The sequence below is a fragment of the Poromitra crassiceps genome (assembly GCF_964638095.1).
Source record: "Poromitra crassiceps genome assembly, chromosome: 4".
NCBI classification, from domain to species: domain Eukaryota; kingdom Metazoa; phylum Chordata; class Actinopteri; order Beryciformes; family Melamphaidae; genus Poromitra; species Poromitra crassiceps.
Window position 1 is genome coordinate 36,795,038 of NC_139626.1, and position 144,179 is coordinate 36,939,216.

Here is a 144,179-nt window from a genome sequence, read left to right on the forward strand (position 1 = left end):
AGGATAGTGACTAGTCAGTGGCTAGTGACTAGTCAGTGGCTAGTCAGTGACTAGTGGCTAGTGACTAGTCAGTGGCTAGTCAGTGACTAGTGACTAGTCAGTGGCTAGTCAGTGGCTAGTGACTAGTCAGTGGCTAGTCAGTGACTAGTGACTAGTCAGTGGCTAGTCAGTGGCTAGTGACTAGTCAGTGGCTAGTCATGGCTAGTGACTAGTCAGTGGCTAGTCAGTGACTAGTGACTAGTCAGTGGCTAGTTAGTGACTAGTCAGTGGCTAGTCAGTGACTAGTGACTAGTCAGTGGCTAGTCAGTGACTAGTGACTAGTCAGTGGCTAGTGACTAGTCAGTGGCTAGTCAGTGACTAGTGGCTAGTCAGTGGCTAGTGACTAGTCAGTGGCTAGTCAGTGACTAGTGGCTAGTCAGTGGCTAGTGACTAGTCAGTGGCTAGTCAGTGACTAGTGGCTAGTCAGTGGCTAGTGACTAGTCAGTGGCTAGTCAGTGACTAGTGGCTAGTCAGTGGCAGCTATAGTGGCACGCAGTGGCAGCCTGTGAGGCTGTGTCGGCAGTTGCTGTCAACTAGGGCGGGGCCAAATCTCCTGGTTTGTTGTCACGATGGTTGTTGAGCAACCACATTCTACTTTTTGTGTTTTGCCTTCATTTTAAGGAGGTTATGATGTCGCCCCCGTTTTGAAATAAAAAGGAACACAAATCTTTACTCTTGAATCTTTACTAATCCTCAGTTTTATTATTTCAAGATTGAAATTGTGTTATGTAAACATAATTGCGTAAACACAAGTTTAAACATAATTGAGCAAACACAAGTTTAATAAAAAAGAAAAAAGTTCATACTACTGTCCATGCCTGCTACTACTTGCCACAGGGTGTCACAGACAGGCTGCCACGAGGGGTCACTAGCTGCCACTGACATGCCACTGAAATGTCACATGCTGCCACTGCGTGCCACTGACAAGCCAATTAGCCACTGACTAGTCACTAGCCACTGACTAGTAGTCACTGACTAGCCACTGAGATTCCACAAACTGCCACAAGTTTACACTACCTGCCAGTGCCACTAGGAGGATCCTGTTGCTCATAAATTAATGGTATAATGAAATAGCATGATGGCTAGTCAATATGTAATTTTCATACCTACAGTATGGACCCCTTGTGCTGCTCTCAGTATCAAAGCTGTCCAGCGGAACTACAGTATTTGCTGGTGATGGATCAGTTTGTCTAATATGCCAGCATGTTTCTGGGATGTGAAAGGCTAGCCTGATCTCACTCTAGTTCACAGTTTGATTGTGTGCACATGTGGTTATTTAGTGATTCAGTGCCAGGATGTTTAAAAGCCTGCATCAGCACTTCCCCTCCTGTCCATGAACGGGGTTTTCCCCAAGATGCTATGGGCAAATACGCCAAATCAACAAGCATTAAAACGGCAACATTATATCCAATCTGGCAACTAAGGACTGTGGGCACCAATAATGCCTGTCTTCATTGTTTATACCTAAAACAGCTGCTCCATTGAGTGCACCGCAGGTTATTCAAGACAAAGCTGGATTACATGGTGCCTTTCACTAATATCACAATATCACTCGCCGCATTATGGTAATTGACTGCATGTACGGTACATCTGCTTTCATGTGAGTTGGACTTTGTCCTCGAAAAAGAAATCCCCGACAGAACTTAGGAAGGTAAACTGATCTCATTCTCAGAATAATAATACATTATAAGAAAACAACCACAGCGAAACAAGAGCTCCTTGTCCAGATCTCACGCTGTAAATCAAATGATTGTGCTCACCGATCCACCAGGTATAAAATTACCCTTACCCTACACTTCTGCCTGTCGTCCACCACCTTACCCAGGAATCCATCACGCTAACCAGTGGCGTACAAATAGGCAGCGTCAGTATGAACGTTGTGTGTAGGCCCTTAAACAGGCAAGGAGCTGCAAACCAGAAGAGCTAAAGGGCCTTAATTTGTCCAAAGAGCTCCCATTCACATCTCCCTCCTCTGTTATCTTGGGTTTCACCTGTGGATGCTGGGGACAGTGCGACCCTTGTTTGGCTCTAATTATGGTCCTCACCTCAAAAGTTTCCCCCGGGGAACTTCCCTCCTCCCCCTCCAAGGGGCCTAAAGCCACACTCTGACTGACTCATTAAGTGTCAAGGAAAATTAAGACAAGCCAGCGCCGTCTGAGGAGGTGACGCTGCTCCGGAGTCTCAGCACATGGGGGAGACTCTCTTAGCGATTGTCTTATCTGCTCCGGCCGGTGGAAGTGTCTCCACAGGCCCGCTGACTGCTGAATGAGCTCATCAAGACAGCAGACTCTGAGCAGGACCAGGGTGGTGTTCCCCCTAGACACTGGTCCAGGGTCAATTTGAGTGTCATAATTCCAGCCTCATAAGAGGACAGATGATATGAAATCACCGAGCTGCTCCATGATCTGTTCTGTAGACAAAAATAGCCCTTACAAAGTGCTTTGACTCACTGTTGCGCTCAGCCGTCTCCTGAGACGAATGAGGTTATATGAGTGAAGGGTGCAACTCAAAACACATGTCTAAGCAGCCTTTTTCTTTTTCATTCCTTCTTTGGCAACAAGTCCAGTAATTAGGGAGGGCTAACCACATCCTTATTTACTCTGCTGTGATAGATTTTTTTTTTTTGTAACTAAAATTTCTGTTTCGAATATAGCCTTTCATCACACAGTGCATTGATAAGAAATGGATGACTAGATGTGCCAGGCCAGTACGGATCAGTATCACAAATGGACCAGATAAGCACAAACAAAGCAGTTTTCTCTGATGGATAATTTATACGTCTTAAAAATATAGTCATATTATCCTTCCTGTTCCTCTGCAGCCGCCTCCGTATTGCTGCAATCAATGACTGATTCCGGATGAACGGGACTTTCCTGCTGTCACTTTGTCGAGAAGTGAGCTGCTTGCCGTATATGTCAGCATAGAGGGGAAGAAAGGCTATATGCCATAGCAAAGGTCAGCTCAATCATGCATGCTGAACTCCTTAGCCAAGTGCATCAGGCGTGTCATCTGTGCAGTGGGGATGGTAATTTAGTGGTGGGGCTCTGCCCTCCTGTGGTCAGCATGGCAACTCTCAAGGTGTCTCAGAGGTACAAGGAATACTCCTGCCAGTACTTTATGAATTAAACTTGGTGCTAAACATCACACTAAGCTCTAAGGTCTCTTAGAGTTCCCTTACATTTTACTTTGAATAACTGACAAAACAAGGAAAATGCTTAAATCAAATGCAGCTAATGGGTTCGTGTCTCCATTTGGATCAATCTGTCAATACAAATGTTACAGGGGAATGAGCAACTTCATAATAATAATTTATTGCATTGATATTGTGCCTTTATAGATATACTCAAAGCGCTTCACATATCAGGGGCGGGGAGGGGGGGGGGGGGGGGGGGGTGGATCAACTCATCCACCACCGATGTGTAGCACCCACCTGGGTGATGCATGGCAGCCAGTCTGGGCCAGAACGCTCACCACACATCAGCAATCATGGTGGAGCGTTGGGGACTGAATCTGCTAATTAAGTAATGAGGGATGATGGAAAGAAGACCTTTGTAGGAATTTAGCCAAGGCACCAGGGTTACACGCCTACTCTTGTGAAGAGTGCCGATGGGATCTTTAATGACCCCAGAGTCAGGACCTCGGTTTAACATCTCCTCCAAAGGACGGTGCTCACTCACAGGACAGAGTCCCTGTCTCTGCCCTGGGGCATTGAGCAGATTATTCATGAGGCCAGAGGGAAGAGCGCCTCCTACTGGCCCTCCAACTCCAATTCCAGCACCAGTCTCCCATCCAAGGAGTATCCACACTACAGCCAGACCTGCTTAGCTTTCCCAGGAAAGCCAGTAATGTAATGCAGGAGCCACTGGTGCTGACACTTGGTTGCACTGTAGCCAGTGTAGTGGCTGGTCTTCCAAAGGACTCATGTATATGGACATTCAGAAACAAGTGCCTATTATTGCCGTTTGACTGCTACAGATGATTTGGATTATTGTTGTCTGTTTATTTCATGTGCTTTTAATGTGTCTATATGTTCTGTGTTGTACCACAAATTGCCTCCTTGGAGGACATTAAAGTTTTCGAAGTCTAAGTTTATGAACCATGAAAATAGAGACACTGCCAAATAATACATGTATTAACAATCTAAACATCAAGAACATACAAGCCATAATTAAAAATAAGAAACCACTGGCTAGCAAAGGACATAAAACAAGATAAATGTTGTCTGTAATTTCAAATGCTACCTGCTAATGCTCTTGCCTTTAATTTCCATCTAAATACTCTGTCCACTAAGAGATACAGAAATGTTGGCAGTACGTAACCAGTGCTTTTAAAATGTCCAGCAGGGCAATAATATGGGTAATAGATTTCCTCCAATGGAGAGACAAGCTGGGATAATTCTGCTCATTGTGAAGACTGGCGAAGCACGAAACCACACACAGAGGAGCATGCAAGAGCTGCTCTTTCAACTGCAGCCAAAATATGTCCATGGAGGTTTGTCTTTCCCTCAGTGCTCTCTGCGGTATTTTCCACCCAAAACAAGTTTCTGCACATCTACTGCCAATATTGATAGAGATGAAGCTGTTGATTGATTGATTGATTTTTTTTACTTTTTTTTATTGTTAATTTGATCCAAATTATGATCATTCCCATTTGAGACATTTTCCATTGTGTAATAATAACCACACTTCGTGATGGATTCTGGAAAATCTTTGAAATGAGGATATCATTACATCACACTGTCACTCCATCACACTTGGTGATATCATGAAATTACAGTATGCTAATAGTCTAGTTTATACGGTCGGTTTATACATGGAATCTCATTGAATCCACACTGAAAATGAATGAATTAATTAATTCTGATGTCATCAGTGATTTTATGACAGACACTGATAGTCTGATGATGTCTGCACCGCTTACTTCTCACCTGGGTGTGATTTTATTTATTTGTATTTTTTTTTACGGTATAGCCACACCAATAGCATCACTGATGACATCATCACCGATGACATCACAAGGTCGCCGATGATGTCACACCGATGATATCACTTACTGATAACATCATCAGTGATGACATTATCTGCGTTTTATGAAAATCCCGTTATTTTTTTTAAACGTTTACGTAAATTTGGATTTACGTTTCAAAAGTCATAATCCAAGGAAGAAACACCAAGTCATAAGAGTGATTCACGTTTGTGAAGATTATCCTGCTGAACACAAATTATTATTTCATGCATTTAAGCCAAATCCCCATTCTAAAACCCCATTCACTTTTCCCCTCAGGATCCGATTCCTGCGGCGCTCTATTGGCAAAGGTAAAGTCCCACTGATTGTCACACAATGTGTGAAATTTGTTCTCTGCATTTGACCCATCCCCTGGGGGAGCGGGGAGCGGCAGCAGCGCCGCGCTCGGGAATCATATGGTGATCTAACCCCCCAATTCCAACCCTTTGATGCTGAGTGCCAAGCAGGGAGGCAATGGGTCCCATTTTTAGTCTTTGGTATGACTCGGCCGGGGATCGAACTCACAACCTCCCAGTCTCAGGGCGGACACTCAGACCACAAGGCCACTGAGGTGGTTATTGCTCGAGTGACATCACTGATGACATCACTCAATGATGACATAATTGCTCGAGTCGAGTGACATCATTGATGACATCATAGACATTGTGACAGCATCAGTGATGTCATACATCTTTCCCCTGCAGAGGCTATAATAAGTAGGGTAGCACAAAGAAGGAGCACTCATGTAGCTAATTATCAAGATAATTGACATGAGCAGCAGCAGGGATTGTTTTGGAGGTGGCCACTTCATCAAGAACTGGTCCATGCCGGGTGACGTGGACGCTGCAGAGACCAGTCCTGCATCGATGTGGAGACCAAGGCCACATTGTAAGGGACTGAACAAACCCAGAATGCTTGCTACAACTGCCACAGGAGTGGTCACATTTCTTGGGACTGCAAGGAGCCCAGGGAGCAGGTCTGTTACAGTTGTGGCAAAGCTGGCCATGTGGCCTGTGATTGTGACCATACCAACGAGCACAAGTGCTACTCCTGCGGAGGATTTGGCCACATGCAGAAACTTTGCCCTAAAGTGAAATGTTACAGCTGTGGTGAGATTGGTCACCTCACTGTGCATTGCAGCAAATCCAACCAGATGAACTGCTACAACTGGGAAGTCAGGCCACCTGGCAAGAGAGTGCACCGAAACCACCCAATAATCAATCCCCCTTGTTGCCCCTCTGTTATTTTAGCTGCAGCCAGCATAGCTGGGCAGCAGCTCTATAAGTCACTCTGTCGGTTGGTTGGTATAGGTCGGTCGGTCGGTCCACAAAAAAATGGTCCTCACTTGAAGCGGATGCATTGCATCACCATGCAACCAACAGAGTGACCTATAGAGCTGCTGCAGAGACATTGTGACAACATATGACAACTCTGACTGGCTGCAGCTATTGCTGATTGCCGTGTTTAATTAAAATTAAAATGGAAAAAAATTCATTTGGCAGAAAAATAAATAAAAATAAAATAAAAATCACATCCAGGTGAGGCGCTGCAGCTTTGTGCAGGTCGACCCTCCCCCCTCTCCCAGGTTCTCGAATTACATGAAGGCGTAACGTAAGGTACACGGACAGGCGGTCCGTGCCATAACGGACGGACAGACACAAAGTCACTTATAGAAGCGTCTGCAGTGCACCACTTAAAACAAGGGCAAATTTGGCCCAGGACCACGTGTGTATATACAGAATACACCACAATCACAGATTATAGCAAAAAAGAAGACACATTATCAAATTGTCACCATAATCAAGAGAAGTAAAGCAAAGAAAAATCTTACACTATTTCAAGCATCTCTCAGCCTTCAAGGCTAACATTGCATGGGGAGCTCTCTACCCCTGCATCTCATGCCATAGGACCTGCTTCAGCAATGGCTGAGGAAGGCTACAATTTTCACTGAGTCAATTGATGACATCACTGATCATACTGCTATCCATTATCCATCCATCTGTTCCTGACTGAATGAATGAATGAATGCATGGCGCTTGCTGCGCACCTGGTAAAAAATGTAATTCTGAAAAAGTAAAACTGATTTCATAATGGCCCTACACATGGGCATTGGGCATTAATGATATCATAGACATTGTGACATCATAAGTGATGACATAAATCAAGGGTTCCCAAACTTTTCAGCCCCCGACCCCCAAAATAACGGTGCCAGAGGCTCACGACCCCCCACCCCCCGGAGGTGGTTGAAGCATAACATGTTTGCGTGCATATGCACTAAATAGACAATTATGGTTAAAATGTGCTATTTTTAATAGTTTTTATTGTATTTCACATATTCTGTACACATTCTGAAAATCATCTCGCGACCCCCCCATCGGTGTCGCACAACCCCCCGTGGGGTCCCGACCCCCACTTTGGGAACCTCTGTCATAAATCACTGCAATGTCTAGACATTGTGACATCATCAGCAATGTCATAATAAACAAGGTGGGAATTTCACGGAGGCCATGGCTGCCGTTGCCCCTCCCAATTGCCGTGATGCCCTGAGATCCCTAGGGCCACCTTGGCAGATGTGCCCTGCTACCAGCCTGCTACTGTCAGTTGCTTTAAAAGTGTCAGTGATCCCAGTTTAATGTAACCTATGCAAAGGATGTGTAATTGGCTCATTTTAATGCGCATTTCACAAAAATCGCCCCTCATGGTGTCAACAGATCCACACAGCAATAGCCTTTGTGCCCTAAAAAATTGCAACGCTGATGGCCAATGCCTTGCCCCTAAAATGACAAACTTCCCACCCTGGTCATAACTCCTTCCCTGCTGAAGTTGGTTGACTCTTGCTCATAGCCCAGCCAATAAAGCCTGAACCTGCCATCAACCAAGTCCAAGCCACAGTCTTTTTTTTTTTTTTTTATGTTTTTCAACTTCACAACTTTGTTATTTATATGAAATACCAGAACACAAGAAGGCCTAATTTGGGACCTAGCCTTGTTGAATAAATGGTGTCAGGATACACTGGTGCATCTGGACATGAGGTCAGTGTTGTTCCAACACTTTAAGTGAATTGGCGTGGGGCGTTTTTTAATTTTCTATTGGCACGTATACACAATGAAATGGATCAGCAGTGTATACATCATTTTTTTTAAGACTAAGGTTTGTGGAAATGTGTAAAAAACAACACATTTATCAAGTTGACAGGTCCGTACACACATCCAAAAGGTCTTGAAGTAATCAAGAAACACACGAAGTCTTGATTCACATCAAATCAAATCTTGCAATATTGAAGTGCAAATCATACTGTCCGGTATGAATCACGACTTTTATCCCAGAAATTCACATTCCATCTTAAAGACCTGTCATAGTTTGACTTTCACGCCTTGCCGCAAACTGACGTGGCTTCAGAAATGAGAAATATATTCCTTATGGCCCCTGCCATTTCATGATGATCTGGCTCTTGGTCACCGTTTGCAGAGTTCATCATGGACATCTTACAGGCCAGTAAATCACAGAAATACCCCAAAAAAATATTGTTGCTTGGTAATCATAGCTACAAATCCTGGCATCAAACTGGTGAGTGAAGTTCTCTCACACACACCTACCAGTCAGGTTTTCCCTAAAATCATTCTTTCTCATTCCCTCCACATTAGTCCCAACTGAAGGTGCCACATTTGTATTTGTGTCCACCTCACTCTACCAGAGCCTGCTGGAATAGTTGTAGTCTGCCCCTGCTCAGCTCATGTTGAGGACATAACCTAGTGTAGAGAGGAAAAGGTAAAGTGGTGGGAATGATCTTGGTCCCTCTTCATCTTGGTTTGTGGGGCTGAAAACCAAACAGTAAAAAAGTCTGGAGCAGAGGGGATGGCTGCAGCTGAGCATGACAAGTGAAAAGGCCTTTTTAATCACAGAGCACGTGCGGTGCGTGAACCCAACTAATCGTGAAACCAACAATCATGGCCCCAATTACTGCCATAGTTGACCACATCAAGGGCCGAGCAGCCCGCTCTAGAGTCAACACGTACTCTACTGTACATGTGACGCCGCTTCCAAATAGAGGCTGTGTTGAAATAGTGACGTGCGGATCGCTCTCTGGCCGGAGATAATCAGGCCAGCGCTGATACTAAGCAGACAGTCCGATTACGGACTATACATTTCACTAGCCAGGGTGTAATAAGAGCAGATCATTTATTTGTGCTACAGGAATAGGTGACTGTCTGTTACGGTAGGCTATACTGCACACAATACCAGGCCACCAGCTGAAATATCAATTAGGCACGTGGTCTGCAATCCTCTGACTCAAAATATCCTGGAGTGAAATTTCTTTTGGTCTGGTGATGCTCCTTGTGGCCACAGAAAACCCAGAAAGAACATTGTGGTTTAGGTGAGAATAAGCTTTAGTGGACGTCTACTACCAAAGTTGTTGCCTGTGATCATTAGACCCAATTGGAAGGTTTTTGTGTTCCAAATGTCGATGTCTACCGGTACTTTAACGTTCATAGGGGGTCATGGAAGGACAGATAATGAGTTTCAAAACCTATAACCACCAAAAGGAAACTGATGGAGGGCAATCATGCAAGTGTTTGAGCACTAGAGTTGGACTCCATCTGTGTACATGCTACAGCAAAAACATATTGGCCTCCTCCACATTTTTCCATCAGAAGAAAAATATTTCTACCAATATTTTTTTTTTGGTTTAGGCTCCATGACAATAACTCAAAAATAACAAAATGTTTTTGCTCCATCACCCCAAGTAACCTCATCACAGAAAACAGATCCAAGAAAAATGTGCGGTGGAGCACGAGCACACAAAGAATATACAAAAGTCGCTATGGGCTGGAACTTAAAAATCACAGGCTGGGACAGTAAGCACAAGACTGTGCGATGCTCCACTTTGACCTGCGACAGATGTTGTGCAATGTAGACAGCCTTAATGAGTGTTGACAACATTCTAGGCCGAGGTAGTATAAATCAGTTTGATTTGAGTGTAAAGCACTGGGGTTTGTTCTGCAGACTGATACTTCCGGGGGTTTGCTGGGCAGACTTCTCTTTCAAAGGGACAACAACACAGAGCAAATGGCACTGACATCACAGAGGGCAGATTGAGATAATGACAGTGAGGCAGGAGATTGCAGTGCATGGGGCTGAGTACCATCTAAATAGTCCCTGCTAAGTGCTTGAGAAGACGATCTCTTTTCCCTGGGCTTTGTACTTTGTAGTACAACATGCCCATTTCATCTCCTGCTCATTAAAATGCCCGAGACTAGATGAAGTGAAACCAATGGATCCTCGCTCAAGACCGAGACGGCGAGCTGGAAACTCTAAATCAAAGTACAATCAAGCTAATGTGTCACAGGGCAAGAGACAAAGCAGGGAGATTGAAGCATAAACAAAACTGTATTGATCAACCGTGCCTTTATAGACCGTGGCAATGTCTATTTTAACTTATTTTTTACAAGACAGATTCTTAGGACACATTTTAAAGATAACTCCTTTATTGAACATCTTCAAAGCATTTTAAGCTACTTCCATTCATCATCCTGTTTCTCAACACCATAACCACCATCGTTGAAGAAGATTGCTAAGTAAACAAGCAGCTCTGTTATTTTATTTGATTCCGCTGTTGCTCATGGTTTGGGCTTTGCACACGCCCTTGCCGGCGACTTCAAAGGCAGATCCCTTGTAGGTTGCGACACACTGGTTATCCGTGCGCAGGTCTGGCTGGATCTGCTCCCACACCTTCTTCTTGGGGTTCAGCTCTTTGTCTGGCTCACCTGCAAAGAAGAAGACAGCTGGATCCATCAGAACGTTCTCTGTTCTCAACTGACCGAGGCAGGATTTCCGGATCTAATACTGATACTCGCACGTTTAAGCATGCATATATACTGTACACATTTTCAATCTGACTCCAACTCGTGGTTTTTTCATTCCACGTGCTCTGATCCTATCGGGTGTCATTTCAGCTGAAGCCAAGGCCAATAAACTGTGGAAACACTGTGGATAGGCCGACTTTCCAGCATGCTTTATTAGAGCATCAATGTCTTTTTAAAACTGTGCCATTTCAAAACACATCTTAAAATAAAGCCCATTCTAAACAAACTATTGTTCTTCTCAACTTTAATTCAAAACATATAAACAAAACTTTTCCTATTCAAAACACTCCATCCAGAGAAAATAATTAAGGGAGGCCCTCCGACTTTCCTGATGGCTTTGTTTTGATGTCTGGTATTTGTGTGAATTCATAACCGGTGCTGGCTTGCTTCTGTTGGGTGTCAACTTTTTCCTTTTCTCCACAGCCCTCTCGGGGTATGAAGAAACAAATGTGTTTCATTTCCCTGGGCCATGCGTTCTCACAAGTTACAACACAAGAGTGGCAACAATTAGTTTGGATCAGAAGCGTGAAGGAGGTTTTGATGGGCAACTTAGGCACGCTCTTCAGTCGGAGCGGCGGCGATACTGGGTCCCATTAGCTGGCGAAACCTGGGTAATTACAACCATGTACTGACACCAGCCATGGATCCACACTAACTGACTGCACTATGGGCGGCGGCGGGAACAGGGAGGAAGACACGGAGAGAGCGGGAAATCTCGTTCATTCGCAATGCTTTTAAACACGTCATCCTCAGTTGACACCATATTATCCACAACCTGATGGCGTTCTGAATAAAATGTCACGCAATGAGACTTGAGTGTGCGGCAACACTTTATTTAGTTTTGGCCTTGGCCGGCACGTCGGCTTGGGTGTGCACTCTGTTCCATCTTTTCATATTGCTCTGCCGCTGGAAGCCAACAGCGACTCAACGCCATGGAAAACCAACAACCAGGCCCATCTTTGCTTTAGTCCTCCGTTTCTCTGCTCTCTGGTGCTCCAAGTTTTCAGTGAGGCTGTTTTGAATGTGTGTAACAACCATTAAAAAAAAAAAGTTCTGGCCAAGGGGAACCCTCATGAAACAAACAGCTTTAGGAGGGGCTGGAGACAGGGGGACAGCAGAGATGAAAGAGCCTTAGGAGGGGCTGGGGACAGGGGGACAGCAGAGATGAAAGAGCCTTAGGAGGGGCTGGGGACAGGGGGACAGCAGCGATGAAAGAGCCTTAGGAGGGGCTGGGGACAGGGGGACAGCAGAGATGAAAGAGCCTTAGGAGGGGCTGGAGACAGGGGGACAGCAGAGATGAAAGAGCCTTAGGAGGGGCTGGAGACAGGGGGACAGCAGAGATGAAAGAGCCTTAGGAGGGGCTGGGGACAGGGGGACAGCAGAGATGAAAGAGCCTTAGGAGGGGCTGGGGACAGGGGGGCAGCAGAGATGAAAGAGCCTTAGGAGGGGCTGGGGACAGGGGGACAGCAGAGATGAGACAAACAGCTTTAGGACGGGCTGAGGACAGGGGGACAGCAGAGATGAAAGAGCCTTAGGAGGGGCTGGGGACAGGGGGACAGCAGAGATGAAAGAGCCTTAGGACGGGCTGAGGACAGGGGGACAGCAGAGATGAAAAAGCCTTAGGAGGGGCTGGAGACAGGGGGACAGCAGAGATGAGACAAACAGCTTTAGGACGGGCTGAGGACAGGGGGACAGCAGAGATGAAACAGCTTTAGGAAGGGCTGGAGACAGGGGGACAGCAGAGATGAAACAGCTTTAGGAAGGGCTGGAGACAGGGGGACAGCAGAGATGAAACAGCTTTAGGAGGGGCTGAGGACAGGGGGACAGCAGAGATGAAACAGCTTTAGGATGGGCTGGAGACAGGGGGACAGCAGAGATGAAACAGCTTTAGGAGGGGCTGAGGACAGGGGGACAGCAGAGATGAAACAGCTTTAGGAGGGGCTGGGGACAGAGGGACAGCAGAGATGAAACAGCTTCAGGACGGGCTGGGGACAGGGGGACAGCAGAGATGAAACAGCTTTAGGATGGGCTGGGGACAGGGGGACAGCAGAGATGAAACAGCTTTAGGAAGGGCTGGGGACAGAGGGACAGCAGAGATGAAACAGCTTTAGGAGGGGCTGGGGACAGGGGGACAGCAGAGATGAAACAGCTTTAGGAGGGGCTGGGGACAGAGGGACAGCAGAGATGAAACAGCTTTAGGACGGGCTGGGGACAGGGGGACAGCAGAGATTAAACAGCTTTAGGATGGGCTGGGGACAGGGGGACAGCAGAGATGAAACAGCTTTAGGAGGGGCTGGGGACAGCAGAGCTGAAACAGCTTTAGGAGGGGCTGGGGACAGGGGGACAGCAGAGATGAAACTGCTTTAGGAGGGGCTGGGGACAGGGGGACAGCAGAGATGAAACAGCTTTAGGAGGGGCTGGGGACAGGGGGACAGCAGAGATGAAACAGCTTTAGGACGGGCTGGGGACAGGGGGACAGCAGAGATGAAAGCCTGGGCCCATGCAGTTGAGCTGTGGGTACTGGTACCACAGAGCTTCCCTCGTCATATATTCCACATTTCCAGAGGGAACTCCCAATTGTTCTTTAAATGAAGACATGACTCTAACAAGACCACACCTCTCCTCACCATGCTATCCAAAGAATTTTGCTTTGCCGACTGTGACCATTTTTTTTTTTTTACATGGTTTCTTGGACAATAGAGGTCTAAATCACAATCATATTGGCGGTGGGTTTCCCCTGTACCACTGTGGATGCTTTTTAACGTTATTGGTCTTAAAGCCACACTCATCCGAGATGGTGTTTGGAATACTTGAACGGAATGGCTGCCACTCTCATACTGTTTAGGTGATACGTTAATTTGCTGGGAATGGAGTGCATATGGTCCTCTCAGTTTTCCCACAGACGTATTTCCTATAGACTATGAGAAAAGAGCAGGTTGACTTCCCAACAGTAAGTGTTGATTAGCCTGTCAGTCAGCAGTCACAGGCCATTTAGCCACCAACAAACAAGAGCCCAGAGTCGTCTAATGAGAGCTTTCAGTGGGGTCTGAGCAGGCGTCATGACGGCTGTCTTCAAAGGAACGCCTGTTGACGTTTTTCTTTCTGGCAGCAAGAACATCCATTGGCATGATGCCAGCCAGTGGATGCCAGGCTGGTGAAAGTCTTTCAACGCGCTCAACTTGTTGACATTTATTAACAAGCCAGTCGGTTGCTGCATGAGTCTTTAGGCTAATCATGAGCATGCTTAAAGCTGCAATAAACAACATTTCCTGCCCCACTATAGAGGGTGGCAGAAATAGCTAAGCTAAAGCTAACCGTACCCTACGGAGAAGTGTCGTCAGTTACCAGTCTCTCTGACGGATCTTTCTCCTGCTGAAGGTTACCCACAGTGACAAGTCAAGAGGTAGTTAGCAAGTTTACTAGTTGAACACGTTCATTTGCTCACTTGATCGATTCCATAATTATGATATTTCCCCCCGGAAGGTGCAGAGTTAGTAAAAAACAACAACAAACAACAACAACTACTATTGAATGGACTGGGAGGAGCCTCGTTCCGGTGCTGAATTTGACAACAAGCTTTAGAAAGAGGTGAGAAAAGCAACACATCTGGCCTGTGTGTGTGTGTGGTTAATTGTCTATATCATTATGTCGCAATGAATCTCCACATAGCACACATTCATTACAGGGTCGGTCTGGTGTTGCTTATTGGTAAGGTCATTCAGTAAGACTACCTGGGAACTCCTGGAAGGTAACTCTGTCTCCGGGTACTGCACCACTGGGGGGGTCGAGGATCTCACAATTGTCTGGCGAGCTGGCACACATGACCATGGCCTGCGACACCACGCCTCTCATCTTGGCGGGCTTCAGGTTACACAGCATCACTGCCATGCGGTTCTGCATCTGTGGGGAACGGGGGGATAAGAACACGATGAAATAACATCTTGCAACCCATTTACCGTAGAGAATAGAGACCATGAAGAAAAACAAGTTAGAAGCTATTTATCATCGCAAAAAGAAAAAAAAAACACCTTCAACTAGTGTGGTCTGTACTTCTGGATTGAGGTTTTCTCAATCCAATTCACACAGGGGTGCCATGCCCAATCTTCTTATTTTGGATTATTGTGTCCTGGTTTGCCTCATTTCCTAAACCAAAGAGTGCAAACAGGAAAATACGTGACTTTTAAGCCTGGAGACGTCGGCGGGTTACCAAAAAGGCCAGAGGCGGTTTCCTTCAAAAGCTGAGAGGAAGAGGAACCCAGCATTCCATGAGATGGTACATACCAAAGCTCAGAAAGTAATCATACTTTTTGAAATAACTCCATGTTGTTATGATGGATTGCTTTGTCGTGACTTTGGTGGTGCAAGTCATTTTTCATCTCTAGGCAGTTCTGGCCAGCCGGGGACAGTACTGTATGTGGATGTCTTGTAAAAGTACTACAACTTGCATAACAGATTTTCCTACTTAAGACGAGAGACTACCAGACCAGTACATATAAAACCGTGCTTAAGAGCCATTTTACAATTAGCCCCGTTCTCAGACTAGTATTACATACTGTATGGGTGCCCAATATTCATTGTGATGTTCTGGACATCCAAGATGATTGCCCTAACACCCATAACGCCCTAATACCCCCTTTATTAACCTGTATTTATAGTCTCCCTGAGAGCAATACTCTCTCTTTTTCAGGAGCGACCTGCTTACTCACATTCACACACACATTCATACCTGGAAGCTGACCAGTACAACCACAGTCTGATCTGCTGGCCACTGAGCAGCTCCACTGGAGCGGTTGAGGTTAAGGTCTTTGCTAAAGGGAACCTCAGTGGTGGTAATGAGGAAGGGGCAAGCGCTGCCTTTTCACTTTCCCCACCCAGATTTATCCTGCCGTTTGAACCGATGACCTTCCGGTCACAAGCTCGCTTCTCTAACCTTTAGGCCACCACTGCCCAATTCCTGCATAAGTTTCACTCTTGCTTGAAAGAAATGGATAATAATGACTCATATAAACAAGAAATCAGTAAAAAAAAAAGAATTTTATTTTGTATTTATTGGCTCTCTATGTAATGGATGTATAGAGTCATCCAAAAACCAGCGGTAGCTTCACGAGCAATGTGTTAGGAAGAATTCTTGGCCTTGGCCTTTCGCGCTGCAGTCAGAGAGCACTTAATCAGCCATGCTACAAAATGCCATCATTGTCAAACAACCTAGCTTATTTAATAGGTCAAAGTCCATTTTATTTATTTATTTATTGGGCAGAATCAGACAGTGTTTAGTACACATGACTCCAGCAGGCATATGCTTCCATTTAGAGGAGATACATTGTATACTTATAATGTAGAAATGCAAGAATAATACAAAGGCTCTCTGGTTTAGGCTTGTGGAGAGACAAACTCAGAAATACTGTTGCCCATAAAAGTAACGGGTGCTTTTCCTAGGTGCAACATTCAACAAACAAATTAGTTTGCTTCAGGGACAAATCATAAAACCACGTGGAAAGCAAAATGAAAACCAAGGCTTTATGTACTGTAGATGCCCAAATCACCTACATAAAACATGATGTTACTAACAGAAAGCATCAGCACCAGTCTACCTAAACACTAAGTCACTTCAAATGGTCTAATAAATCCTTCAGAAGACCCCAGTGAGCCGTTAACATATACGGCGCTGCTTGTGCTTTTAGTGAGAACAACTCTGAAACGCAGTCTGTGGTCAAGGACTTAGAAAGCTAATATGAAAATCAAATGGCCATTATAGTCTCCGGTCTGCCTCACTCAAGACCTGCTAGACTCCTGTGTTACTCTGATGGAGAGCAGACTCCATTCCACTACTGTACATGTCGCTCGCTCGCTACAGGCCTAGTAACAAAGTGACAATCAAGTCAATATGTGAAAGAAATTGTAACAATACACATGCTGCTCTTGGGTGTGTTTTTTCTCCCAACCATGACTGTTGTGTTTCCGCCTACATGCATTCAGCAACAGCGGGCAGCCGGCGCTAAAAATATGGCCGCCACCGAATTACACTGTAAAAAAAAAGAAGAAAGAAAGAAAGAAAGAAAGAAACTAACGTTATGTTATTGTGCGCTACGGATGCTTCATATCCAAGTCAATTTGCACACCTGTGAGTAAAGTAAATAAACAAGAAACTTTGCACTTAGGTGATTACCTGATACTGTCAGCACAGCATATAGGTGGACAGGGAGGGCATTCCCCCTCCCCTGTTTTTTTGCCAAAATGAGAATGGAATGATTTAATTGTAGGACACTAGGCCAAATATATACATTTATGTAATGAGCAGAGTGATGCCTCTTCACTTGATCTGATGTAGCAGACCAGTCAGCCAAGTGCAGGGCCCGTTAAACTGTCAATCATAATGAAATAATTCATGGTGATCAACGAAGAAAAACATTTTAAGAAAAATATTAAAGCAATATCTTTCTTCAAAACAAAATGTTTTTTCGATGGGCTATGTTTAATTAAAAAGGGGGGAGTTATATTGTGAAAACATTACATCCCTATTGCCAAATACAATTTTATTGACTGTACCTCCTACTAGACAGGACAGGACTAGGCAGGGCGTGCATTGCAAAAAACATCTCCGTGTGCACGCTTCACAACCGCTGCTACAACTCCATCCTAGAGCATTTATTTTTTTACACTGCACAATTAGAAAGTCGATGATATTAGCAAGAGTGTGTGAGCAAAAGACTTAAACGTTCTGTGGATTTGGCTTTTCTTTGACCCCAGGCTTCCACCGATCACGCACACTCATTGATAAGCGTTAGCTACATCTCTTTTGGACATCTAGTTATATTGTGATGGCATCCAGAGCTGAGAGTTTCACAGGTTTTCCAACGTGTGTCGGATGAAAAATGCGATTACGTTTCCAAGACTTTCCATGGTGAGAGGCCTAAAGCAGCTGCCTAAAGAATGAAAATTGATACCTGGGATATTTGTGCTGTTTTTCAGCTCATAAATAGTCTGGTTTCCACTCAATTTCCTATGGGAAAAAGTGATGGCTTTTGTATTTTGCTACGTCAAAAGATGATTTACAAGCAGAGTAGTTCTGACTGGCTGGAAGCAGGCTGCGGGTCTAAGCTCTGCCATTGGCTCCGACCATTCCAGTCGGAGCGGAAAGGGATTTCCCTTCCACTCCCTGGGTGTCGCTCTCAAATGCCTCCGCCGCTGTGAAACAGCAACAACCACGCTAGCTTGCTAGCGTTGCTACATGCTGAAAATGGCAAGTTTTGAAGAAGATTTGGATTGTGCAATAATAAAGCAGGCCTGCTTGGTACTTTTGGTGGATGGCTGTAAAGAAAACAGAGCCTTTTTCCCACTAGACCACAGTGAGAGTAAGAGCAGCCAGACTCTCCTGCGTGGGTAGTACTGGATAGGCTGGCAAGCTTGACTACAAGCAGAGCTTTATTTTCATGCACAAAATGGTGCTCTAATCGTTTCTAAGCATTAAGCTGACCCTGGTGAACCAAGCTTGCCCTGTGAAGTGTCCACTTAGTATAGCAACTGGCAACCACCAACTAAATAAACTAAATCAATGTACTGTATGCATATGAATATCCAAATACATTCTGGGAGATTAATATGAGGGGACCAATTCACCAATTTATTCCTTGGCATAACCCTTCTTCTGTAAAAATGACATGATATTCCAGAAATTCCTTGACCAATGTAAACCCCAAAGTTGTGTTGTACCTGGTCCAGAGGTATGTACTTGACCAGCCCACTGACAACAGTCCTGGGAGAAGCTTCTCCAACGTCCACCTGCTCCACATAGAGCGTGTCTGCATCTGGGTGCCTCTCGGCTGTGACGATGCGTCCAACACGCATGTCTAGACGAGACACGTCCACCTTGGCGTCCTCCTGGCTGGGAGCCGCCTGCTTCTTCTCTGGTTTCTCCCCTACTGCTATCAAAAGAGAGGGAACTTTTGTTACAACAATCATGCAGACAGACAGTGGATTTAGCCTGAATAATCTCAAATACAATTTATCTGTTTCTTCTCACTTAATCTGCTCCATGCGGACGACCAAGTCTCTGATATGAATGTGCTTTGGAGTTGTGTGTTTTCAGCAGAGAGAAAGCCAGACAGTAGTGATTCATTAAGCTTTAAAGCAAGGCGATGCAGAGAGCCATCTTTGGGGGCTTTATGACAGACACAGACTGTATGTACTGTATATTTGGGCGCCGAGATTATTCCAGCCAAATGGTATCTTCTTTCCATTGGGATTTGAAAAAAGATCTGTATGGAAACTTTGCTGGGCAGCTGTCTGATTCAATTTCTTCCCAAAACCGAAAACAAAGCCCACCAATGACAGGCGCCAGGGTGGCATGCCTTTTATGCGATCGCTGCATGCACTTAAAAAAAAGAAATGAAAAAAAGAAAAAGAACACACAAAAAAGACATGGGACAATTAGTTTTCCACAACTTTCCACAGATCCTTCACTAAATCACAATACAAATACTCTATCTTGGCTGAAGGTGAATGCTACATGATCCAATGGCATGACAGATGCTTGTTCCTCAGAGCCAAAGTACCTTGGACTGAGTCGTCTGGTTTGCTTGCAGATGCTGATTCCAGCGGATTTTCTACTGATCAAATGATCACACGGTCAGACGGTCTTTTAATCATTCGTCTGTCCCACACCAGCTATGAAGAATAAGAATTCCAATCCCTGCATTTTGGATGCGATTCAACATTTCTCCACTATGAAATCTTTGCCCTGTTTTGATGACAGCACAGCAATGCAACATCCTCTGATTTACAGCTAGGCTTACAGATGGGCTTGTAGGCTGAAAGGCGATGATTGTTTGGAGGAGGTGGGAACACAGCTACATTAAAGTCTGGGGTAACACAGTATTACACATCCTAAAACAGTTCATCAACAGTCTATTAGGAGAGAGAAGAATCTCATTTACAGCTCTCTGACATCCGGGATCTAAGAAATGTCAGACACATCAATGAGTTTGTCAATGTCTCTGAATTATAACCCCACAAATACAGTAAAAATACAGGCACTATTATTTTCAATCTGTGCCTGATAGCTTTCTATCTATACCCAGATCGCTTAATGTTAGAACAGACAATATTTGACTGTTTTACGTTTAAGATAATTTTCTAACAAAAAACAAGGAAAACCCTGTCACAGAATTTCAAACACATTTCAAGAAATCAGCATTTTTACTACTACTACTACTACTACTACTACTACTACAACAACAACAACAACAACAACAACACTATATCAATGACATAATTCACTGAATCCCGACAGGTCTATGATCTGCGTGTGTCTGACCACAAGGTGGTCTCAATGGCCTTGGCATTCCTGTCGCCCGCTACTAAACCTAAGCGTCAAATGTTTTTGTGGAACTGGTAAAGCATCGACCCAGCTATCATCATGACGATGGACCTCCAGCACATCACCTGCCCAGCCTCGGTATCAGTGGATTAATTAGTGGAGCTCTCTTTGAGCAGTGTCTTTGATCTCCATGCCCCTGTCAAGACCTATGGTCAAGACACGTGAGGTCAGTTTTTCACGCTCTGTCCCCTGCTGGTTCACACATGAACTGCGGAAAATAAAAACAGCTGGGCGTGTCCTGGAGCGACGCCTCGGACATTCTGGGCTCACTGTCCACAAACTGGCGTTCTGTGAAACATCAAAGTGATTATTCCAAGTCCCTTAAAAGATGCTCGGTCACAGTTCTACTCCGACCTAATCAATAACAATCCTGGCAACTCTAAGCATCTTTTTTCCACCATAAACCATCTCCTGAAGCCAAAATCATCTTCCACAATTGCGGCTATGGCAGAGCGATGTAACGGTTTGATTGACTTTTTCAGAGCCAAGGTCAACAACATCCGTTCTCTGATGTCCAGCTCTTCCTCTCTACCTACCTCCTCCTGTCATCGGCCCCCTCTCTGGGAGCTTGCCATCTCTCCTCCCTTTCACTGGTGTCCAGCTGAGCCACGCGAAGGAAATCTTCAGGAAAATGAAACCCTGGACCAAACAGCTAGACACCAAGACACAACTTTGCTCAAGTCAAACATCCCCATTCTCAGCCCCATGATCACACAAGCTGTCAACCTCTCCCTTCAAACCGGTAGTGTTGTGTTATTATGAAACCCACTGCCCTCGTAGGAAAAAGACGCCCTGTAGATGTAGCATTCAAGCGCCAGGATTGGCCAGGCCGGCGCCCATGCAGATTGTTCTTCTGATAGCGTACCAGGTATTTTCATCTCACCTCAATCCGATATTTGAGGCAAGGTGGTGGTGGACGTGTCATGTAAATGTAACGTTAAGTTACCGGTTATTTTCATTATGCTAGCCTGTTGTGCGTTATTGTACAACACCAATGAGAAAAGTGGGAAGAGGTAACCAGTGTCATTCGGGTTTTAGCGTTAAATGGAAGTTACTGTCCTGCGTTCTGGCCATGTATTTTTCCCTTACTCCATTTCACGTTAAGGTTCTTCTGAATAGCAGTAATAGTAATATCTCTGCGTTTGCCGATCAGATGCCAGTGCAAATGCCTCTAGGGCGTTAATTCTGGGGCGTATTGGCTCGTTCGTAGCCAATCCTGGTGCTTGAATGCTGCGTAGGTGGGCACAGGGTGTGTTTTGACTCCAAGAGCAGTGGGATCCATAATAACGCGTTAGGTGTTCTCAAGGTTGCTGTCATCCGCCCCCTCCTCAAGAAGCCCACCATGGACCCAGAAGTTCTATCTCCAACCTCGCTTTCCTGTCTAAGGTGGTGGTTGTTTTTCAGCTCCCGGGACCACCTTAAACACAACACTATTTGAGAAATTTCAGACAGGTTTTTTCCCCGCAGCCCAATGCACTTTAAACAGCTCTGCTCAGGGTTATGAATGACCTGCTGATGGTAGCTGATGCAGGGGGCCCCCGTTTTCTTCAGATTCTCTGAGCGTTGCGTTTAATACTGTGGATCACATTATCCTCCTCCTAACGCGCCTCCACAGCACCACTGGACTGTCAAGACTCTGCACTTAAAGTGGTTTCAGTCCTACCTGTACCTTTCTTGCAGGACTGAGTTTGTCTCACTGCGAGGATGCAGGTCTAGATTGCTCCCACCTGTGGTGCTCCGCACGGGTCGGTTGTTTCGGCAGTCGACTCCATCCTGTTTACCCTCTACATGCTCACCCTTGGTCGTGTCATCAGTAGACATCGGATGTCTTTCCATTGTTTTGGTTATGACACCCAACTGTACATAAAAACTATATATACTGTATATATATATAGGCCTGGATGAGCAACAATTTCCTCCAGTTAAACAGCAGCAAAACTGAAGCTCTCCTTGTTGGCACTCCACACCATGTCCAGTCATCCAGCCCATACCGCATTAATCTTTGGCGGCCAGGAGGGCATCCCCCTCTCCTCCTCAGTCACTAATCTGTGTGTTCGGTTTGACGCTTACCTGACTTTTCATGACCATATAAAACATTGTGCAAGACCTCTCCTTCTACCAGCTCAAAAACATTTCCAAACTCCGCCCCACTCTAATACTGTCAGAGGCAGAGAAGCTTGTCCATGCGTTTATAATATCCTCAAGGCTGGACTACTGCAATGCACTCTTCACTGGAATCCCCGGCAGGAGCTTCCAGAAGCTCCAGTATATGCAGAACAGTGGTGCCAGGAGCCTGACGAGAGTGCGAAAAAATTGAACACATAACACCAACTGTTTACACTGCACTGGCCTTTAGGGTCAACTACAAAGTCCTGCTACTCACCAAACAAATGCACTAACAGATATGCAGCTCCCTACCTACAAAAAACTGAATTACTCCACAAACCTCCGTCCGCACTCTCAGTTCTACCAACAGCTTGCTCCTCTGGGCCTGCAGTACCAAGCGCCGCACCATGGGGGGGATAGGGCCTTCTGCTCGGCTGCATCACGCTTGCCTTCCTAACCATCTAAGGGCAGTGCAGACCCTGGACTCTTTAAAGACAGGCCTAAAAATATTTTTTATTCGAGAAGACTTTTTCAACTTTTGTTAGACACCTCTTAGCAATTTCTTCTTTTTTATTTTTATGTTTTTAACTCCGTAGCATTTTGAGATTCACTATGTATGAATGAAAAGTGCAGTGCATGCAGTACAAATAAAATTAATTATTATTATTATTATTATTGTTATGACAGTTCATTTTTGCTTTGGAGTTATGCATAATCCTCAGGATGACTCACAGCCACACAACATCAAATCAGAATCCGACTAGGCGTTCATTACTGTTTATATTGCATAAGGATGCGTCTGCTCATAGAAACGAGATGTAGCTTATAATAACTCATAAAAGCAATCCAAACAGTCACTGGGCCCATAACAAACAAAGCTTCAGTGATCATGTTTCCACTGAGTCTTAAACTATAAACTTGGATCATCACAAGATATCCCTACCTCCCATCCATTATCTCCAGATATTAGAAATTCAGATGGAGGAACCTGTTAGAAGAATGTCAAATGGCTTTTAAAGCAGCGAGAGCTGCATCCAGCCAAATGCTGATGGAAAAACTGGATCTTAAATTTGAGAGCTCAATTTCCAAAAGGAGAGAGCTTTCAGAGAGGACTAAATAAATCCCTCCTGACTGAGAGGTGAGCAGCACTAATGGCTCCACTTTTATTGCGCTAACAAATTGAAAATGAAATATGATGATATGACCAATCTAAAGAGCCCTTGCGTCGGTTTCTAAAGCACATTGTAATAGACATGAAACCGTGTAATGCGATTCCTAATAGAACCTTGCATTTGGCCATATTTTTCCCCCCATCAATTTTTTTGCTGTGCCATTACCTTTTTTCTCTGGTTTCTTCTTCTTGCCTTCATCTTTGGCAGCGGCAGCAGGGGAAGTAGAGAGGGCGGGGCCTGAGGGTTGAGGAGGAGTGGGTTTGGAACTGCACTCGACACGCGTCTCACCTGATGGCATGGGCACATCTAGCACTACAGGAAGGGCAAAGGGGGGAAATAGCTTTTTTAATAGGGGATGAGAGTTATCGTCTGCCTTTTTCCCTGCCATCTCTGGTGACTGATAGCCACCTGGTTTCCCAAACGTCATGTGCGAAAAGAAGGAAAGCACAATACAGACCAAAAACTACTTTGTAGTTCTCCCTTTTCACGCACCGAGTTGGTTTTTAGCAACATAATTCGCTGAAAGGATACAGAAGGAGTTTTATTTATATACCCAGCGGGAGGACTGGTCTCCTGATGCAAACAGTTTTGATGGGAAAATGACACAGTGTCCAAGTTGATGGAAACCAGGAAATGGAGCCATAAAGCAGGGAACAACATCCTCAATAACCTCCTTCATCTTCATCATCATTTGAGGCGCCTGGTGTTTGTATTCCTACAAAATCTAGTGCCCCTGTCTGACAAACACTGGTTTGTAGGCACACCACTGTCACCATAATGCTTTTAATTACCTTAATTCTAGGCTAGGACCTGACATCGGGACCTTTCTTACCTTGGACTCTTGGGCATTAACCTTTAAAATACTGCTGGCAATGTGGCTAATTTGAGATTGACCGTCAATCGCCACGGCTTCTATCCCCAAGTTGCGCAAATGGTATGTCTCAAGGCCTTGAAGTCTTGACTTGTATCCAATAGTTTGTTTTTCTCATCTCAATTACAAATCAGTTAAGCCAACTGAAATCCCCTTCAAAAAGCTCCACGCTTATCCACGCTTTGATTAAGCTATTTTATGGCACCTTAAAGTCATTGAAATTAAACCCAAAAATAAACACCACAATTAGATACGTGGAAAACATCATCTCGGGTGTATTTGAACGCATTCCTCGAGTCTTCCAAAGCAAACATGTTGAGAAGTTAAACAGATTATTTCTTCTTCCCCCCTCAGCTTCTTTCTGGAAAACATTACACGTGTGTTCATGATCTGAGCTGTGTTTGCCCTTGAGTGTCAAAGTATGTCAGAGGCACGATAGCTGAGAGACATGCTCTCCCCATCGCACCAATGGGTATTCTTGGATCGCTATGGTTGTTTATATAAAAAACAAAACAGATCTGGTTATAATAGGCTGAGGCGAGAATGCAGAAGATGTTATCATTGATAGCACAAACCAAACAATGCTCTAATGAGCAACAACTGACGTCTAAATGTTTCCAAGTCAGGCAGGCACAGCCTCTTCTATAACTAGATCTACTGGCTAAGAACATCAAGGTCTTTCTAAAGACAAACACACATCTGATCTCCGAGGGAAGTCTTTCTTGGGAAGCGGGTGCTTACATACCTCCCCTCGTCTTTTCTTTCTCCAGCAGCTGCTTTTTCAGTTCCTCAATGTCATTCTTCAGTTTGGAATTCTCCAGCGCCAGTCTCTTCTCTTCTATGACGTTGGCCTGGACAACTGCATAAAGGCAAATTCCAGTTAGACTCATAGCGCCCCACACCATTACATAAAATAAAACGATATTTCACCATCCCACAGGAAGTTATAGGACTTTTTCCACTGGTCTCGCCAACACTTTTAGTTGGTGGCCGGCACCAGCAGATAATTTGGTGGCACCGATATTTTAGTCCAACGATTGCTGCACACCCGGTAATTAACGTGTTGGGCTATTGAAATATGTTGCCCATTGAAATGAATGTGTCTAGAATGTGTCAATTGGATAAACATGGTACAGAAGTTAATGATGCAGGCGATATGTTTTAAATTGATCACCAATCATGGTGAGGTGAATTCTCATTTGATTTGAACCAAAATGTCTATCACAGACAGGCAATGCTGTTTTTCACAGTATTATGACAAAGCTGAAAACTTGTTCTTCGCATAACCCAAACAACTGACACTTGGCACTGATAGGTGAACTCTGTAATAAAAAATATAAAAAAAAGCCCAGTTGTACATGCATGATCAATGTTCTATCTTACCTGACAACAATGACTTTGGAAACAGGACTCCGTAATTGCATAGTGCATTATTGGATTAGTACAAATCAAAGTGACAGGCTACTGGACAGAGGTATATGCAGCGGTCTCGCTTGGTTTCAGGAAATGTTTCTCCACCAATCAAAACTAAGCAAGTTATGCGTGAAACCTCTGGGTGATTGACTTTTTTTTTCAAATATTTTTTCAAGCCTAAAACTAACAGTTTTGCATCTAATTATAGTCTACAGGAGGCATTAGAATCTGTGTGTTCGTCTTAAGAACAGGGTTCATATTAAGGTTGCTGGCCTACTAATGTGAAATACAAACCTATTGGAACTTCACTCGTTAAATTATACGATTATTAATAAAGTCTGTAGCCAGTTTTTCAGCCACACATTAAATCACTTCTAAGGTCAGTACAGATATGTAATTTACCATTCAATGAACATGGAATAAAGCCTTCAACATACAAATTCTTGCCTGTTGATACAGTGTCAAGATCAAATTTGTTGCACAAGTTTAGAATGTATAATAGAATACTATATTACGAGCCTAAATATCTATAGTTGATCATTCATAATAAGAATGTGCTTATAATGCCTTGGCTGAGGAACTTGTGTCTATGTGTTTTAGTGTTTGGTGCTCTCGCTTACCGGCTTTCTCCTTGAGCAGCTGGACTTGCTGTTTGAGGTACTCGATGATCTGGTCCGCCTCGGACGCTCGCTGCTCCAACCTCATCAGGGGATTGTGACTCGACATCTTGACCAAGGACCGAGCGAGGAACCTGAAGGACGCAAATACGCATGGCCGTCACTACCTGAAGCATTCATAAAGCATAATGCTGATTCGGAATTGTCATGATGCTGTCACACTCTCGGGCTGGCTGACCAAAGTGAAAGTCTGGCATCTGTCCACAAGGCACGCTGAGAAGACAATCAGAGGCAAATGTGTTGATCGTCATAAAAAAAGAGACAATAAATCAGCTAATCCCTGCTCTCCCCACTCAGGAAATTCGGAAGGTTAGCGCCGTTTCTTTCCAGAGCAGCTGCTCGGAAACCTCAAAATTGCCGCGACAAATTCCAGGTCAAGTTGGTCAAACCAAATTCCCCAATGAATGCAGCAGAAGAGCCAAACCATCTGACAGTAAATGAAATATACTGTCCATCAAGTTGATTCCATTCCTATCTGCCTTTAATAGGCACAAGTGGTGAAATCACATTCAACAAACTAGTTTATCCTTTAAGACATCAACGCTGCGCACATTCGGTTGTAGGGCTTAAGTTCAAAAGGGATCAGACAGTCTCGTGCCACTCCACCAAAATGCAGCTGGACGACACCAGTTTGGGTTTTGGTGTAATGTGCCTTTAACATTTTGAGCTGCTTGGCAAATTACCTCTTCTACCAAAGAGGAAAAGAAGGATTTTAACAAGACTAAGGCATGGAGAAGAAAAGGTCTTGCACATAGTATAGGGAGGCGCTGGAAAACAACAGCTGGCCCGAGATGAAAACAAAATGTTGGGGGATGAGGAAATTAGAAACACAAAAGAGCTGGAGTTGATAATATCGAGGATCAAAGCATTGTTTTTTCGACAAACTGAATTGATTTAAACAGGACCAGTGGTGGAGTAATATAACAAGAGCCACAAAAAGGCTGATCTCAGTTGGATAACCTCTGAAAATAGGTCCTGGATCTTCTGAGGTATGGCCCACAGCTTGCACAGGTCATTTCCGCCTTGGATTGCAGACAGAATAGACAAAGGTGTTAACACCGTTAAACTGATATTATGACTGAGGACTGACGCAGGCCTTTCAGAGGGACATCATCACAACTGACTTCTATTTCAGAAGGCTCCAATCCAGCTTCATTTAACTGTGTCTTGGCTGTATGGAAACTGAAATATCAATGTTTCATCTCCTGGTTTTGTGACTGTATAAACTAGGGGTGTCAAAAATAATCGATTATAAGATGCATCGCGATGCGGACGTGCACGATTCTGCATCGATTCACAAATGTCAAAAATCGATTATATATATATATATATATATATTTTATAATCGAATAAAATATAATGGAAGTACATGCAATTGTTTATTTGGATCATAATACAATGCAATTCCAAATGCACTTTTATTTTAAAAGTAGCCACACAGTGAGAAAAAAGAGAGTGAGAAAAAATAAATCATGTATTGGGAAAAAAAGTGATGCATCGATTGAAGATGCATCGATAATCGTAATCGAATCGTAGCCCTCTGAGTCGTAATCGAATCGAATCCTGAGGCCAGTGAAGATTCACAGCCCTAGTATAAACTATAACGTATAAACTTATCAGTTGGCCAATAATGTTACCAGACGGTCGACATTAATGTGGAATGTAGACAGTGGAGAGTTGGTGCTCAAGTGACAGAAGACATTCTGACAACATCCATTCTGAGGCCTTGTTTACACTGCAACGCTCCCTGCATAAAAATGGCAGAGTGGAATTCTTTGATAATGCCACCCTTACTGTCGCCGTGTAAAGTTCAGGTGATGATACAGCCCCCCTTCACCATGGACATTGGACAATGATAGACAATATAGGATCATTGATCTTCTAGCCCAATACAGCCTTATGGCACAATGAATTGCATTGGCATTCAACAAACATGATAATGATTTGCTAAAAACAGATAATCTGCGTTAAGTGCCCGCTACTAACGTCACACATATTAATCACTCCCGCATTAAATAATTGAAGACAACTCATGGCCAGATGCATTTCCTCAAGTCCCAATTGTGCTGCAAAGAAAAATGTCTTTTTTATGGGGCTTTACTGGGTTTTTATTCTGTAATCCAATCTGGAGCATTACCATTTGTGACTTCTGTGTCACTCTATCATGTCCTACAAAGCTAAATCAAGACAGAATAGAGGAAGCTAGGCGTTTTTACTTTCAAAATAAAAGTAATAATTTATAACTGGGTAAATAAAAATCAGGGCCGTGACGCCACCGACTCACTACGAGTTAAAATTGACTTTTAGCTGTCTGTGTTCTATATGTCTTCTGTGTATTTCGGATCACACACACACAAAAATGTGCAACATGCATCAATAAGGCTATTAGTTTATTTAATTACCATTATTGTGAAGGTTTTAACCGGAAGTTTCAATGTTATTCTGGCTCACTTGATGCTGCTCTGAGTTTTTTGCGACTTCAGTCTGCACGCAAATCATTGTCACAAACGCTGTGTGTATAAATGCGAAATCGAATGTGAGAACGCAATGCGAGTTTGCCGTTTTATGCAGAGAGCGTTGCCGTGTGAACAGGGCCTAAATCTCCTAAAGGCAAGACTGGTTTGCTTAGTCACACACTTCACAATGGTACATGCACCTATGCAACGTCTAAATCTGCTTTCAATACAATGGACATCGGGATATTTCTAGCTCAAGCTCATATAATATCATTGGCAACCAATAACAGGCGGCGCTGTGGCTCATCTTGTCCAAGATGGCGACGGTCAAAATGACAAACTACGTCTATATTTTGATATCGTTTATGGAGCAAACATACCAAGTGTGTCGCCCTTAGATGTCTATGTCCTAATAAAGGAGGGGGTCAGGGATACTTCCCCAGCGAAATAAAAGTCAAGCATGGCAGCACCACCTGAAGGTATTAAAAGGACCTACAGTACAGAGCCTTTCATTTAAAAGATAATCGTATCGTTCAGCTTTCAGCGCCAGATAAAGTCTGGTGTCTTCAGCACAAACAAGCCTTCCTCATATTTGCACTTTAATGGGATCATTTAGGCTTGCCTGAACAACTAAGTGTAGCGGGGTTCACTCTGCGTTGTGTGTGGTAATGAGGACGCTACGACGACGACTGGGTAGATGTATCGGTATCTGTATTGAGCAATAATGGACAATAATGATACTAGAAAATAATGTACATGAAAGTGTGCAATTCTCCTTTAAAATAAATAAAAACAAAGTACAAACACCGAACATACCGGTATTGAGCAACAATGGATCAGGATCAGGATGCAGGTCTCAACAGGTCTGCATATTATTATGCTCAACAGCGCCTGTTAATCACCGACAATACTCTACCCTCAATACATGACAGTGGTGGAAATCTTGTAAACTGTGCAACACTATAAAGACTGAGCAACGACAGGTAGGCTACAACAGTTCCTTTCATGTTTTCTAGAAGTTTGATGCACAGAAATGAACAGCAAAAAGCATGGAAATTGCAACACCAAATGTAATTACAGGCATCAACAATACCATCGATGGTAGGTAAGAAAGACTATTTATATGGTAATTAACCAAAACAGCAACAGGACATAGGAATGCATACCGTCACTCTCAAAGTCCAGAGCAGAATGAGCGCACAAACTGGTGGGTTGCGGAAGCTCTGCACGCAATGGACTGGTCCATCCCGACCAATTCTTCCTTACATTGAATACTCAAATACTAAACGTGATGGGCAAACTCTATCTACTTTGCAATGACTTCCGAAATATACATTCTGTCATTAAATGACAGTGTCCTGTAAAGAATTCATACGAGAACCAGGAATTAATATGAGAACTAGGAAGTCACCCATACAAATACACAGAATGGTTTGGACAATCTACTCTGACTTTCAAAATAAGAGTCTCCTGTATGCTTAATAGTGCAGATGAAAATAAATGTCCAATCTAGGGTAACAACATGATGACACTGCTACATAAGTCCAAAATCATAGTCAATTTATTAAAATACAAGTGCTCTAGGCTAGGGCTTTCTAGGTGCTTGGGTGGAGTGGTGGGATCATAATTCCCCTAAACACTACGAAAATGCTTCAACGTGAATGAACAAATAAATCAACAAACACCACATAGCACGTAATAATTAATTGTGAAATTTGTCAGATAACATATAAAAGGCAACAGTGATAACTATGGTCTTCTTCATAAACTGTGAGATGCAAGGTACCAATACGATGTCATAAATAGTGACAATGCAGCTGTTCGGGTTCGACAGCAACTTCACTCGTAGTTTCCCAGACTTCCCCAGACTTCCCACAGTTATCAAGAAAAGGAACTGACCCACTGACTGTATAATATGGATAATGCGTTGCCGCACTCCACTTCCTACCTCTATGCAAAAATGAAGCCAAAACATCTTGTTTCAGCGAGATGCCATCTTGCTTGTTTTAACACCATTTGGAACCGGAGTCTGCCCAGTAGAGTCAGGCTGAACCCCCTAAAGCCCAATTTATGCTTTGTCTGCCGACACTTTTGCAACGGTCGCCGACAGAAATGAGGACTTGAGTCGACACTTTTAAGTGTCGGCGAGCAGTGTCTGCTACCTAGTGAAATGTCTAGTGTCGCTGACATAGTATCGCGCAAGTCTGATTGGCTATAGAGGGCACGCGCTTGACTTCCTTGTTTTGGTTTTCGCTCGATTGAAATGAATGAACGTGTCCCCACTATTTTTATCAGCCGGTCCTTGATGTATGACTTCGTGAAAATCACAAAGAACATCGTGACCAACTCCCCAGAGGGTTTCCCTGTGCATTCCCTCTCTTCTCTTGGCTGTCTGCACTTAATAGCGTTCGAATGTCACGTGACCGCTGAACCGAGGAGAGAAGCATAAATGCAACACCATGAGCAACACTTTCTTTTTCGTCTGCCGCTGCGACCATGTGCTGAGCGACACTTTGTAATATGTCATAAGACGATTTTGGTCAATAATGTCACTGATGATATCACAATGTCTATGACATCATCATCGGTGATGTCATCAGTGACATTGAAGAAGATCAATCATCTTATGACATCCAAAATCCTATCCCTTGTTTAGTATATCTGAATACAAACAATCATGATTAAATTAAGATTGCATACTACATAGGCCTAATTGAAACAAGACTATCTATAATTTAAGCATCATGACTGAATGTATATGGTAAGCTTGATTCGAGCTGAAATGGAAAAAAGGCATTAGTGTGTGTGTGTGTGTGTGTGTGTGTGTGTGGGTAGCAGTTGCACATTCTTGTCCTTTTACTAGCATTGCTTCACCATGCTTTACTGTCCCCACCTTCAAACATACATGCTATTTTTCCCCACACTCATTCTTTCAGTTTCTGTCTCACTCACCCATGTGTTTCTCTGTCTGTCTGTCCCACACGCACCCTCCCCCCCCCCAATTAACGCGCGCGCGTGTGTGTGTGTGTGTGTGCAGCGTGCGCGCGCTGTTTAGTTTCAGTTTCAGTGGTTTCAGTCATATGATGAAATGAAATGAAATGTGATGAAATCACACATGAAGATTAGTTCAAAATGATTTACAACATACAATTTCAGAAGAAAGAAGCAATCTATCATTAACGTTACATTTTGGAGTGGTTTCCTGAACAAGTAAAGTTGTAATGCATCCTGGTTAAAATTGCGTTAGCAAAGCTAGCTAGTCGGTTCATCCCTCATACTGGTGGTTAAACTGATAGAGAAACTAAGTCTAGGTCTTCTTCTTACGTTATGTTAGCAATAGTTAAAGCTAGAAGACGTTTGGTTGGCAGTTCAAACCGTTATACTAGTAGCTAGTAGCTAAAGCATTAAGATACAGTACATTGTTTTTTAAACTTACATGGACTCTAGCCTCCAGCCACAGACACGTTTCAGTGAGCGTTGTTGACAGACACCTGCTTGCCCTAGCTGTGCAGCTGTCAAACAGGCAGGCAGGCAGGCAGGCACCGTAGAGCGAGCTGTTCAGGCCCCAGTGGTTAGATCTGTATACTGTCTGGATAGGATACATGCCCATACATCTGCGTCGTTGACATCCGCTGTCCACGTTATACAGATCGACTGCTTTGTCGCAATTTAAGGAGTCAATTCCAATCGCCTGTGTGATTTCTACAATCTGAAACTGACTCGTCAAAAAATACGAAAATTCCACCAGTAAGAACTGTTTGGGAAAGATTACACCCAGAAGTTAATTCGTTTGAGTCCCCCCGCTACTTTACAACGCTTTTCGTACACACTGCTTTGTCGCACAAAAACAGCGTCATTGGTCACGTTCAGTCAGCTGTTCCGACTCCGAGCCGAGCACATCCCAGGCTGCAATAGCGTTCATTTTGAAAATAATATCATAATAACGTCAAGTTCAGCCTGTCGACATGAGCATATAGCCTACTATTTCCACTAAGCGTGAGTACTTTTTCTGAAGTTAGTGCATACAGGCAGCATTACATGGTTTCCTCGTCAGTTTGCAAATACAGGTTCTTTCAAATGATGCACTGCAGATTCACAACTGTATCATTCTGTTTCCCAACGCCATGCCCCTACTCAACTTCCTCTTTCAAAGCAACAGTAATGTGTATATATATGTGGTACCTTTCGTTACGGTCCGGGGTATAAATTATATTTGTGTTTTCAATTCGTATTACAAAGACTAAATTGCTATTACCTGCTCTAATATAGATTGCAGCCTATGTTACACTGTGGCAGATGGCAACGCTTTTAAGCAGTCGATTTTTTTGTTTATTTTTGTATCCCTTCGTAAACATTGAACAGCTTGTTTGTTTTCAGAATTGGAAATAGCTTGGAATAATAAATTGTATGATTTATTATTCCAACAGTACCACACACACACACACACACACACACACACACACACACACACACACACACACACACACACACACACACACACACACAGTAATTGAAAACACATTATCAGAAAATTTGTTTACTTCAGATTCATATTACATTGCTCACTGTGTTGTCCAGGCAAGAGCAGTGCTGTGAGCCAGAGAGGCAGGATGCGGCCCCTCAGAGACGCCCAGCTGGGGGCTTTCACCTTCTTCGCCTCAGCTCTCCCCCATGACGTCTGTGGGAGCAACGGCCTCCCCCTCACCCCCAACTCCATCAAAATCCTGGGACGCTTCCAGATCCTCAAGACCATCACTCACCCCAGACTTTGCCAGTATGTGGACATCTCCAGAGGGAAACACGGTACGGCTCTCTGTCTAGCTCTCATAACGGGGTCCAGTGTCACTGTGTGTCCTCAAGTCTCATAATGTCTCATAATGTATATATATGCATTTTCTCGATAAGCTTGTCAGAGAACTTGCCTGGCTTTTGCCTTTTATTTGAGGAATCCCTCAACATTTTAGGGGATGACAATGTTTTATACAACAAGTGAGTGATTTTAGCCAACGCACTTTTCTCTTCTCCATATACATCACTACTTTTCAACTCCCTCAGATGGTGACAGCTGTCTTGTTTCATCCTGTTTCAACTTTCACCCTGTTGTTTTATTAGTTCATGGTCTGGACTGCATCATTGCTGTGTTTTATATAGCATTCTTAATGTGTGTTGAAATGAAGCTCATTATAAATAGATTATATAAGTCTTCAAATCTTTGCCGTTAAATATTAACTGCTAAATAGTAAACATCTAAGCTATGTGAGCTGGCTATTTACTGGCAAACTTCAAACTGAGCAAATAAAGCATTTGTTTATATCAATGAGCTCATGTACCAATATAATACATAATACTATACAATACATTTTTGCAACCTCATTTTCACATTCTTATCTGTGATCTCCTCTTCCCACTCTACAGAACGGCTGGTTGTTGTTGCTGAACATTATGAGAGTGGTTTAGGTGATTTCCAGAAACAGGGAAAAACAGCCAGGTGAGATTATCATAGTAGAAAATTTAGAAGAGTTTTGACTCCCTTGTCTTTTTTAACTGAAGTTATTGTGCAAACGTTGTATTGTTGATAGTGGGAAAAACTATGCATTAACCTTGCCATCTGCTGGCTGACTTGCATAATAACACAACACTCTTGGAGTTTTCTATACTTACATTATGTATTATTTAGCTTATACTTCAAAATATTTTATGTTGGAAAACCTATATATTATGTTTACTCTGATGCATTTGCAACTTCACTCCCAGGGTTCGTGAGTAATGCTCTCTCCCTCTCTCCCCCTCTCTCTCTGTCTGTCTGTCTGTCTGTCTGTCTGTCTGTCTGTCTGTCTGTCTGTCTGTCTGTCCATCTGTGGCTCTCTCTCTCCCTCTCCCTCTGTGTGTGTGTGTGTGTGTGTGTGTTAGCCCAGAGAAGGTGCTGCAGGTAGCCTATGAGGTCCTTGAAGGTCTAGACTTCATGAACAAGCATGGTATGGTGCACAGAGCCCTCGGCGCACACAATGTCCTCATGGACTGCAAGGTACTGCCTCTTTTCACTAGCAGGTGGAGCTGCGTTATGTCTTTACTTTTGAATGTCTATCCAACGAAGAAGAAAAAAAGGAAAGAATGTAGATGTAAATTGAATATTATGTATCTCTTTTTTCTTTTTGTAGGGGAATGTCAAGCTGGCAAAGTTTGGCCTCTATCACATGACTGATCATGGGGCTGATGTGGATTTTCCCATTGGGTAAGTCATTTTCTCCTCATTCATCACAGAGAAATGTCCATCAATGCTCCTCTGGAACTCTTCAGCTGCTGCTGGGTCAAAGGTTCACTTGTATCTGTTTGCTGTTAGTCAAATCTTTGATAAAATAAGCGTCTGACAATAAGATTGATGCATAATGGTCCATCCTGTTTCATAGAAACCAGGTTTTGGGGTATCAAAGTAGCTTCCTGGTTGAAGTACTGTAACAGATCGCGGGACTTTTATCCTAATCCAAAGGAACGTTGTGCTCTGCGAAGTCTCCCTGTCTAATATCCTTTTGCCGATTGAAAAGAGGGACAGTGGCGTGTGCAAGCATGTGTGTGCGTGCCGCATGCGCATATCATGCATTTTAATAAAACATCTGGCTTGAGAGTGTAATAAACACATCTGTCAAACTCTTACGCACGATTGCCAAAAAGAACCATTGTGCCCCCGCACACACATCAATTCATGACCGAAAAGTGCACAATGCAAACAGTAAGAGAGAGTGAATGTGCAGTCTGCTGAATGTCATATATCAGTTCCTCCCGTGGGACATACTGAAATGGAGAGGAGATGTCAGGAACTCAGTAAAGCTTGTTTACTGATGGATGGAAAACTACAAAATTAGATTTCTGTTGTTAAATGTTTGATAGAGGCTGGCTACATGATGTGCCACTCTGCTGTGTGATTGTGACCGCAGGTACCCATCATACCTTGCTCCTGAGGTGATCGCCCAAGGCTCCTTCCACCCCAGCGACCCATCCCACGATGAGGCCCCTCTGCCCTCAGGGCCTAAGGCTGATGTCTGGTCTCTTGGTGTTCTGCTGTTTGAAATGTGTGCTGTAAGAAATCCTTTTACAAATATTTTACATTTGAAAGGATGTCTTTGAGGCTGGTGGGGTTTAGCTTGAATTTGTGTTTAATGATTCCTTTCCACCTTTAAATTTGAATGCCCTGAACCTGTTCTTGCATACAGGGCAGACGATTGCTGCAGAATATTGATATAAGTGAGCGACTGAAATTCATCCTAACCTTGGGTAAGTGGAAACGTTATAATGAGCTTAAGTGCTGAACATTGTGCTCTTTATTTCAGTTAGGCTCATGCTGTGATTTGGTCATTCGCAGGTTGCATGGATGACATTGTCACTGTCCTTGCGGAGGAGCATGGCTGCCTAGATGCCATCAAGGTAGACCTGGCATCATGATATTCATGTTATGATCGTATTCATATGTGATTGCATTTGGCCCTGTAGTTTGGCTTCCCTAAAAGCTAAAAGGTCTGTTATTTATCGGCATTTTCTGCATCATTTACCAATATCGGGAAATGATCATAAGTAGAAATTCAACATTGTCCCAAAAGCTAGGATTGCACAGACTTGTTGTTCAAACAGCTGTTATTCTTTAGTGTTTATTCAGATTTAATTTACAATCCTCGCGTAGTAGTTCTGTGTAAACATTTGTTTGATCTTTTTCATTTTTCTGTGGAATTTTTGAAAGCCCATGTGTAATAACATTGTCCTTGTGCTTTACAGGAGCTGCCTGATAATGTTCTAACATTATTAGAGAAATGCTTGACCTTTCTTCCATCTAAAAGGTAAATACAGTTTCTGCTGGAAATCATATTCTGTTGGAGGACATTTGGCATTTACTTTCCCAGCCACTTTGGTCACGCAGATATACTAGAAGTACTGTATGAAGACTTCTAGTATATCTGCAGAGCTTATCCCCGCAGCCTGCTTCCAGTGAGTCAGACTATTCATGACCATCCTCAATATGAAGGCATACATTATCACTGCCAAAATGCTCGTGAAAGCGCTCGCAAAAATAATACGCGTGCGCAGCTGTTTGAGTTGCGCGCGCAGCTCCTCTACATCCGCGTGCGTGAATCTCATTTACGCTCACAGATTTTGGCGGTGATATGTCTTCATAGTATCTGTGTCTCCCTGCAGGCCGACCCCTGCAGAGCTGCTGGGGGACGCGGTGTTTAGTGGCGTCTCCTGCCTCTACACGCCCTTCCAGAAGCCAGTTAGCCTCTTCTCCTCTTCGCTGCGCTGTGCACATCTGGATCTCCCAGAGGACATCAGTGACCTTTGCAAAGGTCTGCCACATCTACACACAAATACAGTGTCTACACACACACACACACACACACACACACACACACACACTCAAACTTGACGAGACTTCAGAAATAGAAATTCTTAATGCTGCACTAAGAAGCTGAAATGAACTTCAATTTAGCATGCCCACATCAATACCGATTGTTTCCAGAGATCTAATTATCAACTCCAGTTGCACTGTGTTGTAACATGTAAGAAGTTTCAACCAGTGACATTTGTTGCCTCTAATCCAGTGGGTCATCTTTCCATTAGCTTGAAGGTACATGCATCCTGCGTTGTGTGCCTCTTTTTCTTTTTGCTGCATAGAGAAACCAGACACCTGCACTGAAAAATAATGACTCTGAATTTCACACCCTATTAGATCTGGTTGGCTGTGGCTGTATTTGTATTAGTGTACAGTACATTTGCTACTATCTCCCCCTGCCAGAAATGACAGATATTATAGCTTGTCCCGACCTCAAATCTGTGAAAGATATGTCAAGCCCACTCGAGAATAAATAGGAATAAATAGAATAGAGACCCCAGGGAAATCTTCTGTGGATCCAGGTAAATTTTCCACTTCAGGGAGATTATTAATGGATTGAAGTGACACACACAGATACATACACACACACACGCACACGCACACGCACACGCGCACACACACACACACACTCACACAATCTTCCCTCCTCTTCATTTGTAATGAAACCGCTCTTGTGCATCTTGATGACAGCACCAATTAGACGCGCTCTTCTGTGCTTTCTAGCTTTGGAAGAGAGGTTGTTCACATCTACAACATTTGTTTAACTGTCTTAAGCCAGGTGAATTTCATTATGTGACTGTGTGTGTGTGTGTGTGTGTGTGTGTGTGTGTGTGCTGGTAGATGACGATGAAGACTACCTGTCGGAGCGAGCCATAGACGAGGTTTACCATCTGTGGTGTCTGGCAGGCGGAGACCTGGAGAAGGAGCTGACCAACAAGGAGATCATCCAGTCCAAACCTCCAGTCTGCACGCTGCCCAAGTACATCACACACATACACACACACACACACACACACACATACACACACATGCACTATAAAAAAGCAAATAGGGGCCTGGGTAGTGTAGAGGTGAAAGCACTCGCCTACCACCACGGATATCCCGGTTCAATTCCCGGTAGCGGTACCTCCGGCTACGTTCCTACAGACACAATTGGCCGTGTCTGCGGGTGGAAAGCCGGTGGGGTATGAGTGCCGGTCGCTGGACTGGCGCCTCCTCTGGTCGGTCACGGTGCCTGTTTGGGGGGAGGGGAACTGGGTGGAATAGTGTGATACTCCCACGTACTACGTCCTGCCAGTGAATTTCCTCGCCGTCAGGTGAAAAGACATGTATTGGAGGAAGCATGTGCTGGTCTACAGCTCTTCCCAGATCGGCAGAGGGGGTGGAGCAATGGCTGGACAGCAGGGGGAATTGGCCAAGTATAATTGGGGAGAAAATGGGAGAGAAATATGAAAAAACCTACTAATAAAACTAAAACAACAAACAAATAGTCAACATTTTGTGCCCACCAGTGATGTAGTTCCACCCTTGGGTCATTCATTGTCAGTTGCGCCCCCTAGCACCATGAATAAACAAACACTAACAGATAGAGAATGATCCATAGCCCCCCTTGGTGGGGGAGAACTAGATAATATTCTAATATCTCTTTTCTAGTTTTCTCCTGGAGGATGGGGAGTCGTTTGGTCAGGGTCGGGATCGGAGTTTCTTGCTGGATGACACCACAGTGACACTGTCTGTCTGCCAGCTCAGAAATGTAAGACAGGAGACAAACAGTCATGCACAACATTTTGCCTGTATTCTTTTCTTCATATGCCTGTGTATAGGCTTAGGCTGGTTTTTGATTATATGGAATATCATCACAATACTGTATTTGATTATATGGAATATCACAATACTGTATTTGCCAAACATCGCAAAATCTGCTGAATATCGAGATTATACTATTTATTTATGTATTTATGTATTTATTTATTCATTTATTTATTTATTTCTGTAAAATGTCAAAAAAAAGAATTGACAGTTTGGCTGCCGACCCTCATCTCACTGCTTACTGTACATTATTGGTACTGTTAAGAGTGTTGTATTTGTTGCTGCAAAGGGAGAGGTAAAGAAAGGAAGTGGTGAACAGCATTTCAACCTCTGTTTATTTATTCATACTATTCCTACTACTAATTATAATATGTAATGTACAGTATGTACCTGAAACATAAAAAAAAAAAAAAAAGGAACAACAAAAAGGACAAGAGTATTGTGTATCGCAATATTTGGGCGGGACTATATCGCGATATTAAAATTTGGGATATCTCCCAAGCCTACCTGTGTGTTAATTTATGAAAATAACTGCTCTCTGCCTTTTCAGAGGCTGAAGGATGTGGCAGGAGAGGCCTATTACCCTCTGCTGGAGGACGAGTAAGGAATCTTTCTGTCTTACGCCCACTCCTTTCCTCCTCCTGTCGCTATTTTTCACGTCGCCTCGCCATTTATTTGAGTAAAGTCGTCTTCTCTCTGCCTCTCCTTCCACCCAGACAGTCGAGTCTGCCCCAGTCCAACAGCAGCAACGAGCTGTCGGCCACCGTCACACTGCCACTCATCATCCGCGAGAGGGACACAGAGTACCAACTCATCCGCATCATCCTCTTTGACAGGCTCCTCAAGGTCTGGGCTCCATCCAAATGAACACACACACACACACACACACACACACACACACACACACACACACACAAAAGGATAGTCATTCTCAGAGCACAAGCAGACATGACCATGCTCTCCTCTGTCCTGGCAGGTTCAAGAACTTCTCTGTCGGTGTCCCTTGACTACAGTAACTTGAGTAATTACAGCTCTGGAAAAAATTAGTCTGACAGTTTATGGGTTTGCGTAAATGTTTTAACTTAACATATTCTTTTATGAACTATTGGCCACATTTGATTGTAATTTCAAAAAAACAGTTCACCAGTTATTACATTTTCTGGCAAGAGTAAAAATAGCAAAAAAAAATACACAATCTCATTATACATTGAATAATGCAAACTAAGTAAGTATATTATCTGTAAGCAAACCCTAAAAATAACAATGTCTTCAATTAGGAATGGTTCACCAGTCAATATTTTTGGAGTAACCCCCATGCTTTATCCCAGCTTTCATTCGTCTTGGCATGCTCTCCGCCAGTCTCCCACATTCTTTCTGGCCGACTCTTCCCCACTTCTGGCGCACAAATTCAAACAAGTGGGAATAGCTGGAGTGTCTCGGAGAGACGTTTGGGAACCACTGCCATAGAAATATTCCGATTTTTCAAAAAATACGGGGTGGTCTCGTAATGTTTTCCAGAGCACTATTTGAATGAGTTATAGCAGTTATAGCTGTATTAGACGTGGACGACAGACTACTGTACGCTGTTTGACTTTTGGTCCTCAGGCCTATCCTTACAAGAAGACCCTGGTGTGGAAAGAGGCCAGAGTGGACATCCCCCCTCTCATCCGTGGCCTGGCCTGGGCTGCACTGCTCGGTGTTGAGGTAGGTAGGAGACAAACTGGGACTCACATGTTGAGCAAAGGTGCTGTTTTTGCTACTTCTTTTTTTTGTCGCTTATGTGAACATTATCTCTTCTTTTTGCCTAGGGAGACATTCAAGCCAAGTACGACAGCATAGACAAGGACACTCCTATACCTACGGACAGACAGGTACCTAATCACACTCCTATACCTACGGACAGACAGGTACCTAATCACACTCCTATACCTACAGACAGACAGGTATCTAATCACACTCCTATACCTACAGACAGACAGGTATCTAATCACACTCCTATACCTACAGACAGACAGGTATCTAATCACACTCCTATACCTACAGACAGACAGGTATCTAATCACACTCCTATACCTACAGACAGACAGGTATCTAATCACACTCCTATACCTACGCACAGACAGGTACCTAATCACACTCCTATACCTACGGACAGACAGGTATCTAATCACACTCCTATACCTACAGACAGACAGGTACCTAATCACACTCCTATACCTACGGACAGACAGGTATCTAATCACACTCCTATACCTACGGACAGACAGGTACCTAATCACACTCCTATACCTACGGACAGACAGGTACCTAATCACACTCCTATACCTACGGACAGACAGGTATCTAATCACACTCCTATACCTACGGACAGACAGGTACCTAATCACACTCCTATACCTACGGACAGACAGGTACCTAATCACACTCCTATACCTACAGACAGACAGGTACCTAATCACACTCCTATACCTACGGACAGACAGGTACCTAATCACACTCCTATACCTACGGACAGACAGGTATCTAATCACACTCCTATACCTACGGACAGACAGGTACCTAATCACACTCCTATACCTACGGACAGACAGGTACCTAATCACACTCCTATACCTACAGACAGACAGGTACCTAATCACACTCCTATACCTACAGACAGACAGGTACCTAATCACACTCCTATACCTACGGACAGACAGGTATCTAATCACACTCCTATACCTACGGACAGACAGGTACCTAATCACACTCCTATACCTACAGACAGACAGGTACCTAATCACACTCCTATACCTACGGACAGACAGGTACCTAATCACACTCCTATACCTACGGACAGACAGGTATCTAATCACACTCCTATACCTACAGACAGACAGGTACCTAATCACACTCCTATACCTACGGACAGACAGGTATCTAATCACACTCCTATACCTACGGACAGACAGGTATCTAATCACACTCCTATACCTACAGACAGACAGGTACCTAATCACACTCCTATACCTACAGACAGACAGGTACCTAATCACACTCCTATACCTACGGACAGACAGGTATCTAATCACACTCCTATACCTACGGACAGACAGGTACCTAATCACACTCCTATACCTACAGACAGACAGGTACCTAATCACACTCCTATACCTACGGACAGACAGGTACCTAATCACACTCCTATACCTACGGACAGACAGGTATCTAATCACACTCCTATACCTACGGACAGACAGGTACCTAATCACACTCATATACCTACGGACAGACAGGTACCTAATCACACTCCTATACCTACAGACAGACAGGTACCTAATCACACTCCTATACCTACAGACAGACAGGTACCTAATCACACTCCTATACCTACAGACAGACAGGTATCTAATCACACTCCTATACCTACAGACAGACAGGTACCTAATCACACTCCTATACCTACGGACAGACAGGTACCTAATCACACTCCTATACCTACAGACAGACAGGTATCTAATCACACTCCTATACCTACAGACAGACAGGTACCTAATCACACTCCTATACCTACAGACAGACAGGTACCTAATCACACTCCTATACCTACAGACAGACAGGTACCTAATCACACTCCTATACCTACGGACAGACAGGTACCTAATCACACCACTATACCTACGGACAGACAGGTACCTAATCACACTCCTATACCTACGGACAGACAGGTACCTAATCACACTCCTATACCTACGGACAGACAGGTACCTAATCACACTCCTATACCTACAGACAGACAGGTACCTAATCACACTCCTATACCTACGGACAGACAGGTACCTAATCACACTCCTATACCTACGGACAGACAGGTACCTAATCACACTCCTATACCTACAGACAGACAGGTATCTAATCACACTCCTATACCTACAGACAGACAGGTACCTAATCACACTCCTATACCTACAGACAGACAGGTACCTAATCACACTCCTATACCTACAGACAGACAGGTACCTAATCACACTCCTATACCTACGGACAGACAGGTACCTAATCACACCACTATACCTACGGACAGACAGGTACCTAATCACACTCCTATACCTACGGACAGACAGGTACCTAATCACACTCCTATACCTACGGACAGACAGGTACCTAATCACACTCCTATACCTACGGACAGACAGGTACCTAATCACACTCCTATACCTACAGACAGACAGGTACCTAATCACACTCCTATACCTACAGACAGACAGGTACCTAATCACACTCCTATACCTACGGACAGACAGGTACCTAATCACACTCCTTTTTTTTTAAAGATGTTTTTATTGAACCAAGAATGGCAATTTTCAATTTCCATACATAACAAAACAATACAAACAGAGCCAAAATCATAGTCGATGGAAATGAACTCCTGTAGGTCTCATCTACTAAATTCCTCTGAATTCTGATTGATGAAAACTTGAATTGGAAAAACCACATTCATATTATCTGTAATAAAATAATGAAGTCAATTAGTATACTGGTTTACTACAGTATGATTTAGATTTACCCATACCTCTTTTATGAAAATATCGTATGGGCAAGTACATTGGTTGGCTACATTGTCTTAACAGATATGAACCATCAGCTACTCTTAAAAAAAACTCAAAATACTTCCCATACATGACATCAAGTCATTCAAGTCTGCACCTTTCTGTATAAATGTATACACACACCTGTCTCTCTCCCTGCACCGTGTAGGGCAGTGATACTCAACCCGAGGCTCTAGAGCCACATGTGGCTCCTTTATGGGTAGTTGTGGCTCTTTTTAGTCCTACTTAAAATAAAAAAAATAAAAAATAAATCTTGAAAACAATAAAGGGAGGAAAGGGAATTTTTTTGGATTGTGGCTCTTGCAAAGAATTTTTTTCCGTTAATGTGGCTCCTGAGTAGGGCAAGGTTGCGTACCACTGGTGTAGGGTATACTTGTGGGGTAGGGTATACTTGTGTGTGTATTTAAATAAATTTATATACCGTATTTATTTATTCATATAAATATGTGCAAATAAATAAATGGTAGTGCATGAAGTCAGTTCATAGCTTTTTGCTCATTGCATGTTTCCAGATTGAGGTGGACATCCCGCGCTGCCATCAGTATGATGAGCTGCTGTCGTCTCCTCAGGGCCACATCAAGTTCAGACGTGTACTGAAAGCCTGGGTGGTCTCCCATCCTGACTTGGTCTATTGGCAGGGTGAGTCTCTCTCTCTCTCTCTCTGTCTCTCTCTCTCTCTCTCTACTCGTTAGGATGTTGTACTATACATTACTGGACACTAGATGGCGGTCATGTCATACGATGTAAATTCTCACCCTCGTATGGAGATCAAATGTAACCCTATAGTAAATTCAGTGTATTATTGACTGCTTTGACTTATTCCTTTCAGGTTTGGATTCACTTTGTGCCCCATTCCTTTACTTGAATTTCAACAATGAAGGTAATGTGTTTACATCTGAGAGTGAATTCTGAAATGCCATGCTAACTATAGTATTCCTGCTTACATACTCTTTACAATGAAGGTAATGTGTTTACATCTGAGAGTGAATTCTGAAATGCCATGCTAACTATAGTATTACTGCTTACATACTCTTTACAATGAAGGTAATGTGTTTACATCTGAGAGTGAATTCTGAAATGCCATGCTAACTATAGTATTCCTGCTTACATACTCTTTACAATGAAGGTAATGTGTTTACATCTGAGAGTGAATTCTGAAATGCCATGCTAACTATAGTATTACTGCTTACATACTCTTTACAATGAAGGTAATGTGTTTACATCTGAGAGTGAATTCTGAAATGCCATGCTAACTATAGTATCACTGCTAACATACTCTTCCTTTGTTTCTTTGTGTCTTATGCCATATTCTTCACAGCATTGGCGTATGCCTGCATGTCTGCCTTCATCCCCAAATACCTGTACAACTTTTTCCTGAAGGACAATTCTCACGTCATCCAAGGTGAGCTTCATTAGACAGAGCACATGCTAACTGCTCACTATACTAACTAGCTTTATTTTGCTTAAATATATTTTATTTCTCCTGTATGGAATATCAATTCACTACATTCTTATATCATACTGCCACTATAGCTATCCAGCGTTTCCTAACTGTAGTTAACTGCCATTGCAAGTTAGCCAATCAGTTAAACATGATCAGCTTTTGGCTAAGTTAAAAAACAAATTAACATCCACTAGCAAAGAGCAACAGGCTGTCGGCTCAATGTTGATTAAATTTGTGCTCCGTATTGTTCCTCAGCTGTGAAACCTAATTTCAATCTGTCTTAATGGAGTTTGCAGCTGAGCCACATCATTTAGCGATGGGGAAACAAATGCAACTGCAAAAGCCCGCAGAGAAATGTCAGAAGCGATTTGGACTCGAGTGATAAACCGTGACACCGTACACCTCTTGAACTCTGTGGGGAATGTGGCTATTATCATTTCTTTCCACTGCTAGATGCCCTCGAGAGCTGACTAATGTTGATCTGTCTGGTCAGAGTTCTTCTGTTGACTTATGTTGGAATACAGACTGAGGAATGACTGTAGCACAGTTTCACTTTGTGTGACTTTCCATTTGACATCGTTGAAAAGATGTTATTTGCCCTTGCCCAGCTGTCTACTTGCAAAGTTATGGGTTTCTGTCTGATTCATGACCTGTTTTTTTTTTTTTTTTTTATGTTTTTCCGCATTCCCGTTCTTTAATTGTTTTGGAGAAGAAAATCGCATGCAAAAAATGTCTTAAAGGAACACTCCGCCCATTTTCAACCAGCTTTGTATCATTAGAACATCAGTAGTATATCAGAAAACTGTAAACTGTTTTGAAGTCTGTCATTTAATTTGACAGTTATTGAGTGTTAAAGTGTGGAACAGTGACAGCACTGGTCCACATTAACTCAAATTAATAACTCATTAACTCAAATCAACTCTCAATAACTGTCAAACTAGATGACGGATTTGAAGTCATTCATCTAGTTTGACAGTTGTTGAGAGTTTATTTGAGTTAATGAGTTATTAATTTGAGTGATGTCACTGGTCCACACTTTAACACTCAATAACTGTGAAATTAAATGACAGACTTCAAAACAGTTTACAGTTTTCTGATATACTACTGATGTTCTAATGATACAAAGCTGGTTGAAAATGGGCAGAGTGTTCCTTTAAAGGATGGGTTTTCCGTGGGGAATATGAATATATATTAAATCTCACGCCCCTAAGGTTTTCGAATCCGTTGAAATTTTTGAAATTGGATATTCACTGCCAGAGATATCAAGCATCTCTCACATATTTTTTGGGCCAGCCGACGCGTTTCGCGTCATCTGGCCTAAGTCCGCCTTGCGGAACTCGTGCACCTATGAACTACAACTGTTGTTGGCCATGGTCCCGCCTCTAGAGGTCCTCCACGCCCCTTCAGAGGCCTTGACCAAAACAAAAACGCAGCCATCTTTTCAACCGCCTAGCCTGCTGTAGCTAATATTAGCTTCCCATAGTTCCTTGCAAAGAGACCATTATCTCGGGAACGGAAGCACTAATCGACACGGGACTGGCGGCATTGGAAAGCTCGTCAAATTTTACATCTAGTAGTAGGTGGGTTGAAGTAACGAAATCAACGCTGAGCAATGTACCCGTTTTTACACATTTTTACAGAAAATAGTTACAACATCAGATGCGCGTAACTCCTACGAAAATGCCTTAAAATGCATGAAAAATTTTTTATGAAGACATCTCCCGACATATATACTACCGTTTACATTTGGTGCAATTTGGAGGCAATTTTATTTTCGATTTATTTCTTGTTCTTTGTATATTTCATTGTCGAAGCCTTCTTCTTCTTCTTCTTTGAGTTTTATGGCGGTTGGCAAACATATATGTGCATTACCGCCACCTACTGGAGTTTGATATCAGCCAAATGCCTGAGGGGTGGGCATAAAAACGAAGGCCACGCGAGCCCAGTGCATTGTGGGAAATGTAGTATTTCGAGTCCCCGCACCCGCACCTCCCCCCCACCACCCCCCCCCCACACACAGAGTGGATTTCGGTTGATATCTCTGTGAGTAAACCTCCAATTTCAAAAATTTCAACGGATTCGAAAACCTTAGGGGCGTGAGATTTAATATATATTCATATTCCCCACGGAAAACCCATCCTTTAAGACTATCAAATCTCATCATATATACCCATAAAGCGTTTCCAGGTAGAATTATGAATGACTCTCTCTCTCCCTTTTTTTTTGCCAGAGTACTTGACCGTCTTCTCCCAAACTATTGCCTTCCATGACCCAGAGCTCAGCAACCATCTCAATGAGATTGGCTTCATCCCTGATGTAAGTAACCAAGAGCGCCGGCATCTCGACACACTGACAATAGACAGCAGGTGGGAGGACATCATTAGGATAACAGCATTTCTCTCCTCTTGCGGGTTTACCCCCGCGACGAAAAGTCAAAGCTGGTAAGAGATGACTCTGGCTCAGCGCCAGGGGCAAAGCGAATGGCGGCCGTGGATCACCGTGTATACCTCTCGTTGTCATTGAGGTTTTTTTCCTTCCCCCGTCCTCCTCTCCAGAATTTTGAGCCGGGGCCAAGTTCTCCCTATAGTCCACTGCTGGTGATTTATACAGCGTCTAATGTCTGCTAGGCAGGCCTTAATGATTGTCCTCCATCGGGCTTGCCTTATTTCTCATACTCCGCGCCACCCTCTTCGTGCCCTTCCCTCGCCTCTCTCTCCATCTCTGATCAGGCAGTAGCGAGGTTATCCTCCCACCGTCTCTCTAGGGTGTGAGTTAGCCGGCTGATGAATGTATGTCACCACGGTGGACCGGCCTCTGGGACATTATCTACGCCAGAGAGCGTGGTCTTTATCACGCACGAGTCAGGAAGTTAAACGTCTTCCTTTCAGACACAGCTGGAGTTTCTGGATGATGCAGCCCCCCCCCCCCCCTCCCTTTCATAAAGCCCTACAACTGAGGCACCAAACCGCGCTCGTCGCTTGTCTGTCATGTTTGAAAGTGCGTGGGAAGACGGAAAGTTAGAGGAGATACTTAGGCCTTCTTGTCAGATGTTCTATTTGCATGAACAATTACCTGTAGGCGTTAAAACGTTTTCTGCCTATATCTGCAGTGTGATGGGTTTTTGCTTTAACTAAGCATTACCTTGAACAGATGTCTTATTGCGATGCTTTGAGTAAATTGTTCCTCTCTTGTTCAACGGAGGCGCTTCAAAGAAAAGCGTGTTGTCATGATGTTTACTTGACACTTTGATACCAGTGTGAACTTGCCTTTCAAAGGGGACTCTACTGTGTATGCCGGTTTTCATTGTTAGGCTGGGATGATATTGGAACAAGCTTGGTTGATACAGCTTTCTTGTTTGATGCCAATCCAGTAATTAGACTTTACAAACGGCAAATATTTCCTTTAGGAAGTTCAGAGGATGCTATATTGTTGTTTCACTGAAGTGGTAAAATCCCTCGGCCCCAAAAGACTGAATATCACACTAAGGCACTACAGTACACACTCGATATGATTTCCCATATAAGCATACAAAAGCATAGCTAATGCAATAGGGACAAATCTTGTTTAAGTAAACACAAACCATGAGTAATCTTTCCTGGTCTGCAAGAGGGTTCTGCTCCGGTAATGAGTTAAGCCACAGGTAGCGAGTCAGGTTTGCACGTAGCCTGTGGTTTAATTCAGGCCATTTTCACTTTGGCCACATCTCCTCTCTTGGGTCTGCCATTTACACCTGCACTAATCCAATCTGGCTGGACCCGAGCCGCGCTCCTGCTGCACACCGCAAATTGAGGCTGAGACTTGGAGTGCAGTGGCTCTCTCTCCTGCTCATCACTCCTGGGCAAGGAACAGGTCCGCTGAATGGCCACCAGCTCCCCCGTGATTAGCTACCAATTAACCAGCTGAAATAAGCTCCACACCCCCTGCTCCACTCCGTGAGACTGGCCAGCCAATGGCAGGTGCTATAACAGGTGGTTAATGGTGGCGAGAGAGAGCGTGTGTGTGTGTGTGTGTGTGTGTGTGTGTGTGTGTGTGTGTGTGTGTGTGTGTGTGTGTGTGTGTGTGTGTGTGTGTGTGTGTGTGCGTGTGTGTGTTTGTGAGTCTGTGTTGGCAGTGCACGCCTTTAATTTCAATTTCATACATTTCCTCCTGGGGGAGTTTGGAACAGGGAGAGAGTGAAAGAGGGAGGTTGAAGGAGAAGGAATGGGGGGGGGGGGATGAAGTGATTGGTGTAATGAGATTTCATTGTTAGCTTTCTCCCCGCTGACTAATAACCAAACTCAGCAGTTTGCTCTTTATTGCCGTTTCTCTTCCTCGGCGGCTATATAGAAAGTTGTAGCTATCAAAAAGTGTGCTCAGAGACGGGCCTCGAGAGTGAGAAAGTAATTCATTTCTGAGCCCTTAACATTTTTTTTTTTAATCGCAACTCGACATTTGATATCAATATATGTAGCAATATAATATCATCACATACTTATTTCTCATTTCCCTTTCTCCCCCCCCCCCCCATGCAGCTTTATGCTATCCCCTGGTTCCTGACTATGTTTACACGTAAGTAGCTATTCTTTGTATGCATGATGTGGATGTGATGTGGCACTGAGCATAATCTACAAGTCTCAGAGGGTCGATTGAGTCTGCTTCAATTAGAATATCATCACAGAGGAGGCTGAAAAGGTCAGTGGCTCCAGTATGGAGAAAGAGTTTTTTTTTCTTGGAGGATTGTGACCTTTCGTCCAGCTGTTAATTAATTCTTGACGGAAGGACTCCATCACACCACTTCAGATGTTCACCTGCACATGTTTTCTAGTCGTTTTGAGTGAATTATTAAAAAATACCAATTTGAGGGCGTCCCGGTGGCTCACCTGGTAGAGCGCGTAGAGCGCTGTCCTTCCCGCAGCCGGCCCGGGTTCGAATCCGGCCCGTGGCCCCTTGCTGCATGTCCTCCCCTGCTTTCCTGTCTATATTCTCTCCCATCCACCAAATGTGAAAATTGCAAAGAAATAAAACAAGTTTAAATTTTGTTGTTTTGTTGTTGTTTCCAGTTAACTTCTCAAGTGAGTCCCTTCAGCTACTGTGCTGTATCAGCTGTATGAGGTTTTTCTTTCGGCTGGTTCTCAGTATACAGTTTGACAGTTGATGGCGGCATTAACCTTCCCACAGAGCGCAAATGGTGCTCTTAGTCTTGACATATGAGGATATTAACAGGGGCCATCAGTGTTACAAATATTAAATTATATGCAATTACGAGTGTTTCCCTCCTCTGAGAGTTTAGTCTCACAGCCCCATCTGTGGCACAACTGTTTGAATAACCTTTTACTCTCTCAATATAATATTCATGAAGATGCATGAGAACTGCAGTGTGTTGCCAGTCAGCAGACTCCACAAAAACAACAACAGAAAGATAGCCTATTATTTACATTAATTGTAGCCAAATTGATCAGCGCACATTCCGTTCATTGGTTTATCTGAAAGCCTGGGTTTTGTAGTGGATAGGGAGTACCGCAGGGATGACGTATTTTTGTAGGCTTACGAGGAAATCTTCACAAACGAGGACCACTTTTAGGACTTTTGAAGTGTTTTCTGAAAATCGCGTAAAGAAAAACCCATTTACGCTTCAAAAGACATCAAAGTGGACTTTGTTTGTGAAGATTATCCTGCTGAACACAAATTTCCACTCCCATAAACTTTTGTTAACCACACACACCTTATTTCATGCATTTAACCAAAATCCCTTTTTTTTAAATCCCATAGCCTTTTCCCCTTACGAGCCAACATGGCGGCGATTTGCTACCTCCGACTCATTCCTGCGGTACTCTATTTGTCATTCTTCAATTACAGACACCCACACACACATATACACACACGTGCACACACACACACGCACGCACACTTCAATTACAGACACACACACACACACACACCCACACACACATATACACACACGCGCACGCATGCACACACACGCGCGCACACTTCAATTACAGACACACACACACACACACACACACACACACACACACACTGCTCCTGTGGTGGAGAGTGTGAGGTGTGACCCCTTTACCCCCCATCCTCCTCCTGAGGCAGTGTGTGAGTCCAGCATTCAGGAGGTGTGCCCCTCTGACTGCTAATGTCCCCAATCCAATATCAGATAGGGTTGGAGGGTCATCTTGAATACACACACACACACACACACACACACACACACAGGCACAGGCACAGCCGCACATTCACACACACACACACACACACACACGCACACACACGCACACACACACACACACACACACACACACAGACACAGTCGCACATTCACACACACACACACACACACGCACACACACACACACACACACACACACACGGACACACTGCCTGTCACTCACATGCACCAGTCGACTGCTAATGTGTTGAAGACCCTCCAAGGCATTCCCCCCCTCCTCTCTCTCTCTCTCTCTCTCTCTCTCTCTGTCTCACCACACTTACACTCTGGCCACACAGGTCTACTGCCTAGCATCCACCTCAACACAACCCGCAATAGCATAAACAGGTGGATGGATAATATATTTCCTGCATAAATCTCAACTGGGAAGAAACATTGCATTTAAGAGTACTTAAAATAATAAGATTGAAATAATTAGTGTAGTGGGAGACATCATAGAGGATGTGGTTTTATTTGGCTTGAAATAACCTCTGCAGTACATGAGGTTGTCTGCTCCAAAGCCCCTCAGCAACCCTGATGTTCCTGCTGTGGCATCTTTCCATAACGACACCCACCTAAAAAAAAAAAAAAAAAACGTTTTCCCAGCTGCGTCCCCCACCTCAAATAGCCCTGCTGCATGTTATCTTGCTGATGCACAGTTCTGCTCAGTGAGCTTCCCCATTTTAAAGTCATGTGAAGTAAATGTGTTATCCACATGCAAATCATGCTCATTATGCAAACTGGTTCCCCCATGCTCATTGTGTGCGTGTGTTGTACGCCATTGTCCCACATGTCAGACCCTATTGTGTTCTCCGGGGATTTGTGTTTTCAGGCACACTTGTATTCAGTGATCTTGCTAAATCTTCCCTTTGTTGTGCTTCTTTCTGAACCCGCCATATAGACGTGTTTCCACTGCACAAGATCTTCCACCTGTGGGACACTCTGCTGCTGGGTAACTCCTCGTTCCCCTTCTGTATCGGCGTGGCCATCCTCCAGCAGCTGAGGGACCGCCTCTTGGCCAATGGCTTCAACGAGTGCATCCTCCTCTTCTCTGACCTGCCAGGTGAGGCCAGGAGCTGCTACGTCCTTTGCAAATATCGTATCTTCTCGGTATCCCTCTTTTCAGGCATAGCTCATATTTATTTACTTGGCTGGCCCATACCCCACTAGGTAGGCAATAAATGATACTCAATAATAGACGCCAACCTGACAGCATTTATTCTTGTTTATTTTCTGCATGCGCTAAGCCCTTATCTCTTCACTATACGTGTTTTTCGGTAAGTGGTGTTGACATCCCGCCTTCCCTGCGCCTGAATGCAGAGCTGTCCACCGTTTTGCTGTTCCGAGGGCTAATGTATGCTGCTACGTCTCCGAGTTAACGATATCCCTAAAGAAAGTGTCTCTAACTCCGACATAGACCAGAGCCCTTCTTAATGTGCTGCAGGCATGCCACGCTGTGCTGCGCATCTGTCGAGCAGTCAGAGGGAGATTGTTTGGAATGGAGGAACCGCTGAGCCCCTGGAAACCTGCCCGCCACTGAAATCCCACCCCTCCCCTACATCCTTGATTTGCCAGCATTTCCATCACGTATTATCCATACAGCCCAATTCTACCCTTAGGCTGTGTCCATTCATTGTACAGACACTGCGAGGTGTTATTCTGTGTAGATCGTACAGACATTCTGAGGTGTTGCTATTTCAGTTCCCCAACAGTAATTGGATTCTTCGCTATTATCAGACAGAGACCAAGAAGCGCTATTCTGCGTACCACGAGCCGCAATGGCAGCAGTGCTCATGCCATGAGTGACAGATACAAGAAAGACAGCTAATGGTTGCCATGGGAATGGTGGTCTAGCAGACTGCCGGAAGCCAGTACAGTACCTGCTTTGCTCCTACTGAAAATACCACGGGAGATTTCTATGAAAACCTGTCCTAACACAGGGTTAAAGTGTCCTAACACAGGGTTAAAATCTGTCCTAACACAGGGTTAAAGTGTCCTAACACAGGGTTAAAATCTGTCCTAACACAGGGTTAAAGTGTCCTAACACAAGGTTAAAATCTGTCCTAACACAGGGTTAAAATCTGTCCTAACACAAGGTTAAAATCTGTCCTAACACAGGGTTAAAATCTGTCCTAACACAGGGTTAAAATCTGTCCTAACACAGGGTTAAAATCTGTCCTAACACAGGGTTAAAATCTGTCCTAACACAAGGTTAAAATCTGTCCTAACACAGGGTTAAAATCTGTCCTAACACAAGGTTAAAATCTGTCTTAACACAAGGTTAAAATCTGTCCTAACGCAGGGTTAAAATCTGTCCTAACACAAGGTTAAAATCTGTCCTAACACAAGGTTAAAATCTGTCCTAACACAGGGTTAAAATCTGTCCTAACACAGGGTTAAAATCTGTCCTAACACAAGGTTAAAATCTGTCTTAACACAAGGTTAAAATCTGTCCTAACACAAGGTTAAAATCTGTCCTAACACAGGGTTAAAATCTGTCCTAACACAGGGTTAAAATCTGTCCTAACACAGGGTTAAAATCTGTCTTAACACAAGGTTAAAATCTGTCCTAACACAAGGTTAAAATCTGTCCTAACACAGGGTTAAAATCTGTCCTAACACAGGGTTAAAATCTGTCCTAACACAAGGTTAAAATCTGTCCTAACACAGGGTTAAAATCTGTCCTAACACAGGGTTAAAATCTGTCCTAACACAGGGTTAAAATCTGTCCTAACACAAGGTTAAAATCTGTCTTAACACAAGGTTAAAATCTGTCCTAACACAAGGTTAAAATCTGTCTTAACACAAGGTTAAAATCTGTCCTAACACAGGGTTAAAATCTGTCCTAACACAAGGTTAAAATCTGTCCTAACACAGGGTTAAAATCTGTCCTAACACAGGGTTAAAATCTGTCCTAACACAGGGTTAAAATCTGTCCTAACACAGGGTTAAAGTGTCCTAACACAAGGTTAAAATCTGCCCTAACACAAGGTTAAAATCTGTCCTAACACAGGGTTAAAATCTGTCCTAACACAGGGGTAAATCTGTCCTAACACAGGGGTAAAATCTGTCCTAACACAGGGGTAAATCTGTCCTAACACAGGGTTAAAATCTGTCTTAACACAGGGTTAAAGTGTCCTAACACAAGGTTAAAATCTGTCCTAACACAGGGTTAAAATCTGTCCTAACACAGGGGTAAATCTGTCCTAACACAAGGTTAAAATCTGTCCTAACACAGGGTTAAAGTGTCCTAACACAAGGTTAAAATCTGTCCTAACACAGGGTTAAAATCTGTCCTAACACAGGGTTAAAATCTGTCCTAACACAGGGTTAAAATCTGTCCTAACACAGGGTTAAAATCTGTCCTAACACAGGGTTAAAATCTGTCCTAACACAAGGTTAAAATCTGTCTTAACACAAGGTTAAAATCTGTCCTAACACAAGGTTAAAATCTGTCTTAACACAAGGTTAAAATCTGTCCTAACACAGGGTTAAAATCTGTCCTAACACAAGGTTAAAATCTGTCCTAACACAGGGTTAAAATCTGTCCTAACACAGGGTTAAAATCTGTCCTAACACAGGGTTAAAATCTGTCCTAACACAGGGTTAAAGTGTCCTAACACAAGGTTAAAATCTGCCCTAACACAAGGTTAAAATCTGTCCTAACACAGGGTTAAAATCTGTCCTAACACAGGGGTAAATCTGTCCTAACACAGGGGTAAAATCTGTCCTAACACAGGGGTAAATCTGTCCTAACACAGGGTTAAAATCTGTCTTAACACAGGGTTAAAGTGTCCTAACACAAGGTTAAAATCTGTCCTAACACAGGGTTAAAATCTGTCCTAACACAGGGGTAAATCTGTCCTAACACAAGGTTAAAATCTGTCCTAACACAGGGTTAAAGTGTCCTAACACAAGGTTAAAATCTGTCCTAACACAGGGTTAAAATCTGTCCTAACACAGGGGTAAATCTGTCCTAACACAGGGGTAAATCTGTCCTAACACAAGGTTAAAATCTGTCCTAACACAGGGGTAAATCTGTCCTAACACAGGGTTAAAATCTGTCCTAACACAGGGGTAAATCTGTCCTAACACAGGGTTAAAATCTGTCCTAACACAGGGTTAAAGTGTCCTAACACAAGGTTAAAATCTGTCCTAACACAGGGTTAAAGTGTCCTAACACAAGGTTAAAATCTGTCCTAACACAGGGTTAAAATCTGTCCTAACACAGGGGTAAATCTGTCCTAACACAGGGGTAAATCTGTCCTAACACAGGGTTAAAATCTGTCCTAACACAAGGTTAAAATCTGTCCTAACACAGGGGTAAAATCTGTCCTAACAGAGGGTTAAAGTGTGGTGGTAGGAAGAGGTACTGGCAGAAAAGAAATGACCAGGAAGGAACAGGTCTAATCCAGCATGTTGGATCTGACATTTTAGAGACTATATAAAAGATGTAATACACCTACTGTAGCCACATCTATTTAGCTTATTTTTATTATCTATTACAAGCGATTAAGCAGGGCTTGAATTACAGCTCTGTTATCCTCTCATTAGACCTCGTCACTGTGACACAAAAGAGGCAAATTCCGACGTGAAGTGTTTTAACTGAGCAGTGCGGTCGTTCATCCCTGCAGGATTCATTCTCATCAAGAAGGAACTCTTGTGGTTGTATCCAAATCTGAAGACCCTGATGGGATTGCATTAGCTTTGGGCTATTGGTTGGGAGTGTTTGCTATTGACAAGCTACCTCCAAGTCTCGAGTTGTTTTTTAAAGTGGTGTCTGTGCAAACATATAGACACATTGCCCTGAGGGGGGGGGGGGGCTTTGCTGTTGCTGTCTACTGTATATACGTCACACAGAGTGCAGTTCTCCTGACAGCCTCTCTTAATACACACCCACTTTACTGTCCCCGTCCCCACTCACAAAGCCATTACCTCAGCAAAGCATCGCTGACACAAAATCCAAGAGCCGCATTCATAATGTATCTCTTCAAAATGTAGCTCTCGCCCGGGGGATACCTCAATCACTTTCCTTTACAACTTTATTTCCAAAATGCTGCTTAGCCCTCCTTTCCCCCCGCTGGAAGGCAGAACGACATTGGGGGTTTAAAAAGCGCCACAGAGACAGGGATGATTTGTCCAACAGAGAGAGTAGGGCACTGTATAAACTGAGGCCAGCACATCTGCCTCGGTTCAGGCGTGCCATCCTTCACTGTGTTTTACTGAGCCAGTCTAAGACATTCACGTGATTGAGGCGGAGGGCAACAGCAGAGCCAGTTCTCCTTATAAAGGTAAAATATGTCGGGCCCGAGTGCTGGAGTCAACTTCTTTGGCAAGGTTCCCTGAGAGTGGCTGGCCCTGCCAGCTCCCTTCTCTATATTACTGCCAGCCTCGCTATCAGAGCTTGTGTATACCTGGCTAGTTACAGGGTAGCATCTGGCTCTCACGCTCAACTATAATAGGAATGGATTCTATGCTATAGAGCACCTCAAAAAGGGCTTATTTACTTAAGCTTCCAGTCATCCTCTGGTCTCCTTCCATATTCAAGATTCATTTTTAGCTGCGACCAGCAGCTCTATAAGTCACTCGGTTGGTTGGGCGGTCGGTCCACAAAAAGTTCACCACCGTTTAGCGGCCCCAGTTTATGCTCTAGGAGACTGAAATTTGGGATGGAGGTCAAGTGTGTGTGCGCGCGCATGTGCGCGTGTTTGAAGGTTTGTGTTTGTGTTCATGCCAATTGGCTAAAAAGGGGGCTGTGTGTGGGGGGGATGCAGGCTGGCAGAGTAGGGTGGTCTGCCCCTACTGTCCTGCATTCCGGAAATTTGCACATGTGGTCGTATTTATTGTGAATTTGTGTGTTTTTTTTTAGAGAGAGTTTACAGACAAAACACGAGTGAATGCAAAACAATGCAACAACATACATAGCACCCTTGATCAATGACAATAGAGGTCACTATGTGTCTTAGTCCTATACGATACATTTCACTCAATCACTGGGCTTATAGACCCATTGCAGGGGCGAGCGGTGAGCTGCGCGGCCTCGCGCCCTCACCCGCCATGCAGTTCGCCCACTGCGCATCACATACGCAGCTCAGCCACTACGCGGCATCGCCTGCTCTCTCGCCTACTCTATGCCATCACTGATGACATCATCACAGATGACATTACTGATGACAACATCACTGATGACATCATCACTGAACTTTATAGCCTCAGCCAGGAAGGAAGACATCACTGATGACATCATCACTGATGTCATGACATCTCCTAATTAGCCTGGGTTTACCCAGGCTATCTCCTAATTACCTAATTAAAAATCTGGTTCCATCAGGTTACCCGCACGCCCGCACGGGTGCTCTTTACACCCCCTGAAAGTTTCAGCCCGATTGCACGTAAAGCGGCATAGCCGTGGCCAGTCGGAATTCTGCTGACACACACACACACACACACACACACACACACACACACACACACACACACACACACACGGACACTTCTCTAATTATAAGAAGGGACATTGTATGCACATTTGTTTGTACATTTACTTGTATAGTGCATTGGACTTTAAAAGTCAATATTGGTTTGGCTGTGTTCATCTACAGTAGTGAGGAAGTTAGTCATTTATCAGTAGTGCTTGTTACGGTTGCCTGCGTTGGAAGCAAGGTTTTGCAGGTCAGTCTGTGTTTGCCCAAATTCATATTCATGGTATTATACACGCACGCACGCACGCACGCACACACACACACACACACACACACACACACACACACACACACACACACACACACACACACAAAGGCTGTCAGTAATGGTAGCTATCGAGTTGATTTGTGGTCTGCACCTGCTCCTCTCCACTTCCAGGCATGCAGAATGGATATGCTCATGTGGCTGAGGCTTACATTTATTTGTTTCTGACGCCGCCTGCTTCGCATGCTTGTAACTACAGAAACCTCATGTGAGCAGCAAAAACCCACAACCTGACGCTGGCTGCACATTATTCACCTTATTCACCACGCCCACTTTTTCTCTCTTCCGCGTTCAACGCAAACGTATTTGTTCTTCCGGTTCAGTGCTAGTTGCGAAGGCCACTAGTGGCTAATAATATTAGCCACTAGTTAGTTATGTTATATGGCAGTAAAATGCCACTGAATGACCAAATTGATATAACGGTTAACCATTTCGAGTAACACTGATTCCATACGGATCACCAGCGTTAGTTTGTTGTTTATAACGTGGCTATATTCATAACGTTTCTATCTCGGATGCGTTATTTCGAATCGCACATAGGTTACGCAACCTAACATAGGTGCGCAACCTAACGTCCACTCCACTAACGTCATCTTAAGAGCACAATATTCCTGGAATGCAAGTTTAACTAAACAGTTACATGTCCTCTGCATTCTACATAAAATTAAGATATTACGGGTTGTTTTATTTTGTATGTTACATACGTATTGGCCAAGATATGTTAGTTTATGGGGGAGTAATTTTGTCACTTTAGGAGCGGAGTGTGCGCAGCCATCTTGCCTGCGGAGTTTTTGGCAAGTCAAAACGGAAATACTATTACAAAATGACGTAATGCGGAAGCGTCCATGTGTGGGCAAAGAATAAGGTGAATAGAGCAGGGAATATAAAGGCTTACTTGCTAGCTGCCTGACACACGTGGGAAGAGGAATCAAAAGAGTGCGTTTATGACAAATACGTTTTCTTCACAACAAGCTGATTTTAATGTGCATGTTTTCATCATCTGCCTAATTCCCCTACGAAACATCATATTTTATTCAGCAAAACGTGCCGCTCTCCTGTCCCCCGGGCACAAGTGAGCTCTGCATTGATTATCACCTACCTGTAGCAGCCAGTTATCGTTATAAGCTAGACTGCCATGTGTTTTGCATCACCAATAAAAATCGATTTCCAATCGATGTCGTTCCTGGCAAACATTCTTGTCTGATAGCCGAGTCGGTGGTAGAAAAGTCAAGTGAAACATAGTGAGTTAACTCTGCATCATACTGCATATGTTGGGTTTCCAGGGTCTTTAATGTAAGGTTAGTGTTGAATCTGTCTTCAGAGGATGAATGGACTTTGGAAAATGGATAAGCAGCTTTGACACTCAGTTGTGCAAAAAACATCAGTTCGGTTTCTCTTTCTATTCCTGTCTGCAAATGGCGGAATAAAAGTTAATGGTCAAGATAAAGTTACAAGACAGAGGCTCTTAAATGATTCAGAAACACGTTTCTCCTTCCCTCCTTCTGACACTTTATGGGGCCAGTGACAATAATTCTCATTGACAAGCCTATTACACATAACACCAGGGTGTATAGCCTATTACACATAACACCAGGGTGTATAGTCTAATACACATAACACCAGGGTGTATAGTCTAATACACATAACACCAGGGTGTATAGCCTATTACACATAACACCAGGGTGTATAGCCTATTACACTTAACACCAGGGTGTATAGCCTATTACACATAACACCAGGGTGTATAGTCTAATACACATAACACCAGGGTGTATAGCCTATTACACATAACACCAGGGTGTATAGTCTAATACACATAACACCAGAGTGTATAGTCTAATACACATAACACCAGGGTGTATAGCCTATTACACATAACACCAGGGTGTATAGTCTAATACACATAACACCAGGGTGTATAGTCTAATACACATAACACCAGGGTGTATAGCCTATTACACATAACACCAGGGTGTATAGCCTATTACACTTAACACCAGGGTGTATAGCCTATTACACATAACACCAGGGTGTATAGTCTAATACACATAACACCAGGGTGTATAGCCTATTACACATAACACCAGGGTGTATAGGGTGTATAGCCTATTACACATAACACCAGGGTGTATAGCCTATTACACATAACACCAGGGTGTATTCTATTACACATAACACCAGGGTGTATAGCCTATTACACATAACACCAGGGTGTATAGCCTATTACACATAACACCAGGGTGTATAGTCTAATACACATAACACCAGAGTGTATAGTCTATTACACATAACACCAGGGTGTATAGCCTATTACACATAACACCAGGGTGTATAGTCTATTACACATAACACCAGGGTGTATAGCCTATTACACATAACACCAGGGTGTATAGCCTATTACACATAACACCAGGGTGTATAGCCTATTACACATAACACCAGAGTGTATAGTCTATTACACATAACACCAGAGTGTATAGCCTATTACACATAACACCAGAGTGTATAGTCTATTACACATAACACCAGGGTGTATAGTCTAATACACATAACACCAGAGTGTATAGTCTATTACACATAACACCAGGGTGTATAGTCTAATACACATAACACCAGAGTGTATAGTCTATTACACATAACACCAGAGTGTATAGTCTATTACACATAACACCAGGGTGTATAGTCTAATACACATAACACCAGAGTGTATAGTCTATTACACATAACACCAGGGTGTATAGTCTAATACACATAACACCAGAGTGTATAGTCTATTACACATAACACCAGGGTGTATAGTCTAATACACATAACACCAGAGTGTATAGTCTATTACACATAACACCAGAGTGTATAGTCTATTACACATAACACCAGGGTGTATAGTCTAATACACATAACACCAGAGTGTATAGTCTATTACACATAACACCAGGGTGTATAGTCTATTACACATAACACCAGAGTGTATAGTCTATTACACATAACACCAGGGTGTATAGTCTAATACACATAACACCAGAGTGTATAGTCTATTACACATAACACCAGAGTGTATAGTCTATTACACATAACACCAGGGTGTATAGTCTAATACACATAACACCAGAGTGTATAGTCTATTACACATAACACCAGAGTGTATAGTCTATTACACATATTACACATAACACCAGAGTGTATAGTCTATTACACATAACACCAGAGTGTATAGTCTATTACACATAACACCAGAGTGTATAGTCTATTACACATAACACCAGAGTGTATAGTCTATTACACATAACACCAGAGTGTATAGTCTATTACACATAACACCAGAGTGTATAGTCTATTACACATAACACCAGAGTGTATAGTCTATTACACATATTACACATAACACCAGAGTGTATAGTCTATTACACATAACACCAGAGTGTATAGTCTATTACACATAACACCAGAGTGTATAGTCTATTACACATAACACCAGGGTGTATAGTCTAATACACATAACACCAGAGTGTATAGTCTATTACACATAACACCAGAGTGTATAGTCTAATACACATAACACCAGAGTGTATAGTCTAATACACATAACACCAGGGTGTATAGTCTAATACACATAACACCAGAGTGTATAGTCTAATACACATAACACCAGGGTGTATAGCCTATTACACATAACACCAGAGTGTATAGCCTATTACACATAACACCAGAGTGTATAGCCTATTACACATAACACCAGAGTGTATAGCCTATTACACATAACACCAGAGTGTATAGTCTATTACACATAACACCAGGGTGTATAGTCTAATACACATAACACCAGAGTGTATAGTCTATTACACATAACACCAGAGTGTATAGTCTATTACACATAACACCAGAGTGTATAGTCTATTACACATAACACCAGAGTGTATAGTCTATTACACATAACACCAGGGTGTATAGTCTAATACACATAACACCAGAGTGTATAGTCTATTACACATAACACCAGAGTGTATAGTCTAATACACATAACACCAGAGTGTATAGTCTAATACACATAACACCAGGGTGTATAGTCTAATACACATAACACCAGAGTGTATAGTCTAATACACATAACACCAGGGTGTATAGCCTATTACACATAACACCAGAGTGTATAGCCTATTACACATAACACCAGAGTGTATAGCCTATTACACATAACACCAGAGTGTATAGCCTATTACACATAACACCAGAGTGTATAGTCTATTACATGTGAAACCGGTAAGACCTGTGCTGCAACACTTTGTCTCAGAGCCAGCGATACATCTCAACCTGCCATTTGTTCGCAATTGATCTCATTTTGTGATTCCATCTTCCCACTCTTGTCGTAGCCGTAGGTCGTCTATAACTTTGGCTCGTTTGGAGACTGGGCTCGTTCACAATGGGCCGCAGAGGCGCTGTCTGGCTGACGGCAGCAGTGCGTTTACAGAGGCGCTGTCTGGCTGACGGCAGCAGTGCGTTTACTGATGATGCAGCGAGACATTAGCATCCGTCTCAATGAGCAGAGCTCGTTACAGAACTGATGAGCTCTAGTTAGAGACATTGAGTTCTGAGCAAAACAGCCGTGAGCTGCTGAAAGCGCTCAGGGCAACGCTGTGCACACTGGAGCCGCCCAGCAGGAGGAGAAGCAGAGCACTGGTGTGGATGGAGTGCGTGGCTCTATAGTGTAACCCTGGACCATTCATTACTCGCCATGTCACATTTATATTTGACATTTGAGGCATTTAGCGGACAGTCCTGTCCGGCGCGTGTGGAAAGGAGAAAGGAATTGTAATTTTCGTAAGTGGCAGGGGCTGGGCCACTCTCTCTGTATGCTGATAATCAAAGCAATTTTTCCTAATCATGGTGTGCTTGTTGTTATATTACACTATATCAAGGGTTAGACTTTTTTTCCCTTCGTATATCATGACCCAGAAGGTTGTCACTGTTTCTTCTTATATTTTTTGAATTCTCTAGACTCAATTATTTCTAGTCCTGTCTTCCTTTGAAGTCCAATTCTACTAATGCCCCAGTTGCTATAATTGCAACATTTACAATTGTTTCCCCACTTCCTCCAACAAGCTGCAGCCCTAATAATAAAGGCAGGACAGTGTGTCTGCTATGGCTGTCCTTCACGTATCTCGAGAACCGTTCGTCTGATCGACTTCAAATTTGGGGAGTCCGCTTAGGGGGACCTGACGGGGTGGAGTGCGGGGGGGATCGGGGACCGATCTCAGCTCACGCTGTTATGACATCATCTTACATAGACCAATCACAGCTCATGCTGCTATGACATCACTGATGAGGCGCGCTAAGCACATGAGTTGGCACAAGTTAAGTTAAGTTAAGTTAAAAAAAGTGTGCCCATGGTGCATTGTCTCCAGAGTCCTCCAGAAATTTGCTAGTAATGATGATAATAATACATAATACTTGTTCAGCACTTTTCTAAATACAGTACTCAAAGACGCTTACAGAGGAAACAATACATAACAGATAATATGAATGAGAAAAGTAATAGACTAGGAAGTAGGAAGTAGGAAGTAGGGGGAAAGGGAAACTAGTTAAAATAAAAGACGGGGTTTAGAGATTGAAGACAGTTTTGAAGAGGTGTGTTTTGGGGGGGGATTCTTGAATGTGGAGAGTGATGAACAGTCTAATGTCCTTAGGGAGAGAGTTCCAGAGGGAGGGAGCAGCAATGGAGAAGGCCCTGTACCCCCAGGTCTGGTGCTTGGTCCTGATGAGGGAGGGACAGGAGGGCTGGTGCTTGGTCCTGATGAAGGAGGGACAGGAGGGCTGGTGCTTGGTCCTGATGAAGGAGGGACAGGAGGGCTGGTGCTTGGTCCTGATGAGGGAGGGACAGGAGGGCTGGTGCTTGGTCCTGATGAGGGAGGGACAGGAGGGCTGGTGCTTGGTCCTGATGAGGGAGGGACAGGAGGGCTGGTGCTTGGTCCTGATGAGGGAGGGACAGGAGGGCTGGTGCTTGGTCCTGATGAGGGAGGGACAGAAGGGCTGGTGCTTGGTCCTGATGAGGGAGGGACAGGAGGGCTGGTGCTTGGTCCTGATGAGGGAGGGACAGGAGGGCTGGTGCTTGGTCCTGATGAGGGAGGGACAGGAGGTCTGGTGCTTGGTCCTGATGAGGGAGGGACAGAAGGGCTGGTGCTTTGTCCTGATGAGGGAGGGACAGGAGGTCTGGTGCTTGGTCCTGATGAGGGAGGGACAGGAGGGCTGGTGCTTGGTCCTGATGAGGGAGGGACAGGAGGGCTGGTGCTTGGTCCTGATGAGGGAGGGACAGGAGGGCTGGTGCTTGGTCCTGATGAGGGAGGGACAGGAGGGCTGGTGCTTGGTCCTGATGAGGGAGGGACAGAAGGGCTGGTGCTTGGTCCTGATGAGGGAGGGACAGGAGGGCTGGTGCTTGGTCCTGATGAGGGAGGGACAGGAGGTCTGGTGCTTGGTCCTGATGAGGGAGGGACAGAAGGGCTGGTGCTTTGTCCTGATGAGGGAGGGACAGGAGGTCTGGTGCTTGGTCCTGATGAGGGAGGGACAGGAGGGCTGGTGCTTGGTCCTGATGAGGGAGGGACAGGAGGTCTGGTGCTTGGTCCTGATGAGGGAGGGACAGGAGGGCTGGTGCTTGGTCCTGATGAGGGAGGGACAGGAGGTTGGCATCAGCAGATCGGAGGTTGTGGTTAAGAGTGTGCTGGTGCAGATGCTCAGTCGGGTGTGGGGGGGGGGGGTTTGCGGTCGGGGGGTTGCAGGTTGTGGAGGGCTTTGTAAGTGATGAGGAGGAGTTTGAAGTGAATTCGGGTATGGGTGTGAGTGAGTGTCCAGAATTCTGGATGTCTCTCCTATACATGATTACTCAATCTAATTATGTCTGACCAACCCAAAAAATAAATAAAACATTGGCCGTAAACAGAATCATCTGCTTTGGAATGCCCAGCTGAGCCCTAGGCTTGTTAAAACTGCTATCAATCTCCTCTCCTCCTTCATTCCTGCCTCTTTCTAGCAGGAGTGATTGCATGCAGCATTCATGGCCCTAGGGAGGGAAAATGTGTTTCCATGGACCGTCTGCAAGGCTGTCGGTGAGGAATCTCAGACCACCAGTGTGTTTCTCCCTGGAATGAACCTTGTAACTGAGTCTGTGAGGGGGTCCTAACAGACCCCCCCCCCCCCGCACCCCCTGACCTTGACGCCGCTGTGGGGCTGGAGGGAGAAATATAATGTCATATAATTTCATTTGAGCCTGGGCTTGGTGCAGGTCACGCCAAGGAGCTCTCATTAGATAGACTTATTATGCACGAAGAGGAGGAGTGAAAGAGAGCGTCTGAGAGTGTGAAAGAGTTTCCAGGAGAGAATTCCTAATTTACCCAAATCCTCGGCTAATCCAGTGAGTCCCCTCGATCTCCCTAATCCGCTCTGTACTCGACGTGTGAAGCAGGAGGAGGGATGCTACCAGAGAGGCATGAGGGTAAAGCAGGAGGAGGGAGGCTGCCAGAGAGGCATGAGGGGAAAGCAGGAGGAGGGATGCTGCCAGAGAGGCATGAGGGTAAAGCAGGAGGAGGGAGGCTACCAGAGAGGCATGAGGGGAAAGCAGGAGGAGGGATGCTACCAGAGAGGCATGAGGGGAAAGCAGGAGGAGGGATGCTGCCAGAGAGGCATGAGGGGAAAGCAGGAGGAGGGATGCTGCCAGAGGCATGAGGGTAAAGCAGGAGGAGGGAGGCTGCCAGAGAGGCATGAGGGTAAAGCAGGAGGAGGGATGCTACCAGAGAGGCATGAGGGGAAAGCAGGAGGAGAGATGCTACCAGAGAGGCATGAGGGGAAAGCAGGAGGAGGGATGCTACCAGAGAGGCATGAGGGTAAAGCAGGAGGAGGGATGCTACCAGAGAGGCATGAGGGTAAAGCAGGAGGAGAGATGCTGCCAGAGAGGCATGAGGGTAAAGCAGGAGGAGGGATGCTACCAGAGAGGCATGAGGGTAAAGCAGGAGGAGAGATGCTGCCAGAGAGGCATGAGGGTAAAGCAGGAGGAGGGATGCTGCCAGAGAGGCATGAGGGGAAAGCAGGAGGAGGGATGCTGCCAGAGAGGCATGAGGGTAAAGCAGGAGGAGGGATGCTGCCAGAGAGGCATGAGGGTAAAGCAGGAGGAGGGAGGCTGCCAGAGAGGCATGAGGGTAAAGCAGGAGGAGGGAAGCTGCCAGAGAGGCATGAGGGGAAAGCAGGAGGAGGGATGCTGCCAGAGAGGCATGAGGGTAAAGCAGGAGGAGGGATGCTACCAGAGAGGCATGAGGAGAAAGCAGGAGGAGGGAGGCTACCAGAGAGGCATGAGGGTAAAGCAGGAGGAGGGATGCTACCAGAGAGGCATGAGGGGAAAGCAGGAGGAGGGATGCTACCAGAGAGGCATGAGGGTAAAGCAGGAGGAGGGAGGCTACCAGAGAGGCATGAGGGGAAAGCAGGAGGAGGGATGCTACCAGAGAGGCATGAGGGGAAAGCAGGAGGAGGGATGCTACCAGAGAGGCATGAGGGTAAAGCAGGAGGAGAGATGCTACCAGAGAGGCATGAGGGTAAAGCAGGAGGAGGGATGCTGCCAGAGAGGCATGAGGGTAAAGCAGGAGGAGGGAGGCTGCCAGAGAGGCATGAGGGTAAAGCAGGAGGAGGGATGCTACCAGAGAGGCATGAGGGTAAAGCAGGAGGAGGGATGCTACCAGAGAGGCATGAGGGGAAAGCAGGAGGAGGGATGCTACCAGAGAGGCATGAGGGTAAAGCAGGAGGAGGGATGCTACCAGAGAGGCATGAGGGTAAAGCAGGAGGAGGGATGCTGCCAGAGAGGCATGAGGGTAAAGCAGGAGGAGGGATGCTGCCAGAGAGGCATGAGGGTAAAGCAGGAGGAGAGATGCTACCAGAGAGGCATGAGGGTAAAGCAGGAGGAGGGATGCTACCAGAGAGGCATGAGGGGAAAGCAGAAGGAGGGATGCTACCAGAGAGGCATGAGGGGAATGCAGGAGGAGGGATGCTACAAGAGAGGCATGAGGGTAAAGCAGGAGGAGGGATGCTGCCAGAGAGACATGAGGGGAAAGCAGGAGGAGGGAGGCTGCCAGAGAGGCATGAGGGTAAAGCAGGAGGAGAGATGCTACCAGAGAGGCATGAGGGGAAAGAGGCAAGATTCTCAAAAGCTGGTTTGGGACAAGAGCTCAGATGATCGGGGGGGACTATGGCCGGTCTTTAGCTGAAAGAGCCACTGCCCCTCCTCACTCCAGCTCCTGGACCACTATTTAGGATTATTCATGAAGCAGAAAGCCAAGGTCAACATGCTGTAATTGGCAGGAATTGAGTGAGCCACTAAACCATCCCACCGCATTTGCATAATCTCCTATGCTTTCTGCCCGATTCAACGGAGGGAATCTCCAAGATGGGATTTCTCATGTTTACTCTCTTTCTCACTCATTCATGTCTTCATTCATTCATTCATTCATTCTTTCATCCATTCACACACACACACACACACACACACACACACACACACACACACACACACACACACACACACACAGCACTCCACTCTTATTAAAAAACATATTTTCTCTAAGGAAAATGTAGTCACTTCTGCAAAGTCAGACATTAATAGAAACCTCTCTGCTCTTGTATTTTATATTTTCATAGATTCACCTGATAGGACATCAGGTCGTATGGCTCTTGTTAGTTGAAAATAGAGGGGGAAATTACATTAAATCAATGTATTTATCTATCCTATATAACCCAATTATCTGATGTGAAAAGCTGCTGTCTTCAGGCAAGGCAGCTAATTTCCATATAGTATCATCGTGAAACCATCAGGAAATATCCGTAGTTTAAATCTCATCGGTGGGATGTGCACGTTTATTAGCCTACATGTGTAAATATTATGGAGAGAATCAAGTTCTCTTGTTCGTTTGTCAATTACTGGATCTAGGCTATTTTCCAGCTGTGGCAAAAACGAGTTGGATTGCTAATGTTTTGTTTTGACATTTTATTCTCTTCGCCTGCTTCTTACCCAGAGATTGACATTGAGCGGTGTGTCCGTGAGTCCATCAACCTCTTCTGTTGGACTCCAAAGAGCGCCACCTACAGGCAGCACGCCCAGCCACCCAAAGCCGCTGCTGGTGACAACGGCTTTGGGAAAACGGCAACATACTACTCCTCCGACTACCAGGACATGCCCAAGACAGACCTGGTGAGTGTTACTCATCTCACACGCACGCACACACACACACACACACACACACACACACACACACACACACACACACACAGTACAAAAATACCATAAATTGTACTGAAATTATTAGTAAGTGATTGTAGCTGTGCTCCTTTGTTTGTGAATTGGCTGTAATCGCAGTTATCACCTAGAATTTATTACTTTCCTGGAGTCAATGGGCTCCCACAGGCCATCGGCGCTATTACGGGCCTTAACCGCAAAAAAACGTGCCTTGCGCCTGTTTCGGCAAGATAGCAATAGGCTTTAGGCTGCCAAATGCGCTTTAGGCCGAATGGGCGTGGCGCAGTCCCAAAGTGGGCGTGTCGGCGCTAAATACCAGCCTAGTGATATCTTGGGATCTGGCGTACATTTAGCGCTTTGCGCTTTTGAAAAGCAGGCCTATTCTCTGCCTTCACTGCTTCTTCTCTGTCACCCTTCTCTCTCTCTCTCTCTGAGTTCCCAGCATGCATTGTGTTTCTTCATTTCGCTACTAAATAGCCACCAAATGAGCCAAAATAGATATAAAAGGTAGTTCTAAATTAATGTGTAATGGTAACACAGCCTGCCATTGTCAACATTTCAATATTGGACCAAATAAAAAATCGAAATGAAAACACCACCCTATGTGAAACATATATGTCCTCCTGGGCATATATATACCCCTTGTCGAGTTAACGTGATTTAGAGAAGTAACAGCGGAACGCGCTTCGGAACGCGCTTCGGAACGCCCTTCTAATGGCATCTGCTATACTGTGATGTCCCTCCAATAACTTGGCCCTATTTCACATTTAGTTTTACAATAAAAACACATTTATGCAATGACTTGACATAATGTAGGGTATATTTATGTGCATCATCCTTCCTGCAGCAGGCGAGAGAAAATGATATCTTTCTGGACAAACTTTCACCAATCTAATAGGCTATATTTTTCTAGCTGATGCATAGAACATTATTTTCACTTTGATCTTGCTATAGTGTAGCGTATTTACATGCTTGCAGTATTGAAACTGCAGTTAGATTGGTTTGAGAAGCATAATAATATGGAATAATAGCCTATAATGCAGACAGACAGGCTGGATGAAGGGAGGGGGGGGGGGGGCAGAGCGTTTGGCTTTCGTCTGGTTTTGCGGGATCACTGGAATTGGAGCTAAAAAGGCAAGCGTGCGATTCGTTTATTGCACTTATCCAATGAGCATGACGGTGCATAATTTTACGCCTAAAAGGCGTGGTTGTAATGCTTTGGGCTGCATCTAGCGCCAGCACGACGATATCAAGTGCGCCTTTCCACGCCCACTGCTTTGATCTGCGCCTGCCGCTCGGCCTAGAAACTGCGCCGATGCAACGATAGGGGCCAATATCTCCTGAGGTTGAGCAAGTAGATTGGATTCATTTATAGCTTGTTTTCAGCTGTTATTCTTACTTAATTTATTTATTTATTATTCTGCATAGTTCATTCAGTATTCATACACTGTTACCTGCATGGCCACCTGGGTATCCAGGACCTGGTTGCGAGTTCATGAGCTGCCTCGCTCACACTGAAGGCCTCAACATGATAAAACTCAAAGTATGTGCTGCTGCTGCTGCTCTGTAAATTCCTGACTTCTAGCCTCCAATAAAACGGTCTCATAAATCATTTTCTTAGCCATTACTGTTCCTGATATTCAGGACAGTTAGTAAAAGTATAGCCTGCGGGACATTATCTTATCTTATTAAAAAAGGCCCCACCCATAGACTACAAACTACGTTGATGAGTCTTTTCTTTCTGCAGGCGCCTGTTTTAAAATTTAGTTAGATCTCATTTATGAGAGATTTTTTCATGTATCTCACTGTTCTTTTCTTTTCTTTTCTTTTCTCTTATATATATCTTTCATATATATATATATATATATATATATATATATATATATATATATATATATATATATAAAATAAAAATAAATCAAACATTACAGCAGCATCATAAGCACAAGCTATGAATTTAAAAACATGTCCCCTAAAATAGTAGGTCATTTAAATAAGCTAAATATGCCACTAATTAATTTCAAAAACAGTTTAAGAGCACGAGGAAGAAACGATAGTTCATGTCTTTTGGTTCTGCTCGTGGGCACGACATATTCCCCTCGCCAACAAAGAGAGTAAGTGGATGATGAGGCTGGATGCAGGAAACCATGCAGGGGGGAGGAGCTATCCTTGAGTATGTTGGTGAGGGTACGCAGGGGGGAGGAGCTATCCTTGAGTATGTTGGTGAGGGTACGCAGGGGGGAGGAGCTATCCTTGAGTATGTTGGTGAGGGTACGCAGGGGGGAGGAGCTATCTTTGAGTATGTTGGTGAGGGTACGCAGGGGGGAGGAGCTATCCTTGAGTATCAGTGTTGGGCAAGTTACTTTAAAAATGTAATATACTACATATTACTAGTTACTTTCATTTGAAAGTAATAAGTTACTTTACAATATTACTTTCTGTGCAAAGTAACTCATTACTTATTACACTACTTTTGCATTACTTTTACCAAAACAACAGCAGCAGCAGAATGACATCGCTGCCCCAGAACCATCCCAAAAAAATTATTTCAACCGCCTTGAAGTCAGTGTAAACAATCCAAAATTCTAAATTGTATTATTTTCCTTTGTTATTGTCATCTGTAGTGGTTATTTGCATAAAAATATACAATTTGATTAGGAAATTATTGTATCTTTTTTTAAATATGTGCTTTGATTTAATCAAATGTAACTCAATTTGTAACTTGAGTTACTTGACAAAGTAACTGGTATAATATTACTGAAATCCTATAAGTAATAAGTTATATTACTGAGTTACTGCTAAAAGTAATATATTACATGTAATAAGTTACTTTTGTAATGAGTTACCCCCAACACTGTTGAGTATGTTGGTGAGGGTACGCAGGGGGGAGGAGCTATCCTTGAGTATGTTGGTGAGGGTACGCAGGGGGGAGGAGCTATCCTTGAGTATGTTGGTGAGGGTACGCAGGGGGGAGGAGCTATCCTTGAGTATGTTGGTGAGGGTACGCAGGGGGGAGGAGCTATCCTTGAGTATGTTGGTGAGGGTACGCAGGGGGGAGGAGCTATCCTTGAGTATGTTGGTGAGGGTACGCAGGGGGGAGGAGCTATCCTTGAGTATGTTGGTGAGGGTAGGCAGGGGGGAGGAGCTATCCTTGAGTATGTTGGTGAGGGTACGCAGGGGGGAGGAGCTATCTTTGAGTATGTTGGTGAGGGTACGCAGGGGGGAGGAGCTATCCTTGAGTATGTTGGTGAGGGTACGCAGGGGGGAGGAGCTATCCTTGAGTATGTTGGTGAGGGTACGCAGGGGGGAGGAGCTATCCTTGAGTATGTTGGTGAGGGTACGCAGGGTGGCCTCATCACGCCTTTCACTCAAAGGTGGAAGAGAAGAAGGCGGAATGCCAATGATCCTGCAGCATCCTTTCTGTACCTTCTTCAGCTCCTCAGAGAGGCCTTTTGTCAGCCCACCCCAGACTGGGCTGGCATACTCGAGGATAGGGCCTTTTCACGGTGGCCATTTTGTGTCGAAAAGGGTAAAAAGAGTAAACACAGGTGCAAGCAAAACAGCAGCAAGGAAGATACTTTATTGATCCCGAAGGAAATTCAGGTACCAGCAGCTTACATACATTACATAAAAACACACAGTAGACAAATTAAAATACACCTATTAAAACATGTATTAAAAAATGCATAAATAGAAATACCAGACGTATGTGGATTGTTGTGCAAAAGCCAAAACATAAAGTGACTGAGTGCATAGTAAAACAGCCAATCATGGAAGTTGTAAACCCTCATTACTGTTTTACTTGCACCTGTGTTTACCCTGCCTTCTCGACACAAAATGGCCGCCGCGTAAAGGGGCTTTTGGGCTGATATTTGTTTTAAAACATCACATGGAAGACCAGCTCTTTTGGCAACACTGATGTAATGGATGTTCGTGTCTTTGAGAGCTTACAGTATATTGAATGTGACCATCCCGTGACAACTCCAAGCAGTTTATAGGTGGACTGCTGATGTTTGGTCCAGAGATTGTTGGACTTGGAAGCTGTGGTGGACAGGGGATGTTGCCCTCTCTCCTGGCATTGATTACCATATCCATGGTCTTTGCGCCATGCTTTATATCAGTGAGAACTCCTGACTGAATCCAAGGCCTTCTGAGACAGGCCAGGTGGAGACCCCCCATCAGACGCTCCATCATTGTATGGTCATCTGCATATTTCGCAGGGATAACAGAAGGAGGCAGATCCAGGCTGTTGATGCAGATGACACAGAGCACTGAACAGCCTGTTGCTGGATCATAACTTATCGTTGGCCAGAGGGAATACATTGTTAGACTATAATCTACAGTAAGCCTAGTGGTGACACAGGAGGCCTCTGCCATTACATTGATATCATGTCTCTGCTTATATATTATATAATAATAATAATAAACTTTATTTGTATAGCACCTTTCATACATAAAATGCAGCTCAAAGCGCTTTACACATGAAGAATAAACAAAGGTAATAAAAAGATCAAGTAAATACTAGGGGTGTCACGATACACTCAGTTCACGATACGATACGTATCACGATACTGGGTTCACGATAACGATACGATACGATACGATTTTAACAATATTTTTTTAAACTTGAATAATGACAATATATGACTGGAAAAGTAGTATTTTATTTGAAATGCACAAATACAAAACATGCTGTTGTGGGAAATTGTTATTACAATAACAACTAGAAAAAACATGAGATTGGAGATAAGGCTTATCTTGAAATAGAATGAGTTACACCGTCACTTAGATTTACTTTGAACTAAATGGTTTCTCAGCAGTATAAATTCTCATTATGCATCTTCAGTTTTTCTTCAAACTCAAACAACAAGACTTTTCTTAATCTATTTTTTATGCATCTTCAGTTTTTCCTGTCAAGTAAACGGTTTTGCCAGAAACTCAATTGAATGGTTTCTCTCCTGTATAACTTCTCATGTGTCTCTTCAGAGACTTGTTCAACTGAACTACTTTCCACACATTGAACTTCAACAAACAAAGACGTTTCTTAGTCTATTTTTGGAAAAAGAAAAAAAAAAAATTCTCTCGATATGAGATTTCATCTCAACGATACATATTTCGTGGGACGATATATTGTGACACCCCTAGTAAATACAGAACAGAACAATTACACAGAGCAGTAAAACAGTGAAATTAAAAGACATCCATAAACACAAATAAAACAGGAGATAAAAGATCAGATTAGCTACCGGTAATTAAAAATAATAAAAATAACCAGATCAAATTTAGCTAATAAATAAATATAGCCTGAGTCTCTTTCTGATTTGCATGTGATTCAGTGCACATTGGCCAGCACAAATGTGTCTTTGCCTCCAGCAGCCTATGAAGCCATATTGATTATTTTTATGTTTGAATGAGTTCCACAGGAATCAAATGTTAAATACAGTGCTTGATTCGTGTCCACCTCTTCAATCCCCACAGGGGGGGTGGGGGGGGGGGGGGGGTAAAATGGATTTGCTTTAAAATGTGCCTTCTTTACTAATTCATCCAGTCATCCCATCCCAAAATACCTCACCATAATGCTACTGTAGGTATGTTGAGGGCTATTCATAATGCTACTGTAGGTATGTTGAGGGCTATTCATAATGCTACTGTAGGTATGTTGAGGGCTATTCATAATGCTACTGTAGGTATGTTGAGGGCTATTCATAATGCTACTGTAGGTATGTTGAGGGCTATTCATAATGCTACTGTAGGTACTGTATGTTGAGGGCTATTCGTCGATGTGATGCCGTCTTTCAGACAAGCCTTTTGTCTTTGTTTGGTTTTCGTGCCACAGCCCTGATTGCCTTTCACACCTGATACCTCACAAGCACTCTTGTGGGGCCCATTTGCTGTGTGGCCCAAGTGATGGCAGTAATCTTTCTCATTCAGCGGCCTGAGCTCAGGCTCATTTGTATGCTCTGGTGTGGCGTTGATCCATGGCCACATCTGCCCCCCACCCTTCCTCCCAAAACACACGGACAGGAGCGAGCGCAGTGGTGAAATGTCAGTCCACACGCACACACGCACACGCACACACGCGCACACACACACGCACACACACGCATACACACCAAATGTTGTGCTACAGAGCTAGGTGCAGCCATTGGGAGCAATTTGGGGTTCAGTATCTTGCCCAAGGACACTTTGACATGCGGACTGGAGGGGCCGGGGATCGCACCACTGACCTCTTTTATACAAAGCTTTTAGTGGAACAATAGTAGGAGTGTTTACCTTGAAATTGTTTCGATCATGGAGGCATTGCAATATTTTAATTCAAACAGAAATCAAACACTTTACAGTAACCATAATTAATCTATTTAGTACAATTTGACTTATTTAATTTCCTTACTTTGATGCAGTGTACAATATCCACTCATTAATTATTATGATTTATAAAACGGCTCTCTCAAATCAAGCAATCTGATTGGTATATATATATTAAGATACTTAATCATTTATATTTTGTATCATAACTTTTAAACTGTTAAATTGGATCAGTGATCTTTGATTGCTTCAGGGTATGACTTGGTTGGTTTTAGTGAACAATTGCTTTGTCATTTGTTACCTAAGTTAAATACTTTTAAAGTTTATGATAGATGATTTATGGTTACTTTGAGGCAAATGGGGAGGAGGTGTTTTATGAGGAATGTTCTTTATTGCTCTGCTCAGTCTATTCACATGAAGTTGTAGCTTTTTACAGTTGTGTGTACCGTATACGTAGGCTATATTTGTTTATGTATTTGTCAAAACCGACTGAATATATTGAATTTCTTTGTCTCTCTCTCTTTCTCTCTCACTCTATGTGTTTGTGCATATAAGCCTATGTTTATGCGTGTGTAACTAAGTTTCGATAGAGAGAGCATATAGCCTGCTGTTGGAAAACAGTCAGTATGCTTGATGGCTAGAACTGAATAGGAGTTTCTTTCATAAGCCCCGGCCCCCACCTGAGCCCTGTACCACGAAGCTCGATTAGTGGTTTAGCGAGGTAACTTCAGGTTTAACCCTGGTTTGGCCGTGCTACAAAGCTAGTTAACCTCTTACCGACATATATTTCCATAGCAACTTATGCTTCACACTTAACCTGGTCCGCAGCAGGTTAAGTTGCAAGGATAAGATTAGACCTTAAATACACCACCCACGAACCAATGAATCACGAATCAGCAGTTCGGAAAAATGGCCAACCCCTTTCTGGACGAGTTTCCCATCAAGGAAGGAGCACGAATTGTAATGTTGAATTAATCAAGGACTAAAGCCTTGCACTTGTTGCAGGCTACATTTTAATTAAGCCCTACTTACCACTTTGGAATATGTTTTTATATATTCATTTTTGTGCTCTCAAGTAGCCTAGATACGTTGTTTGACCCCGCTGATCGATTGCAGCTGAATAGTGAGTGGAGAAATATCACTAAACTGGCATAAAAAGGTTACATAAACGTCTCCAAAGCGCACGGTGCCGTGTGCGCAACGGAGCTGAGACTGACGTTGGGTTGGAATTGAAATGGTCATATGCTAGAATAGCCTACTACATCTAAGCAATTTAATATGGGATCACCTGCACACAGGCGATCCCATATTAAGATGATTCATATCTAGGCTACTCCTGCATTTTGCAGCTGCAACTGTGTTGCTTTTGGCCTGTATGATGTGATTGAACTTCATATTTCCAGCATCATTATATGAAATATGGAGATATGCGACTCTGCTGACAATAGCCTATATATGTGACCACAAAATAGGCTATTTTTTATAAATGAAATCTATGCCCGCACGTACCGTGTCGATTCAGTTCAGAAGCATTTTTTTATTTTATTATCATTCTTTTTTTTATTGATTAGCCTATAGGAATTATTCAATCAGTGTGACTAAACACATCATGAGATCATTATTATTCATTGAGCCTAAATGGTCTATACATACGGATTTTGGACTGAGATAGATTACACATTGCTTCCACAAAAGACATGCCGGTTTTGAGTTTATTGAGAGGGTGAATTGAGCTGCTGTAGATAGCCTACGTGGAGGTAGAAACCGCTCTTCAAAGAAATTACTGGTGTGGATAAAAGTGGTCACTTTACAGTCATTCGGGAACAGACTAATAATATCCAACGCGGATTTTTATTTGCGGTTTCATTCAATGAGGAAATAGGCGTGTCTGGCACTGTCGGAGTTGGAGCAGTCCATATTGCATTGTGATTGGCAGTTGTTAAAGACCACGCCTCTTTTGCGGGCACGAGCTCCAGTGCACGGGCATTTTCATGTGCACGAGCTGTCGGCTTGATTAGAAAAACCTGGTTCGAGTTAACGAGTGGCAACCGAGGTTCGTAGTACAAGTTAACTACAATCGAGCTTATCTGGTTTAGACAAACCAGATCAAGGGACAAATCCTGGATCTTCTTATAGAACATTCGTGGTATAGGGCCCTGATGTGGACTATCATGTATGTCGAATATCGTGGGATTTAACATGTAAAGATCCTTCCTCATTGTCAGGTGGAAAAAAGCAGCTGGCAACTGCACATGTATCGCAGGAAGCATGTGCTAGCCCCAGAGGGGGTGGAGCAAGAGTAGAGTAAAGTATAAAAGTTTATTTATGTGTCACTCCTCAATACAACAACAGCATAAAAACAATTCGGTACATACAACAAGTATTGCGGACCACTCACTATGAGTTATGAGACACAGACTTTAAAAATACAAAAAAGAAAAACACACAGTAGTGTACAATAAATCACATCAGATAAAAATAAAAAGAAAGAAAAAGTAACAGCATAAAGTGATCAGCTACCGGTAATTAGACGCAAGCACACGCACGCACACGCACACACACACACACACACACACACACACACACACACACACACACACACACACACACACACACACACACACACACACACACACACACACACACACACACGCACACACACACACGCACACACACACAGTCATCATCATACACAGGATAACAAAAAGGAAGAAAAAAAAAAATAAAAATAAAAGAGAAAGCACATGTTTTAAACACAGAAAATACTGTCTCCTGTTCAGGATGAGATGGCAGGCTTTGGCACATTCGTTGATACAGTGTTTACCAGCAAAATTTACACACAACTTGTTTATATCATCTAGATCGTTAAAATGTTCAACGTAGTTTGAGAGCTGTAGAAACAGTTCTGAACGAATGTCCACATAAAGTTCACAATGAATAAGTGCATGGACTTCTGATTCAATACAACCATTGTTACAAAGAGTACAGAAACGACTATCAGCTGGGGTATTTGTGTATCTAGTGAGGTCTCCAGACCATAGTTCAAGCAGAAGGCCACTCACGTGTAATCCGTTCTCAACGTGGTCAAAAAATCCTAGTATGACGTCTGCTATGACGTCAAACATGACGTCAGTTAATCCTCATATATATAGCAAGGGTCTACGTCACCTCTCTCTCTCTGGCCGATCATCGCAGCAGCAGCCCACGGCAGTCCATCTCCCTTGAAGCCGGCCCGAAGCGTTGTTTTGCTCCACATCTGCAGACCGAATCAGCATCCTCAAGCCTTCTCCACCCGCGGATATTCACCGCAGATTTCAACGCTCTCCACTCCATCCCGGTATGTCGAGTCCCGAGCCAGGGCTGTCCACGGACAGCGACGACAGCTTAGACATCGCTTCCCTGTTCCAGACCGGCCACGGAGCGTACCTGCTTCCCGAGTCTTCTGATGAGGACGCCGGCGAAGTGGCTGGATCTCAGGCTGCACAAGCTGCTAGCATAGCCCCAACGAGTAGGCCCAGCACGCGTTCCCGTGGCACGGGGCGCGCCACTGCGACGGCCCGTGGACGCCCAAGTACGCGTGCGAGCGTGCCGGAAGGAGAGGCCGCTCGGCGCGGACGCGCGAGAGGCCGCGGGCGAACACCAGCAGCCGCCCCGGGAGCCGGGAGCCGCCGGGGAAACGCAGGCCGCGGGGCCGCCGCGAGACGCCTCGTCCCTCCCGGTCGCACTGACCCCCAGGCCGCCGCCCCGGAAGCGGAAGCGGCCCCATCCGTAGCTCCGCCGAGCCGACAGGGGTCGTCAAGAGCCATCCTGCTGTCTCTGCTAGAGGCAAGCAGAGCAGTAGAAGCCCGTCTGAGCGCCCTGGAAACCCCGGCGCAGCAGCCGATCCTACCCCCGCCCATGCAGCAAGCTGATATGCTCCCCGCCACCACCCAACCCGCCCAGATGAACACTCTGGCGTCCGCTTTGCCTGCCAGCCCATTCGGTATGTCTTTTGTTTCTCCCCGTGCTGATATTTCGCCCAGGCTAAGGTCCGAGATTTTAAAGGGCAGAGACATCAATTTAGTTAGCATACTCCTGCCATCTCCCGAGTGTAAAAGGAAGGCTACGGGTGACCCAGATGGCCCCGTTTATTTAAAGTCGTCCGACCCCCGCCTGCCCAAAGACCTGTCCTTATGTGACTTCCTGAACACGTTCGGCGTCTACCGTGACGTGATCTGTGAAGTGTATCCAGAGCGCCGCCATGAGCTAGACAAATACATAGCGCTAATAGTGGATCTCTACTCCAGCCACGGTAAACTATTTTACCAATATCATAAAGCGTTCTCTGCTAAAGCCGCCCTGATGATCACTCGGGCAAATAGGCGGCTCGACTGGTCCGTCATGGACATGCAGATTTTCATGAAGCTGGTTAGCGGGCGGCCGGCGAACACCTGCTACTCATGCGGCGAACCGGGGCACTCCGCACAATTCTGCCCAAAGGCGGCCTTTCAATCCGGCGCCGCCCCCTCCCAGGCGCCCGGCACCAGCGGGTCCTCCCAGGCAGGCAACCAGGTGCGTAACTCCAGCGTCAACACGTACTGCAAATATTTCAACGAGAACGTGTGCACGGTCCCTAACTGCTCCTTCCTGCACTCATGTAGCTCCTGCGGGGACGCCCACCCCCGCTCCACCTGCCCGCGAAGGTACCGCCCCCCAAAGCTGACCCTCAAGAGGGAGAGACCGGGCTTTCGGCAATACTAAAACGCCACCCCTCCACCCCCATCGACGTCCCAGCCCTAACACAGGAGCTGTCCCTTCACCCTAACCGGCCTTTCGTCGACTACCTGCTGTCAGGCCTCTCCCAGGGGTTCAGGATAGGCGTAGTCAACCCCCCCCTGGCCCCCCACATATCAAAAAATTTGCAATCCGCCCTCAAGGAACCCGAAGTAGTCTCCCAACTTCTCGCCAAAGAACTATCCAAGGGATTCCTAATCGGCCCCTTCAAGGCCCCCCCCTTCCCGGTGTTCCGGACAAGCCCAATAGGCATCGCCACGCGCAAATATTCCGGCAAGAAAAGAATGATAATCGACCTCTCGGCACCCCGGCACGGCCCCACCTCCAGCATAAATAGCCTAATTCCCCCCGAACCCTTCTCCCTCCACTACGCCACAGTAGACCACGCCATCCTCCTTATTAAGTTTGCGGGGAGAGGCGCCCAGCTCTCTAAGGCCGACATCTCGGACGCCTTCAAAGTCATGCCCATCCATCCCTCCCAATGGCCGCTGTTCGGAATCAAATGGGAGTCGAGGTTCTACTTCGCCGTCAGGCTCACGTTCGGCTGCAGGAGCAGCCCCGCCATCTTCAACTCCCTATCAGAAGCGTTATGCTGGATCCTGCTGAACAACGAGCGTCTCCCCGCCGTGCTCCACATGCTGGACGATTTTCTGCTGGTGGACCCCCCGTCGGTCCCCTCGGCCTCCCTAATTAAACTGAAGGGGGTGTTCCGAAGGCTAGGCGTGCCTCTAGCAGAGGAGAAAACCGCGGGCCCTGCGTCATCACTCGAATTCCTGGGCATCAACCTCGACTCCGAGCTCATGCAAGCCTCTCTCCCCCTCGAGAAGCTCACCCGGATCCGTGAAATCGCCCAGGCTCATACGTCCGCCACCCACGTCACCAAACGGGAGCTCCTGTCCCTCCTCGGCCACTTACATTTCGCCATGCGCATAATTCCCCAGGGCCGCTCATTCATTTCTAGGCTGCTCAACCTGGCGTCCTCAGTCCCCGGGCTCCTCGACCCGGTCACCCTCGACGGGGGCTGCCGGTCCGACCTCCGGTTCTGGTCTCACCTGTTATCGGACTGGAACGGGGTTTCCTTCTTCTACGAGGACGTCGTCTCGTCGGCCGACGACCTGAAATTTTTTACAGACGCGGCCCCGTCCGTGGGCTTCGGGGGGCTTTTCGGAGCCCGGTGGTTCACCGGCCCATGGCCGCGGCAGTTCGCCGGGCTGGACCAGTCCTCCGCGCTGTACGAAATCTACCCAATAGTGGTCGCATGTCACCTGTGGGGAAGTCTCTGGGCAAGGAAACGGATAGCCGTAAAATGCGACAACGCAGCGGTGGTTGACATAGTCAATAAGGGGCGTTCAGCATCCCCGGACATCATGCCTTTCGTACGGCGCCTGACCTGGCTCTCAGTCGCCCATAACTTCATTATAGTAGCCCAGCACCTCCCCGGTCACTCTAATATCCTTGCTGACCATCTCTCCCGTTTCAATTTTCAGGCGTTCCGCAGACTCTGCCCCGAGGCCGACCCATCTCCAACACCGATTCCCCCATTCTCCACCCTCACCCTCTCGTAAGCCAGCCCTTCCCCGTCCTACCCCCTCACCACCACAATCCCCTTCTCACCAATCTACTCCACACTGCCCAACTCCTCATCAGGAATGGCCTGGCCAGTTCCACGGTCAAAGCCTACGATTCGGCCTGGCGGTCATTCGCTTCGTTCTGCGTCTCAGTGGACCTCCCCACCTACCCGGTCCTGCTCCCCACGGTATGTGCCTTCATTACCTTCTGCGCAACCACCCGACGCCTGCGCCCCCGCTACATCCGCAGCCTAGTGGCGGGGATCCAGTTCCACGCAAGGCAATACGACCCCGCGTTCCCCAGCCTGTTCTCCTCCGCCATCATCAAGTCCCTGCTAAAAGGGATTACCAAGGCCTTCCCCTCCGCCCCAGACGCCAGGCGTCCCATCACCCTCCCCGTGCTGCGGCAGCTGCTGACCCGCTCGAGAGAGGCCAGCCCCTCACCACTGATAAATGCCCTCCTAGAATGCGTATTTTCCCTAGCCTTTTACGGATTCCTCAGGGTCAGCGAGTTCACTTCCCCCACAACGTTCGACCCCGCACGGGACGTGACCCTGGCCGACCTAAAGTTTTACTCCGACCACTACAGCATCGCCCTCAAACACGCCAAAGCAGGCGGGGCATGCTCCATCGTCATCGCCCGGAACAATTCCCCCTTCTGCCCCTTCTTGTCCATGGCTCACTACGTCAGGCTCAGGCCTCGGACCGGCCCCTCGGCCCCCCTGTTCCTCATCGCACCTTGTCACCACATGACAAGATCCTGGTTCACCCTGCACCTCAAGCAGACGCTCCAGCAATGCAACCTCCCGACAAAGAACTACTCCAGCCACTCCTTCAGGATCGGAGCGGCCACCTCGGCCGCCGAGCAAGGAGTGTCCTCCGCCTCCCTCCAGCAAATGGGCCGCTGGTCGTCATCGGCATTCTCCAGCTACATCCGCCCGGAGCAGGCGGCCATACTGGCGGCCCAAAGAACCCTCCTCCCTTAAATCGGTGAGCATGGCAACAAACAATGTCCCGGACTTCCGTGCCGATGAAGTAAATGTCTCGTTGGTGGTGGCTCCCCGGAAGCACGGCGCCAGCAAGGCGCAGTAAACTCCCCGGCTCATTTTTTTGGGGGGGAAAAGAGAAGAGAAAGAGAGAGCAAAAAAGTCAGGGTAGTCGCGCCAAGGCAGCCAAGTAGGCCAAGCCGGGAAGCGCCAAGCTAAACTCTAATGTACCAAGATCGAAGGCCCGACCGAGTTAGTAGCGCCGGCCGCAAATAGCCGTTAGCCGCTAAAAGGTCGAAGGCCGGAAAAGTACAATCGCGAAGCGCCAAGGCGGCCAGGTAGGCTAAGCTGGGAAGCGCTATCGCGAGGTGCCCGACCGAGTTGGGAGCGCCAGCCGCAAATAGCTGTAAGTCGCTAAAAAGGTCGAAGGCAGGAAAAGTACAATCGTGAAGCGCCAAGGCGGCCAGGTAGGCTAAGCTGGGAAGCGCTATCACGTGCCCGACCGAGTTGGGAGCGCCAGCCGCAAATAGCTGTAAGTCGCTAAAAAGGTCGAAGGCAGGAAAAGCAAGATCGAAGGCCCGACCGAGCTGGGAGCGCCAGCCGCAAATAGCTGTGAGCCGCTAAAAAGGTCGAAGGCCGGAATAGTGCAATCAACTACTGGCGCCTGCAGATCTCAATTAACCTCCGGTAATCAGATCTTCCTTTTGGGGGATCTCCTAGCCCATGCAGGCGCCCTCCTCTGCCTCAAGAGCAGCGCCACTGGCCAATGGAGTCAAGCGCCAAAGCATTTGCCATGCACGCCGATTGCTAAATAAAGTTTGTCTAATCCTACCAACTGGCCTCTCCTGATTGAAGTGAGGTCTCCAGACCATAGTTCAAGCAGAAGGCCACTCACGTGTAATCCGTTCTCAACGTGGTCAAAAAATCCTAGTATGACGTCTGCTATGACGTCAAACATGACGTCAGTTAATCCTCATATATATAGCAAGGGTCTACGTCACCTCTCTCTCTCTGGCCGATCATCGCAGCAGCAGCCCACGGCAGTCCATCTCCCTTGAAGCCGGCCCGAAGCGTTGTTTTGCCCCACCCACCTCCCCAGTCCACCACCAACGAGTCTTGACTCCTGATCCCCCACGGGGGGGGGATCTCCTAGCCCATGCAGGCGCCCTCCTCTGCCTCAAGAGCAGCGCCACTGGCCAATGGACCCTAGCCCATGCAGGCGCCCTCCTCTGCCTCAAGAGCAGCGCCACTGGCCAATGGAGTCAAGCGCCAAAGCATTTGCCATGCACGCCGATTGCTAAATAAAGTTTGTCTAATCCTACCAACTGGCCTCTCCTGATTGAACCAGTTTCTATGGCTAAAGGAGCTACTCCACATCTAAATTTGGCTAAAGCGCTTCTGTACTGTCTAGATAGGATATGTTGTACATATGGCTCGGTTTCAATAACATTCTTGAATTGACAATAGGTGCGCAACTTGTTGCCCTCTGGCCTATTAATCTGCAACGACCGGGACCGCAGGGGGAATTGGCCAAGTACAATTGGGGAGAAAATGGGAGAAAAATCTGAGAAAAAAAAGAGAGAAAGAATTAGAAGAAATCTTTTGTGTGTGTGTGTGTGTGTGTGTGTGTGTGTGTGTGTGTGTGTGTGTGGACTGCGAGCGACTGCATGGTTTCCATGTGCTCTGTCCAGCTGCTGTCCACTCAACAGCTGGACAGCAGCTGTCCAGTCAGCTGGACCTGGACTGAGCTGAGCGACATTCTGTCCCTCTCTTTCATCTCCATCAATGTAGGACCAACAACAATAAACAAGCCCAAATATAGCAACGCACGCTGTTTACACACGTGCACTCTGTGATTATATTGCCACAAATTCAGTTCAGTCTTTGACATGGATTTAGTTCTTCTCCAGTTACTTGATCCAGTTTAGATGGCTTTCCTCTCTCTCAGATTCCCTATTTGCATGGAAATAAGTGTTGATGATGCCATTCATATGCAAATCCACAAACGCTGCGATTTGGTGACTGCTAACGATTGTTTGTGCAGCCGCTGCTGTGTGGCTGCCTGCACATGGTGAAGGTCGTCAGCTCTGCAGCACTGGCTGTGAACAGCTGATTGGGTCCTAACTACTAAACGTACAAGTTGACAGAACTGAATAGACATGTGCCGGCAATATCTGTGCAGTTTTTTACTGGGAACTGATTATTTTGCCACTAACACTTCTGATTAATTTTGTATTTGGATAACATCAGCTTTGTTAACTAGCTAAACATAGTATCTGATCAGCTGTCTAACTGTATTTACAGTTAGGGGGTGGGTGCAGTGGGGATATGCATGTACAGTACTAGGTAGGTCAAATTAAATATGTTAATAAAGTAACTTTTGTATTATTATTGTGCAATCATTGTATTGCCTTTATTGTTCCATCCCTGTAATATAATAATAATAATAATAATACATAGGACTTATATAGCGCTTTTCTAGGTACCGGTACTCAAAGATGCTTAGCCTTTTGACATTTTCAGTGGTCATCAGGTGAAATCTTTTGAAAAGGCGCCCCAGTAACTTTCATGAGCCCACATAATGATTATTTATATTTTACAAATTACTTGTTATTAGTAATCATTTCTGAATACTTAGTTCCAGTTTTAAATCAGGTCAAGTCAAGTCAATGTTTATTTACAGTATATAACACATTTCAGGGTTTCTTCTATATGCATTTAGTAGCGGCGGCCCACCGCTGCTAAATCCTGGCCACCACTGCTTCAAAATAAGATAACATATTGGGGGGACGTGGCCAAGAAAAGCAGCATGAAGTTACAGATGCTACAAACACACATTACAATATATAACATCACTTTTATAGAGAAATAAATGGTGCAAACTGTTATAGAAAAGTAAATCCATGCAATTCTCTGAGAGCTTACTCGCAAGGGCTCTTCCCTGTATAAATAAAGGTATAAATAAAGGTTAAAAAAAAAAAAAAAAAAAATGCTCAATTTTACCGTGTGATCCAGATCTCGTTCATCTTTCAATTTTTCTACACATTTTGTAATGTTACAGTACGTGAATCGGAAGTTAAGCGTCTTTTTGCCAGGCAGCTGGCTGCCGGCCCACATCTGGCTATGTCTGAAGAAAGGAAGGAAGCTGACTGACAACCCTGAACAAGAATCCAAAATGCTCAATACACACAGTCCACTTGCTCAGGTTTGTTTTTCTAAGCAAGGCAAGGCAAGGCAAGTTTATTTGTATAGCACATTTCATACACAGAGGCAATTCAAAGTGCTTTACAAATGACATACATCATCAGTGGCCGTCAGCCAGCTCAGCCAGATGACGGATCAGTGACGTCATCACTCAGTGATGTCATCAGTAGCACACATGATGCGTGGCATAGCGAATTCGCGCTTGTTGCGATTGCACCCATCCATTGCCACGCCCTCTTTTTGCCAGTGGGCGTGGAAAGTTAATCAGCTCCCAGCTCGGGCCACTTCCAGACCACAAGAGGACAGAAGTCCTGGACCAGGTCACTGTTTGGTCCTGCCCCACATGCGGAAGACCACAGAAGGGACACAGGCGTGCAAATGTGTGGCGCACTAAGCGCATGAGTTGACATGAGTTTTGGTCACAGAACCCCAAAAAGTGCCCCCATGGCGCATCATCTCCAGTCTCCACCGTAGAAATTTCTTGTAATTTATAAAAGCAACAACAGAGCAGCAACAAAGATGTTATGAATAAAGTTCATTTTGCACTTACAAGTTCTCTAAATATAGTTAATACTGCTGCATATGCATATATGTACGCCTGCAGTTCAGGTGCATTACGGGTTTGTGCCCATGCTAATCTTTTGGATTTAATCATTAGAAGTGAATGCATATTTCATGAATGACTGAGCACAATGCAAGAAACCATGAACTCATAATTTTCACTGCAGGCATTTTGAATCATCACACTTCAATGCACTGTGGGTTGCCGGTATGCTCTACACACGGACAGGATTACATTCAAGCAACCCCGATTCAGGTCTCCCAAGAGTATATCTGGACCCCAAGACTCCAATTTCTTTCTTTTGTCAGCAAAAATAGAAGGGAATTTTCATTATAAGTGGCTGCTGCCCTGCCAGAGAAAAATTATTCACTTTAGAGCAATATTGGTAACTGCTGTGTGGCCAGAATTAGAACAGGAAATATATATTAAAAAAGTGGGAGGGTTCTTCCCTTTGAAATCCTGCTCTATGTACTGTAGAGAGGTGTGTGTACATTGTGTGTGTGTGTGTGTGTGTGTGTGTGTGTGTGTGTGTGTGTGTGTGTGTGTGTGTGTGTGTGTGTGTGTGTGTGTGTGTGTGTGTGTGTGTGTGTTGGGGGGGGGGGGGGTTGCATGTGCTCCAAGGGAATATCCGATTGTCAGCATTTTCTCAGATCATGGCCTCAATTATACTCTTCTACTCATTGTCTGACATGGCAGATGAAACGTGTCTTTGTTTTAGAAACCCCCTGGGGAATGTCACCATCTTTACTATCTGCTTTGCTGTTGCAGACTAAAGCATAGCATTGTGTGTACTGCACGGATACGACACAATACAGCATGTCAGCCATATTGGAAAAGCTCAGCACAGTAACAATCCAAGCAAGGCAAAGGCATTCAATGAGTCATTAGCCTTGTCAAGGCCGTTGTTCCCAAATCCAATATGGGAACTGATATATGACGTTTTTTGTGCGTGTGTGCACTGTGAGCATTAGCGAGAAAGACACACATGCGTGTGCGCACACTCACACACACACACACACACACACACACACACACACACACACACACACACACTACTGGGGAGGATTTGTGTCTGCTTATCAGTGGCTGTGGTTTAGCCTCACCAGTGTCAGGCCAGTGAAATGTGTGAGTGTCAGTCTCATGACATTTAAGTCACCGCTCAGCAGCCTCAGGCAGTGACAGGCCGCATATGTTGCCTGCTCCCGTGTGTATATGGTGTCTGTATATGTTTATGTGAGTGAGAGAGAGAGAGAGAGAGAGAGAGAGGAGGGGGGGCGGGGTGGGGATTCTGACATTTATCATCCAGGCGGGCCATCCGGCCGCATGTCCAAACCTGTGTGCATTGATGGCATCAAGTTTCCTTTGTTTAGCTGCCGTGATGCATCTTTCCTAACACATGATTCTTTCATTTTAAAATGACAAATTCACATACTGTACAGGATTAGTGTTGTGATTCATTGGCTGTTCAGCCTCATCACTACTCTGGTTCAACTATAGATCGTATCAAATATGGACAGTGTCACCGTCACCTCACCCCATTGGTTTGTGGACTCGCGTTTTGAAGCCTCTAGTTTGGCGTTGTGGCGAAGATCGCGCGAGACGGCACGAGGCGGCGCAAGATCAGGGGTTTTCCGCAGCGCCGCCTGCTATTGGTCCATGATCGGCAGGGCTGCGTGATCACTGGACAGGTGACGTGTCAATCACCTCCGAAACATAGTCATTTCTATCGTCTATTTTACTCTAAATGGGTTGAGTTCGATATTTCGATAACAATTCATGGGGGTGAGCGCGGGCAACGACTCCTTTTTGGAGCCAGCCTCAAGTGGCCATTCGAGGAACTACAGTTTTTCACTTCCGCATAGGCTTCTTCATCTGTCCAAACCTGAGCTTTTTGTGTGACTCGGACACCGCTGTATACATGAGTTCTCCATGGTGTAGCAGGAGTATTTGGTTTGACTCTTTGTTTGTGGTAATAGGTGAGGTTGATTTATGACCATTAGTCAGCACTAACAGCATGTTGTTGATGGATAGATCTTAACCTTTGGCAGCAGAGACTGGCTGACAACCTTCCACACACATTTTGACAACTCATTCTCCTTGTAGCAAAACACACCATGTGCTGGCTAAACATCCCTCTGTCAGTCAATGATTCTGTAATGATGTGTGTGCAGAAAAGATTAGTGTCTGTGGGGATGACACTTAGTTGGTGTAACAACTACCTGGCCATGGCCTTCTGTGAGATGCATACAATTTGTCTAAAAGGCCAAAAACCTTTGCGTTTTTTTGTGTGTGTGAGCTCCAGTGAGTAATCTTTTAAAAGCATTCCTTCAACGCCGACGGATTGCCCCATTTGTCGCCATTTTTGTTTGGTGTTTGTTTAGATAAACGTTGAAAACTTTGTACAGGTCCCAGGGCCGGGCCAATACAGCAATAAATGCTGTATTGATGTGTGGTCGAGTGAATAAAATTCATGTACATCCATGAGTCCAAGCATTTATTCATCTGTCAATACTAGGGGTTTCACCGCTGACCTAAATAATATGGACAAACCCACCCACAGTTTTTTGGACTCATGTTTTGCAGCAAAGTGTTGTCTGTCTCCATCTTGGGGTCCTTGCGCAGCTCACGTGAGATGGGGGGTTTCCTAGAGCCACAGCTCTGCCTGCTATTGGTCCGTGATCAGCAAGCTGCGCGATCACTGGACAGGCGACCTGTCAATCACCCCCTTTTCTATCATCTATTTTACTCCAAACGGGCGAGTTATATAACAAATGACCCCCCTTACAGTTGTTATGAAAAGGTGAAATGAGCTATATAGACCAAAACCGTGTTTTGGACCAGGCTGTAAAGATGCTTAATCAATGTGACAAAGTGGGGCATTTAACATGGGGGTGAACGGGAACGGTGGGACTTCTGAGCCCTGCCTCAAGTGGCCATTCGAGGGATTGCAGCTTGCTGGGTTACTTCCGCATCCTCGTGGGAAAACCTCAGAAATTGCCCACTGGGTTTCACAGACTAGTTGACTATCAAAACCACTAGTCGACCACGTTTAAAATGCAGTATCACGGTACCATATGAGGCGGTCCTCCCTGCAGCGACCCGGGTTCGTATCCCGTCCCCCCGCAGTCATTTGCTGCATGTCCTCCCCTCTCTCTCTCCCATACCCTCCAGTCTCTCTCACACTGCATGTCTATCAATAAAAAGCATAAAATGCAACAACAAAAAAATGCAGTAGTCGTGAATGCCCTATAATCCCAGTTCTTCTTGTTCCTCTTATCTTTATCATTCCCTTTACTGCTTGCACCAGACAAAGAACAAAATATATTTTTTATATACAGTATATATTGAGCAAGAAGGTATCCAATTAGCATGCATGAGTCCTCCAAAAGACAACGTCCTCTGTAAATGTTGCTGAGAGCAGAAAAGGGCGGGCATGTGTTGAAATGTCAGTGGCTCTGATGCAGTAGAGTTGATGAAGTCTTTTAAAATGTAGATGGATTTCAGTGGAAACAAGTTGTTTGTGCCCAGTGGAGTGAATTGAGGCATGTGGGAAGACTCGCAGCATTTCACCATCATTCCCATACATTAAGATTTCATTAACATTCCTCCAGGCCCCAGAGTAATGCCTCTAGGTATCTCCTGTCAATTGGAACTAGGATTATTTGTTTTCTCGAGCTGTGCCTGCTTGCTGAGGCACAGCTCATCACGAGGATAACTTATTGCAAAGCATACCTACAAATTCGGTGCACATGTCCCTGAAGAAGACATAAAATCAATCATTTGTGAGAGAAAATGTTATTTTCTGATTTAAAAAATCATGTTACATTTGATTCATAAGCACCTACTCCAATCAATAACCTATTTCAGACATCTAAACATTAACAGTATGGAACTTTAGGGGTATTTCGGGGGGGGGGGGTAAATTTATGAATGAGAGCCGGAGTCAAAATATTAGAAAATGAGCTCTGGCATTTTGCCAAGTTGGGAACTTGTAACATTTCTGTAAAACCTTCACCTAGGAATTGAAGAGAGCAAAGCCATGACAGTTAAAGCTCACGTGTTATTTTAGGTGATGTCAAAATCACAGAGACATCTGGGCATTAGAATAAATGTGTTGCCGGCAGTCAGAGAGGCACAGGGGAGATAGAGAGGCAAACATCCAATATAGATAGCAAACTGAAATCCCTTACCTTAAGGCCATTTTTCAAAAGATAAACCCCCACCACAACAAAAAGCGGCAACAGCAGAACACCAAGCTGAGCCTTTGTTTCAGCGGGCTGTGTGGGGAAGCAGTCGGTGGCTGTGTGAACAAACCACAGTCATTACCTTTGCTTGGAAAGTTCATCTTATTATTATATATTATATATACCGGTATTATAAAAGTAACTGGATCGGCACGATAGGTGAACCTTAAAGGCAGGCATGGATGGCTGCCACTGAAGTTGTTTTGCTTAGCTTTTTGTTTTGTTTTTTTAATTGCTACATAAAAAGCTTTAACATAAGATTGTACCTAGTAGACAGGAAAAACGGTTTCCTAAGTGCAACACCATGGTAAAATGGTAAATGGACTGCATTTATATAGCGCTTTTATCCAGAACGCTTTACACAATGTGCCTACCCATTCACCCATTCACACGCACATTCATACACCTATCATGCAGGGTGCTGGCACAGCCATCGGGAGCAATTAGGGGTTCATTCAATTAGGGGGTGTCTTGCCCAAGGACACTTCGACATGCGGACTGGAGGAGCCGGGGGTCGAACCTCCTTTATCCAAAGGGATTAGTGGACGACCCGCTCTACCTCCTGAGCCACAGTACAATGCTTGTACTGTAGTTTTCATCACTACAAATGAGCTGCTCTTCTTTCTGTCCAGCTACTGGTGACTACTTGGCCGATATTTCCTTTGTTAGACAGCCAGCTGGAGAGGACAATGGACTCTTGGCTCCAGAATACTCCTTGAATAGACAATAATTAGTTATCGCTTGGCTTGAAATTCAGGAGATACATATACTTTGTGGCTGGATGAACGTGAACTCATTATGGTAACATAGTCACGACAAAAGAATTGGGGGGGGGGGGGGGGGTGTCGATCGATACACGCGTCGTGACAACGTTGAGACAAGTACTGAGAATAACACTTCTCTACATAGCAATACAATACACATGTGACACAAATAGTGCTGCACGTCGTCTACACCAATCACGTTGCCGTATGCATTAAGATGCACAGCACAGAACTCGAGTGCACTTCAACCTTCAAAAATACAATTGTAAGAGAACTGTGAGTGCCGCTCACCCTGTATAGTTATTGTCTGACATTTCTCAAGCACTTTTGTGTCATTATGACAGACTTCACGGCTGTATTGTGCCGGCTCGCATAGAAATTAACCCTTAACATCCTAATTGCCTTTTTATGCTGTACCAGTCGATTCAATTCATTACCTCTGCTACAATGGCAGTGCTACACACAGGCATGTACACAGACTAACACACACACACACACACACACACACACACACACACACACACACACACACACACACACACACACACACACACACACACACACCATTGGCTCAGTGATAAACTAATATGCGCCAGTGAAGTGGACGCATGCCACCAGCAGCCCAGACAGTTAGACTCAGTTAAACACACACACATCTGATCGGAAATGAAACGTTGACTGGATTCACTTTCTAGGGAGAGAGGTTGTTGGTGCCACTGCCTTAGATTTCATTTAATCTTGTTGCGATATTAATTACCGAGTACAAATTGCATTTGAAAAGTTGGAAAAAGAGTTTATGGACTCAAATCTTTCTAAGATGAGACTTGTGCTTTTACATGGAAAATGTGAATATTCAAATGCATATAAATTAATGGGTTTACAGTTTGACCGTATGCAAGTAACACTGCTGAAATTAATTGGACAAAATAAAAGTCAGGAAAAAAAATACCAGTCATAATACTGCAGCCTATCTAATAGAGACAAATGGAAATTAGTTATTATTTTAAAACCTGCAAATCTCCATTGTATTTTACTTGACTTCTCTGCCAATGGAGCATGTCCTCAAAATTGGCAATGCAATCTTGTTTTTCCCAACTGCTGCAGACATGCTGCTTTAACGGAAGGGCATTCCATCTCTTATATTGTTGACTTAGCCGTCTGAAACAGAATTAATCGTGCTAAACATGGATTTCCCGCTACTACTTTCTTTAACAAAGTGTGTGTGTGTGTGTGTGTGTGTGTGTGTGTCGTGTGTGTGTGTGTCATGTGTGTGTGTGTGTGTGTGTGTGTGTGTGTGTGTGTGTGTGTGTGTGTGTGTGTGTGTGTCGTGTGTGTGTGCGTGTTGTGTGTGTGTGTGTGTGTGTGTGTGTGTGTGCGTGCGTGCGTGTGTGTGTGCGCTTCAGTGAGCGCTGATCCATCAGTAAAATCCACATATGAACACCATTTGTGCATATGGGAAAGTCATGCAATCATGCCGAATGTTTCCCATTTTGTAGGTTTTTGTTTGCTACGGATAATTTGAAAAAGTGGCAGGAGACAGACCAGTGAAAAGAGATAAAAACACGCACATCCAAACCAGATACAGTATGACAGGTGCAGAGCTGAAGGTAGACAAAACTGGGAAAAAAAGCTTACACACTGCAGGGCTCCAAGTGAGTCCATTTATTGCTCCGGTGGTAACGTTTCGAGAAACAAACTGCTCTGTTCGAAATCGTAGCCTAGAAACTGTCTCACCGATATTCTGTTGCTAGGAAACAGTTTGGAGTCAAGTTTATTTCCTGTCAGTTATTATTTGCTAATACAATAACTGGCTGACGATGGTCTGAAGACGGAAAAGTTATTTTTTCCGTTTGTATCACTTGTCACTTTTTTTTGCACTATGGTGAATTAAAGCCGGATTTTTTGCATCCGTATGCCTCATCTTTTGAAAGTGTGCGAGCCCTCTTCACTCTTTGTTTGGACTAATACAATAACTGACAAGAAATAAACCTGAGTCCAAACCGTTTCCAACAAAATTCCAGTGAAACATTTTCTAGGCTAGTGCACTATTTCTGCAATAGGGAACGATTTCAAACAGAGCTATTGTGACACAAGACCGACGCCATCTTAAATACCCACATGATGCAGTCACATGATGCATTTTGAAACACAGACCAGGCCTCCTTTTTTCTTTGTTTATTAAAAATAAATGTGGTACTGTAGGGTGGGGAATGGTTGTAACTCTCTAAAATGCATTCTGGCTTAAAATGTCACATCTGATCACTGGACCAATGGAAGTCACAGCACAGCCTCGAGTTTTATTGGTGTGTCCTTATTTTCTTTCATAGGCATTATTTACACAGGAACTATTTACTGAGCAGGTATGTACTTTGGCAGCTGTTATACCCAGGATTTGAACTAGCCACCTTTCAGTCACTGCATGGCCCGCTTCCCTCACTGTGACACTGCCACCTTGTCTTGTCATGAAATGCTGTGTTTTTTTATTTTATTTTTTACATGTGGGCATTCCCATGACATCCCTATCTTCAGTATCTGTCTCACATGCCCACTGAGCACGCTGTAAATACAACCAACTCCTTTGTTGCCATCAGAGTTGAAGCCAGCGAGTGTCTGCCTCAGCATGCCCAATTGTGTTGATCTCTGTGTGACAGAAATCAGGCATTGAAATTCATATTTACTTGTCAATGATGAATAGATGTCAGGTCGGGCAAGTTGAATTTAAGGACAAATCCAAGAGGCGAAGAATTTTCTCAGCAGCAAAGCCAAATTGATCAGATCAGTAAGATATGGATATGTTGATCCTGGCTTTTGTTTTAGCTATGTCTCTCTCTCAAGCTCGCTGTGGAAAGCTCAAGAGAAACAGTTGGTCGAGTTGAAAACAATGCACTGTCTACACACTAGAATCACCAGATGCCCACGATACGATACTAAAACGATACTTGAGTCACGATACGATAGTATTGCGATATGCTAGTATTGCGATATATTGAATATTGCAATATTTCGATATATTGTCTAACTCCTTTTCCTACCTTTTCCTTGACCTCACCGGAAGTAAAACATGCAGTGTTTTTTTTTTGCCCCACATGTACCGGTAGGCTACATTAAGCTTCTCTGGACTCAATACGCCACTGCAGGCACGGACTGCAACATCGGGCGCTTTCCGCGCTTCGGGCATATGCCCGGTGGCCTGGCATGGCATGGCCTGCAATTCTTTTTTTTTTTTTTTTTTTTTATATCGATACTTGGCGTCCAAATATTGATACAATATCGTCAGGCAAAATATCGTGATACTTTGGTGTATCGATTCCCCCCCCCCCACCCCTACTACACACCAGTCTTCCCATTCCCTCTTCCCTCTCTGCCTCATTGTTAATGCAGCAGAGCGGAGCTGCAGCCTTTCGCACACATTCATCCAAATTTAGCATATTGTTAGATTATTACACGGAGATCCTGCTATAATCGCAAATGCTATCGGATACCTCTCAGAGCAATCAGGCTACTAATATTGATCAGAAGCAAGAATGAAACAGAAAATTGGTTTGACTAATTTGAAAGAGCAACCACAAAAACCGCACTTGTCACTCATAGCCTAAAGTCAAGCCAGACAAGAGAAGAAGGGTTAGTGAAAATTAATATACATGCTAACAAAGGCCTAAATGAAACGCTCAGAGTTTGCAGCAATGGCATATAGAGTATGAGCCTACCTAATTACCATCCTTTTAAAGGCTTTTAAAGCTTTTCATTTGAAGTATTTCTCTCTGCTCAGTAACACTTTAATGCATGGGGCGTTGTTTCACAGATGTGTTATACTAATTTGGTTGATGTGATATAGTAGTGCACTTTGGGTCCATTTAGGTCGTCCAATCATTAAACATCTAATGCTCAAGTGACAGTGTACATGGAAATTAATGAGTCTACAAAGGAAAATAAAGTACAGCCTGTTTTTGTTTTTTTTACTGCTAGAACCCACTAACGTTGCAACTTTGCAACTCCTTGACATTTTATTTGGAAAGCAAGATGGTAGTCATTATGTGGGAGAGCAAAATGGCAACACTGTGGGATTTAGACTGATTTAAAAGAACAATAACAACTAATACCTGAATATGAGCTGCTTCCATCTGGCCTTCGTCTTCGTGCTCCCTTGGCCAAGAAAAATAGATATAGGAATTCCTTTGTGCCTGCTTCGATTCGAGCTTTAAATGCTACTTAAGAGAATATACAGTAATGTAACATCTATTTGATGTTTTTATTTATTTGTGTTCTCCTATACAATAGTTATATTGTAGCATTTACTTTCTGTAATATGTAGCGCTGTGTGGCTAAGTCTCCTTCTTAGACTGCCTTGCATTTTGCACTTATCGTATTTGCACTTATCGGCCTCTAATGCACTTTAAACTACACTGGCACTTTTGAACTGAACTTACTTTGTCGTGGTCTATTGTGTCTCCATTTTGTTTTTATGGTTTTATGGTCTTTTATGGTTTTTATGGTCTACGGTATTTGTGTCTGCACTTTGTTTTCATGTTTTTATTTCGAGCCTTGTGTGATTTTTTGACTGTTTGTTTTTTGCTCTGCTGCAACCCAAAGTGCCCTTCTGGGACATATGAATAAACTTGAACTTGAACTTGAACTACCTGGGATTCAGAGTACTAGCCCAGCTGGCTACTGCTACCTGGGATTCAGAGTACTAGCCCAGCTGGCTACTGCTACCTGGGATTCAGAGTACTAGCCCAGCTGACTACTGCACAAAATCCTTGATTTCGATCCCTGATGGAAATGTGTAAAGCTGAAAGTCCTGTAAATCCTCTTTGCAGACAAACTCATTTTATAGAGCCTAAGCCCCGCCATTGTGAGATTTCCCATGGGGCATAGGGACTGTATTCCCATTAATTTTTCTATTGATGTTTTGTAAAATCAGTGATATTCAGAATCACAAGAACATTTGACTCACACAAAAAAAATCTGTCTGTGTTTTTTTTTAGTTTCTGTGTTTGTTTGTTTTGGGTTTTTGGAGTGAAGTGTTCTATGGTCTCTCGTGATTCTGAATAGAGCTGAATCGCTTGGTTTGTCAAAGTAAAACTCTTTCTATAAGGTTTTTACGAAACGTCGATGGAAAAATGAATGGGGAATTTCACGCACTAGGCCCCATGGGCAACCCGGAAGAGGGCGTGACTTGGGCACTCTATTTCATGGATGGCAGAGCATTGGCACTTAACTTACTCTGTGTGCAGGCGGCCTTTCCACTCTCTGCAAATAGCTTTCCCACAATGTGCTGCAATTCATAGATAATTCACTTAGCATTTCTGTGTCTATAATTTCATTTACTTATCAGTGAATGGAAATGCCAAACTGCTAAATGACCACCCATCTTCTCCAGACATTTGCTGTTAGCTCTTATGAAGTGTGACTTGCAAAAGAATGTGGAAGTCCCCAAATGTCAGAGTTATTACGTTTACTAATATACTATTATAATTGCTGTGAAAACTTGTGAGACATAATTGAGCATGGATGGGCATCATATAAGTTCCATCATAATGTTCTAAGCCCTTATACACTCTAGTCCAGGGGTGCCCAATACGTCGATCGCGATCGACCGGTCGATCGCGAAGGTAGTGTGGTCGATCGCATGGCATTGAGGGGATTCTTTTTTTTTTTTTTTTTTTTACTGTTTCCACTGTTTTTCCACTGTTTTTCCACTGTTTCCACTGTTTTTCCACTGTTTCCACTGTTTTTCCACTGTTCCACTGTTTTCCGCTGTATACTCAGTGTATATATATATAAATAAATATGTTTGGTAGATCACTTTGACTTGGTCATTTTAAAAGTAGCTCCCAAGCTGAAAAAGTGTGGGCACCCCTGCTCTAGAGTCTAAACGTTCAACATTTGAATACAGTTAGTTTATGACTCGAAACCAAAATCAGAAACTTGGCACACAGTGCTGAGCTGCATCTCAAATGAATCTTCAGGTTCTTTTCAGATGATGTGTACCACTTCTATGTGGCATATGCTGTTGACCTGCCATCTCACCCTAACATCCCCTGTCCTCCTAAAAAAGACATTGGTGTCTGGTCACTAGGGGTGTCAAAATGAATCGTTTAATCGATGCATCGTGATGCGGACGTGTGAATCGGATCCAATCGAATCGTTGACAGATTAATTAGTGAAAGTATTAATTAATGAAAAATTAGCCATGTGCAGTAATAATATAGAAAATTGAGGATGTGATACTTGGAGCTGCGATACTTTGAGCTGTATCGAGATGCATCGATGCATCATGGAATCAAATCGAATAGTTGACAGATGAATCATAATCGAATCGTGAGGCCATTGAAGATTCACAGCCCTACTGGTCATGCATGTAAAATGTTGTAAAAACAGTAAAACACTTAATCTCAATCGCTTTCTTTGGTTGGACTCTCACCTTATTTTGCACGCGTTCGTGCATTTGACGCAAGTCATGTCAATTACGTCAATAGTATGGAATGAATTGTGTGGCCCAACCTTTTATTCAGGCCCACCTGTTCATACTTTCACAATGTTTACAGTAGATAGCACAACTACTGTAGCTCTTTACAATCACAGAGGCAGGGGAAATTCACTTTTACACGAGACCTTTAAGGTTTTGACCTTTTCACAATTGTTCACAGTGTAGGATGAACTTGGCCTCATAAAGGTCAAGCATGGTGTGAAACTAATCAGGTCATCCAGGTGTCAATTCCTGTTTTCCTGGTTTAAACGTTTCAAATACCCCTGCACACTGCGCTCTTGTATCGCTCTAACATTTGTGCAGGTTTTTTTTTTTTAATTCTGTGCAAGGTTTTGACTTCTTTGTCTCCCCCTGGCACCTGCACAAAGACAAGAAGAGGTGTGCAAAGGACTCGACGCACATTCCTGCTTTCAAAGAAAAATAATGGGCAAATTGCTCATTTCCCCATTCACTTTCGTGGTAAAATGAGACGCAGGAAGCAGGAAAGTCAACCCTCTGCATTCTCCTATGTAGTGTCAGGATGGAGATGATGTATTTTCTCTGTGAAACCAGGAATAGGTGTGCAAAGGAACTGACGGACATTCCTGGTTTCAAAGAAAAAATAAATCATCATCCTGCCGAGGGTGACTTTCCCGCTTCCTCTGTCTCATTTTACCATGAAAGTGAATGGAGGAATTGGGCAAGAAAAGCTTCAAAATGCACCCTGTGTATTTTCACATTGGGTGGCATGAGGGTATCGATTTTCTGCGTTATCCCAATTGAAGACACACACACACACACACACACACACACACACACACACTCACACACACACGCACGTGTTCAAATATCCAAATCACCTGCCGTTTCACAACAATGTGACACTTTTGTAACTTTTATTCAAATCATTTAAATGATAATTCAAAAGAAATTGGCTGAAAGCTGTATGTACCCTCTTCATTCTGACCCATCTCTAGTCTCGGGACCCTTTGGCGCTGAGTGAGCTGAAAGCAGAGGTCTCCCCCCGCATCTCGGCCGAGGATTTAATCGACCTCTGTGAGCTGTCGCTGGCCGGACCCACCAAGAGGACCAAAGCCAGCAAGCCCAAAATCCTGGCTGTCGACATCCGCAATGTAGAGGAGTATCCTTCAATGAATCAATGAAGCGCTATATCATTGATATTCAGTTGCTTGCTACTACTTCACTTGTTGTAACCGTCATTTTCATAATGTTAATTTTAACTAGGGCTCTACCGAATATCATTTTTTAACATTTGAATATTCTATTGAGGGTTTTCACGAATATTCCGATGTCTGCCGTGACGTCTGTCATGACAAAAAATAATTAATTCGTCTATCTATTATAAAAGGGAGCATGAAGTGATGTCATCATCAGTGATGTCACTTGAGCAATTGTGCATTGTGACACAGCGGGCGAGCTGCAGGGCGGGCGAGGGAGCAAGTGAGCCCGCACAGCGGTTGAGCTGCAGGGCCAGCTCGGCGAGCTGCAGGGTGGGCGAGGCCGAGCTAGCGAGCCCGTGCAGCGGGGGAGCCTAGGAATCGAGCGCGCCTCGTTTAAATAAATTGATTACGATAGTCTGAATAAAGAGTCAACTGTATTTCATGAATATAACTGCAGTGAAAATTTGCACAGTACAAATCCTGCTCTTGTACTACGAGGATCTCTGGTTTTCTCAATCAAAAATTCATGTATATTAAGCTCTAGTGCAGTAGTTTGTTTGTTCATTCAATCACCATTCAATATGCTGGCTATGGGAACAATTCAAGATAAACATAATTACACATTACATGAAGCTGTAAAGTCTTACTACTGTACCAGTATGTAGAGATACACATTACATGATGCTATAAAGTCCGACTTGACACATATTGAGAAATTCTTGGCAATGGATGTGTTTAAATAAGCTTGCCAAGCCCAGACTGCTACTGGGTTGTGGAGGTTGGTGAGACATTGATCCACACACTAAGTGGAGCTTGTTTTAACAAGCCCGGATTGTCCAAAACTACAGATTTCTTGCCAAGGTCGGCGTGAGGTGAGGGTAAGTGATGGCCCATGTAATAGGTGAGGACTGGGTCTTTAGTGTTAAGGTGAACTTTGTGTTCATCTTACTGACATATGCCACCGGTTGTCAGGTTAGGTAACTATAATTGTCAATTAATAATAAGTACTATTTAGCGATTCTGCTCCAACATGCGGTTGTTGTTATTCACGAAGTTGCTTTGGAAGCCATTGCTTTTTTGCACTCATCAACCTCACAGGTAGTTTATCTGTGTAAAATATAAACTCATTTTCTTATCCTTCCTGTTTGTGCCTCATAAAAAGAGAGTGATGGCTGTAAGTTTTCTAGGGAATGGGTTTCTAAATTTTATTCATTCAATTGTGGGTGAATCACTCACATGCCTCTTATATATCCATGCCTCAGCTATGAGCATTGTTTTGAAAGCTGTGCTCACTTCCAATGCCATCAGTTACACATCTTTTGATTTCAGCTTGCTGCTGTCTTAGATTGTACCTTGAGCAGCATAGCAATACATTTACTCTGCCGTTGACGTGTAAAAGCTCGAGACGAATAATTCAGCGCAATATTTCCACTTTAAAAAATAATAATTTACAAGCTCAACTGAAGTGTCCTTACACACACACACACACACACACACACACACACACACACACAAGGGTAGGAAATTAGCAGATGCTCGAGGCAAAATGCCCCTAAAAAAAATCTACAATTGCCCTTGGAACTGGGGTGCTGGGGGCTTTTAAATGCCCCCATAAAATAAAGAGTTTAATACTTTCTGTATTTTAACATTATTCTGTATTTGCAAAGCGTGACTGCACAACCCCTGCCCTCTCCTCCTAGACAGACAGCGCAAGGTATTTCCAAACATTTAATAAAATTGCCTTGGAAATGATCTAAAATGCCCCCGAAATATGTTTCACAAGGGCAAAAATAGCCCTCGTTTAAAAAAGTTAATTTACTACCCTGACACACACACACACACACACACACACACACACACACACACACACACACACACACACAGTGTTCCACACATGCATTCACAAAGCCTCTCCCTGTATCCCTCTGTACAGTATGTATGTGCTCCTGACTGAGTATCCAATGTTTTGTCTAGCTCTTGAACAGGTGCCAGTGTATTGCACGCTTTTGAGAATGAACCATGAGCACAGAGAACAAAATAGCTTGGTTCCCATGCATGGCAAGTAGCAGCAGATTCAGGGGTGGATGATCTGCTCCAGTCACGTGCCGGCAGACTCTGCAGCCACCTCTGGAGACTTTCAGCTTTCAGCTAGGCCAGGCTGCCCCCACACCACATCCCTTAAAACAAGTGGGATTAGCCCCTTCAGCTAGGCCAGGCTGCCCCCACACCACATCCCTTAAAACAAGTGGGATTAGCCCCCCGGTCTGTTCTCTGGGCCTGAGGTGAATGCATTCTGCTGGCCTGTTGGATACACTCTGGTTTTCTCAGCCATGCCAACCCTGACCCTTTCATATATTTGATTTGGACGATGCGACTAACGTTCCTGAGGTTGGCGAGCCAGGTACAGGAAGTAAGATGTTCAGATACATTCATGAATAATGAGTTGCACAATGAGCAGCTGTCACCTGAATATATTCTCAAGAAGTATTTGTGACCTGGCTGGCAGCCACTGCTAGACAGTGCTTGCAAAGTCAACAAAAGGTGATATATACTGTATGTGGGACCATTTTGATTGGATTGATTAGAAGTTTGACTTGACCTCCTTTGTCATCAGTAAGCCTATCTGAAGTTAACCAGTGTTTTTCTCCTTCATTTCGGCATGAAACATAGTCTGAATCTACGTAGTATCTCATTTGAGATGCAGCGTTTGGTTTGTGTGTGTGTGTGTGTGTCTGTGTCTGTGTGTGTGTGTGTGTGTGTGTGTGTGTGTGTGTGTGTGTGTGTGTGTGTGTGTGTGTGTGTGTGTGTGTGTGTGCGCGCGCGCGCGCGTCTGTGTCTGTGTGTCTCCTTCCTTGCATGTGCACATGTTTATATGCATGCACACAGAAATGTAGGTCTTCCATATAAACCAACTCAATCTAAGTCCCATATAGAACCTGCTTGTCAGATTCAGTAGCGCCTTTATCCATCTTGGGTGACTCTCCGCAAAATCACAATATCACATTCAGAAATGCATTTTGCTATTGCAGATGTTGCTGCCAGTTGTTTTATTGCTCGTGGTGACGTATTGCCAATGCTGACTTTTAACCTTCCCTTTAGCTGCTCAGTGGAATGGTCCTTCTTTAACGGGGCTAAAGAGCCATTCATCAGTGAGGATTAGTGGAGAGAGTAAGCATTTTGGAATGGCAGTTGTTCCAGCCAAATTCCTCTATAGACTCCTGATAGACAGAGGTTCCTCAGGCTAACCCACAGGGACAAAAGGGGATTTGACCACTTTCACAGGATTTGCCAACCCTTGTCCACCTTCATTGTGATCTTAGGAGACATCACTGTTGTGGGTCTCTGTGGTCACAAACAGTGGATTAAAGTAAGATCTCTGTGGTTGAAATCCAGATTTAGCTGGCTTGGTACCTGCTTGGATAATACACTCTAATCACATTATTTCCCCCCTGTACTAGAGTAAAATAAGGCATTATTGTTCTAATTCCAGTAATGACATTACAGTTGCTGATCTAACAGATAGGTTGTTGCTTGCGTTTTACATTCTTTAGCCGTTTTAAACTCTTTAATGGCGTAATATCTCTTTATTTGGCAGGGACATATACAAAACCAGGTCGAAACCTGGCATAGGGCCGGTGCATGGTAAAATTTCCATTTCTGCACTGCATGGCGATGTCCTGTACCACCAACTATTTATACACAGACAAAACACAGCAATGAGATCCTTTAGATTTATTTCTAAATTCCGTTTTATTTTTTCCCCAATTATTATTTTTGCTTTTTCTTTCTGTCAGACAGCCTCTTCCACACTCAAACTGAAAAGCAAGCTGTGACATGATGTAAGGGTCCCACGCACCGCAATCCAAAACAGAATTATTTATCTGGACCTATTTTCCCAATTATGAAACCATTTAGGTTCTACAATAACTACGGTTACTTTAGATTTTAATAATTAGGCCTAATTCTTTTTTAATCAATTTCTGACAAATTGTACATTCCATGTTTTACAGTGAGTTAGTACACCTTTAGAAAACATACATTATGTATGCACAAGTACGCACCTTCAGTCTATGCAAACTGTACACAGTGCACACAGTTTCCAATCACACAACATGCATCCATAGCTTACACACATGAAAACAACGATGTTTTGCGTTCTACATTCTCTCTCTGGACTAGAGAGAGAGAGAGAGAGAGAGAGAGAGAGAGAGAGAGAGAGAGAGAGAGAGAGAGAGAGAGAGAGAGAGAGAGAGAGAGAGAGAGAGAGAGAGAGAGAGAGAGAGAGAGAGAGAGAGAGAGAGCTGCGGCGCTGCTGTGTGTGTGTGTGTGCTGTGTGTGTGTGTGTGTGTGCGCGCGCGCGTGCAGACAGATAGACAGATGACCGTCAGTACGCTATGCGCGCAGCAACACAGCTGATGTAGATGCAGCCAATCGTGCTCTGGAACTTTTTGCCATTTTTCCCGATAAATGTTCGTAAAGTGGCACTTATTGAAACCTACTACCCTGCTTGTAGGCATCAAAAGTCATCAGAAATTAATTTAGTGATGAAATAAAACTTTAAATTGTAAAAAACTTTCCGGAGCTTATGGCGTCTTCTCTGCTTCTGTGCCTCTGCTTATGCCGAAATGCATGCTGGGAGTGTGGAAAGACATTTAGAACCTGAATCGGTGCTCAAATATGCAAATCGGCGACAGAGTCGAATGTAGGGGTCCTGGCTGTGCATGCACAACCGGCCCCAAAAACATTAATTGAAAGATTCCCCTCGTGTTACCCTTCAGGTCATGTCGTAAATATGAGATTTACAGTAGAGTGACATGAAGGAGCCAACAGAGTGGTAAATAACGACTTGGGAAGTCAGAATGTACTGTAATGCTGCAGGCTTAAAAACCTTAAAAGAGTCTATGTCTGTCATTATTTACTTCTGCTGGTAATGTGGACTTAGGTTTACAATATTATTTGGGCCAATCAACGCAAGTAAACCTAGCACCATTATTTTAGAGTGTTAAGGAAAAGTAATGTACCGATTAGTAATATTGTATAATAATGTAGTAATGTATTGATTATTACTTTTTTCCTCTGGAGTGATTAGTAAAGTAATTATTTTAAGAATTGTTACTTGTAACAAGCAATATGTACCGTAATGTATGTTTCCCAGTAACGACCCCCAACACTGATAATAAGCATTTTACACAGTAGCTCAAACAAATGTCACATGCTCCTGGTAATTCCAAAGGGAAAATGCACAGTATCACAATGGGATTTGTCGGTCAATGGACCATACTGGGCATTACTGTAACAGCCCTAAATGTTCTTGCATTGCCTGAAGTGATTTAGTGAATAGCGCTAATTTCACTGGGGAAGTGGCTGAGTACCGCTTGTCTTAAAATATGTAGCAATAACGTTGATAGTTAGACACTCAGAAACAGAACAAGCTCTTTTTTCCAGGAGTGATTATTCAATTATATACCACTTTGGCTTTGTTCACACACACACACTCCCTGTGCTTTAATTTGCTTCCACCTTTCTCACCACTCCTTTATTCTCCTTCTTTTCTTCTTTCATTTCTTTTTAGCTGTGACCAGCAGCTCTATAAGTCACTCTGTATGTCGGTCGGTCTGTCCGAAGAAAGTTCACCCTGTGGTCGCAGCTATTGCGAATTTGCGCTTGTTGTCTTCTGCGGGCTCCCTCATTACGCCATTCACACACCCATCCTTCTACACCCTCGCCCCCAATCACAGTTATCTCCTCTGAGATTATCAGGCCCTACTTTCATTTGTCTAGCTCATCAAACTCTTCCCTCTCCTCCCACTCCCTTCCCTGCCTTTTTTGGGCTACTTTTTTCCCCACACAGCTACAGTATCTCCAGGCTTCTCTTACATAGTTCTGGTTGCACTGACAGCCCATGTCCTTTTTCATTCTCCATCAATCTGATAACATGTATAACAAGCATGCTAATTAGGGTATCACTCAACTGGCCAGATATAGTTTCCTAGTATCCATTGTGTCCATGATACTGTAATTAATTAGAAATCCAAGTTGTCCTGAGTGAAATATTCTCATAGAATGCTCTCCAGTGTGGTCAGATTAGAAGAAATTGGTAAGACGACTATCTGAAGTGGCCAATGCTCTATTTGTCTTTGAAACATTTGAGAGACTGTGTGCGTGTGTGTGTGTGTGTGTGTGTGTGTGTGTGTGTGTGTGTGTGTGTGGGGTGTGTGTGTGGGGGGGGGGGGGGGCATGGCTACCTAGTTATAGTTAAAAGTTGGAGTGCAGATGCGTTTGTTTCAATGAAGACACAAACGGAAGTGCACTCTAGGCTATTGTGTGTGTGTGACATGACATCACTGTACTGTAGAGGTGCGCTTGTTTTATGCACCACATGTATGCACATGGTGTACATGCACATGCACCAAGCATGTAATTCCCCCTCCCCCATATTGTCACTTTTTCTTGAAACAAAACAAGAACAAGACAAACAAACAGGCTCAGACACAGGAAAGGAAAGGGATTCCATTCCCTACAGTACCCCCTACTTAATAATAGTTCCAGCGCGGCTGCGAAAATGTGGTGGCGCATTGTGTCAAGTGTGCATATAATGGCGGTCCGGCCCCCGGTCCCTTAGGTTTCTGACAATGTGGCCCCCTGAACAATTTAGTTGAATAGCCCTGCCTTAGAGTACCAGTCAAATATTTTTGCCCAGAATCCCGTCAGTGAAGGGCAGAACCAGAAGGCATGAGACTGTGCCCTCTGACATCTGACACCTGTCACACAGTGGTGAGACAGAGGGGAAGATCTTGTGCAACTTATGCTTAGAATAGTGAAGATCATGAGCGACTCTGAATTGGATCAGCTGGTGTCTTCCAGCATGTAATTTTGAATTCATATACTACACATGTAATGGCCAGATATATCTCTTTTTTTACCCAAACTAGCCCAAATGTTTAAAAAATTGCAAAGTTGTATGGTCAAAAAGTAGGGGTACAAAAGTACACTTTGCTCCGCCAAGTCTAATAGTGGGGGTGCAGCTGCTCCGCCTGCTGCATTGTTCAGGCACCTACTGTCTGCGTGTGTGTGTGTGTGTGTGTGTGTGTGTGTGTGTGTGTGTGTGTGTGTGTCTGTGTGCATGTGTGCATGTGTCTGTGTCTGTGTCTGTGTCTGTGTGTGTGTGTGTGTGTGTGTGTGTGTGTGTGTGTGTGTGTGTGTGTGTGTGTGTGTGTGTGTGTGTGTGTGCCTGCCTCCTCCGGCTTCAACTAAGCTTAATCTTTCCATCTGTTTTCCTGCAGTCATGCTCCCCACTGTAAACACCATGGTCGTGAACAGATAGCTGGCACCATGTCTCTCATCTAGAATGGTTGCCAATGTATACAGCAGGCTTTACATGTAGGCACGGCAGAATAGTGGATTCTATTTTCAGGCCTTCGATAATGATCTATAAGCGTGCTACTGTGAAGCCGAGCATGTTCAGTCTGTGTAGTGACGACTCACAAGTGTTCTCCAATATGATGCTGTTGTTGTCAATGAAAATCTTAGAGAGGTGCTCCTTCTAGAGGTTGGCTGTACTTTTGACTACAGCCTAGCCCTAGACTAGAGGAAGCCTTTCTAACCAAGATGCTGAAATATCAACAGCTGGAGGAGACAATTTCACATCTGGGCTACAAGTGTCAACTTTTAGTTTTCATATTTGGCAGCCAGGATCATGTGCACAAGCTAGCTGTGAGGGGCCTTCAGATGGCTGGTCTCCCTAAGAGAAGGGCCACGCAGTTAGTGAGGTTTGCACTCATGTAACTGACTCACTCAATATCTGACTGCATTAATAGTGTTCATGTCCTTCCTTTGTATGCTGGTATCTTTGCCATTGCTGCCCCAACCCTCTGGAACGCTCTGCCCCTCAATATCAGAAAGTCTGACTCACTCACCTCCTTCAAAACCCAACTCAAATCCCACCTCTTCAAAACAGCCTACAATATCTGACTTCTACCTCTAACCACCATTCCATCTCTGCAATCTATTGATTTGTATTTGTTTTCGTTCTTGTTATTTAGTTTTGTTTACTGTATTACTTTTCTATGTATTGTAAAGCGTCTTTGAGTTCCCCAGAAAAGCGCTATATAAAACTTATGTATTATTATTATTATTATTATTATTTATGTGGCCATAAATAAATCATGTGCGTGCGTGCGCGCGCGCGCGTGCATGTGTGCGTGCGTGTCAAACAGGCAGGCCACTCCTGTGGCCTTGGTGTCCCGGCCAGGCACCGTACCACACATGTGTTTTACAGAGTATAATAATAGCCTGTCAGTGTGAACAGGGACTGCACTGCACAGTATGGTCCTGTAAATCTAAGCCATTACTTTTAGACGCTGAGCATTCATTACGTTGTCAAAGCAATGTACAGTGTGCACTGCAATGTGCACCTAAATCATGTGCACATGGGTTGTTTTTGTGCCCTCAAAAAAGGGAAACAGTGATGCTTTACTCCTCCAAAATGTTAGAGGTCCCATTTTGTGTCAAACCGGATTCCCTTGTCTCTTTGATTATAAAGGACTTGGGCGCGTGATTAGAGATGGAACAACAAAAGTACTAATACACTCACAGAAATCATTTCACCAAGTTTTATATTGAAAACTGCGCCTTTGCATCTGGGAGACGGTTGCCAACTTTGGGTGATGATGGACAGTGTTTACCATGTTTTTCAAAGCACTCTAATCATGGTAACACGGTAATCACGGTACCCACGGTTTTAATGATAATGAACATTTGAAACGGTATGGTTATCATTAAAACGGGTTATCGTTACAACCCTAGGCGTGATCTATAAACATCATTATAGATCATGCCTAGGGTTGTAACGATAACCCGTTTTAATGATAACCATACCGTTGCCTTCTGTAACTTTGTGACATCACAAAGTAACACTAAATTCATTTGCATGTTTACAGCGCCGCCTGAATGCGGAAAACCAAACCTGGTTGTCTGTAGGATAGCTGTCTGTAACATAGCTGTCTGTAACATAGCTGTCTGTAGCATAGCTGTCTGTAACATAGCTGTCTGTAACATAGCTGTCTGTAGCATAGCTGTCTGTAACATAGCTGTCTGTAACATAGCTGTCTGTAGCATAGCTGTCTGTAACATAGCTGTCTGTAACATAGCTGTCTGTAGCATAGCTGCCTGTAACATAGCTGTCTGTAACATAGCTGTCTGTAGCATAGCTGTCTGTAGCATAGCTGTCTGTAGCATAGCTGTCTGTAGCATAGCTGTCTGTAGCATAGCTGTCTGTAACATAGCTGTCTGTAGCATAGCTGTCTGTACATAGCTGTCTGTAGCATAGCTGTCTGTAACATAGCTGTCTGTAACATAGCTGTCTGTAGCATAGCTGTCTGTAGCATAGCTGTGTAGAATGGAAACATGTCCAGAAAACAATTAACTGCACCAAAGATGGATCTATCCTAACAGATATTCTCATCAGAGGCCCCGCCCCCTCAAAACACCACATAGGTAGTATTGATATTTACATACTGCCCATGTAGTTAATGAGGAGAGAGACAGAACAGATAAGAGAAGATGCTGGATTTGAGTTGTGTGTGTTTCTTTTGGCAACACAATTCATAGTCTTGTTTTAAAGACCCATGCGACATGTTTTAAACAGCTAAAAATAGCATAAAATGTGACCTTTAAACATTACAGATTTCTACCCAATGGAAGAAGGCTTTGTATAATCTTTCAAAAACACGGGAATTCAAGGATTTGTGACACTTCGTTTCAATGATCAGGGAGACGGTGACTGTGGTCGACAGAAATGAATTGTCATTTGTAGTCCATGCTGAAGATAATGTCACATGGTCTAAAGCCAAAGCTGTGGCCCTTAACTCCATTTGTCCCCAGCTTCAGCAGAGGCCATATCTCCGGCAGCATCAACATTCCCTACAGCTCCGCGTTCGGGCCTGACGGCGAGCTGCTGCAGTGTCCTGCCACAGGAATCCTGCAGAACTTCAGAGGTCGGGTCATCGTGGTCATCAGCCACGCCATGAAGAGCGCCGCTATGGTGAGGCGGCAGCCACACACACACCATGCGTATATATCAGTGCACTTCAATGTTGAATAGCTCCGGCCTGGAGTCGGCTCGTGTGCTCTCATTTCAACACCTAGGAATAGACACACGGCACCACGATATTTCACAATATACTGAAACGGTGAAATTATGCCGAGCTGTCAGTTTAAGATGCATGACTGGCCTAGTTGGCGCTTTGCAGGCTCTCTTTGGCAAGTAACACTGACTCATCTTCCCACACTGACATACTATGGAAGATGTGCCTTATATAGTATGGAGATGTAGCCTATTGTGTACAGAAGAAGTACAGTGTCCTGGATTTTGGTCTCTGCCCCGCCTCATTACCTGGTTTATAATTGCAAGCTTCAGTCATTAAAGGGACCCATTCATTCTCTGTGTAGGTTTTTGCATTTCACGGTTTTGCTTGGATTATCGCTTGATGCAAATGAATGCTTGGTTTTTCCGCCAATACTCTGAAAATTACAAGGGAATTGGCAAGATTTAGTCTTAATTTCAAGGCAAACTGCAAGAATGAATTACATTTGAAAGCTAGTGAAAAGCTGCAATCACTGTTTCAAAAGCGAGCAAAGATTTTAATCTGAGTAAGTACAGATAGAGGACATAATTGCAAGCCCCCCCCCCCCCCCCCCCCCCCCCCCCCCCCCCCCATCACATCACATTTTTCCAGAGAGAAAATGTTTCCACACAGTACTTTATCTAAATGACCACTGGATGGTCAGAATCTGGTGCTAGAAAAATATACCCATAATGGACCATCATCATTATGAAAGTGTGGGAATAGCTACAGGAAATCATAGAAAACTCAAATAGAGATGTTCAATAAAAATGTACAATGTGGGCAGCATCAGTCTTTTCTAGCAGAATCCTTATACGGAATATCCTCAGAGGAATACTTGCCTTATCTATTTTTTACTATAAGAACCATTCCACAAAAATGGGGTTAAAGAAGGTTAAAAGCTCTGAAATCTACTTTTCTCTGAGCTTTTCATGGAATGGCCATTTGTGTCCTGGCTGGGGGTCAGGTTTGTGTCCTGGCTGGGGGTCAGGTCAGGGTCAGATCACCTGGCTGGGGGTCAGGTCAGGTCAGGGTCAGATCACCTCCTCTAAACCCCTCTGATCACTGAATGGCTCTGTGTGCCTCACCACCCCCAGCATCAGGAGGCCAGCCAAGTCATCATGGGTGAGCTGCCAGAGACTGAGAGTAATGAAATCATCTTACTATTGGGCCATGCCAGGATTTTTTTTTATTCATATTATTTATTATTATTCCCCCAGGTAGTAATTGCAGGATGTTTTTCCAATATCATTATCGCTACTCGCTACTCAAAGGAATAGTTCACCCAAAAAGGAAAATTCTGTCATCGTCTGCAGGTGAAATAGTCCATATAACACACAGGGAGGTTGCCAGCACAACTTTGCAGCAGCCTTCTCCAGAACAACTGAAGTCAATGGGGACATTCTTTAGAGTTCCAAAACCAAAACAGACAAACAGTCATATTGTGTGAATAGAAAGACCCAGAGCCGTGTAAGAAGAGTTGCGACATCTCCATTCACTCCAATGGACCAGTTTTTTTACTCTCAAGAGTTCCAGTAAGTAAGGTCCTGGATTAAGCAGCACTGTCGAGTTGCAGCAAAATAGATAGTTTGTGTTGTACTCTGAAATGGTTTTTCCCCCCTTGAATCAAATTGTACATTATCAGGTTTATTTTAGCATGCAAAAGTAGCGCGAGACCCATTCCTGGCTGTTCATTTGCTAATGAATCTCGCATTTTGGTCCTCCGCTGACGCCACTCTCTCTCTAGAGGACACTAGAAAGACATATACACCATATTTGCAACATATTTCTTGCAAATCAATCAGCTGTAGTTAGGATTTGCAGTAAATTACGTGTACAATGTAATGTAGGTATTTTTGGAACTCTGAAGAACTGGCATGAGGATGAGTAGATGATGACTATTACTTTATTTTTGTATTTTTTTACAGTTTTACCACAGCTCTTAAACCACAGGCCAACAAGCCTCAATAACCAGAGTGTTCCACTTTCATCTGGAATATGCAGTTTTCACCAATTGTTCCTTCATAAAGCTAAATTGCTTACACGTTCTGCAAATTACATCACAAAAATGAATATTTCCAATCACAAAACAGCAGTGCTGCATTCTGGATCATGTTAATCGGGGGAGTTTAGGGTATGAAGTAATGTAAGATTTACCCAGCAGTATCATTATGCCTTTTTCCCCACTGGCTATGTAATGGCATATACTGTAGTAAACCAAGAGATGAGTTTACTGTATAATATAAAGCAGACACAGAAATGCTCTCCCCTCTTCTTAAACAAGATGTCTGATGTGTCCTGTTGGAGGCAGAGCTGGGCAAAGGCTGGCAGACAGGAAGACAATCAGTCAGAGAGACACTTATTTTGGAAAGTTGAAGGCCAAAAGCAATGGTAATGAATGAGTCACATCCCCATCAACACAGGTTCATGGCTTTATTGTCAGTGGAAGGCTTCCCATGTTTACTTGGAAGATTTATTTTTTACTTGAGCCTAAGATAATGCGTCATGACCCTGGGCTCTACTCAATCCATTGCAATTATTATAAAAGGTGAATGAAAATGGGTGCAAATTGGCATGCAGCCCCTCCCCCCCCCCACACACACACACACATATAACGATGACTTTTGAAGATAAGCATTTTTTGCAGGACACTGACAATAGCTGAAACAGCATATTGCATGAATCTTTCTGTTTGACATTTCGCTGCACAAAAATAACTTTAAGTCTGCCTCAGCATTACACAACACAGCTATATTGATGATTATACTCGTATAAAATTCTTCTTTTTGTGCTCTCTTTGGAATAAATTATATTTAAAAACTCGGCAGGGATATCGCTCCGGGCTACATCCCCATTTAGAAAAATGTGTCCTCTTTCCATATGTTGAAAAGAGGAAGGGGGGAAGAGAAAAATACATAAGAGTCCTACAGGCCTGTTTCTACCCAGGTTGGAAGAACTGTGGTTTAGTATGATAGGGTGATGGGGAATTTACCTGCAGAGAGACTGGGGGGGAGATAAAGCTGTTTTTAAGTTGTTTATGGTTCCTATATTCATGAAGTCAGCACACGGCCTTAGCTCCACAACAAATTGCGGCTTTTTATGCCTTTCAAGTTTTGCAGAGTAATCACTCTGTAGAATTATCCAGCGCTTTATGCTAAAGCACCGTGCAAAATCAGCATTGTCGCACATGCATTAATATGATGAATGTGATTAGCTTTTTCTTTTCTTTTTTAGAAAACCTTCATAGTTTTTCAAACAGCATGGCCGGTGAGCATCACAGGAAATGTTTATCTGCAGAGATAAGATAAGATAAGATGCTGTTTTGCTCTGTAGACTTATCAGGGTGAAGTCTACAAAAAAAAGAAATCCCCCACGCGATTAGCGAGAATAAATCATCAGACATTTCAGTTCAGCTGATCAGCAAATAACAGGCTGGTTAAAAGGACTCTATTGTGCGTAAATGCCGGTCACATCTCTGTGTGGCGCACCACTGGCACTACCATTAGCTTTGGGTTATAGTCAGGCAGCTTAGCAAATGGATGTGCACGATCCTGACAAAAGCACCAAATTGTTTCCACTTACTGACAATTCCCTTAGCTTTCAATTTTTGATACGATCCACTTCGTTTTTCCACAATTTCAAACTTTGAATTAAGGCCCTAACTTCCACGCTGTTTGTCCGATTTGCATGCAACGTTTTTCCACGTGTTCAGCTGACCTTCTACAAATTTGCCTCAAGGACCCTTGAGATCCACCTGGAAAGTTTTTGAGATATTTTGAAAGATTTGGAAAACACATTTTTGACATCTCCTCCTAGCCCGTTTGACCAATCTCCACCAACATTGCTATGTAGCATCTATGGACCAAGCTCTACAAGTTTTCGGATTTTTGAAATCTCCTTTTGTTTCAAAGATATTAATAGTCAAGCAGCTACAATAGGGGTTCAAGCCTTTTCTGAACGGTACTGAGGTCGCAAAAAAGTATCTGTGGTTCTCAGGACATGGTCCAGATATATCCCTTGATATATTTGCCAAGTTTCATGATCACTGAACAAACGGATGTGGAGTTACGGCCTTTTTGTGTTAGGTCTAAGGTCACCCACGGTTTTGGTGTTTGCGGCACCCTCTTTTGGTCGAAACACACACAATTCAGTACCCATGGTCATTGATGATATCTCTGAACATCGTTTTGTGATGATTCGATAATCGGTCATGAAGTTATGACAATTTAGCTGACAGGCCACGCACTCTCACAACTGTAAGAGTTAATATCTTCGAACAACTTGTAGAGCTTGGTCCATAGATGCTACATAGCAATGTTGGTGGAGAAGAGATTGGTCAAACGGGTTAGGAGATGTCAAAAATGTGTTTTCCAAAACGTTCAAAATATCTCAAAGCCTTTCCAGGCAGATATCAAGGGCAAATTTGTAGAGCAAGGTCAGCTGAACACGTGGACAAAAGTTGCTTGCAAATCAGACAAACAGCATGGAAATGATGGCCTTCCAAAGTTGGATTCTTTTTTCTTTATTTGTGTGTGGATCCTATCAGAAATGGAATGGCTATGGGCAGCATTTAGGGAAAATTTGGTGCTTTTGTCAGGAACATCCACATCCATCTCAAATCAAGTACTAAGCTGCCTGACTAAGACTATTAGGGCGGTGAGTCCACTTGCACCATGGCGAGGCATTTAAAACAGACTGTGGCTGCACCCGCATAGATGGTTAACCACGAATAGTTCTCTTTGATTCCACCACTGAATCACCTATATCTACTGTATCTATCTACAGTATCTATCTATATCTATCTATCTATCTATCTATCTATCTATCTATCTATCTATCTATCTATCTATCTATCTATCTATCCTTTCTATCTATCTATCTATCTATCTATCCTCTATCTATCCACAGTGTCTGTCTGTCTCTCTTCTCTCTCTCTCAGTGAAGGGACTGTTTGCTGGCCTAGTGGCCTTTTCCATCGCAAATAAGTCCGTCCTGAGGCATTATGATGCACAGTTTTGATGTGGATGTGAAATCAGAATGTGAAATCGTGAAATTACATGATGTAATTGCCATTGCATGCTGAGGAAGGGCTGCTGCGCAAAATGTCCTTTGTGTGGCAATAAATATTTGTCAACGTGGAGTGGAGTGTCCTCCTTATTTGATTCATAGTCCAGATAACAGTAATACAAGAAAAGAGTCTGCACACTGTAGCTCCCATTTAAGCTGATTTATTTAACCCGTGACGTGTCGAGCTCACGCTCTTCTTCAGACATAAAACATATACATGTATAGACACCATCATTCTTAAATAGTCCAGATACGCCGGTTGCACCAATAGGGCGTAAGCCTTTTTCTCACTAAGACCGGTTGTAAATATTACGCCTGGTCAGGAGGAGGCGTAAGGTGCCTGTGCCTGTAGAGATCTCCGTGGTAGTATATCAGCGGAGACCTGATGTGATTGAGTCCTCACCGTCCTCATTGTCGTAAAGTCGCCTTCGAAGCATGACGTTCGATTATAACGAACTAGTTGTGTGACTTAGCCTTCCCAAATGTTGAGGGTCGTTTTTTAGAATTTAATACATAGAATTGGGAACGTTAGATTCAATTTCATTCAGACTGCCTGGCACTAATCGCCGCCATTTTCCCCCCGGAGCTTCCACAGGAGGAGGGGGGTGGGAGGAGGGAGGGTGTAGTGACGCACATACAGTAGTAGTGGGTGACGGCGCGAGGCACATTTTTGGGCCAATCAGGGCACATTCCCTGGCAATTCACATGGACGCGCATTGCTACGACCAGCGTAGTTAAGACCAGGCATAAGCCCTATTCGTGCAACAGGCGTAAATCCACTCTAAAGACTGGTCTTAACTAAGACCGACGTAGGAGTTACGACCAGGCATAGTTAAGACCACTTGGTGCAACTGGCCCCAGATGATCTGTATAGCATACCACCAACATGAATGGACAATGATGTAAATGTTCGGACGTCCTGACTGTTATTAGCACATGTGGCTAGGTGTAGGGTTCAAATAGAGGTCAGCACTTGCATAGAAGCAAGAGCAGAATATCACTCTGATGCAGAGAGACAATTTTTGAGGGCTGTGCTGTAATTCACCATGTCATATTTCTTCAAATGTTATGTGTCATACTTCTTAAGGTGCTTGTCCACTTGTCCAGACTTTTCCACGCTTCCCATTCATTGTGTATGGGAGCAAGGCCGGATTAACCATAGGGCAACCGGGGCAGGTGCCCTATGGTAGGTGCCCTATGGTAGGTGCCCTCCACAGAACTATGACACAAATCTAAGACCAATCAGGACAAAATAAAATGTGTTTCCAAGAAGATTAAGTCTGATGATTTAGTCTCATTGGATGCCTGTGGGCAAGTGGTGACCAGGGGCGCGGGAAGTGGGGGTGCTTGTGGTGCTGCGGCACCCTCTGCTGTTTTGTATTGGAAATGTAATGTCAATTATTTTTTCATCATTGTAAAGCCACAGCACAGTGAAGAGGATATTAATGTGAAGATTAGCCTCTTCCTTTTGCTCTCAGAGTGCATCAGATTCATGCATTTTACTTTAAAATGTACAAAATTTCTTTGTACATTTAAAAAAAAACCCAGTCAGACTAATATCTTTATCCTGCTGGTGCTACCTCTTTGCAAAGCCTACAATCGCCTATGAGTGAGTGAGAAACTGAATCTCAGAAACGGAATAATAGCATAACAGTATAATACTAATGTTAATTTAAAATGAGATATTCCTCTAAATATGGCGAAAAAACATCCAAACATCCGGACGATGGGTAGGGGGGCCCCTGGGAGCTTCAGTGCCCAGGGGCCCCTGGGGGTGTTAATCTGGCTCTGTATGGGAGGCAGCCATGCAATGCATTGTGGGGCAGGCGGGGCGTTTCGAGAGACGGAGCGGTGCAGTGCCCGCTCTTCATTTGCATAAAGTATTGCTCCAGACTATTTTATGCAAAATAGGTCCGTGCCCCACGCCTCCCCCCTCCCGATTCCATACGTTATTTTTAACGAACCGTTGTAAATCCAAAACAAAGGCAGACACTGCATGGCATATGGGCAGCCTTTTTCATATAGGTAGAGACAAAGTTCAAAGTTTTCCTTCCGCATCAAGACGCTATTCAGACGTTGTTCGTCCAATCAGGTGCAGCAAGGAACAAATATTGAAGCCCACCTAAGCATGCAATTCTGGGGAGCGGGATGGCCCCTTGTGTGACAACACGAAACAATGGACACACACATCGTCACATCATTCTTTTCCATTCTCAGTCAAGCGTCCTGTGTGTTTCCACTACCCCCCCCCCCCCCATCGCAATATGAACATGCGCAATAAACACATCGCAAAGACTGCCTGAAACACATTGAATAACAAAAGTGGTTTTATTTACATGCGTCATGCATTCCCACTCAGCATCTGATCATTTTGTCTTGTGTTGTAAATCTAGCGTACACCTTTCCCTTGCAACAGTGCGCTCCGCCCCTCTGCCAAAGCCCAAACACGCTGTGTGTAGTTTCAGCTAGAGTCTCAGTGTGTATTTCATTTCTTTATTCAGTGGGCATAGGCTATGTTTGGGGTCTATGTTTAGCATTATTAAAGCAGAAAGAGATATGAACTGTATAGCTAATATGCATACTTTAATATTTGTTTATTTATCGCAAGTCGTATCGTCATCGCTATATTGAACAATGTTATCGCACATCGCAGATTTTCCTCATATGGTGCAGGCCTAATTCAAATAATATTTTCCATTATAGTTTTGTCACAGAGAGCTTTTTATTTATTTATTTATTTTATTTTTACTATGTGGAAGGGGGGATCTAAAATGTGTGGTGGTCTGCAAAAACCCTTCACATGGTGAAAATTTGTCATTTTAATTTTTTGATATTTCCATAAATTAGAAACTCCTCTCTATATAACTTTTTGAATGACTGAGATAGCTCTCTCAGATCAAAAGTTATGAGTATTTTAATCAGTTGTTAGAAAACAACTGATAGGAAGCATCTTCACCTTTCTAATAACTGGAGGCACCTCGGCACAAGACAGGAAACATCTGAACAAAACGGTACGCACGGCATAAAAAAGGAGCTCCCATGCATCCCTTATACTGAGATCTACACCATCAGACTCCTCTCACCCTCTTTAACTTTCTCCCTTCTTTTAAAAGACTGAGAAGCATCGAAACCAGAATAGCCAGGTTCTGTAACAGCGCCTACCTACCCCGAGGCTGTTCGTGCCCTCAACTCTTAATCCTTAATGTGCTGTGAGCTTACTCCTCTCTGAATTCTGATTTCTTCTGTGACACACAGTGTGACACTGTGACACCTGTTCTTTTCTGTGATACATTATAATTTTATGTATACAATGGTAATACACCATAGCTGGTCGTGGTACAGGTAGCCTCCCTGTGGGAGTGTTGTTTTAATTATGTAATGTATTGTTGCTCTAATTACCGGTATGTATTATTGCGCTTTCATGCACTTTTTCTATTTTTATGTCCTAATGTGTTTCTTCTTGTCCTTTGTTTCTGTGTGAGCTCACCAAACCAAATTCCTATCAATGATGTTGAATTGCAATAAAGTATTGAAACTTGAATTATCTGTAGACGAGGAATATGTATGAATTACCTGGCAGTAAAGGAGAAAAGGCAGGAAATTCTCTAAGAATTGTTTCCTAATCCAATTTCAGCATCAAACCACTCTTAATGTGTCGCCATAAGGTCACTTATCGCTCGTGCACACTACCCGACGGTTGCTGTGTTGTAATCAGGAGTCCTTGTGTCGTTGTGATTTTCACACTAAAATGACTGAGGTCAGTGAATCCCCGACGAGTCCACAAACGCAGTCTCACAACGGCTTTATTCTTTCTAAACACATACTCGCACAACATATACGAGTCATTCTACGCATTTGGTTCAAAGGGAGATTTATTAAGTCCAAGTCATTAAGTTTGCCGCTATCTCGAATATTATTTTGTGTTTCAATAGATAATACAATGATCTTTAAACATCTAAGATTTGCATAGCTACTTAAATTCTTTTTAAATTTGCTTTTTGGTTGTGGGACAGCAGTGTGTACCAATCCCGTAGAATGGCCTCCTCTGTCAGACCACTTGCCTGCTTGTACCCTGCAGACAGCAGACTACGCGCTGCTCTCCTGCTTGTACCCTGCAGACAGCAGACATCACCCCGGCCATGTCTGCCGCACTACGCGCTGCTCTCCCGACACAACCAGATATTTAGCCTGCTAGATATCTGTCGGACCTCTGTGAGCTCCCCACTCGCGTCTTTGAACAGTTCACTCAAGCGGCGATTTGCGAGCATCGAGCCAGCGTGATTTGCCTCTGATCTGGGGGAGGGGGGGGGGTCTGATGGTTGTCACCGAGCTCCAAAAACAGCTTACCGAGGGCTCGGAGCAGCTAGTCTGAACCAGGCATTACTGTAAATTGTGCAACACACTAGACTGGGAGAAAAGAGGGGGGTGGGGTGCCATTACTTTTATAGGTGCTATCCCTGATGACACGGCTGTATATTATATTATTATATATTATATTCTATTATTATATATATATTTATAGGTGCTATCCCTGATGACACGGCTGTATATTATATTATTATATATGATATTCTATTATTATATATATTTATAGGTGCTATCCCTGATGACATGAAGGGATACATTTGACCACAGGTTGGAAGAATTTGCTTGGATGCAAGATCTGTGTTTTTGTTTTGTTTTTGTTTTTGTTTTTGTTTTTGTTTTTGTTTTTGTTTTTGTGTGTGTGTGTGTGTGTGTGTGTGTGTGTGTGTTTTCAACCTTTAGTGATAGTAGGAATGTACAGTAGGTTTTCCAAGTGAACGTATCATCAGCAAGTGCACCAAATGAAGAGTTTAACCCTGGGCAAATGTAAAAGCATCCATTGTTAGAAATATGATTTATGCCACAATTACCTTGACAGTGAGACCCTGTAGGAACTTTTCATGTACTGTACAGTTATGTAAGTTGTTAGTTCCCAACTGTTACTCGCACAGCGGTTAACGTACAGCCACAGAATAGTCCTGGGAAAGTCCTGGGGGGTGATGAGTCAAGGCCCCCACACATAGGCCTACCTATGGTCTGTGGTCATGTGTCTGCGCCCGCTGGGCCATTCTTTCCCTATGGGGAGAGCCCTGCCGCTCAGCTATGCGGCACCTCTACCCTACCCTCCCGCTCGAATTTGCCTACGAGCGCTGCGCTCATAAGTTCAAATTATTTCAACTTTGACCTTGTTACCGCTGGTCTTTCATGATGAGCACAACCAATGTCGCCGCAACAGCTACTGCTGCTCTCTGAAGGCAGTTTAACACTCTAATTATTCCAATGTACCTTGTATTGACTGGTACCTGTGCAAATGGCAATAAATCTCTCCAAGTCTAAGAGGGTACACTATCCCATGTTTTTTGGTTTTGTCCTTCACTATCTGGATTCTGGGCCAAAATATTTGATTGGTAGTCTAAGGCCTATAAAATAACCCTTCAGCCGGAGGTGGAACTCGCCATCTTGGGCTGCTCAGAATCCTCTCTGCTCCTCCCTACGGCTGTACAACAGTCTCTGATGCAGGGGACGTCTATTGCCAAGAGACTCATTCTGAAGGAGTGGAAGTCCCCCTCTCCACCTTCTTTTCAGCTGTGGCTGACGGACATTATCTCAGTTATACATATGGAGAGACTCTGGTTCCTGAGGACCAATTCATTTAGGAAATTCACAATGATCTGGGATACATTTCTAGCCTACCGGTACTTAGATGAGGTTAAGAGTGACAAGTAACTTGCTCAGCTGACTTCTCATGGACCCCTTGCACGGGATTCCACGCACATGGCTGGTACTGCCATGTTGTAACATTAATGTTGATTTGTATGTTTTGTTTTTGTTTTTGTCTGAGCCTGTTTTTGTTTTCTATGTTTTGAAAAAAAATATATATATTTAAAAAAAATCTCTCATTGGAGAATAACGTACAGTACTGCAGGGATGACGTATTTTTGTAGGCTTAACCAGAAATCGCCGCCATTTTGGTTCGTTCATGGGGTTTTAGAATTGGGATTTCACTTAAATGCGTCAAATAAGGTCTGTGGTTAACAAAAGTTTATGGTAACGCAAATTTGGGTTCAGCAGGATCATTTTCAAAAATATTAATCACTATTATGCCTTTTGAAGCATTTTCTAAAAATCTTGTAAAAGAAAAACGCATTTACGTTCCAAAAGTCATAAAAGTTATTAACGTTTGTGAAGATTCTCCTGCTGAACGCAAATTTGCGTTCCCATAAACTTTTGTTAACCACAGACCTTATTTTATGCATTTAAGTGAAATCCCCATTCTAAAACCCATTCACTTTTCCCCTGATGAACCCGGAAGTATACTTCTGGACTCATTCCTGCGGTTCTGTATTTGCTTATATGCAAGATCTGGTATTCAGCTGATGGCCTTTTTCTTCTTCTTTTCTTTGCAACCTTTAGTGATAGTAGGAATGTGTTGGTTTTCCAGGTGCATCAGTGAAGAATTTCCAATGAAGAGTTTAAACCTGGTCAAAATTAAACGTATGTACAGTATATTGGAAATTGGATTGATTACCACAATTACCTTGGTCACGACCTGGCTCAGAGGAAGGACAAAATGTGGAGACCACACATGACTCTTGAAAAATCGAAGTAAATGTATTTACATAATGTAAATAAAATGTGCAATGAGTAAATCAGTGTGTGCAGTGCGTGGATGGGTGAGAAAAGTACAAATTAACAAACTCAAATCGAACGCACACAGGTGTCAGAGATCTCGCTTGATGAGCCTCTACCAGTCTATCCAGATCCCAGGCCAAGGGGCTGTCACCTTCACAGTAACTTTTTATCTACTGAGAAATCATACCCATAATTTGTGTCAGAGAATATTTGAACATCATTAGAACCTTCTCAAGTTTAGATGTGGTTGTGTTAGATGTTATTATTTCCCAGCTGCTACTCCCACAGCGAGGGGAGTTTCGCACAAGAATTCCAATGTGTACTGCCTGGTACAGTACCTGTGCAACTGGCAATAAAGCTATCTCTCTAAGTCGTAAGTATCTGATTTGGAAACGGATTCAATCCACTACAGAAAGATTTATTTCTTCTTCTTTTTTTTCACTTTGCCTCTTCCCAGTTTGCAACCCACCTGGTCAAGGTCAACTTCCCGCGGGTTTGTATCCTGGATGGAGGGATCAACAAGATGAAGCTCACTGGACTCCTGACGGTCCCCTCACCCCAGATCTGACCTCATGATCCTCCTGAGGGTCCCTTCACCGCAGATCTGACCCCATGATTCTCCTGACTGTCCCCTCGCCCCAGAACTGACCCCATGATCCTCCTGACGGTCCCCTCACCCCAGATCTGACCCCATGATTCAGCTTTCGATGGAACTCTGAACTTCACATGATCAAAAGGGAGTAGGCTTGAGGAAACACCCTCTCCTCCCCTGCTTTTCTGTCATAACATGAGGATGAATGGATCAATTCTTTTCTGTGAGATTGTATTGTACAAGTCAAGTCAAGTTTATTTGTTTAGCACATTTCATACACAGATGCAGTTCAAAGTGCTTCACAAAATGGATGACATAAGAAAAATAAATAAAAAAGAAAGAGGATAAAATAGACATTTCATAACAGCTTTGTCTTTATACTGTAGTTTGGACGTCAAGCATACCCTCTACTGATACCTTGCGTCTTCTGTTGCCCGTACATGCCACAGCATTGGGTTTGCATAAAATCAGATAGAGGCAATTCAAAGTGCTTCACATAAGATGGTCGACACAAGAAAATAAGAGAATAAGAGACATTTAAAAGCATCACAACAGAGTAGTTGCAAAAATAGTTAAAAACTTGGAATAAAACAAATGTTCAATCTGTCAGCAGTTAAAAGCGACGGTAAACATAAAAGTCTTTAGTCTATTTTTAAAAGTAGGTAAAGTTGGGGCAAATCTGATGTCTTCTGGCAGATTGTTCCAGCTAGCAGAAGCATAGTGGGTGAATGCGGCTTTCCCATGATTTGATTTAATCCTAGGGACAGTTAGTAAGCCGGACCCTGCTGACCTGAGAGGTCTAGACGGTTCATAGCGTGGGAGCAATTCAGCGATGTATTTTGGGCCTAGGCCGTTAAGTGATTTGTAGACTAGTAACAGTATTTTAAAATCTATTCTATGACACACTGGCAACCAGTGTAAGGACTTAAGAACTGGAGTAATATGATCAGCTTTCTTAGTCTTTGTTAGAGCTCTAGCGGCAGCATTCTGAATGAGCTGGAGTTGTCTAAGTTATTTTTTGGAGAGACCAGAGAAAAGGCTATTACAGTAGTCTAACCTACTGTAGATGAAGGCATGAATTAGTTTGTCTAGATCCTGCCTGGACATGTAGCCCATAATTCTTGCTATATTTTTAAGATGATAGAAAGCTGATTTTCTGATTGACTTAATGTGGGAGTTGAAATTGAGATCGGAATCAATAATAACGCCAAGATTTTTAACTTGATCCTTTGGCTTCAGGGATAGAGACTCAATGTGTGCAGCGATTTTAAGCCTTTGAGTGGAGTGTAAACGCAGTGGAGTCCACTGCGTTTATAAACTACTCACTTTGGATAGTTCACCCACCTCTGTATTTACCACTACACTCCTGACAGAAAGTATGCGCAAAAATCATGTTGCAAAGGTGAATTTATATTTAACATGAATAAACCTGCCATTTACAATTCATAACCTGAGCAAATCTTACTAATACAGTACTTATTAAACATTTAATTAAAGCTGGGTTTTTCTAAGGTGAAGCATTTTGACAGAGGACAGCATCTGTCATCATCAGTACCTTCTTTCATCACTATTGTGGGAATGAGCATTCCTGTTACGGCCTCCACAATACATAAATCAAACAAGGCTCAAGTGGAGAACATAACATTAAAAGGACACCAACACAATGATCAAAAGGATAGGGTTTTTTATTTATTTTCCCAATTCCTGAAAGAAAAAGAAGCCCAAAACCATAAAACAAGAAAACCTGGCAGTTCGGCCAAAATACGCAAAAGGGAGAGGGGTCTGGGATGGCCCATATAGGGCCGTCGAAGCCAGCCCCTCTCCTTGAGCTAACAATTCAAAATGTTAAAGAATAATTTAGGAAAACTAAACTAACACTAAGAACGAAAATATAACTACCGAACTTACCAGGTTTAAACTAAAACCATAAAGCCTGGCACCTATTGTGCCAGGACCTAAGAAAGTAAAAGAATGGGCGAAAAGGATGGGACAAACTGCAGGTGCTGCTGGGCTGGATTCAGAGGTAGACTAACTGTGTCCCAGCAGCAAGCCAGCTCTTATACCTGCAGGCAGAGCTACATCAGCAATCAGCTGACTGTCTGCAGGTGTTCAGCCTGAGGTAAGGAGGAGCAGAGGAGATCAATTAAGCAGCTGTACTCACACAGTATGTAAACACATGAATGTGCAACATAATACATACCGTGTGTGAAGTTTATTATGCACCGTCCATGGCCACACGCAACAATTCCTTTATTCCGGTATGATATGTTTTTGGTGGAACTCGGTGAACTTCACAGGAACATCATTGCATTATTGGAAAATGTCATTCACAGGTTTTTAAGCACTTCCCCCTCCACGGCCATGGATGACACACCCACAAAGCTGTATATAAAAAGAAAAGCAAGTAGGAGGATTAACGTTATTTTAGGAACTTTTCTGGGTCCCACAAATCAAGGTAAGAGAGATGCGGCTGGGAATTAATCTCAATTGGTAGCACTTTGACAAACGAAACACGTTCTTATTAGGAGTAGTACATGTGGAAGTGTTTGTGTTTGGTTTAGTCTAAATCTGTCGGTTTATTTTATAGTGTCCTCCATTGTAATTGCATTGCCATTTCAACATGATTAATGACCCAAAATGTCACCTGTATCGTAAAGGTCTTGTGCAGTGAGGTTTATACAGTGAGTGACGGATCATTTTATCAGTGCACTCTGTATGACTATGCGCTACTGAAATGCTCTATGCTCCTCACAAGGATTCATCTGCTCCCCACAGTGAAATGGTGAAGTATAAGGTAACTGTGACCACAGCAGGGCGTGCTATGGCCACCACTTTCAACAATGTCTTCCTAAAGTTGGTGGGCACGGATGGGGAGAGCAGCCGCACGTGGCTCGCCAGCCTCAAGGGAGCTGCTACCTTCTTCCAAGGAGCAGTGAGTCTGGAATATTCCTCTCTATATGTTTAAATGCATATTATGATTTTAAGCTGTATAGTGCTACATCTGGACATTAATTCAGCTATCTACCAAATATCCAGTGTTATATGCTTACTGATAATACATTGTTCTTGGAAAAATCAACCAAGGTGATAACATTCAACATTAATAACATTCTAGATGTCGCACTCCCCCTCCCTCCTTCCATTGCATTCACGTCACAACACAGCTGTTGCTCGGAAATAGAACCCAGTCTAGTTTAGGCCTATGACCTGTCCATCCGAGAATTTTTCAAATTAAATATCAACAACTACTACACAGACGTAAACAAATCATACATTTTGGAGCCGGCAAAAACGTTTTAATTAGTCATTCACAATTTGTTTTTTAGGAAAAGTGATACTTTTATTCCTCACCTTTCTCAAAGCTCGGTGGATGTTTTTTTTAATTATTATTATTATTATTATTATTATTATTATTATTATTATTATTATTATTATTATCATCATCATCTCTGGAGATGATGCGCCATGGGTGTAGTTATGGAAATGTTTGAAGATTTCAGTTTTGTTCTCTTTTGCAACACCTATGGTGATGAGCAGTAATTGCAGGTGAGATGTAAGTGTTGGATCATCTGTGTCACCACCGCAGTGACCAGAGCATATGAGCAGAGCGGAGTGACGAGAATGTCCGCTCATTGCTCACGGAACGGTCCGTTCCATCCGCTCTTAGAGCCACTCGCGCTCCGCTCCATATCGCTCTGTGCTCAACACAGGTTTCACTCTGCTCTGCTCCAGGATTTGTCGGCTGCCTTGCTCCACCAGGCAGGCAGGCAGGCACCAGCGAGCGAGGGAGAAGGTTGGAAAAGGCGAGCGGGCAAGCAAAGTCGGCGATTGCAGAGGATTTAAATGATATTTTCTGATAGTTTGACAGCGGTTATGTTCGAAAAGCACAAATAAACACACCCACACCTCCAAACACCTCCACAAAACGTTGTGGGAAGGTGATGTTTTCAGTGTGTGTGTGTGTGTGTGTGTGTGTGTGTGTGTGTGTGTGTGTGTGTGTGTGTGTGTGTGTGTGTGTGTGTGTGTGTGTGTCATTATCAGGCAGACACACACATGCAGCCTGTCTGTCTGCAGTGCACTGTGCACACAGCAGAGAGGGGAAGGGAGAACTGAATCACGTAAACAGAAGAGAACATTCTGGGTCGGGCACAGGCAAGCTTCCACATGTGAGCAGGTTGTGAGCAATACCGGAGCCAAATTGGAGTGGGTGATCTGGCACCGTTCCAACTTTTCGTTCACCTCCACTCACCTCCAGTCCTACCGCTCCGCTCCTCGCTCGCTCCGCTCATATGCTCTGGTACAGGATTACAGGAAACTCTTTATAGACGATGTTGTCTGTTATTCCCTCCTCATCACCTTCAATAAGTACTTTCATGCTGCTCTACACAGCCTCCTCCAGGGGAAAGTGAGCCAGCAGTGTAAAAGTACTTATTGAAGGTGATGAGGAGCGAATAACAGACAACATCATCTATAAGGAGCTGCTGTAATTCTGTACTCATGCAAACATTTCCATAACATGTTGCCCTAAATTTCTAGTTATTATTATTATTATTATTATTATTATTATTATTATTATTATTATTATTATTAATAATAATAATATTAATAATATTATATTAAATATGTCTTTCTGTATATCTCTCCATTGCGTGAATATATTCCGAGCCTGTCTCTGATTCTTCCTTCTCCTCTACGCAGGTGTCTAACTTTGACATCTGCTGCCCTGCTTCCCTTGGCAAGCTGGTGCTGATAGAGATAGACAAACAGCCGCTCTTCTTGTTCCCAGAGGATTCCTGGTTCCCCTCCAAGGTGGAAGTCAGGAGCCCAGAGGGAGACACCTACCACTTTCCCATCTACCGCTGGATCACTGACTGCAAGGTTAAGGTGTTCAGAGAGGGCACAGGTTCGTGGAACTTTACTTTTTTGCTATGCTGAATATACAAATGTAAGACGGATTCCATTATATAAGGTTGTAAGAAGGCTGGAGTAAATTGCCTACATGTGTCAACAGTTCTATATCATAATATTTGTGAGGTGGCTCACTTTCTGGATAAAAATCCCTGCCTGCCCTATACAGAAGCCCTATATCACTATGCCAATCTTTGATTGGGTCGGAGATGTCAAATCCCTCCGCCTCACAAGGGGGCACTGCCCCCTATTAGGGCGCTGGAGAGGAAGACACTTTTTCATTGTTCTGTCTGCAGAAGAGCACCTTATCGTCCTGTTGCTTCGCTAGCTTAACACAGCTGTGTAGAAACTGTGCCGAGCGCTAGTTTAGCTACACTGCCTATGCCTTCTCCTCTTCTCACAAAGCAGAAAAAATATCTTTCTTCGACGACAGCACGCCCACTATCGTCACCAGACCCTCATACTGTCTATTACCAGCTAACATAACCACCTGCCGCTGAAAAACAGGTTTACCAGCCACGTCAACCTTCGTCTCATGTTATCAGCCGGATTTCACCTGTACCTGCCAGTGTGGAATGGTGACGATCTCCCAGAGGGACCCTCATACGGTCTGTCTCTGGTGTATGGCGTGGTATCTCCCAGAGGGACCCTCATACGGTCTGTCTCTGGTGTATGGAGTGGTATCTCCCCGAGGGACCCTCATATGGTCTGTCTCTGGTGTATGGAGTGGTATCTCCCTGAGGGACCCTCATACGGTCTGTCTCTGGTGTATGGAGTGGTATCTCCCAGAGGGACCCTCATACGGTCTGTCTCTGGTGTACGGGGTGGTATCTCCCTGAGGGACCCTCATACGGTATGTCTCTGGTGTATGGCGTGGTATCTCCCAGAGGGACCCTCATATGGTCTGTCTCTGGTGTATGGCGTGGTATCTCCCCGAGGGACCCTCATACGGTCTGTCTCTGGTGTATGGCGTGGTATCTCCCAGAGGGACCCTCATATGGTCTGTCTCTGGTGTATGGGGTGGTATCTCCCAGAGGGACCCTCATATGGTCTGTCTCTGGTGTATGGCGTGGTATCTCCCAGAGGGACCCTCATATGGTCTGTCTCTGGTGTATGGCGTGGTATCTCCCAGAGGGACCCTCATACGGTCTGTCTCTGGTGTATGGAGTGGTATCTCCCAGAGGGACCCTCATATGGTCTGTCTCTGGTGTATGGCGTGGTATCTCCCAGAGGGACCCTCATACGGTCTGTCTCTGGTGTATGGCGTGGTATCTCCCAGAGGGACCCTCATACGGTCTGTCTCTGGTGTATGGCGTGGTATCTCCCAGAGGGACCCTCATACGGTCTGTCTCTGGTGTATGGCGTGGTATCTCCCAGAGGGACCCTCATACGGTCTGCCTCTGGTGTATGGGGTGGTATCACGCTAGCCAAGCGTTGAACTCCCCTGGTTCATGCGGGCACTGCACCTTACTCAGGCCAGCACTGCTCCGTAGATGTCTCATCCGAGCGACCCAGCTCAGACACGGGGATCCACACCTCTCCCGCCCGGATCCTGAGCCCGAGGAGGAGGAAGGCGAGTCCCAGGTCAAGGCTCCGATGACGACTGCCAACTGGGCCACCCAGGTCAAGCTAGCTTCGCACCCCGATGTAATTGTGGATGACCACCACCAGCCTCTTCCTATGACCTTCTCCGCAAAGCAGCAGAGAGTCTAGGGGTAACCTGGCCTGAAGCCACCCATGAAACCAGCGGTAGTGTGTTTGACAGCTTGCCATTTGAGACGACCAGGGTGATGAAGAAGCAGCTGATCAGTTGTTCCCAGAGATGCTAGAAAATCTAAAGGACACCTCAGCGGCAGAGGCACAATCAGCGGAGCCTCTTTCCTCGGCCTCCCACCTCACTTGTGAAAAGGGAGCTGGGGCAGGTGCCGCTTTCATGGCCCCTAAGGTTACCGCCTTCCCTAACAAGTTTGCCCATTTCCACGTGCTCAGGAACCTGAACACGAGCGCTGACCTGTTGTGCAGGGGCAGCCGATTTAGAGGGAATGGACTGTAAAAGGACCGCAATGGAAATAAGCTCCTAGCTTTATTGCGTTTTTATCCTTTTGATAATGGTGTGTCTGTGTATGTACGGTATATATATGTCATCACTATCAATAAAGATGTCAATCAATCAATCAGACTTTCCACCCCGAAATTGCGGAACAGATAGGTCACACTATGCCCGAACCAGTGGACCTATTCGCCACGAGGGAGAACACTCAGTGTGAGCTGCATAGACGCACTAGCGCACACCTGGTCGCACGAGTTGCCACTATTCAGAAGCAAAGAGCTCCTTCCACCAGAACCTTATGGTTACAGGTGGAAGCTGTTCCAGAATTGGTGCCTGAGAGAGGGCCACATTCCTTATGTACAGTATGTCCTGCAGAATCCATTGTGGATTTCTTACAGGACTTAATTGATGAGGGCAATGCCTTTACCACATTAAAGGTCTACCTGGAAGCCTTATCAGCCTGCCATGTGGGTTTTGGAGATGAAACCGTCGGCCAGGATAAACTGGTACGCGCTTTCATGAGAGGGGCCTGCAGGGACCTTCCTGTCTCCAAGACCCTGGTGCCTCCGTGGGACCTGGATGTGGTTTTGGAGGCCCCACTTTCAAGCCACTACAAGGTCACTAATAGGTGGACCGCGGTCCGAATCCGGACCGAGACGCTGTCCTATGCGGACCCAGACCTATAAGCTGTTATTATATTGGGATTCTTCTTCAATGTTGAAGTGTTTCCTATTTTGAAATGACGCAGCTTTTCTGGCTATTCTAGCATTTACGGTACTGGTTTAGAGTCTCACGTGACGTTACTCGGCCAATGACCATTCAAGATTCCTCCGTGCGGCAGCGCTCCACTCTGCTTGTCAGAGAGCTGGTGTCAGTGAGCAGCGATACACACACACGCACGCACGCGCACACACACACACACACACACACACACACACACGGGGGAGAGAAAACCGAGACACGTTGGAGAAATAGGTGAGACACAAGAAGTATGGCGTGCCCTAAAAAGAGAAAAGTGGAGAGAACCGAGTTTTTAATAAAGAATGGACAGATTTATTCATGTTTATTTATCCTCCCCACGCCAGTTCAAAGCCCGTATGTCTGATCTGCTGCGAGACACTTATTAAATGTGTGTGTGTGTGTGTGTGTGTGTGTGTGTGTGTGTGTGTGTGTGTCTGTGTCTGTGTGTCTGTGTGTCTGTCTGTCTGTGTGTCTGTCTGTCTGTCTGTCTGTCTCCCTCCCTCCCCACTTCCCAGTACAACTAACTGCCCACACAGGCTGCAGTCTGGTTGAATTGTTGGTCACCTTGCCTGGTTTAGTTTGAATGAGTTCAGACAGGTAGTTTGGTTAAATATGAGTGTATTCTTGGTTAGCTAGTCTGTTGAAACAAGGATGTGTTCTATGTGAAATTAGTCATCAACTAGTCAGGTTAAATATGAATATTCCTAGTCAGCAAGTCATCTACTCTCAGAACAGAAGAGGAGGTGTAAAGCTGTTCAATTGTTCAAATATGTTGAGATTGTTTTGGTTGAGACTGCAAAAACCAGAACAAGGGAAGCTCAAGCTGCTACTTTTGTTAAATTTTTCTTAAGCACTTTATTTTAAGGTGCATTTTCAAAAGCTTTCTGCTATATGTGTTTTTTATTTTTAAATGCAGCCCTTACTTCACTTGAAAATATTAACATATTAATTGTTGAAATTAATGAGTTGTTCTTTGTGGCTGACTACATACAGACATTGATACAACTATTAGGGTACTTCTATGGCACTGAATCATAACGCAGGTTAGACATTACGATGTTGTGGACCTTTGCTTGAGGAAATGTTCTCAAACTGGACCTCTCTGAATTCTAATTGAATACCCCTGCACTCCATGAAGCGAGTTTGAAACACCTGCCTTTAAACAGCGTTGTTGCTGGCTCTAGCTTCAGCCAAGAGGGTCAGCGATTTACACACGCTCTCGGTCCAACCCTCTTGCACTCAGTTTGCTCCAGGGGAGGGAAGAGTGACTCTGATCCCTAACCCAGCTTTTGTGCCTAGGTTATGGGTTTGTGTTCACCTATTAATCTGGTAGCCTTCACTGCTTCTTCTGAGGAGCAACAGGCTCAAAGTTTATGGCCAGTCCGTGCCTTGTGCACTCATATGGACAAGACCAGGGGGTTCAGGAACAGTGAAATCAATGAAGCCCTGATGGAACTCAATACAGGGTTGGTTAAACCTAAAATAATACTGTTTTCAGAGTCTGATAACGTACACATGCATCTGTAAATTACTGTATATAAGATTACGTATTACAGCAGAGCAGGTGGGTACACTGACATCTACAAACATCTGACTTGTGCTGCAGCTTCTTGGAGCTTTAAGCAACAGCCTCATGCTATTATTACCTTGGCTTATACGAGTCGTTCAGGACATTAGTGTTGCAACGAGTTGGACCTCGCCTCTCACTTTTGTTCGGTTCTATAGACTGGATGTCTCAGTGGTCTTGTGGTCACAGTAAGGAACCTATGACTTCTGCTCTGGGTTGGAGAGCTAAGCTTGTCTGACACTTCGGGACTTCCATATCCCAGAAAGTGAGTCACCTCACGAAAATTATGATATAGAACTTAAGGTTATGAATATAACCCCGGTTCAATGAATAATAGGAGTCAAGTGACTCATCAGACAACCCTTCCTGCCAGGCGGACGAGAAGAATGCTTATCAAGATGGTCTCTCCCTCTCTGGCGCCCATATATAGGGGGCACCACCCCCTTGCGAGGCGGAGGGATTCGACTTCTCCGACCCAATCAAAGATTGGCCTAGTGATATAGGGCTTCTGTATAGGGGACGCAGGGATGCTTACCCAGAAAGTGACTCACCTCACTACTTTTATTCATGGAACCAGGGTTATATTCATAACCTTAAGTTTTAAACCTTGTTTTTCTTTTGTTTTTGTTCTCAGCTCTACCAGTCGGTGATGACCATCATCATCTTGGAAGGTATTGCAGGGAGAAGGAGCTGAAGCTAAGAGAGGAGCAGTATTGGTGAGCGCACAGAGTTTACACATATGATGTTGTTGTGTCGTCGTCATTGTGTGTTTTTGTTTGTGGTTGCAAATTGTAAATTTAAAAGATTTTCCCAAAAATGTTACCTTATTAAATCCTGTTACCTTATTACATAACTTTTAGTCTACTTACCCACGTATACCCATTGTTAATACCAATCTTTATTATCATACTATTACCCCCCTATTACCATGTTGTTACCGAGCTTTAATGTGAAGTGCTACCATTGGTTTATTATACTGTATGTACATTACACCATGACACTTAATTATATATTAATATTTGTCAAAATGTATATTATGCTGCTTGAATATAATTTGACATTGCAAATCTATGACTGGTGTCCATACTGTCCCATGTCCTTCATCAATCTCCTCTTCTCTATTCTTCCCTAGCTGGGATGTCTATGCGGAGGGGATACCCCACTGCATAAAAACAGACAATCCTCTTGATCTGCCCCGTGAGGTCACCTTCTCCTTCACCAAGGCTACAGAGTTTGCATACTCTGCATCTACAGGGTGAATTCATCAAATTCTATCAGACATCAACAGTTTCTCAAATATTACACAAGAACTCAACCCTCCCTGTAATACTACCAGATGTCAAGATATATGTCAGGATAGCCCAGATAACCATCCACTTTTGAGAACTGTATTCAGAAGATAAGGTTGAATGAGTAAATGTCCTGTTGGTATTATTATTTTGTTCTGTATAGTTATTCTTATTCTTTGCATTCCCTAGGCTGACAGAGCTGAAACTGAAGGGATTAGACACCTGCAAGCAGAATTGGACTGATATCGATGCCATTAACCGAGTCTTCTGTGGCAAAAGGACTGACATATCGGGTACTGTGATATCAGCGTTGGGTAGTAACAGAGGAGCTACCTGCATTATAGCCACCTAAAAATCCAAGAAAATGTAACTGTATTCCGTTATGTTAAGTAAAAAATAAATAAATTCTGATTTACAGATCCTTGTCAAAAGGTATAAGGTTGCATCTGGGACTACGTTCAACACTAGAAAGGCTGTGGGCTAACAAACCAGTGTGTTGAGACTTCAATTTAAATTACTTAGACGACTTGAGTTGTTGTGTTTGTGGTAGACTATGGACCTTTGATTCACAAAAATACTGTAGAACCCAACTCTGGATTCAGTGTAACACCATTTTTACTCTTTTTTTCTTGTTCCGCATGCAGTGTAGGTAAAAATAGCAAAATGAAATTTTCAAGCCTGAAGTTCTATGCTCAGCGAAGGTGAAACCATGTTCTTTTTCCAGACTATGTCCAAGAAAACTGGAGGGACGATGCCTTTTTTGGCTACCAGTTTCTAAATGGTATCAATCCCATAATAATCCAACGTTGCTCAGTTCTTCCTGGTAACTTCCCCGTCACCAATGGCATGGTCTCCCTCCAGGGTAGCTGCAGCTTAACAGAAGAAATGCAGGTACAGTATCTTTGTCTTATATTCGGCAAATCTATCAACAGCTACAGTCTGTTAGTCGTCGCTAGACGTTTCAAACCAGTCTCAATAGTAGAATTGATGTCTTCTTGACATGTTAAATTTGCATTTTACCTGTTGCATTTATGTCTTCTTCACTGTGTAATATTCTCCTTAGGCTACTGTATGTGTTGTGAGTCAAATACTTTATCATCCTCACCAAATGCCTTAAAGGAGTATTGTGAAGCATGATGATTATTCTAATATTTCAAAACAGAAAGGCAACATATTCCTGTGTGACTACAAGCGTTTGGATGGAGTGAAACCAAACATCATCAATGAGAAGAAGCAGTACCTGATGGCTCCCCTCGTCCTGCTCCACCTGACTCCTAATGATAAACTGATGCCCATTGCCATCCAGGTGAGACAAAAAAAATACCATATTTTATTTCTTCTGTGATATGCCATAGGAGTATTTGTTTTCCATACTCCTAAAACAAAAAATGAAAAAGCAAAAAATGAAAAAGCAAAAAATGAAAAAGCAAAAAATGAAACGAAAATGAAACAAAAATGAAAAGGCTGCGAAGCAGATCAAACCAACAGTAAATTTGTTAACTTATCATAACTACAAAATCATGCCCAGGTGTTGAAGTAAGCGGTGCAGGTTTGCGCAGGTCGGACCCTTCTCGCGCACCCCCCTCTCTGGCTGTGCGCGGCACTTCACCGGCTTTGAGCCGCTTTGCTTTCTGTCTCCACTCTCGCTTCCTTGAGGGAGGGGCCCAGTCTACATCTCGACGCACTGCTCAAATCCCGTGCGCACGTCTCAGCTCAAACGGATGGACACACATGTCAGTCACTTATAGAAGCGGCTGCACTGCTTAAAAATACAGAGTATCCTTGGAAAAGTGTTGTTGACCAGTAGTTGAACAGGTTATGTATAAAAGGCCTTGCCTTCACAGTATTTGCATTTGTTTAATTAAGTATCTGTACTCTGCTCTCTACTCCTGTAGTTGAAGCAGAAGCCAGCAGATGACAACCCCATCTTTTTTCCTACTGACTCTGAGTATGACTGGTTGCTGGCCAAGATATTTGTGCGAAGTGCAGATTTCAGTGAGCACCAGCTAAATGTTCACCTGCTGCGCACTCACCTGCTGGCTGAGGCTTTTGCAGTGTCACTGCTGCGCAACCTGCCTATGGTGCATCCCCTCTACAAGGTAAGTGGATAGGAGTGTACTGCCCTTTATTAAGTATAGTTTTTTTGTTGTTGCTTTTTTTCGCTTTTTTTTTTTTTACATGTTTGTCGCCCCAGTTGAGATCCATTGTGGCTAACACTTCATTTGGATAGTCCGCCTACAGAGAGTCTCTACAGAGAGCATTTGCACTGTAACATTTCAACAATTTGTTTGTTTAACTGTTAAACAGATGTTCAACAGAGTATCTACAGTATAGAGTCTGTGTGACAATTCATGAACATACCTGTTACACTAGGTGCAGGTGTGTGGAACGGGAAGCAAACAGAATCTGTTTGTTGAACCTCAACTAATAATCTGTTAACTTAAAACAACATCTACAGACAAAGCCAAACAGTTGACTTGTTGAATGTCAACTAATAAACTGTTGAAATGTTACAAATAATCTGTAGGCAGACTATCCAAATAAAGTGTTACCCCATTGTGTTTTCAGTGTCTATTATATTATTGTCCGTGTTTTACACGTTGAATGGTAATGGGGTGGGGGGTGGGGGGCAGTTTCAAGCAGCTTCAAGACTTATGGCTTTGCAAAACAAGTAATCCTAAGAACTGTTAGTAACAGAATTCCCTGTTTCCCTTAGCTCCTCATGCCTCACACTCGCTACACTCTTCACATCAACCACTTAGCCAGACTTGTGCTTATATCAAAGAATGGAGTTTTCACTCAGGTAGGAAACGATAAAACACACACAATAAAAAAAAACATACATGTTCGTATAAGAACTATTTGCCTCAAACTATATTTGTCACATGTTTGATTTGTTTGCCAGTTTTCCGCTTCTGGAGGAGAGGGGATGTTCACGATCCTGAAGAGGGCGCTGTCCTCGATGACCTACAGCTCGCTCTGCATACCAGATGACATCGCCGAGCGTGGGCTGGAGTCTGTGCCAAACTTCTACTACAGGGATGATGGACTCAGGCTATGGGACATCATCCACAGGTACTGCAGGCACTTTACACAGCATTGTCCTGGCTTACATGCTAGGCTGTGTCGCATTGCAGTAGTACGTTTATTTCTATGGTATTGGTGCAAAGTCCTTTTTTGTGTGATGTGTGGCGGTCTACATTAGAAGCTGGATACTGCATAATAATCTGATTATGTGCCATACTGTAAGTGTACAGTAGCACCTTACATTCTCCTTCGTCTGGTGCAATAACCTGTGGGAAAGTATAACTGTACAACAACACTTAGTCGTTTTTTTGTGATTAATATTTTTGTATTTAAAACAGAAAGGGCCCAAGACACAACAACAATCAGAAAACACATGCCGCCGCCACAACAGCAAACAACATAAAAATCCTCACAAGACATACATGCCTACATTAAACTTTCACTACTGAAATAAGCACCACTCAGTAATGAACTTAGTTTCATAGAAAGATATTTAGTGGTGTAGCAATGAATAATTTTGGGTAGCCATCTCGACATCTTGGGAGACAAAACTTGGAGAACGCTTTGCCCAATTTGTTTTCTGCTGACAGTTGAGAAAAGAATGGGACATTTTGGGTCATCATTCAACAAAGTTTCTGTCAGCTGCTGGACTTTTTTTTCTTGCATGTATGTCATGCATGATGTGATGTCACACATACATACGTCATGCATGATGTGATGTCACACATGCATACAGTAGCATGAACCCAGGCATTCCATTCATACGGCCAGCTGTTTTTATTTCTCACAAACCCAGACAAAGGCAATGTGTTGCTTTCCCTTTACCCCCTCAGAGAAAGAGGGTTACATTCATAACCTTATTTCATAAATAAAACTAAGCAAACAAACAACTGAAAGCCCAGCAGTTTTCCATTTGAAATACTGTTCATAATGCTTAGGTCAGCTCAGCTGGTCTGCACAGAGGCTGCACCTCAGCCTAATGAGATTGCTCCAGAACGGAGCATGAAACTTGATGGACAATGCAAAAGGGGTAAATTCCATTCCAGCCATGACATCCCTAAATTTTGCAGCCTGGTCAGGTAAATGATGCCCGGGGCACCCCACTGTGTATGGAACACGGGGCACCCCACTGTGTATGGAACACGGGGCACCCCACTGTGTATGGAACACGGTTTTTCAAACAAATTCCCTGCTCGTTCTTCTCTTCTATCACTGAATGAACATTTTCAAGGCAGGGCACGGAAGTCATACAGTACATTGCTTGTTATCTATTAGCTGATTGCTATGCACACCTATTAGATTCCAATCTCATAACACAGTCTTTTTAAATGACCTCTGTGAGTGAAAATTGATTGATTGATTGTTTATTGATTGATTGTTGATCATTATTGACTGTGTTTAGTGTTATGTGACGGCCCTTTCCCCTCTGAGACCTGCTAATGTTCCAGGAACATCATTGAGATGAGTCAGCTCATTTCCGCTTTCCTCTCTCATAGCCTTGTGTCCGTGTGGGAGTAGAGTAGATATGATAAACAATTAGTTAAACAAAAAATATACAAAAATAAGGTCCAGGTTGAAAAATACCAAAATTCTCCTTTAAGCTTCATTAGAATCGAGCATTCCCCAGCACCTGCTGTTGAAAGGAGGTCATTAGATTATTGTATCTGTACAGTAGCTATGCAGTGGTCTATAACCTGATTGGATTTTCTCTAACATAAGTAGGATGTTCTGGTGTTCTTCATTTGTTATAGGTTTGTTGAGGGAATCTTTGGCCATTACTACAAGAGTGACAATGAGGTCCAGCAAGACTCTGAACTGCAGAGGTGGATTCAGGATATCTTTGTCCATGGCTTCCTCTCCCCAGCAGGCTCAGGTGAGCTTGAATGATGTTTTAACATAATAACTTTATATTATATATAAATTCCCATTACTGAAATATATGAATCATTCTTTACTTGAGTTATCTAAACACCTTAATTTCATGTAATTAATTATCTCTCTGATCCTCAGGAATTCCCCAAACCTTTGGCACTGTGGCTGAGTTGGTGAAGTTTGTCACCATGGTGATTTTCACTGGCTCAGGCCAGCACTCTGCTGTCAACACTGGGCAGGTGTGTCCTTGTAATTTATACACATGTTGAATTATGTTATTACCAGTGTTGGGCAAGTGACTTTCAAAATGTAATATTACTAGTTACTTTCATTTGAAAGTAATACGTTACTTTACAATATTACTGTCTGTGTAGAGTAACTCGTTACTTACATTCCTTTTGCATTACTTTCACCAAAATAACCGCAGTAGCAGAATGACATCGCCGCCCCGGAACATCCCAAAAAATAATTTAAACCGTCTTGAAGTCAGTGTAAACCATCCAAAATTCTAAATGTTATCCTTTTCCTTTGTTATTGTCATCTTTTTGACCCACTGATGATGTCATAGGCATTTGTGACATCACTGATGATGTCACAGGCACTGATGATGTCATAGTGATGTCATAAGAGCAAATTCATCTTATAACATCACTGATGATGTCATAGGCACTGATGTCATAGGCATTGTGACATCATCAGTGATGTAATAAATAAATCATCTTATATAAGCGAGTGACATCACTGACTAATAGAGCAGGCGAGGCCATGCAGCAGCCCAGCTGCATATGCGAGCTGCAGGGAGCTGCGTACGCGAGCTGCAGGGCCAGCTCAGCGAGCTGCAGGGCGGGCGAGGCCATGCTAGCGAGCCCGCGCAGCGGGCGAGCCTAGGAATCTAGCGCGCACAGCGTGTGAAATGCCTAGTTTGCATAACAACACACAATTTGATTAGGAAATGATTGTCTTTTATTTAAATGTCTGCTTTGATTTAAAAAAAAGAAAAGTAACTCATTTTGTAACTTGTGTTACTAGACAAAGTAACTGGTATAATATTACTGAAATCCTATTAGTAATAAGTTATATTACTGAGTTACTGCTAAAAGAAATATATCACATTTAATATTTTACTTTTGTAAAGAGTTACCCCCCAACACTGGTTATTACTGTAGGATGCTATTGTTGTTTTTCTGAATTGGGACAACCTTAAAATAACACAAGTTAAAAGCAAATTGAATTGACCTCAGATGTATATTTTACTAACATGTAATCGCTATAGAACCATTAGTAATACTAATAGCAATTTGATCCAAAAGTTAACAGCATGGTCAGCGGTTCCAGGGCTTAAAATAATCAGTCTCAGTCATTCATCCATCGCTCTTTTATTGTTATAGTATGACTACGGTGGTTGGATGCCCAACACTCCCATCAGCTTGCAATGCGCTCCACCAACCACCAAGGGCTCATCAAGTGAAAGCACCATGCTGCAGACTTTCCCCGACGTCGGCACAACAGTTCAGGGCATGGCCACCATGTGGCTGCTCAGCAAGCAGTCCTCTGACTTTGTAAGTGTACAAAGTAGTTTCATATGATATGATATGACATGGCACTACAATACCCTCGAATTGCATCTTTAAAAAATCTCTGCTCACTTCCTGGAACTGTATGTTATATTACCATACAGAATACAGACTAGATTAACTTTTAAATCAGGAAGAAGAAGAAAAATATTGTGTTTGTTTTTAATTGATCCATTTTAACATAATGTTGAATCTCACCAGGTCGCTCTTGGCCAGTACCCAGAGGAGCATTTCAGCGAGGAGATTCCCTGCAAGTTGATAAAGGATTTCCAAGGAGAGCTTGAGGTTTTAAGTGCAAGTGTCAAGGTCAGAAACAAGAGTCTGGACGTCCCATACACATACATGGACCCAGAGAAGGTGGAAAATAGTGTAGCCATTTAAGTATGGCAAGGTGTGACCTCCTTCCTGACATTGGGAAGGTCTCTTGCTTTTCTCAAGCCAAGTCTTGTATAGCCCCCCTAATTCACAAGCATGTCTCAGAGGTCTTACATGTCTAGCTAAATCTAGCTGAGCACTAACGATAATAATAATAATAATAACAATATAGTAAACATGATTGAGCAATTTTATATTAGAGAGAGACAGAGGGAGGGGGAGAGAATGGGGGGAGAAGGGAGAGAGAGGGAGGGGGAGTGAGGGAAGGGAGAGAGCTGGGGGAAGGGGGAGAAGGGAGGGGAGAGAGTGGGGGGAGGAGGGGGAAGAGAGGGGAGCGAGCGAAGGGAGAGAGCTAGGGGAGGGGGAGAGGGGGAGGAAGGAGAGAGAGGGGGTAGAGGGGAGCGAGGGAAGGGAGAGAGCAGGCGGAAGGGGGAGAGAGTGGGGGGAGGAGGGGGAAGAGAGCTAGGGGAGGGGGAGAGAGTGGGGGGAGGAGGGGGAAGAGAGCTAGGGGAGGAGGGAGAGAGCTAGGGGAGGGGGAGAGGGGGGGAAGGAGAGAGAGAGGCGGTAGAGGGGAGCGAGGGAAGGAAGAGAGCAGGGGGAGGGAAGAGATGGGGAGAGGAGAGAGAGCAAACAGGCTATACTGGGGTTGGGCGATACGGTGGAAATCAATATCACGATAGTCACAGGGGGCCGTTTCGAAACATACTAATGTATATCACAATATGGTTCATATAAGCAAAGTAAAATCTAGTACTCCAATTATCATATTATCATGTAATTACCTGGCGATGATGCCACTGAATAGACAACAAACAATAGTACTCGATTATCGCCCAGCCCTCGGGCATACAGCTGCTACTCATTCCGTCCGGCTGCAGCGTCTGTGGCAGCCGAGGTCGAGGCAGCAAGCGGCACACTAACTGGCAGCGGAGCAGCCAGGCCAAACGAGCAACAGCTGCACACAATCTGACTACTCTAACCTTAACTGGAACTAACTACTGTAGCACACGAGGAATCTAATCTACAGCCTAGTCTGTCCTGACCTACTCTAATCTAATCTAATCTAATCTAATCTTAGCCTGAACACAATAACAATCAAAGCTAATGTACAGCCTAACCTAAACAACTACTCTGACCTACCGGCATCCCTCAGCCCAGGGGCGTTTCTACGGGTGGCCTGGGTAGGCACAGGCCCACCCACTTCTTGCCCTGGCCCACCCAAAAAAAAAAAATGTTTTTTTTTTAATTGGTTGTTTTCTAGAGGCAAACTTGCTGCTGCCTTGCTAGCTAATGGTTTTGTAGCTTAAAAATGCAGGGCACATAATCTCCAGAGTCTAATGCATGACGACTTCATGACATCTAGGAATTTTGCGCGCTTCCCGCATAAAATAAGGAGTGGCATCGTCCAAGAAGGGGGGGCGAGGATAGTGGTCAGTATGTAGTGGTGACAAAGGGACAGGGGGACGATCTAAGTTTTTGTATAAAAACTTAGATCATAGATGATTCTAGATCATAGATGATCTAGCATGCATGTTTCTCTTTAATTTTCAAATTTTCTCAGCACATTTTATGAATATAGTCACTTAAATTCTATTAGTGAAGATCATGGTGACAACATTGCTAAAAAGAATCATTCAAATGAGTGTAAAGTTGCTAAACAATTTATGTGACGTTTAACATTTTGATATCAAGTTTGTTTGTTTATTTAGATCTCGATTAGCTACTGTATTGTAACAGCATCTACTCTTCCTGGGGTCCACATTTACAATACTTCAATATCAGAAAATACATTATATACACACTAAGCCAAATTATTATTCATTGTACTGTACTTACTCTCATTAGATATGGTGCTGCATACTTCTGAGCTACTTGTAACCTGTTCAAATTACTTTCTGTTCTGTTTGACCTGATAATCACTGATATCTATATTTTGATATCAAGTCTCTAAAGCTCCAGCATTTTATGAAAGTAATAGCAGTTAATGTCAAAAGTAACCAAACATAAAATTAATAAAATGCATTTTAAAGCAACATTTGGGATATTTATTGCTTATATTGCTTTTCAGCTTCAACACAGAATTCATCATCTTCATCTGCACAGATTACTTTGGGCTTCCCACAAGGTTCCACTTTAAACCTCATATTCTCTCTGTACTGTACAAACTCCCATCAGTCAGAAACACAACTATGTACTGATATGCCATGATTTGTGATATCAGTTGAAAGATTGTCATCTGAAAATAGATGCACTATTCCAGTCAATTTAACTGGAAAGTGCACAGAGCACCTTCTATGCTTGAAATTGTATAAACATGTTGCAGTATTTTCTCACACAAACAGCATGAGAATTAGGTCAGGGAAGCCACAGAATAATTTGGGGAAAGTACTGATAAGCATACAGGTGCCCGGGTAGTGCAGAGGTAGATTCCCTGCATACCAACACGAGGCTCGCAGGTTTGAGCCCCTAGCTTGGTCAGGCATCCAAACAGGCACGATTGGCCGTATTTGCTGATGGGAAGCCGGATTAAGGCTATGTGTCCTGATCGCTGCACTGGAGCCTCCTCTGGTTGGGCGGGGCACCCCTGATCGGGGGGAGGAGAACTGGGGGGAAATAGTGTGATCCTCCCATGCGCTACATTCTGCCGGTGAAACACCTCGCTGTCAGGTGAAAAGAAGCGGCTGGTGGCTGCACATGTATCGGAGGATGCATGTGCTGGTCTACAGCTCTCCCCAGATCAGCGGAGGGGGTGGAGCAACGAGCGGAACAGCAGGGGAATAGACCCTTATCACGGGGGCCATTTTGGGTCGAAAAGGCAGGGTAAACACAGGTGCAAGCAAAACACTCATGAGGTTTGAAACCCTCATTAGTGTTAAAAAAAAAAAAAAAAAAAACACGATTTCAGACAGCAGCCCGTCTTTTTATTGTCACACGAACACACTACAACACATGCATGCGGCCACTACACACACTCATGCTGACGGTGGCCGGTGAAATATGTCCTCTGCATTTGACCCATCCAGGCTTGTCCTTTCCTCCAAGGGGCAGGCCAGGAGCAGTGGTCGCTATTTCTTTCCAGCGCCCGGGGACCTTCATTGGACCATCATTGGACCAACTTCAGATGTTGTCGTCACTGGTCGGATGACGATCTTCTGTTTTGCTTGCACCTGTGTTTTACCCTGCCTTTTTGACACAAAATGGCCCCCGTGAGAAGGGTCTATTCACTCTATTGGCTATTAAGTATACAATTGGGAAGAAAATGGGAGACAAATCGGGCTGGGGGAGGGGGGGGGGCTGAGTACTGATAAGCAAAACAGGATACATGAGACTAAAGAAGGTTGGGAACCATTGCAATAATCTACTATACTTTGCGCTGCACTTTACAAAGTATCCCATTTCTATAAATGTGTATTGCCTGGTGTTTATGTCTCATCCATTTCCATGTTTTTGAACTCTCCTGAAAGTGTAACATGTTTACTGGATGTGAGGAGGAACACTCAGGGTGGCACACAGAGGTGGGTAGTACTCAAGTACATTTACTCAGTTGCATGTACTTGAGTTTTTGTTTGTTTGTTTTTTAATATAAATTGTACTTGAGTAGTTTTTTTGGTAACCCTTTATTTTACAGGTACCCTAGTTATTATGAACTATTTGTAATTACACATGAGCACCAAATGTAATTACACAGTAATTACCAATAGTTAGGGTTGTTGAGGTACTTATCGATAGTCTATTATAGTCTATAGTCTAGTATAGAGTTCAACAGTGACTACCCATTAATTTCTCCATTGATGTTTCAGAAAAAGAGTTTCAAGCCTGGAACAGCCAATCAGCTACGAGATTAATCATTCATGACCATAAAACATTTGATTCAGAGCAAAAAATAAATGTTCTTGCCTTTTCTTTTTCTTTTTTGTCCGATGGAAGGGTGGGTGACATTTTTTATCCCACAAAACACTGATGGAGTTTCACAGCAAAACACTGTGGCGGAATCTTCACTGTATTGTAGCCAGGTGCTCCAAACAAGCTGAGGGGCAGAGTTACTGTAGCCTGCTACAATAAAGATTTCAACTAAAAACAGGCTACATGACGTCTTTTCTAGGGAGGACATCTTGGCACCCCGTGGCTTCTAGAGACTTGGGGCTAAATCTTACGCCCAGTGCAAGGGCAAGTGCAAAATCTTTGCTAGTTTCTTCTTATTTATTCTTTTAATGACCACTGGGTCACCAAACACATCCTTTGATGTACTGACCCAGTGGTCATTAAAAGAAAAAAGGGAGATTTTTGAGTGCTAGAAACTAGCAAAGATTTTGCAAAGATGTGGCCCTCGGATTATTATGCCAAGTGAGCAGTATGGAAGCATCTTTTGTGTGTGTGTGTGTGTGTGTGTGTGTGTGTGTGGTTCGCGGTCTTAAAGGGATACACACACAAATGCTGCATCAGGTATCAATGGGTTAAGAGAATTCTAACGTATAGTACTTAGAATACTTCACAGTAAGTTTGGCCATGAGTTCTACAATGAATATTAACAACATATCAATATCATTGTGCTGTAAAGTCTCATGCTGACGAGGAGCTGAATTGTATTTGACACAAGAGTAGGGTATCTCTCATTTGCTCTATGTATTTCATGAATAGTTTCAATAAATGACAGTCACAGGACAAAAGGTCTGCAAATTGGCTCATAAAAGACTAGAAAAGAGTCGATTGTGGTTAAAATTCCCTTTACATCTCTGTGTGTCTACTCTCCATGTAGGCTATGTACTGTAGGCCTAACGAGTCCAGCAGCTTGGTCAAAAGCAGACTTTGGCTGCCCAAAACTTTGCTAAAAGCAACCATTGTCAATCTGACTGATTGCAGTCTCAGTTAGCATATCAATGCTGTTTAGCACTGTGAACATTGCCTTATCTTGTATTACTTTCATCATCATTTCCTCTGTTTGACATTCATTAAAGGACCATTGGCATTGATAGTTTTCTTGTTTCCATGGAACAAGATGACTAGAATCTGTTCTCGTTTTGCGTGCTCTGTCTCTGTTCCTCTGTGTGTGTGTGTGTGTGTGTGTGTGTGTGTGTGTGTGTGTGTGTGTGTGTGTGTGTGTGTGTGTGTGCATTTGCTTCTGCCTCTGCCATCTAGATTTCTTTCTGTTGTGGTTGTTTATCTTAACGAAGGGACTTGCCCTTGCCGTCACAAATAAATCTGCCCTGAGGCAAAATCAAGCACAGATTTTATTTAGACATTTCAGCACAATTCATTGCCATGGTTTTGGAGAGCAATCTACTTGGAGAAAACTATATTGTCATTACACGCACACACACACACACACACACACACACACACACACACACACACACACACACACACACACACACACACACACACACACACACAGATGCCGTCTACAGTATCTCTGTACCCTTGATATGAAGCAGTCTTTACTGTGCAGCTGAGCCTTGCACCAATTGCATCACCATTGTGACCCATAAGCACAGTAAAGAAACCCCCTCTCAGGTAGATTTGCTGAAAAGAATGAGCTGAGCTGCCCTCCAGCTTCTTAGAGTCTTGATTCCATGTGTGAATGTCCTCCTTTATTTTGAGGAAACCTTCTCTGCTGTGACCCTAAGAATAAAGAGATGCTATACCTATAATGACTGCAGTAAATATATATATATATATATATATATATATATATATATATACATAAATATAAAGCCTCAGGAGAAAATATAGTGGTAATGTGTAACAATCCAATGGGACTCGATACTCGATGGTACAGATTTATGTATACAATTTGAATTAACTGTTATCCAAAGGCGATAAATCCTCGTCCTCATGTCTAACCCTGACCTCCTCTCTCGCCAGATCCTGTGTGGCCACA

At 43.9% G+C, this 144,179-nt stretch overlaps 3 protein-coding genes across 5 annotated transcripts; 2 read left to right on the plus strand and 1 right to left on the minus strand.

The window, feature by feature from the left end:
- Positions 1-10,517: 10,517 nt before the first annotated feature.
- aimp1a (aminoacyl tRNA synthetase complex interacting multifunctional protein 1a) lies at positions 10,518-32,506 on the minus strand. Of its 3 annotated transcripts, none has more exons than XM_083634907.1 (7): positions 32,415-32,506; positions 26,466-26,596; positions 25,178-25,291; positions 23,727-23,873; positions 18,618-18,826; positions 14,639-14,807; positions 10,518-10,808 (listed from the first exon to the last, which is right to left on the minus strand). In XM_083634907.1, coding segments are annotated over exons 1-7 (939 nt in total). In that variant the 5' UTR covers positions 32,417-32,506; the 3' UTR covers positions 10,518-10,641. The 3 variants fall into 3 exon arrangements, with proteins under 3 accessions (XP_083491033.1, XP_083491032.1, XP_083491034.1); XM_083634906.1 differs by having other exon boundaries at positions 18,618-18,829; XM_083634908.1 differs by lacking the exon at positions 32,415-32,506 and adding an exon at positions 30,145-30,163 and having other exon boundaries at positions 18,618-18,829.
- Positions 32,507-32,873: 367 nt separating this feature from the next.
- On the plus strand, positions 32,874-121,183 carry tbck (TBC1 domain containing kinase). Its single transcript, XM_083634554.1, has 26 exons — positions 32,874-32,974; positions 33,557-33,781; positions 34,394-34,466; positions 34,889-35,003; positions 35,137-35,210; positions 35,911-36,052; positions 36,187-36,247; positions 36,336-36,397; positions 36,743-36,804; positions 37,160-37,308; positions 38,196-38,334; positions 39,009-39,108; positions 39,715-39,764; positions 39,881-40,010; positions 40,770-40,868; positions 40,973-41,035; positions 44,266-44,392; positions 44,583-44,633; positions 45,072-45,155; positions 47,428-47,513; positions 49,709-49,745; positions 52,295-52,456; positions 68,181-68,356; positions 98,255-98,418; positions 108,341-108,500; positions 120,764-121,183. The coding sequence occupies exons 2-26, from the start codon at positions 33,589-33,591 to the stop codon at positions 120,872-120,874; spliced, it is 2,670 nt and encodes an 889-aa protein (XP_083490680.1). The 5' UTR covers positions 32,874-32,974; positions 33,557-33,588; the 3' UTR covers positions 120,875-121,183.
- A 2,148-nt stretch (positions 121,184-123,331) lies between these two features.
- LOC310776074 (polyunsaturated fatty acid lipoxygenase ALOX15B-like) lies at positions 123,332-138,527 on the plus strand. The gene is made up of 15 exons (XM_083636224.1): positions 123,332-123,353; positions 123,674-123,830; positions 125,597-125,801; positions 130,799-130,880; positions 131,297-131,419; positions 131,643-131,746; positions 132,178-132,344; positions 132,616-132,759; positions 133,349-133,552; positions 134,170-134,256; positions 134,359-134,528; positions 136,232-136,353; positions 136,491-136,591; positions 137,741-137,911; positions 138,128-138,527. Exons 2-15 carry the CDS (start codon positions 123,678-123,680, stop codon positions 138,305-138,307), a joined length of 2,013 nt encoding a protein of 670 aa, XP_083492350.1. The 5' UTR covers positions 123,332-123,353; positions 123,674-123,677; the 3' UTR covers positions 138,308-138,527.
- Positions 138,528-144,179: the final 5,652 nt, after the last annotated feature.

Excerpts from the sequence above, each read along its gene's own strand:
- aimp1a (XM_083634906.1), bottom strand. Across the intron at positions 23,874-25,177 it reads GAAAGAAAAGACGAGGGGAG|TGCTAGATGTGCCCATGCCA; the intron begins GTATGTAAGCAC and ends CCCTTCCTGTAG. Across the intron at positions 14,808-18,617 it reads AGTACATACCTCTGGACCAG|ATGCAGAACCGCATGGCAGT; the intron begins GTACAACACAAC and ends CGTTCCCCACAG.
- tbck (XM_083634554.1), top strand. The coding sequence starts at position 33,589 with ATGCGGCCCCTCAGAGACGCCCAGCTGGGGGCTTTCACCTTCTTCGCC. Across the intron at positions 37,309-38,195 it reads CATCAGTGACCTTTGCAAAG|ATGACGATGAAGACTACCTG; the intron begins GTCTGCCACATC and ends GTGTGCTGGTAG. Across the intron at positions 38,335-39,008 it reads CCAGTCTGCACGCTGCCCAA|TTTTCTCCTGGAGGATGGGG; the intron begins GTACATCACACA and ends TCTCTTTTCTAG.
- LOC310776074 (XM_083636224.1), top strand. The coding sequence starts at position 123,678 with ATGGTGAAGTATAAGGTAACTGTGACCACAGCAGGGCGTGCTATGGCC. Across the intron at positions 132,345-132,615 it reads GCTTAACAGAAGAAATGCAG|AAAGGCAACATATTCCTGTG; the intron begins GTACAGTATCTT and ends ATTTCAAAACAG. Across the intron at positions 137,912-138,127 it reads GCAAGCAGTCCTCTGACTTT|GTCGCTCTTGGCCAGTACCC; the intron begins GTAAGTGTACAA and ends GAATCTCACCAG.